The 103,111-nt window shown below is 42.2% G+C and overlaps 2 protein-coding genes across 4 annotated transcripts; one reads left to right on the top strand and one right to left on the bottom strand.

Moving 5' to 3' along the window:
* Window positions 1-527: 527 nt before the first annotated feature.
* On the bottom strand, window positions 528-46,207 carry INTS7 (integrator complex subunit 7). Of its 3 annotated transcripts, XM_048487445.1 has the most exons (20): window positions 45,955-46,200; window positions 43,065-43,194; window positions 42,258-42,404; window positions 41,904-42,041; window positions 41,615-41,661; window positions 40,130-40,329; window positions 39,382-39,504; window positions 32,832-32,949; window positions 30,186-30,320; window positions 28,941-29,038; window positions 27,735-27,974; window positions 23,736-23,873; window positions 22,504-22,710; window positions 14,747-14,941; window positions 13,435-13,538; window positions 11,648-11,716; window positions 9,333-9,465; window positions 7,251-7,349; window positions 3,151-3,336; window positions 528-2,042 (listed from the first exon to the last, which is right to left on the bottom strand). In XM_048487445.1, exons 1-20 carry the CDS (start codon window positions 46,043-46,045, stop codon window positions 1,740-1,742), a joined length of 2,901 nt encoding a protein of 966 aa, XP_048343402.1. In that variant the 5' UTR covers window positions 46,046-46,200; the 3' UTR covers window positions 528-1,739. The 3 variants fall into 3 exon arrangements, with proteins under 3 accessions (XP_048343402.1, XP_048343476.1, XP_048343549.1); XM_048487519.1 differs by lacking the exon at window positions 7,251-7,349 and having other exon boundaries at window positions 45,955-46,202; XM_048487592.1 differs by lacking the exons at window positions 528-2,042; window positions 7,251-7,349; window positions 9,333-9,465 and having other exon boundaries at window positions 3,157-3,336; window positions 45,955-46,207.
* Window positions 46,208-46,411: 204 nt separating this feature from the next.
* DTL (denticleless E3 ubiquitin protein ligase homolog) lies at window positions 46,412-81,566 on the top strand. The gene is made up of 15 exons (XM_048487711.1): window positions 46,412-46,559; window positions 48,612-48,737; window positions 49,619-49,717; window positions 51,991-52,052; window positions 52,422-52,542; window positions 53,736-53,801; window positions 54,217-54,332; window positions 56,048-56,121; window positions 58,474-58,577; window positions 59,641-59,745; window positions 62,420-62,532; window positions 72,582-72,671; window positions 73,751-73,883; window positions 78,587-79,431; window positions 80,971-81,566. The coding sequence occupies exons 1-15, from the start codon at window positions 46,514-46,516 to the stop codon at window positions 81,037-81,039; spliced, it is 2,169 nt and encodes a 722-aa protein (XP_048343668.1). The 5' UTR covers window positions 46,412-46,513; the 3' UTR covers window positions 81,040-81,566.
* The last annotated feature ends 21,545 nt before the right edge of the window (window positions 81,567-103,111 follow it).

Here is a 103,111-nt window from a genome sequence, read left to right on the forward strand (position 1 = left end):
TTTTAATCCCACTGTTTCTTCATGGAGCTGAGAGTGGCATACATGGTTTATTCCTCCATTTTATGCTTACAACAATCCTGAAAGGTAGGCTAAGCTGGGAGATCCTGAATATACATGAGACTTTCTTGTATTCAATCAGACCACTGGTCCATCTAAGTAAGCACTGACTACTCAGATTGGCCGAGGCAATCCAAGATGTCATAAAGAGACCTTTCATATCACCTCCTACCTGATCCCTTTAGTTGGAGATGTTGGGATTTAACCTGGGATCTTCTAAATGCAAAACAGACACCCTTCCACTTAACCACAGCCTGTCCTTAAGAGAAAGACCTGAAATCTTTCAGTGAGTTTGAGAGATGGATGGGGACCTGAACCCAGCCATCTAGTCTGACGTTCTTTCCACTATGCCATATACCTACCATAGGCATGCACCCTCTTCTCTAACAAAGACATTGAGCCAAGGGAAAAATATAGGTTCAATTTTTCAACTCTAATATCCCCAATTTTGCCAATTAGATAAACAAAAATTAGAAGAACAATCTTTATTAAACTATTTGGTATATAAAATCATTCCCCATACAAATATATTGAGTACATCTGTTTTTTCTTCTATAACTATTTAGAGCAATTTGCCACTTCTGAAAACCATGAAATGCTCTCAACAAATAAGCTGCGGACACTTGGAGCCTTTCTGGTGTGTATCCACATCTTCCCTCCCATATGCAATTATTCACTGCTGCTCTTCAGGGGAGGAAAATACCCCCTACACCTGAAAAAGCTTTTATGCAAGGTACTAGTCAATTTCTCAGCCGGCATCCCTTCAGCATTGTTATATACAGAAGTAACAAAAGAACAGAGCCCTGGGATCCAGAAGCCTGAAGAATGGAACCTTATAATAGGAATTATGCCTTAATCTTTTTCTGGTCATGTAAAGATCAAAATGACTACTTACAATCAACCTGCCTAGAATTTTGAAACATTTCTGCCAACCTTTTACATTTTCAAATGCATTGAACAATTCCCTTGGCTCAGAATTATTTTATACACACGCAAATCTCAATTGGTTTGAAAGCACAAGTGCAGCACTGAAATTTGCTCCCTGCTGGAACTGTCAACTAGAAGAGTAATTTGATCTGCGGTATAAACCATTGCTACAGACTTGCTCACTCACTGCCTTCCCAAAGGGAGCTTATTGCTGGTGAGGTTCAAACTGAGGATGGGAGAGGTAGTTTTAGGTTCTTTTATTCCTGGTGTCAACAGGACTTCACGATAAGCCAGTTCACACAATCCCTCTTTGGGATGAGGGAACACATTAGCAGGGAACACAGAAAGGGCTTTGTGGCCACATTGCAGTTAACCTGAGGCCAATGATGGTAACAAGCTGGCATGTGTGTCGCAAAGTCACCAGAAAGCTGTCACAGCGTGGATTCAGTTCTCTTCAAACCCATACCCCTGCACTTGTCAAGGTTCACATGATTCTAACCACAGCAGCTGAAACAAGCATAGCTTCCAGCTGGGCTCAACTAACTATGTTCCCCATCCCACTGAAACTGCTGTTTTCAAGGACATAATCATGCTACGATTTGCACATGCAAAAGGGGCTGATAATGACAAGCCAAATCCATTGTTGTTACTCCAAAAGAGAGAACAATGGCAAATTCTAGGCCCAGAGGTAGGTAATGGCAGCATCCACGGATTGCCTAGTTCAGGCCCCTGGGGGTAAAGAGCACTAAGGAGGGCTAAAACCGTGAATAAGCAGTCCGCTGCTGGGGCTGGGGCTGCTGGGGTGGCTGGGGTGGCTGCTGTCCTTGCTGCTGCTGCAGCCTAATTTGCTGGGAATAGGGATCTTCAAGAGACTTGACAAATAAGGTAGTTTTGGGTCCGGTCCTCCATATGATGCCATTGAGGTCTCTGACAGAAGACTCTACGGTGATGCTGTGGGTGCCAACAACAGCAAAGTTCAAGAGGAACTGTGTGCTGAAGTAATCGTTGTGAGGCTCAACCATCTGCTCCATCTCATTTGTCAGGCTGTCCATGGGTATCTGACAAAGAAAGGAAAGGAAAAGTTGGAATGCCAAGTTATGCTGCTGCTCAAAGGGAATGTAGATGTTTCCATTTTATGGGTGAGATCCAATCTTTCTTCCTATCTTGCAGAGTAGGGGCAAATTAGCCAATTTGTCCTTTAACTGCATCTAGATTAGAACATCTAAACAAAACACAGAAAGTTGTTCACCGCTCTTTCCCAGACAATTGCACAAAGCTCAGCTGTCTGTACCAGAGGCCCTGGGCTTAGGAACCTTTGGGAGCTGACTGGCCATGTCAAATCATAAGCATTCTTTCACATGAACAGATTGGTTTCCTACTGCCAAACAGATGTATGTTCTTGGAAGGGTATTTCAAGCGCTACCCCCAAGACAGCAAGTGAGTAAGAGGATTATCCATTCACAGCTGCCTTTTGCCTCTGAAGTGCAGATATAACTGAGTAACATGTTCAGGGTGGGAAATTTAGCACAGCTACAGCATGGAGATTTGCATCAAGTCATTCTACCACTCAGAAATGCTTCCAGAATACTGGGGTGTTTAAGGGGGAAAACTCCCTTATTTACTGAAGAGGCTCACCCCTGCAATTCTAATGTCTCATTTTTCATAAAAACGAAGCTGTTTATGCAGGTTTAAAACATACTGCTGAAATGACAGAATTCTTGTAACCTCAAAGGATTAAATAAGGTCCACCAATTCTTCATGGGTTTCACACAGGGCAACTATGGGCAACTTAGGGAGCAATCCTAAGCAGATCTACTCAGAAGTAAGTCCCATGTTATTCAGTGAGGATTAAATTTAGTAAAGTGTCTTTAGGATTGCAGTCTTGATATAAGAAGAGCCCTGCTGGGTCAGACCAATGGTCCATCAAGTCCAGCACACTGGTCAACATTTATGTGGAGGTCCAACAACAGGGCACAGAGGCCAAGTCATATGGTTAGTAGCCACTGATAGACCTATCTTTCATGTATCTGATCCCCTTTTAAGGCTGTCTATGCCTGTGTCTATCATAACATCCACTGGCAGAAAATTCTACATTTTAATACTTTGCTGTGTAAAGAAGTATTTTCTTTTGTCTGTCATGAACTTATGGCTTTGTATGTCCTGTACCTTGTACTCTTGTCCAGATTTGCTCTGTAGTATTGAAGATACGTTTAGACAGATGGACTGAATTTTGCGGAAAAGACCTGGTTTGGAGCCATGCTGGACGACTCCCTCAACCTTTAAGGCTAGTTGCTGGTTATTCTGAACTACGATGGGCTCTGCAGGGTTACGTGGTGATGGTGACAGAGCAAGCTGAAACACAAACGAAATTAAACTGCATTAATTTAAAAAGAAGATGACCCTGAATGTAAGACAACTCCCTTAACCCACAATCACTCCCTGCAAAAGTCAACAACAAAAACAAAAATTTTGTTGCATAGTAAACAATATAATAAACTGGTCTCCCCACCATATTTTCAATAAACTGGGAAGTCACACTTTCCCAAGAGACTACGTTATATCACCAATTATTCTTCCCAGTCTAAAATATAAAAAACTCATGTCACTCATTTGGAAATGTTCACTGCTGTAGCTAACGCTGTGCTAAATTGAAGAAAACCTGCAGGCTTTTGGGTTTCTCTCTCTGGGAAGGAACAAAGAGTTCAACCACTACAGGGAGGGTGGGAAGAGGAAGAATTGAACTGCTGGGCAACTCTTGCCTGAAGCCCAAGGAAAGAAGCAAAAGCCAGTATGAAGTGAAATTCAGAGCCACAGTGTGCACATGTGTGTGGGGGAGGGAAATACGCACCCCCCCCCCCAAATAGTTCCCCATTTAAAAAAACTTTCCTCTCCTTCTCATGGCATATAGAGACTTTTCAGATGACAGAACATCCAACCCATGTGGGTATGCACACATACAGTCTAAAGTGATACAATGCAGGAAAAGGTCACCACTTGGTTCTGCTAAATGTGTGAACTGACCCTCATACACTGAAGTTGTGTACATTTTGTACATCCCCCCCACAACCATGGAATGTGGCATTAAGAATAGAAGTTGGCATCCTGAAAATTCTGATATTTCATTTCTTAAAATATCAGATTTCTGCTCATTGGATTTTAGAGAACACTGGGCTCAATCCATGAAAACCCTGAGAAGTGCTTCTAATGGTGGACATATTGGATCACACTCATTTCCCTTCTCAGAATGACCACTTCCTGTCTCTTGAATTAAAACTGGAACCATCATCACCTTCCTATATTTACCACTTACTTTCTCATCAACAGTCTCTGGTCCTTGGCCAAGACATCTGAATTATTTAGAAAGTGTGAACTTTGCAAGTAGAATTATCCACTGTAAGTATATTCAAATGGATTTGCAGAATGCCTGTTTCCCCATGGCAGAATTTGGTGAGGATTCAGGGTGGGGGGTGGGGCTTTCTGCTTCTTCAGCATCCATAGGCTTCAGATGCCATTTCTTCCTTACAGCAGTTGTTCCAAAACTGCTTGTTCATCACTTCATCCAGTGGTCCAATTACCCAGCTCTTTCCGCCCAATCATACCTCAGCCAGGACAATAATCAGGTGGGAGGGACCCAAACAACACACTTCACCCACGGAAAAGCAACAATACTGTTGTATCTCCATACCTCTAATATGAGGGAAACTCTAGGGCTTGATTTTATCTCGCCACATTCTGCAATCTTTCAGGTAAGTTCTCTTGCTTGTTAAGAGCTCTCAACTCTGACAATCTTATGTACACATACTCCAAGCGACTCTAAGCAGACATTTACTCAATGACTATTGACACAGCCAACTGATTACACTAAGGAGCGCTGAAGCTGAAAATGCTTACGATCACACAGGAGCAACTCTAGCACCTGTACTTGCATTGTGTGGAATCCCCTTAACATAAGAATGAGCCTGCTGGATCAGACCAGAGTCCATCTAGTCCAGCACTCTGCTACTCGCAGTGACCCACTAGGTGCATTTGGGAGCTCACATGCAGGATGTGAAAGCAATGGCCTTCTGCTGCTGTTGCTCCTGAGCACCTGGTCTGCTAAGGCATTTGCAATCTCAAATCAAGATTGGTAGCCATAGATCAACTTCATAAATCTGTCCAAGCCCCTTTTAAAGCTATCCAGGTTAGTGGCCATCACCACCTCCTGCGGCAGCATATTCCAAACACCAGTCACGCGTTGCGTGAAGAAATGTTTCCTTTTATTAGTCCTAATTCTTCCCACCAGCATTTTCAATGTTTGCCCCCCTGGTTTTAGTATTGTGAGAAAGAGAAATTTTTCTCTCTGTCAACGTTTTCTACCCCATGCATAATTTTATAGACTTCAATCATATCCCGCTCAGACGTCTCCTCTCCAAACCAGAGTCCCAAATGCTGCAGCCTCTCCTCATAAGGAAGGTGCTTCAATCCCTCAATCATCCTCGTTGCCCTTCTCTGCACTTTTTCTATCTCTCCAATATCCTTTTTGAGATGTGGCGACCAGAACTGAACACAGTACTCCAAGTACGGTTGCACCACTGCTTTATATAAGGGCATGACAATCCTTGCAGTTTTATTATCAATTCCTTTCCTATTCATCCCCAGCATAGAGTCTGCCTTTTTCACAGCTGCCATGCATTGAGTTGACATTCCCATGGAACTATCAACTAAGATGCCCAAATCCCTTTCCTGGTCTGTGACTGATCGCACTGACCCCTGTAGTGTGTATGTGAAGTTTGGCTCACCAAGCAGCCTCTTTAGGCTTCAACCAAGAGCCCGTCCTTTACACTCACACAAGTTGTTCCGTTCCTGTACTGAACATCCACAAGCATGCACCACACTCCCCGTTCCCTTGGCATTTAGATACAACGAATAAAACTGAGTAATGGTAGCAACGTTCTCCCATCCTATTGCATGGGGCACAATTTGTGTGGATTCGGTGAATTTTAAAAGGATAGCAAAGAGTTTTCTTTTGGGGGAATCTTTTTTGGGAAAATGTCGCACCTGTCATTTTTCAGTTATTTTTGTTGTTTTAAATAATTATTATTTAAGATGCAAATACTGTTTTACAAGGGGTTTAAATCTAATAACTGAAATTACATGAAAAACCAGTTTAGCCCAGTTGAAACCTGCTATAGATATTTTTAAGCCCAGCTTGTCTCAGAGTTAACAACTTCCTCAGGTACCTTATCCCTACAGTTACTCTAGCCACTCTACAACTCTCGTCTTCCTTTTGTGAGGAATCACAACATTTAAAAGGCATGCTTAAGTAACTATATGGCTGAGCAGAAGGAACTAGTTGTATTGCTTTCTATCACTAAATTCTAGTGATAAACAACGAAAATCCTCAATTTATACCCTCTTGCCCCAAATTACTGTATGGTAGGAAAACTGCATTTTCCTAGCTAAAAATTATTAAGCTTCAGATATGATCTCCATGTGCCAAAAGAATCTTATAAATAAGATTTCACGCAGATTATGCCCCACACATACTCTTCCAAAGAATGATCATCCACACAGGAGCCTGTTTTCGCTGGCAATGCTGAATCTGGATAATTTCTGAAAGTGCTGAATTCACTGTGTTTTATTCATACAGTATTTGAACTTCTGTCCGGGAGCTTTGGAAACAACGCTTAATGATTTTCTAGTCAGGATCTGAGGTTAATGGTGCAGTAGCATCTGAGACCATATTACCCGAACACTAGTAAAACTAACCTTCACGATTAATAAAGAAAATGAACTAATATGATAAACCGCAAGATAGGAAGGACATGAACAGTAAGCACAGAAATTTGTCAAGCCATCCAACTGATTTCTCAAAAAGAAGGTTAAATAGGACTCATTCATCGTTCAGTAGGAAAGCATTCAGTAGTGAAACACTGGAATTCCCAGTGACATTCCCAGTAAAAGGGGTGGGGAGAAGGGAGAAGATGCATTTCCCTGAGATATATTGCACCTCTAACTGTGTGCAGGGGTGTGTGTAAGAAAGTAATGAACTAATTGTACAGCATCCTTCATCAAGTGCTTTGTAAGGGTGCATTACTGCTGCTACAGAAACTCAACCATCTTCCTCTCTTTCTGCACAACCCACCCTGGCCCAAATCTTTTTCTCCACTCACTTCTGCATTTAAGGCAACAATAACCAGGCAAGGTACAGGAACAATAAGAACTTGGGTTCCCATCAAATTCTTTTGCATCCGTTTCAGTTAAAATTTGGCGCAGCTTTTGCTTACCTTAATGCTAGTTGACTGTAGCTTCTGGAAGAAATACCTCTGAAATGACAGGGGAACTTTCAGCAAGGCAGTGACGGCGCTGCATAGACAAGCCGTGTGCTAGAACAAAGCAATGCCACGTCAGATCAGAACTAATTCTTTTTACAGAGAGACAGGAAAGGACATGTACTTTGAGTGTTAGGAAGTCACTTGCACTGAAGTGAAGTCAAGAAAATATGGAATAGGCCATAGATATGGAGAAAATTCAACAGATCCATATCACTTTTTCTACTGGAATAGGACAAACACTAGCTATAACCTTAAGCACAGCTCTGAAGCTAACAAGAGGTCCTTGTTACTGATGCTTTCTTTTCCCCCCTGCCCATAACAGATGACCAGGAATTCTTGTGAAAAGGAGGTGATGGTTCCAGTAACCTGTTTTGGGCTTTAAGGCAAGGGGGCTGCAGGCTAAGAGAGATGGGGCAGGACAGCCAGTCATGGTAGGTGAAGGAAAGACTGGCTGAGACTAGGAGAAACAGGGGGCAGAAGTAGGGGAACTCACAGTCATGACCAGAGAAGAAACATGTTTTAGAAAGAACATAGTTGTCCATGTTCTGGAGAAAGTATTTATTATACAACGATGATTTTGGTGTAGAACTATCTGTGGGATGTGACGCACTTAGATTTAGAAACCTTGCCTTGCTTCACTTCCATGCTATGTCAGGGCACAGCGGTGGCTAGTGAGAAATAACACCACCACTTCAGTATTCATTCAAGAGCCTGTTCTTTACCCTTACACAACATGTTCTGTTCACTTGCTGAACTCCCACAAGCATTCACCAGAACTCCAATTCCCTTGTCAAAAGGAAGACAGAATGAAATCCTAATTTCAAGTCAGCCAAAACTGTAAGCTCATTTAGACACAAGGAACGGAACTGAATAATGGTAGCAACATTTTCCCATCCTGCTGCTTGAAGTTGCTACAACGGGTGCTCATGTCTTTGGATGGCCTAATAAGAGAAGCACTGCGCCAGTGAAAAGTTATACTGAAGCATAAACGGCTTCAATGAATGGAGCAAAGCTGGAACAATGGCATATAGCATCCAAGACGTTTCACAAATCAACCTTCTGCCTAACAGCCACTACAGCCATCAGATGGGACTGTATGATACAACCAAGTTCCTAAATGACTTCTGTTGGGACATCCATTTACATGCCACTAAAGCATATTCGTATCACACAAAGCCAAAGGTTTACATTTTGAAGATACAGAACAAGCTTAATTTATATGCTATTCAATCTGGGTTTTCTTCAACCAAAAAGAGGTATAAAAGCTTATCTGCCATGAAAATGCTGGCTCAGTGACAGCTACTAAAATATTTGCTACAACAATTTTAGAATTATCGGAAAATATTTTCTTTTTGTTTTGAATGTCTTTTTAAAAGTTTGACAATGATCACCAATGCTTGACAGATCTAGATTTGAATCCAGAAGCGCCTTAGAGACCAAACAAAGTTTTGGAGGTATAAGCATTGCAAAGTCAAAGCTCTCTTTCTCAGAAACTTACACCTTTAAAATCTTCTTGGTCTCTTGAGGTACCACTGGCCTGAATCTAGCTGTTCTACTATAGACCAACATGGCTAACCTCTGAAACTATCTTTGACTATTTATATTCCTTCATAGCATATAGGAACATTCCTTCTTTAACTCTTAATGTCAGTTTATCACCATTCAGTCTTGCAAACTTCCATTTCTAACAATCCTGAATCTTGATTGGCCCCTTCTAATCCAACTATGTACGATATGTATCCTACCACTCCACTAAACCCTTTTGCCTAGCTGCTAGCAAGTCTTCTTCCAACTTAAGGTGCTCTACTGGAAGGATTACTCTACTAGAAGGGTTACTTTAGTGGCGGGAAGCCACACACTGCAGCTAGGGCCAAGTCATTAATATGACCCAAATCTCTCATTTTAGGTCAGGTCAAGTCAGGCCTGTCTCTCTCGTAACAAATGAAAACCCAGAACTTTTTTAAAAACTTCAAGCCACTCCTCAGAGAGCTGTAACAGTTCAAATGCTCATCCTATACAACAGCCATTACTTGCCATGTAAGATACAGGTGCATATTTTCTGTTAAGCGATTCCACTTCCTCCAATACGTGACTAAACACAGACATCATTCTCCTTTCGTATTCGCTTGTGGCATGTGCCCCACCTACAGAGTCATATTCCTGAAGACTAGAAAACAAAATTAAGTGTATCAATACTCAGTGAGCTTCACCTTCAACCACCTGCCTTAGAAACTAGTGGCTCGATTTTTTTTATTGCAGGCACTTTGAACCTCCAGGCTGGAAACAAATGTAAATTCTCCAAAAATAAACAAATATCTATTTCTTCTTATTCTGTCCTCTTCAACGGTGCGACTATGGATGCGCTATGAAATGTCATTTTAAAATTCACAAAGGTCCCTTCCGCAAGGAGGCGGAAGGGGTTGGGTCGGCGTAAACCACGGCGACCCCACCACGCTGGGACCGTCCGCATGGACCCGGCTTGTCCCTGGCTCTCTGGCACGTCGCCAAGGCCTGGAGACACGCCCCCCCTGGCCCTGCGCGCCTGCTTGAGCATTGCAGGGCAGGGGGGCGTGTCCCCAGGCCTCGGCGACGTGCCGGAGGGCCGGGGACCAGGTAACTGAAGGTTGGGAGTGGGAGGGCGCCTTGGAGCCGCTGCCATTCGCACGGCAGCGGCTCCAAGGCGGCATTTCCCAACAACCTCGCTCCCCAAGCAAAGTTGGGAAATGCCGGCTTCGCACCGGTCGGGTGATGCGAGGGCGGCGCGGCTGCGCAGCAGCTGCGCCCCCTGTGTGAATGGCTCCCTGGGGACGGCGTTTTTGCCGTCCCCAGGGCGCCATAAAACACCCGTGCGGAAAGGGCCAAGGTGATGTAATCCACTACCAAAAACCTGAGCTTAGATAGTTATATAAGTTATAAAAACACGGGCTTATATGTGATTTTACGAAAAGATAACCATGAGCCGTTCCTGAATATAATGGATTTTAATAGTTTGACGCCAAACAATGTATCATATATCCGACGTTTTGTATATAATATTTTATTACAACCTGGATATTAGACTATTTTTGTACTTATGTACAGAATTATTGTCTGTAGAGATTTTAACTTATGCCTAATAAAGGTTTTGTTGTTGTTGTAATCCACTACAACTTCTGAGTTATATTTCTAACTTCTAGTCTCAAAGGGTCTGATTCATGTTCTATTGTAACAACAGAAATCAGGGTGAGTTCAAACAGAGCCCTTTTACTAGAGCTTAGCAGACTCACAACATTTTGTTCCCAAGGGCAGCTTCATTGATGTGAGTGGAATTACACTACAGATTAATTATCTTGTTCATTTGAGGGCCCCTCAAGAGTTAATCAGGGAAACACAGACCACTAACAACCCAACAATGAGAAAATAAATAGAATGCTGTAATTTTAAATATAACTTTTATCTGGAAGTCATTTCCACGAAAATCATTAGGGCTTACATGCAAATAAGTTTTAAAGACCAAGTGTAAAAGCAACATCGGAAGTAGATATTTAGAGATGTTATTCCTTCATTTTTTTGGAAAGACCCTCTGTCTGCTGGGTACCTAGGTGCTTCAGAAACTTATCAGGAATTTATAATAAGAAGATAATTAATGGCAGAAATGTTGGCTTGAAACTCCACCTGCACATCAGTACTGACTTTCCCTATCAAAGCCCAGACGCAGGAGAGTTGTCTATTCTAGGCAGTGCTCAAGAGCTTCCATTGGGTGATATCTGGTCAGATGGTGATATCTGACAAGACTGGCCACTAGTGGGAGAAAAAACCTTCACTCTCGTGTTTGAGCTTGCTAAACACAGAAAACATGCTCAAGGTCACTATTCTTTTCTAGGAAAAGATGGGATTTGTAATTTATTATGCCCTTGAAAGTACAAACCCTGCACTCCTCAGCAGAAAACAATACCTTAATTACGGTCATAGACCAGCAATATGAAAACCATACATAAAAATGGTACAAAAAGGTCAAAGCCAATAATGAAAACAAAAGAATTATAAAAAAAACAGAAATAAAAGGAATACAAATAAGAATTACCCTCTTTTAAAGTGAGGAACTTGCACACCTATTTTATGCAAGACTACGTTTTTCACATATAGAAGGACAAAATTTTGCCACAGCAGATGAAATATTAGACTCTTTTTCCTTAAGAAGTAAGGATAATTCCTTAAGAATTAAGAAGTAGTCAGGAAGGCTTCTCCAGCCTCTAGTAGATCCTTCCTACACTCCCTTCTTCACCTCAACTATGTTCTCATCTTAGTGGCCATTACAGAAAAGTTTACATAAGAAGCTGAAGGAGAAAAGGGTTCTACTGCACACTTACCTTGTGGACTCGGGATCCAAAATCAGGGCTTCAATTGCATGTGATATTAATAGGCAACTCTGCTGTTGTCTGATGTAATAATAAAGGTGAACAACTGAAAGATGCAAAATTTTATATCCTACAATGCTCTGAAAATGATGCTCATATGAAGATCAATATGGTCTCTATTACTTGGAAGATCATTATTGTAAATTCTAAGGTCTACCTGACATATGGTGGCAAGCACCCAAATACATGAACGAGATTGGTAGCCAATCCTGATTCCCTGATGTGCATACCCAAAGTATACATATGCTTTATGATGTTCCATGGGAAGCAACTCTTTGACAGGATCTAGTAGCTTGCTCAGGCTTCCAAAGGGTAGTGAAGCAACCAAGCCTCTAAATAAATGAATGGATTCATTTGCCCTTACAGATTCAACACACCCCTCCCCCAGTAACAAAATGTGCAATTATGAAGATGCTGAGTTAGCATGGCTGTTTTGCATGTGTAAATAGTTCAACCTCAGCAGCTGAAAACGAGACTTTGGGTAGTAGGATTAAGAAAGGTTTCTGCTTGAGTTTGCAAAACCATTGCAAGTGAACAGGCAGTAGCAAATACATTGTACTGAGCTCCATGGGGTGCTGATCTGATTTGGAATACAGGCAGCTCTAACACTGCTTAAGGATAAAGTCTCAGGAGCAAATGGCAATGATGTTAGTGTTGTTTTTCAAAAAAACCTGATACATTAAAACTAAAATGTATTCTTCTTGCCACAGCTTTTGAACCTCCTAAATCGCACTGGTGCATTGTATTTACAAGGGGCATTGACTATATGATGCGGACCAGAGTTAGTAACATTTGCTGCACTAATTGCATACTAAGCTTAGCTTAACCAAAAGCTAAGTTTCAAGAAACTGGGCCCCAGTGAATTAATTTGACAAAAGTGACCTTTGGAGATATAAAGCTCCAAGTGCCTGCTTATACTCCATTAATACCACTGCAGGAATGCACAAAATTTCATGATTTGCATGCACAATTCTTTATAACATGCACCTTATGGTAGGGTAGTTCCCTATAACGTCAAAGCACTCCACGGAGGAAGCACATATTTGGCCATGTGTTGCTTGGAGAAGTGGATCTCTACCAGGATAGCTTGGAACTGTATGCCTGTATCTTCTTCATTGAGAAAGCTGATACAATCTGTACCAACCAGTCCATTCTTGTGACAGAATTACCTTTAATAAATGTCCTGATCATTGCAGACCAAGCAGCTACACTTTGCAGGCTTTTTGTCTCTTTCTATGTCTATTTCAACAATGGCTGATCCCAGGAGACTTGGGCTAGGAGCTGCTATGCTTGAAGTAGTCAATCTGTGTCCTTCTACATGCTTCCCTCCCCACTCCCCACCCCCTATACTTTTCACAACCTTCAGGGAAAATAACTATACCCTTTTCAACTAAAACAGGGGTAGGGAACCTGCGGCTCTCCAGATGTTCAGGAACTACAATTCCCATCAGCCTCTGTCAGCATGGCCAATTGGCCATGCTGCTAGGGGCTGATGGGAATTGTAGTTCCTGAACATCTGGAGAGCCGCAGGTTCCCTACCCCTGAACTAAAAGAACGAAGTGGAATGGTAACTTCATCTGCCCCGGGCTGCACCGTCTTTGTTTAAGAATGTTCCGCCTGGACCCAAGCAGAACATTCTTAAACAAAGACGGTGCAGCCCAGGGCAGATGAAGTTACCATTCCACTTCGTTCTTTTAGTTGAAAAGGGTATAGTCCCTGCACTTCCGATAGCAGGATACAGTTCCACATTCCTCAGAGTGGCTGAGTCTGCATCAAAAGATGACTGATAAAGATCTCCGTATCTTGCAGCGAGGTTCCTGAATTCTTCCATGGAGAGTTTCATCTTCAGCAAATGAAAAACAAAATAAGTACATGGCTTATGCAAAGAAGAAATTACCACAGATAACACAACACTGAATTATGGTTTTTTTTGTTCATACATATGCTCTCTGTTGCTATATTAGAGAATGGACAAACTAATGTATTACAAGGCCCCTCTATTGTGTCTTTGTATCCTTAAGGTCATTTGATGAGGCCCTGCTGTAAAATTTCCTTCAATACCTTCCTACCTAAGAACATACAATTCTCTGAGACAGGCAGAGCATCCCTGCTCAGTTTGGCTCCAACCTTCCAGTGAGGAGATGGGGCTGCTAATGGATTGGCCAGCTGCTCTAGCGGGAGCATTTGGTTTGTGCCTCAAACCTGTCTGCTTAATTTTTTTGCCTTGCTCTGATCCTCTCCCTCAATTCTTACACGGTCTTTTTACTTCTTCCCAGCTAGCTTGACCTCAGATTTCCCTTGATCTTGCTCTAACCCTGTCAGCAGCTCTGAATATGAATAGTCATCCACTGTATATCAGACCTCTAGTACTGGGAACTGCTCAAATCACTCCTCCTCCTTCAGAAGGCCTTTGACCTCTGGAACTTATACCCTGGAATTTTTTGTTGTTTTCTAAGGTGCTGCTGTCCTCAAATCTAACTGTTCTACTGTGCACCAACATGGCTGTCTTCGGGCACTATATGGATATTTTCTCACTTTCAGCAGGCATCTGAAAACCTTTGTATTCTGTCAGGCTTGTGAACCCCCCAGATAAAGATCTCTTTTTAAAAGCTGCATTTACCATACCGTTTAACACCATTAATTTGTTTTTGAATGCTTTGGGTGTTCAAATGTATTTTACAGTTGCTAGCCACTGAGGATTTCTGTGACACAGGTTAGGCTAATAGCGTGTGTAAAACTGGCCCAAGGCTGCCCAACATGCTTGCATGGCAGGGTGGGGATCTGGACCTGGGTCTCCAAAATCCTAGTGTGACACTCTAACCACTACATCACACTGGCTCTGTATATAATTGTATCATATATAAATAAAGCCTGTAGTAGTGCAACAGGAGAGTACTGTTGGTTGATACCCCATGCAAAATGATGTTCATCACACAATGGCAGGCTAGATAGAAGCCACCTGCTGCTTCTTCCATCAGAGAGCACACAGTTCTCCACTTAGCACAATGAAAACCACAAGAGGTGAAAACCACAAGAGATGAGCAAACGTGCCTGGTTGGAAATGCGCCCACAGCGCTGCAGGTCGCTGCCAGAGGTCATGGCAATTGTGGTTGCAATGGCAGGAGGGGGACTGGTCTTCAGGCTGTTGCAAGTGCAGATGAGCTGAGAAAATGCCTGCAGCAGGTCAATTCGGAGCTTGACAAACCCGCACTGAAAGCTCAAAGGATTAAGCGGTGTACTAGCGGCCTGAGGAAAACAAATAAACAAGCAGAACTTGGAGGTTAGTAACCTGGGTCAAAAGCAAATATATAAACAATTACATTTCGGAAATGGCTTCCTGGAGTGCAGAAAAGGAATGGAGTCACACAGTTTGGGTTATTTATTACAATCCAGAACACTACACAACTGAATTCATGGAGATAATTACAATATCTATATTCTGGTACTGCTGAAGTTTGGTAAAGGATCATGATTTTTGCCATTTATATTCCAAAAATAGCTCATTTGGATGTCTACTTTTTGGAACTCCCATAATGCTCTAAGCTTCCCACACTGAGCACATGCACAGCCCACACTACATTGTGGCATAATCACATCCTCTGAGCAGAGAATGCACACTGTGCATTTGTGTGGGCTGCTGCTCTGGGCTTGTCTCCTAACTGGAAGCAGGAACAGCCATAGCAGCCACCCAGGTAGAGTTCCATCCTGTCCTTGGGCAACAGGTTAGTCAACTCTAGTTCATCCTTGCATGGAGAAAGATGGGAACATGCAACTGTTTTTGATGTAGAATCACAGAGTCAGTCTCCCACGAAGCTGACTGGAACAGCTCAGGAGACCTTTTCGTTATTTAATTTTATTTCTTGCAATATGTGAGATGTTGTCTCAAGACACAATGTGCATCCTGGGAGTGGGGCAATGTGGCCTCTTTTTTTAGAACAATGACTAAGAATGCACTGGCATGTCCTTAGAATTGCAAGTTCCTTTTCATTAAGTTCTTGGCTTATGGGCTTGATTAGATACCATGCAGGTCAGACTTTGAAAGAAGGCACATGGGTTTCCCTGGGCTTTCATTCCAGGGCTTTTGAACAGGGACTTCTAATAAGGGAACGAAACTTGGGAGTTCAGCAATTCAGCTCATGGGGGAGCAGAAAAAAAGTCTGTAGTCTAACTTTACTGAGAAAGGACGTACAAGCTCCAAATCAGCAAGGAGGGCAGTATACTGCATTATTCTTCCTACTATAGAAATCGGTACAGATCCAGATAAGTGCCTTACTTCAACACAAACATCAAAAACAGTGATGAATATTATTCAGGTAAACACCTTATTTCAACCCTAGAATACCTTTAAACAACCAATAAAGTCAACAGGGGAGTGGGGGTTATCCACCTAAACTGTGGCAATTATGTAGAATACTTTGGAATCTGATGAACCCTAGACCAAGTCCCAAGCCAACAGGGATCCCAACCAGAACTAAGGTGATTTTGTATATCTTTATTGATAAAGATAGGTTTGCATTGGTCTCCCTGAATGAGGTGGATTGGATCCTCAATGCTGTAAAGTCAACCACTTTCAGTAAGGAACTTGGCCCCATTGATTGAGATTATGACATCTTTTTGAAGTAGTAATGGGTTTCCTAAATCTCAAAGGATACTTTGAGACACCCTTCATTGAAAAATTCCATCCCTTGACAAGGAAATTGTGACCAGTTATCAGTCTGTGTCAGATCTACCATTCTTGGATTACACAGACAGTGATGCCAGAACACCTCTAGAACAGAAGTGTCCAACTCTGGTGCTTCAGATGTTCATGGACTACAATTCCCATCAGCCCCTGAGCAATGGCTGATGGCAATTGTGGTCCATGAACATCTGAAGTGCCAGAGTTGGACACCCCTGCTCTAGAACCTCCCTTATGACTCATTTGGCCCATCTCCTTTCAAACTGATATTAGGCTTGGCCTGGGGCAGAAACTGCTTTGGTAGCTCAAGTGGACAATCTCTGCTTATCAGTGGATAGGAAACACATCTCTGCTGTTTTTACCTTCAATACAATCAACCAGTCTACATTGTTGAGTACTATGAGGCCAGAACTGGATCAAAATGTCCTATGATTAAATTTGATCTTTTTTGTCCCTGAGAGGACCCAGAAAGTCACTGTGGATTACTCTGACCCAAGGCATGCAATTTACTTTGGGGTGTTCCACAGAACAATTCTTTTGCTTGCCACATTTAATCTTCATGTTAGATCCTTGAGTTCATCCATAGCTTTAGAGTTGAATGTCGCTTGATACCCAACTCCATGGCTCTTTCCATTTGACTCTCTAGAACTGGTGTTCTCTGTGCTTGTCAGTGTCTGGTGGAGGTGCACAAGTGACTGAAAGCAAAAAGGCTTAAACTGAATTTAAACAAGATGGAAACAGTGCTGACAAGGCAGAGACTTTGGAGGGGATCATTCTGCCCAATGTACATAGTTCTGGGATGAAACCTAGCAGACACACTCTACAAAAAACTTAAGAGGAGTTCCAGCAAAGCTTGCACTGTTGTTTAAGGGTAAGATAAACACTGTTACTAGAAATTTGGAATTTCTCCCCTTTGCACCCCAGTTGCATGAGATGCGGAAATAGCTTCCCTTACTGAACTTTGCTGATGTGGATAGGCTGCTTCTGTGATAATATCTGTATTCTGCCTTCCCTATTGGCTCAAGGTAGCTTACAAGTAATAATTAAAACATTACAGATCAAAACCAAATACAATTTTTTTTAAACCCCAAGAAGCCAGCTGTGCACATCAAAAGCCCTGGTAAACGAACAAGCCTTGCAGTGGCTCCTGCAGATCTCTAACCAGAAGGGCTGGGTCACTTGAGGGAACCATGACAGAAAAGGCTCTGGTTGATGCCAGGCGAGCCATGCCAAATGAAGGGCACAGAGCATGTGGTAGACTGAGGATCACAGCTGGTGTACAGGACGAGAGGTGAGGAGATGGTCCTTCATATATATGGGCCCCAGATCATGAAGGGCTTTAAAATTCATAACCGGCACTTTGAACTGGCCTTGGAAACAAATGGCATCCAAGGCAGCAATTTCAAAATGGACAAAATACACTCGGCAGCATTCTGAACCAGCTGCATGTTGCATTCAAGGGCAGCCCAATGTAGAGCACGTTACAGTAATCCAACCATTATTGTGGCTAGATGGATTAGAGAAGAGCAGCTGGCAGAATGGGTTCTTGGCCACTATACCAATCTGTTTTTCAAATAGCAAGGCTGGGCCCATGAGCACCTCCAAGCTTTTAACCTACTCTGCAAATAACCTACTCCATCCATAATAATATAATTAGGCAAGTTCCTTCCTAGAATTCTTCTGAAACTTTGTTTGAAATAAAACAGCATTTAGAGGCAACATTCATAAACACACAAGGCAGATGCCCAACAGCAGCATATTTTCCCCAAAGTACACCTTTTTAGAGCTGTGCAAATGCCACTAACAGAGCTACGAAACAAAAGCTCTGTTATTTCCATACCCATTCAAAAGACAGAGCCAAAGACACAGGAAAGAAGCAAATTAATAAGTTTCCATTCAGATGAACCAATTACACAGCCACCTTCCTAAAGATTCATTTACCAGTACAACCAGCAGGGAGAATATCACCCCGGTGCTGCACAAGCTGCATTGGCTCCTGACTGAGTTCTGGGTTGTATTCAAGGTGTTGGTGTTGACCTTTTAGGCCCATCCAACCTGGGTCCTGCATACCTTCAGGACTGCATCTTCCCGTATTGCCCCAACTGGACTTTACGTTCTTCTGATTCTAACTTGCTGGTGGTCCCCGGCCCTTCTTCTCTTCGGCTAGCCTCAACCAGAGCCACGGCTTTTTTGGTCCTGGCTCCGGCCAGGTGGAACACTCTGTCTCCATCCACCAGGGCCCTGCGGGACTTGGGACAGTTCCGCAGGGCCTGTAAGGCAGAGCTGTTCTGCCGGGCCTTTGGTTGAGGCTGGCTGAGATTATAGAATGATCTATCAGCCGTCCCACTAGTTTGCCAGCTGCCCAGTCCCTCTCGAACGGGGGGAGATGGAGATGGCTTTTTAAATTCTAATTGCCATGTTGAAGAAGTTTGAACATTTAATTTTGTTTTAATTTTGCAAGCTGCTAATGTTTAAACTCTGTGCGCCACTAATATTTTAATTTTGTGAGCCGCTCTGAGCCTTCAGGGAGAGTGGCGTATAAATTTAAATATAAATAAAAAATAAATAAAATAAAAATTTAAAAAGTTAATGTGTAAGGCCTAGTAATAAAAGCCTTCTCATCAGGTGCATACATTGCAAAAAGCAAACTGAAGCATCCATTTCCTTGCACCAGGGTTTTCTATTCAAACTGGAACTATTTTAGTCACATTAAGCAATTAAATCCATTTTCTGCTCTATATAAACCAAGCCCTGTTTTATTTCTGCTTGCCTGAGCTGACAAATTGCCTTGTTCCAGCGTTAGGAATGCTCACTTCCACATGGTAAAAACAAAAGACAGTAGCAATTTAACCAGAAGCGGCGAGTTAAATATGTTTTGTTCCTGTCCTCACCTATCTAACACCCCAACTGACTTGCTCTGAACACACATTTTGATAGGCTGTGACTTTTGTAACAAGTACAGACAAATTATGTACCACAGCTACACAGATTCCCTTTGAAGCATTTTTCTGCAGCTTGACTCCTTTCCCTGAGGGGGAAAATGGATTTCCAGCTGTTGCAAATGCCAAGCTACATTTGAATAGAGGACGGTAATATTATATGCATTCTGCTTTCCTCCTAGAAGCTCAGGAAAGAATACATGGCAGCACCTTAATTTCATCCTGTGAAGGAGGTCAAAAAGAGACAGTAACTAATCCAAGGTCACCCAAGTAAGATTCAGAACTGAGTCCTGAACCTTAGTCTCCTGGGCCCCTCCAACATGCTGTCTACTCTGCCACACTGGCACAAAATTCACATATTCCGGAGGTTGCAACTGGTCCAAAACGCAGCGGCCCGTCTGCTCACGGGGGGCGCCTTCCGTGACCATATTCAACCAATATTGTGTCGTCTGCATTGGCTCCCGGTTGAGTTCCGAATCATCTTCAAGGTATGGGTGCTTACCTTTAAGGCCTTACGTGGCCTGGGACCCTCATACCTTCAGGACCGCGTTACCCCATATGTCCCCACTAGACCTCTGTGCTCAGCAGAGGCCAATTTACTGGTAGTCCCTGGTCCCTCAGTGATGCGGCTGGCCTCCACTCGGGCCAGGACCTTTACAGCCCTGGCCCCTGCCTGGTGGAACACTCTTCCTCCAGCTGTCCGGGCCCTGCGGGATCTTGGTGATTTCCGCCGGGCCTGTAAGACAAAGTTGTTCCGCCGGGCCTTTGGAGTGTCCAGCCACTGAAAGTGTCCCCCCCCCTCTTTCATCCCCATGGAAATTTGGGTTCATTATCATCTACAGAACCCACTCTTTCTTCTCTCCTCTTGGGAGGGTTTAAGAAGGATTTTAACGGGCATTGTTACATATTAATTGCTGCATCTTAATTTATATTATTGAGAGATTATTGTATTTGATTTTATGTTTATTTGTATTTGAATTTTATGTTGTTCATCGCCCAGAGCCCTTCGGGGATTGGGCAGTATATAAGATAGATTGATAGATAGATGGATGGGAGGGAGGGAGGGAGGGAGGGAGAGAGGGAGAGAGAGGGGGAGAGAGAGAGAGAGAGAGAGAGAGAGAGAGGGAGAGAGAGGGAGAGATAGTGGAAACCTTTGGAGGGGAGGGGAGGGGAGGGGAGGTTTGAAAAGTCCAAATTCACTGCTATCCATCAGTTTCACTACCCTGCTGCAAATGTCTTTGCATATTTCAGCTGCTCCTAAGTAGGCCAGGCTGCTACCTGGGAAACGCTTTAGTGAGCAAATTTTGTGTAATGTTTAAAGGCAATGGCAAACTACGGCAAACTACCCCACAAAAACGGCTTGCCTATGAAATCACTGGTTGCAATGGTACCCCAGGGTCGAACACGACTGAAGGGGAAACTTTACTTTCAGTGGTTTCCAGTTTGTTTCTAGGTACAGTTGTGAGTGCTAATGTACCTTAAGGGTCCACACTTGACCGCACAAACTTCCCTGCCAGGATATGTTATCACAATCCCTTCACCAGGATAGACAAGCTGCTGTGATCTGCTAAAGGAATGGCATTTTCTATGGCTGCTGCCCACAACCCCCCATTCCCTTACTAAAAGAGATTTGCCTGGTGCCACTTGAGGTCATCTTTCAGGCATCAACTGAAGTGTCATTTTTAAAGCTTTTGGTTAGTAAACTTGGGGGGGGGGGGCGTTATGTGCCCATCTGTCTGGGATGTGAGTTGTTTAATCTTTATACCATTGAACTACTGGGTTAGTTTATGTGGCTTTAATTAGTATTATATAAGTTTTGATTTTGGTTTCATCATTACAGTAAGCCACTTTGGGGGAGGGAAGGCAGTAGGGTAAAGCCCGATATCATCAGATCTCAGAAGCTAAGCAGAGCCAGTACTTGGAAGGGAGCCCTTCAAGGAAAACTGCCAAAGAAGGCAAGAGCAAACTCTCTCTGCTGCTCAATTGTCTCGAAAGCCCCTTGCAAGGGTCACCATAGCTAGGCTTGAAGGCACATTACATACACGCACACACCCCATACACACCAGTTTGGACAGCAACATGAAATGTATGTTTTTAATGTTAAAAAATGAATAAATCAAACAAGTTGGACACCTGGACTCCACTCCACTAACAGCAGGGTGCCCCTCCAAGCTCAAGGAGGTCTCTCCTGATGCTAGAGCAGGAGTCTGCAACCTACAGCTCACCAAATGTTCATGGACTACAAATCCCATCAGCCCTGCCACCATGGCCGACCATGCTGGCAGGGGCTGATGGGATTTGTAGTCCATGAACATCTGGAGAGCCACAGGTTGCAGACCCCTGTGCTAGAGGCTCTTTTGCTGCTGGAAGAAAAGCACAGCCGTAGCAGAACAGAGTCACAGGATCCCACTCCATGATTTCTGAACCCACTTCAAGAACAAGTGGCAGATTCTGCTTCTCTCACTTTTGCAATTAATTATTGCAGAAGAAGGTTAGACATAACAAGTGACAAACATCCAGAAGATGAAGCCTGCCACCCACACACTCCCACTAATTATATGCAAATTGTGTAACCAAAATGCAAATTAGCTGCAGCCCCTCAGCAGGGGTTACATTTCCAAAGCACTAGGACAAGTTGCTCTTCTTCATTTAAAGGTTTCAAGAAACAGGCGTTCAGTCCTACTCGCCTCAAAAGTGTAACATTTGATTCCATAAGGCCCAAAGCAAAACGCCCCTAGAAGGAAGATGCTCGTTTTTAACCTACGGAAACTTTGGCACTTGGTTGATTAAGCAAGGAATTCCAGACAGCTCAAGATTCAGCCAGGAACTTCTGCTATTGTTCCAACTTGCCTTCTCTGCATTCCATTTCAAGAGAAAGAACCAGGACAGGCATCGGAGCCCTTCATGCTGCATTATCGTCTCCTATGGTCAAAAGGAGGTGGTTTATCTCAATAGTACAGTAGTTCAGTTCTTCACTGTCCACACTGACAACTGGGTAGGAATTATTGCAACAGTGCAGGCCATCAGAGAAGTGAAATACTATATTGTTGAGTAAACCACGATTGTACAACAGAAAGTGTGTGTCAAAACATATGATTTGTTTTCCCAAAACTTTTGAAAAGAGTCTAGTTTAAAAAATGCAACTGAATAGGCAATGCTTTTTTACTGGAGACTGAAATGAAGAAACTGACCGTTAAAGATGCTATTCCTTTGTGATATGATTTGAGAGACTCAGCAATGCATGAAAGTGCTGAACTGCAGTCGTCCTCTTGCAGCCCTGTTAGGCACTGCTCCGCATGGGAGAACTCCTTCAAACTGTTCAGCCAGAAGTAGAAGTGCTCAGAAGCCACTTGAGTCAGCAAGCTTTGATAGAGCTCCCTGGCCATGCCGTGATTACCCTATAGAGGACAACAGGAGACAGACACAGACAAAGACAGAAAGAAAAAGCATGACAATTTCTGCATTTAAAAGCAATATGACAGTGAACCACAGAAGGTCTGAAAAAAAGCTTGCAGAAGTCTGGAATACATCAGAGAAAGGGACTCCAAATCTTTCCTGTCTGCCTTTTCCTTTCCCCCACTGGAGTCTGAAACTGAGCCTGTCTGCAGGATATCTGCTCCAGTTGGTTCCCAAAATGATACACAAATACTCCTTGTTTTACACACAACAGGTAGAAGAGTATTTTTATCTTCTTTACAGAAAAATAACCACTTCTTAGCAATCTGCACCCTGTCATGCCTTAAAAAGATACATGCAACACAAATTTAACAGGAGAGTTCTAGTCATAAAAGGTGAACACAGATACTAACCAAGGCTACAGAACAACCCTTTCCAACTTGATGTTTGGTACCCAGAACTGTTTTAAGTTTAGCACACTTTTTAAAAACTAAGTTTAAAATTCTGCTTTCCCCAGGATAAAGCAATGAACCCCCCGAATCAAACAAACCTTCAGCCACCATACATAGCAAAGATTACTTCCAGAAGAAACACTTAGGTTTTAGTCAGCTGTGCCATTCAAATAAAAAAATCCAAAACCCAAGTACCCACATAATACCAACCAACCAAATGATACATAAGAGCATGTGAATTTCCAAGTTCTCCAGGACGTTTCTTGAGACAAGATAATATTTAAAAAAAACAGAGAAAGGAAAATGCTTCTGGAAATGGTGCTAAGTTCAAATATTGCTTCTATCCAATTACATCAATTTTGAATACATCTCTTTAAGCAAGAGTTACAAGCCTTTGAAAATATAAATTCCAATTTTTGTAACATCCAACTTGAAGAATTCTATAGAACTCAAAAGCTTGCACACTGTTATGTGACACTTGGTTGGTCCCAACAAAAGTAATGATGCAAAGTATGTTCTGGGTTTTTCAACAGGTTTTTTAAAAAGTCTATATCTCATCTATTTATTGGACATACCATTCTGGAAGCTTGTCTGGCTATCCTGTAAGCTGTCCATCCGTTGGAGACATTTTCAAGTTGTTGTTTGATAACAGTTTTAACTTCAGAAGATAAAGTTTTTTGACTGGCAACAAATATCACAGTAGCAAGAGAGACCTAAAGAGGGAAACAAGGTACACAGTAAGACTGAAAGACAGCAAAAAGGTCTCAACTACTATCTTTTACAAGCATCAGCCCAAAGTTGTTAGCACTCGATCACCCCAATGGAGCAAGCAAATATATGTCCTGCTCAAGATATTCCCTTTTTAATACAACATGATGAAATATACTAAATAACTTGAAAGTTTGCATGTTTTGTATTATTTTGGTCAGTCCTAATAAAAAGGTACTTCATAGCTTTTGTTCTAGAGAAGTATGAACAGACTTGTGGTAGTAAGCATAGCACTGGAATGACCTTATTGCACTCCTAGTAGTTAAGCCCATTGCACTAAATAATACTATGGGCTCTGGGCAACTGTCGGTGGTGGGTGCAGAAGTGAGGCAGGATCTGTTCAAAGCAGCAGCGAACGTTGTAAGAACTCTTTGTATACAATGTTTTTGTAAAGATTTTCTTAGAATGGGGAAGTAAGTTGTCTTGTTCTGGTCCATGAACAATTTGTATTTTCACATCAGCAAAGGGTCGGACTCCTGACAATGCAACATAAAGTTGTCCATGGCTGAAAACTAGTTCTGGTAGGTGGATATCAAGTTTTTGCAGTGTTTGAACTTGAGATTTATTAATGGCTGCAGAGGAAAGTTCTCAGGAGGGTATATAATGCAGTGGTTCTCAACCTTCCTAATGCCACGACCCTTTAATACAGTTCCTCATGTTGTGGTGACCCCCAACCCTAACATTTATCCATTTTACAGATGGAGAACACTGATGCAGAGAGTCTTAGGCGACCCCTGTGAAAGGGTAGTTCGACCCACAGATTGAGAATCGCTGATACAATGACAGACAGTTCACTCTCGTAAGCAGCCATTATCTCCAGGGGAGTTGGTTTCTCGGGTCTGGAGATCAGTTGTAATATCAGATCAACAGGCATCTGTTAATGTAAAGGTGTTCTTTTTAGTAAGTGAAGAAACTGCTTCTTTGCCCAAGAACACCACTTGACAGAACTCCATCCATCTTTGATTAACAATTTGGCCAAGAGCAACCTAACCACATACAGAAAGAACTGCATCATTGGCTAACAATTTGCCCAGGAACAACGAAGGCACATGAAGAAAAGTTCTTACCAGAGGTTTGGTGAGGGACAAGTTGGTACCAAGGCTTGCTATTTCTAAGGACTCCGGTGGCAACAGTGAGTGTTGGGAGGTGTGGAGCACACTGGTAACGTTTTGAGGCATTGGACCATGCAGAGATACTTTGGGAGGCGTTGGCCCATGTGGGGAACGTGGGGAGGCAACAGTGAATGTTGGGAGGCACCAAGCCACGCAGGTAATATTTTGAGGCATTTGGTAGGTTTGGGAGGCATTGGGGAGCATTAGTAGGTGTTGGGTGGTGACAGTGTGTGCTGGGAGGCATCAGTCTGTGTGGGTAACATTTTGAAGTGACAAGCTGCACTGGCAATTATGGGAGGCATCGGACAGTGGCCAATCACCGTGCAAGACTCACAGGGATTGGCTGGAAATGAGTTCTGTGAGGTTATTTGTTGGCCGTTTGTTGTTGCATTCTAAAGGTTAGGAAATTATAGGTTGGATAATTCTGAGGCTTACAGTGGATATTAAAAAGCAGAAACATATTAAAGGGAACAGTCACAGTAAATCATGGGAATAACTTGACTGTATCAAAATATTGTCAACTCAAGCGATAAGATGTTTTAATGTTCAGAATCCATTTGACAATTAGTGAGCCTTTAGTGAGTTCATGCATTAACAGCAAATCCAGGGAAGGCCTACATGGAACGAGACTGGGAAAATCACACACAACATAAGCATACTGGAAAAAAGAGGTAAAAGGAAAATGGATTCCATAGAAGGAGAATAAGACAGAGGGAAACATGGGCAAAGTGATTTCTTAATCCAAAATCCATGAGGGCAAGAGACAGAAGAGAAAAATGATCCTGTAAAAATCTCACAGCTGTAAGGTAGCAAAATAAGTACAGTGTCCATGTCAAACAAGCACCACCTACAGGAACGAAAGGCGATTAAGAGCCACACCAGAACAGTCTTTGACACACTAGATTTGGAGTTCAGACTTGAAGTTTCTTTGTTAGCTGAAGAAGAAAAACAGGCTTGGTTGCGTCACTCTTCTCTGTAAATTTCAATGGTTTTCTTTAATCTTTCAAATTAAATTTAAATATTTCTCACATTTTAATCATTCACTCCTTTTCATATTTCACCACTTCCTTCAGTTATTCCCCTGCACTTTATATTCTTGTCTCCTTAAGATCATCTTACTTTGGTTGCCTCTCCTATTCCCTTTTTAGCCATATGACTGTTTTTCAAGCTTCTGAATGAAATTTATTCTGCTGCAAAGGATTTTTCAAATCTCCTCGTTTTTCTTTGGCTTTCCCAGATTGATTTTCCTGCACATGCACACACACATCGCCCCTCCCACGCCCCCAATTCTTTTGCTGAGCTTTTCAGATCTCTTTTCCTCCCATTTTCTTTTTTGGTTGCATGTGCCTGATCTTTTAGACAGGAAGCATTTAAGACCAGAATCATCTTGTGTGTTTTTTTAATTTAAGAAGTGCCTATTGTGTAGTAATAATAATACAGCTCTTCCTTTTATCATCACTCCATTAATTTTAAAAAGTATCTAAAAAAAAGCTGGCAATGCCAGGGAAAAGCAACAGTTCATTTACTTCCCATTTTGACACCTGATTGTGACAAGTCAGATAACAGGCAGAACATTCATAACCAAGGCTTCAATGGCAATATCAGTCTTCCATATTTAAGTCTGCAAAACTGGCTGTTGGGGAATACTTCCTGCTCCTGAAAAACAGGAGATGGTGCTCTTGATCCTCGATACTATTTCAACCTTGTGGCATCACAGAATGAATGTAACATTTAGCAGCAACGATAAGAACCAGGGATTATGACTTTAGTTATGAAGATGACTAGGTTTTTATATTCTGTTTTCTCTACCGTTAAGGAGTCTCAAAATGGCTTACAATCACCCTCCCTTCTCCCCACAAAAGATACCTTGTGAGGCAGGTGGGGCTAGAGAGGTCTGAGAGAATAGTGATTGGCCCAAGATCACCCAAAAAGCTTCATGTGTAGGAGTAGGGAAACAAATCTGGTTCACCAGATTAGAGCCTGCCACTTTTCACTATTACACCATGCTGGCTCTCATGCTGGTTATGCAAAGCAGCTATCCAAATACAGTATGTGCTTCTCTGGAAGAGCTTTGCTAAGAAGTACTTTCAAAATAAATGTTAACAATTAATCAAGCATGATAAAGATGTGAGGTAGTTTTCCTAGAGAGTGCACTATGAAGGGAAGAAATGGTAGAAAGATACCACACTGGAACAAAGATATTCGGACCATGGCTACATAACCTGAACACCTCACAAGAAATACGCCACACTGTAGTGGTTTCTGCACAGCACGCTAATAATGTGTATAACACATTATTAATGAACTTGGTTCCCCCGTTTGCCTTTACACTGGAGATTTCACCCTTCCATGGAGTGACTGCAAACAGTCTGGGTTGCTGTGACAGCTTTGGTTTCTCCAAAAAGATAACTAATTTAGCTATTTTTGAAAAAAAAACCACAGTTGAGGCTGAACCCATTTTGGGGAAGAGCCATATGTGAAGTTCTTTCCCAAAACAGGATAAATAGCTTCCACAGCACGTTACATTTGGGCTGTGTGTGGAAACCACCTGTTGTTTACCTACCCAACACACTGACTGTTCTATGCACACCCCAATTTTAACTCTGCACATCAGTAGTTCATGAAGCAATTATTCAATCCAAGTCCACACACAGAGTACATTAAGAACAATGTTTCCCAGGCAGCTCTTCTCACCAGCAGCTCTTGTTGTTTATCAGAGGCAGATCGCCCAATCACTTTGTAGAGGTCCATCAGGTCTCCAAGCATTCCATCCCCTAAGACAGGTAACTGCATGGCAATGGCTGCCAAGCAATGGCAAATAAGAATCCGGGCAGCATCTTGAGCACTGTGCAGTTGTGTCAACAATGATTCCACAATAGACTGGCTAAGATGGGGACGACACTTGGCCAGCTTCACCATGCAAGTGAGAACAATCTGCATGAAAACAAACAGGGCTATTTCAGCATCTACTACCTTTCAAAAGAGTTGCACTTTCCCCTTTCTTCACAAGGAGCTATAAATTGAAGGTTAACAGAATGTTGTACAAGCACATAATACGGTGACCCTCTGCCAAAGCATACATAAGGAAATTACTTTTACTGTAAGGTGTGATGGAGTCACAGAAAGTTCTCACAGAAACTGCTTGCCAGGCCTTTGGAGAAGATTTAGAAGCAAGTGATGTTTAACTAAGAGCCTCATCCAAAGGGGTGTGTGCGAATCCACTTACGGGAGCTGCGAGGTGGCCTTGCAGGCCAATTTGCTCTTTCCAGGGCCCTTACCTTGGCAGAGGAGTGAAACTGCCACCATGCAGCGACTGCCACCCTCCCAAGTGGTGGGATGCAGTGCAGGACACTGTTGCAGTGTCCCTGCACCTCCGGCTGCTACCAGCATAGCAGGGGTGGACTGGCGGAGGAGCCAACATTAGCCCTCAAACCTAAAGCTATCTGCAACATTGCTGTTCTGAATAAGTAAACAGGCTTAAGAAGAAGGCTCTCATGAAGGCAGGGCTTAAATATCCTCATACAAATCTGCTTGCTCTTTTTGTAGTTTGTTAATTTAGCAAGAACTAAGACACAACATGCAGGCTGAAATTCTTCCCTGACACTCCCAAAATGCCACATACATACTTGTCAGGGTTTTGTGTTCCAACATTTATTTATTTATTTATTTATTTATTTATTTATTTATTTATTTATTTATTTATTTATTTATTTATTTATTGATTTATTTATTTATTTATTTATTTATTTTGCGATTTTATAAACCGCTTCCAATCTCGAAGGTATAAGGTTGCTGATTTTTTTAACATTTAGCCAAAAAAAGATCAGACACTTCATCAGACCAGGAACAAAGCAGGGCCAGAGAAGGAACAATGGCAGAGAAGGAAAAGATAACAGTTACCTTTAAAGTTGCTTGGGCACCTGGACTGCCATCTTGACTACAAAGGACAAGGAGGGACTCAAGGCCAAAGACTGCATCTTGCTCCAATGGCAAAAGATCTAGAAAAAAGATCTACCTAATTTGATACTCATGACTGGGAAGAAAGACATAATTTATCAACATTTTGCTTCATTCTAGTCACACAGCTGAATTAAGAACCTCATAAAAAATAAAATCCCATCAGATTTAAAACATGCAGCGTGAGCAGAGTCAGTCAGCTATAGTTACCTACACGTCTAACTGTGCAAAGAGAGGACATAAAGATATCCGCATCTGTTCAGCTTGGATACCAATGGAATGGCAACATCATGTTTAGACTTTTTTTATCAAACTGGCTCGGGGAGGAGAAATCAGATGTGCTATCAATCTCAGACACAACAATTACTCTGGGGGGGATTTTAAACTATGATTAAAGCTAATTTACTGAGTGGCTGTGCTATTTCTCAGGATAGGACAGCCTCCTTTTCTCAAAATGATAATGATGGTTTGCTTTCTGAGCTTGTGTACTTTTCCTCTTCAAATATTTAAAAACTTACATGAAGTATTTTTACAAGTAACGTTTGATAACCTAAAGTTCAGAGGACAAAGCTAAAAAAATGGGCAAATAAATTAGTCTCTATGCAAAACAATAGGTGTACACAAACCTGATATCAAAATTTCAATACTCAGAAATTAATGAGTAACCATTTTAATCTACAAGAGAGTTGTTGAACTAAAATCTACTGTTCACCTACAAAAGTACTTTCAAGGGAGAATCCAATGCAAAATTGATGAATTTGAATTCATTAATAGATGCAAGATTATTTCTTCCCCAGGTATTAACACAGATTTTTGGTTTATTACTAACTTACTTCGGGTGCTAATCATATTTTGCCTATCTAATAGTAACTGGAAGTGATGCTCAGCATCTTTGATTGAACTGATCATTGTTTTGATTGAATCTTGGTCTTTGCTAATGTAAAAACATGAGCCCAATGGGAGCACACGTCATGCATCAGATAAAGCAAGGGCTGATTCATGAAAGCTTACACTGGCATAAAATTTTGCAGCTACAGATGAACATGGCTACCCATCTGCCACTAGCAACTGAAAGTAGCTAAAATAGCAAGTCAGAGCTCTCTACTTTGGCAAGAACAGAAGAATTTCACAAGGCATGTTAAACTAATCACAGACAGATGGCTGCATTGGGACTCCAGCCACGATTACCTGTTTCCTGGCAGGAAGAAGCTATATTTGTCAGGACTCGCACGGCATGAGCGGCAATACCCTGGTTATTATGGTAACAGGACTCCTGTGCCAGTTTAACTAGGTCCGATGACCTTGCTGTAGCAGCTGTACCTCCTAAAGAAGTAGAAAGAAACTTTCAAGCAACTCAGCACTGCCAGTCATACACAATATGACAGCTGAGGAGCAAGGGAAGACGAAAAGGTTAGGGAAGTATCTTTAAAGAGAGCAAGCCAGGATGACAAGTCTCTGCATGACTCCCAATGGCGAGAGGTCTTCCATCACTTTATTTACACCTAATCATTTATGGAGTGCCATTTTTTTACAAAATTAATTTTAATCCATGCTAACAATTTTAAAATGTTTTAATACACAATAGTCTCCCCTTGTGTACTGAACAGCGACAAGCACCATATAACTGACTTTCATCCCACCAATACTTATTCATTTTGCTTTTGATGGAGCTCAAAAAAAGTAAGCTGCTTCTCCAGATTTCTATCCATTCTACCTTCCATTAGTTTAATTTATCCTGCCTCTGAAAAACAATTCTATATAAGGAAAATCCTGTCACTTCCAATGCCCACTGGTGTAAGAAGAGTTTCATGAATTCCTACACCATTTCTCCAATAGTGAGTAAAAGAAGAGTTTTGATTTATATCCTGCCTTGCTCTCCTGCTCAAGGCTGCTTATATATCCCTCCCCTTCCTCTCCCCACAACAGAATCTTCTAGGCGGGGCTGAGAGAGTTCTGAGAATTGGGGCTAGCCCAAGGTCCCCCCACCAGGATTCCTGTGGAGGAATGAGGGAATAAACCCAGTTCACCAGATAAGCATTTGTTGCTCCTGCGGAGGAATGGGGAATCAAACATGGTTTTCCAGATTATAGTCCACTGCTCTTAACAACTATACCACACTGGCTCTTACCCTCAGAGGTGGCTAGAGCTCCTCCTTTACATTTTCCATAAATAGCACAGAACACAAGAGAGGGGTCTGCCTCCCTTTGTGTTAGCATTCCAAAAAAAAAGAGAGAGAGAGAGAACCCATGCAACTCCTGCAAAAGCCCCAAGTGAATGAAACAGTCCACCTCTTGGCCCATTCCCTGGAATCCCAAAGAATTTGGAAGGGAGTCTTGCTTCACTTTGTCACAAAACAGTTAAGAAGCAAAGCTTCATCATTAGATGGAGAAGAAAAAACTTGGCAAGACAGACAACAGTGAAGGGATAAGTGAGAGTCGCAAAACCACACATGCCGTTTCCTGTAAGTGATGGAATCACTGCTTAATTCTCTGCACTTCCTTTTACATGCATTTATTTTTGTTTAATTCAATGTGGTACAGTGGGAAGCTTAATAAGGAAAACTCAGGTTCAAATCCCCATTCAGTTCGGAAACACACTAAATGGCCTTGAGCATATCACTATTTCTCAGTCTAACAAGCCTCAGAAATTGCTAGGCAATTAAAATGCTGTTCTGAATTATTTGGAGGGAGAGTGCTAACACAAATCCATAATTCAAATTCAATAGGATCACAATGGTTAAGCAGGTTCAAATCCAATAAAATAAAACAGGACAACATGATCCGGATTGCACAAACATTCTGATCAAACTAAATTCTCCTCAGTTAGGTTCTGAATCGTGCTTGATGCAAATCTTTTAAGCAAATATACAGACAGGTTCAGCTGCCAACTTCCTGGAGAAAAAAAAAGATTTTTCATAGGTTGTTATTTACCAGGTAATGTTATTAGCTTCCATGTCATTAAAAATGTCAACTGCCCATTTCCACACATTAAGCCTCTATTAAAGGGACAGGGCATTTTCTCCAGGCCAGTCTGCAACCCTAGAAGCAGGATGGGGGATACTCATGGCTCACATACCCTGCTATCCATATGTGACTGTGCTACTGAAGTTCCTTTAACCCTGTAAACTGATGTGTTTGAAGCCAAAGGGCAAGGAGGAAATAAAAGGGTTACACTAGTCACTCAGAGATAAAGAATAAGGCCAAGGCTGATGGTGAAAAATAAAGTAAAAACATATTTTATTATTCAGTTTACATTCAAAAAAATTCGCCAACAGGATTCTGCAGCGGAATCTGTTAGTCTTACAGTAGTACTACAGTAACACTGAAGGACTAACAGATTCCCCAAAAGAAGCCTTTTGGAAAAATGCAGAGGGACTTGGGGGGATTTTAACTCAATAATAAAATATACACGTATTCTATTTTGCATGATTGGTCTTGGGTTTTTTTTTTAATCTCTGCAGCCAACAGGCGGAAATGGCTTAGCTACATGCACTGCTGAGCATGTGCTTGTTATCCAGAAGAAATGGAGTGGGAATACTGAAAGAGGAGATAGCAGTAGTACAGGGTGGGGAATTGATCTGCACCATTATACATACAGCCACCCTCCCCCCCGCCCCATTGGTGAACTCCTGGCAAAAATCACCGAGCTAGAGTCACAGCTCAACATTTCAGTCATTATCATGTTCCTGTGGAAAATTAAGCCCATTCCCAACAGTTTGCGAAGTGTTTCCACAACATTTCACTGTTCAACGTTAAGAATGTTCACAGGACTGAAGAATCACATGCCAATTTCTTTAAAAAGAAAAGAGGAGATGATCACCTCATCTAGTCATACCTGGAGCAATGCTGAAATACTGTTCAATGGCTATTGTCCCTGATAGTGTGGAAAGTACAGATAGCATGCCTAGCTTCAAGCTGTCATAAGGAATTTGAAGAGCACATTCACAAAGTGCCTAAGAAACCAAGAAAAGGAATCTTTTTAGTCAAAATAAAACATTCTGCTTGAAAAAATCTTCAACATGCGCTGACCATTCAGGGATGTATAGAACAATTCAGGGATGTATAGAACTACTTTGCATTGTCCCACTTGATGATTCCCAAAAGAGGCTATGAAAAAATGCCCTGAAATTCATGTTCAAATTAAAATATTTTGAGTACAGAAGAGGATCTCACCGAAGATGGAGGAAAGGACAGAACATGGTGAAGGAGAAATTTTTTTGTATTTTGGTTATTTTCCCCTACATTTAAGCAAAACATGTAGGGGCATAACTTAATTTTTCCCCAATGTACTATTAAAATATTTCTGTCCTGCTCCTACTTTATATAGCCTCTCCCTGTAGCTTACAGCAATATCCAAAATAAACCATCTATAATACAGGTGTTGAGCTTATTTCTTACAAGGGCCACATATGACATAAATGTGATTTGGTTGGGCTGGGCCGAGGGTGGTTTCTTCAGTTGGTGAGCCCACAGCAGGCTCCCCATCCTAGACTGGACCAGAGGTGGCTACCTTGACTGTCAAGCCCACACTGGGCTTGCTAACTGAGATCAGCACTGGAGGGGGGGGGGGGTGATGACACTGCTTTAGTTGATGAGGCCACTGAAAGTTTGCTAGCCCAGAAGAGCAGGTAAGCACTAGGGGAGAGGGTAGTCGCCTCAGCTGGCAAGCCGGCAGCATGACTGCCAGTCCAGACTGTCATCGGGGGTGGGGGGTGGGGCTCACCAGGACAGAGCAGGAGCACAGTGGGTGTGTGCCTGGACTGATGAGTCCACTGAGGGCTCAGCAGGACAGATTATGAGTGGGGTGGGTGCCTGGACTGGTGAGCCCGCGGCAGGGCAAAGGCTTGCTGGGACAGATCAGCAGAAGGAAGGTGCCTCTGTTGGCTTGCAGACATGATAAACCCTCTCAAAGGCCAGATCCGGCAAAAGGGCCACATGTCTAACACCCCTGATGTATAATAAAACCATTTAAACAACCACCTACAATTAAACAAACTTTTAGAAGTGAGTAACAAAACATCCATGCTTTTTCACCAAATGTAACCTGAAATAGATAGCATCCAAGAACTCCAAACCTACCCTCTCCAGGAGGGGGCCGGCAGTTTGCTGGTAGATGGTATGCGGGGGCTGTAATGGAGGAGGTGGCAATTAGTGGCCAGCCCCCCCAAAAGCCCGGTGGAACAGCTCAGTGTTACAGTTCCTGCGGAGCTCAGTTTTGCAGGTCATGCAAAACAGGGAGGAAGAGTGTTCCACCAGGCAGGGGTCAGGGCCATAAAAGCCCTGGCCCGGGTAGAGGCTAGCCACATCATTGAGGGGCCGGGAAAAACCAGCAAATTTGCCTCTGCAGAACACAGAGACCGAATTGGGACATTTGGGGCAAGACGGTCTCGAAGGTATGAGGGCCCCAGGCTGTGAAGGGCCTTAAAGGTCAATACCCTTCAGTCGTACCTGATCCTGGGGTACCACTGCAAGCAGTGATTTTATAGGCAAGCTGCTTTTGTGAGGTAGTTTGCCACTGCTTTCCCTGGCTATTCTTTACCCCCTAGCTATGAGCTAGGTACTCATTTACCGACCAAGAAATGGATGGAGGGCTGAGTTGACCATGAGCCAGCTGCCAGGATATCTGACCCACAGGGGGCTTGAACGCCTGACTGTGTGAGTGGCAGTGCAAGCACGAAACCACTATGCCACGCGGCTTGTTACCAGCACTTTGAAGACGATACAAACAATAACAATGCTCTAGTATGAATATTTTGGTAAAGACATAGAAAGGAAAAAGATGGGGAGAAAAATGTGAGGATTGTAGAAAAATGCCACTGTCAGAAAGGACTATGCCCAAAGGTATCACAAATCAATTTTGCAGCTTGATTTCTGCATTTTGGCAGACACTCCCTGTACATGTTCATGTTTTCATCCACAACCATGCAGAAAAATAGCACAATAATTAGAGGGACCAAAACCTTAATCTACTTCTTCCATTTGGTCTTCAAATGAACAAGAAAGCTCCTTTAAATACTCAATTTGTTGATGAATTTTATTTGTATAACCACAAATGTATCAGAAAACCAGCTTTTTAAAAACGATAGAACTGTGTAGATGATGTTAAGAGTTTTTTCCCGTTAATTAATGTATTTTCTTTTTACTGACTGCTGCACATAATTCTCCAGAGAAATAACATTTATTCTATTATAACATGCCAAAAAGAAAAGCAGTATTATGAAGGAGACTGGAACTTCCACATGCCAATAAACAGAGCTTCCTTCATGAAAAATCAGAATTTTTTACTGGGAAAAAGTGACTTTTTAACTGAGCCTTTGCAACATTTAAAAATAGGTACTACTCTTTTTTTTCTTTTTTGCAACAGGTAACAAAACACTGCCATTGATCACAGCAGTAAGAAAACATCTCATGGGAAAAATAAAGCTTTGGACTCATCTTTCACTTTTCTGCTACTTCCTCTGGTTTCACATCAGGAAACCGCATTATTGATATTTCACCAGTTATACAAATTCTTAATAAATCATCAGTACAAGAGCCAAATGACGTTTACAGGGAAATCTTTCAAGTCACAGAAACAAAACAAAGCTCTAAAAATAAAGGAACTAACAAATGGGATAAAAATATTTCTATAAAACAAGCACATATCAGGGCTTTTCTGCAGTTGTTTGAAGATATTTTTCAGTTTTGTTTCAATATTTGTTAGAAACTATCCTTTCTGCTGCTCCATTTATTAAGCAATTGCACAAATATTACTCTTTGTTGAGTATATTTCCACATTACTTCAAGGAGCCAAGGGTAATTCTGCTGTGGGCTCCAATAACACCTTTTTTCTAAGTAGAAAAGTCTTAACAAGATGGATTATAAAAGACCATGTATCAAAAAACAACCAACACAGATAAGTCTCGGCTATGGAAAAAGTCTTAAAGATAATTATGTTTCCTCAAATCTTCCTACACATAATGTTTCCTCAAATCTTCCTACACATAAATGATGGAATATGTGTTTCTAACAGAACAGGTCTAGCAATTTATTTCTAACAAAAAAGGGCTGGTGTTGTGGTCCGCTTCAACGTCCTGTCCCCATGTGTAATCAGTTTTGGGAAATCAGCACTCTGAAACTCAGTTCAAATGCTGCCCACTCAAATAAAGTTCAGCTCCTATGTTTTGACTTTTTCAGGTTCCCACTAGTTCAGCTCCTATGTTTTGACTTTTTCAGGTTCCTTTTCTCCTTGCCACCTCATTATAGCAATCTTAAAAATTCACCAACTTCTTTACTTGAACAGGGTACTGATTCACTTGACTGAGACCAAACAGAACTGGCTCTTTCTTAGGAGATCTGCAAATATGCAGAAGTTCTAACTGCGAGCTCAATCACAGTATGAAAAATATCATACAATGATTTATTGTCTTTGTAAGGAAAGTGGGATTAAATGTTATTTATACAATTTCTATGTCACTTGGTAACTTAAGGCAGTAAAACACAGGCTACTACTAAAAACATTAACAACACTATAATAGCAAACGTTTTTGGAAAAAGTACAACACAACAAAGAAAACCATGATATAGCAGCAGACAAAAATAACCAGATAAAATCTATCAAACTAACAAAGAAAACATGATGATGTGTTACTACTACACATTACTTTTTAATTGACTTTTAATAGGAAATTGTGTGTATTTTAAATATTTAATTTGTTGGTAAAAAGCCATGTAGGTTATTAGAGAGAAAGGAAAGACAGAAATAATTCAGCAAATGAATAGATCATTCTGGCAGTCCTCGAGCTGCTACAAAAAGGTGACACTGGAGAGGAAGGGCCTTAACTCTAAAGGCACTCAACTCAACCCACATGTTTTGAGACTGCCCTGGTTCTTTTTCTTAGCATCCCTTATTAATAAAAATATTATTTAACCATGAATTAGAAATTAATTCTACACTCAACAAAACAGCTGAAAACCAAGGGGCCAAGTCACATCACGTAGACTTCCGCAGCTGTTAAATAATTCTACATAAGTTCCTCGTGGTACTGAATACAACCAGAGAATATAGAGCAAACAAAAACACAGCAGTCAGAAAAAGATGCATCTCCAATTTTCTCTCTCTCCAGTCTCAGATCCTGGCCAGAATAACAGGGGAGATTAAAAATGTCACCATCTGCCCCAACCTCACAGCACCATTTGTTTTGGCTAGTTCTTTGCAATGCACGACTGGGCATGGCTGAAACAACAAAGAGAACTACAGTGAACAGCTCTTCAGTTGATATAGACCTCTGTTTCACTCCAGGAGAAACAGAGTACTGTGCCAAATGGAACAATTCTCAACTACGCAGGGCATCAGACTCAACAAGTACTCTAATTAGACTTACAAGATATGAGGCTTACAGACAGGGATTTGACTGGTTAGTTCAAAGCAGATACACATGCACACATATGGAGCTCTCCAACAATCTCTCTCCTCCTCTGCACGTTTAAGTTACAAATAGAAAGCACTGCTGTGCATGGTTTTCTCTGCTATTTCTCCATAATGCTTTTACTGCCTGCTTCTGAACTCCCTACCCGGAGGATCCCTTATTTCCTGAAAACTTTTGTAATTTTCCTATCTGTCCCATATTTATGCTTCTGTGTCCACCATTACTCTTTTAGTGTGAGAGTCAACGAGGTGTAGTAGTTAAGATCAGTGGACTCTAGCCTTGGGAACCGGCTTTGATTCCACACTCAGCCACATGAGTGGCAGACTCTTATCTGTTGAACTGGATTTATTTTCCTGCTCCTACACATGAAGCCTGCTAGGTGATCTAGTCAGTTCTGCAGAACTCTGTCAGTCCCACCTGCCTCGCAAGGTGTCTGTTTTGGGGAGAGGAAGGGAAAGGAGTTTGTAAGCTGCCTTGGGACTCCTGACAAGAGAGTCTTCTTCCTCATTTTCTCTGTAAGGGGTATCATATCAACCTTTCATAAGGAAAGCTAGATTATTTTTAGATTAAGATGGAGTAAAAACTGGCAGAAGGAATTTGAGATAGATGAAGATGGAGTAAATTTGAGATAGATGAAGATGGAGTAAAAACTGGCAGCAGGGATTTGAGTCTGTATAACAACACATTAGTGGCAGAAAACAGTGAAAACTTGAAACAACTACTGATGAAGTTCAAGATTTTCTATTCCTTGGTTCCGTCATCAACCAAAACAAAAGGGAGATTGCAACCAAAAAAATCAGAAGGAGACTCAGACTGGGAAGGGTACCCATTAAGCAGCTAGAAAAAATACTTAAGTATAAAAATGTGTCACTGGCGACCAAGATAATTCATACCATAATGTCCCTGTTATGTATAAATATGAAAGTTGCACACTGAAGAAAGCTGACAAGCAGGAAGTTGATTCTTCTGAAATGTGATGTTAGAGGAGAGTTCTATAGATAACATGGACTACCAAACAGTCCATTTGTAGATCAAATCTAGTGCAAACTCACCCTAGAAGCTAAAGTGAATAAGTTGAGGTTATCATACTTTGGTCACATTATGAGAAAAAAGAGTTTCTGAAAGAGACAATAATGCTAAGAAAAGTTGAAGGCATCAGGAAAAGAAGACCCAACATGAGGTGGATTGTCTCTATAATTGAAGCCATGGCTCTCAATTTGCAAGACCTGATCAAGGATGTTAACAATTCAGTGTTTTGGAGGTCATTAATTCACCGGGTCACAATAAGTCACAAGCTACTTAATAGAACTCAGAACACCCCCACTGAACACTTTTTTGCCACTGACTTTGGAGCCATAGAAATCGCAGCTATAGATCCTCTCTCCATGCAGTCCAGGCTATGTCCGCCAGAATATCTTTGCTGCTCCCTACTGGCTTTGTAAAGTTGTGCAGACATTGCTATCTTAAGAAACCTCTAGCAGATGTACTGAATTGAACTGAGTGCACTTGAGTTCACTCACAAGTTCAGGACAATTTACCCTGCAGGGCTGAATAAACATACAGGAGTTTTATCTAATTCCCCCACCCCTTTCCCAGTTTTTGTGATTTGTTTTCCACAGGCCTTCACTTATGCAGCTGTTTGACAGAAATACTGCATGCAATGAGGAATCAACGTTTGGGGCCCTTTTATTAGTGATGGTACAAGTGATGGCAGCAGTGAGAGGAAGCATTGCCCTCCACTTGATGATAGAAATGGCATGGTCTGCTAATAAAACAACACTCTGACACAAAAGCAAGAGGCAGACTCTCTGAAAGAAAATTTAGTTGTCCAGTTTCTCAATAAAAATGAAAGACATAATATCTTTTACTATTGGGGCCAAACATATTTGGGTTGCATAGCTTTTGTACTTGTCTTGTACTTGAACAAATGTGGCTATCTGCAATCGGACTCTGGCAAAAATGATGGTGTTTACATACCTGAATATTCTCTCTGTTCCAAGTATGTGGAGTTTTATTTGCAAGTAACTTTAGATCCTGGATAGCTAGCCTTTTCACAGCTTCTCTTGGATCGTTCTTCATATACTGAAGTAATAGCTGAATCTGCAACAAAGAGGTTTTTTGTAATTAAATGATTTTAATTCCTTCTTTGGTTTCTCAATAGGTATACAAATATAATTAAGCTGAATATATTTCAAGTGCAATCAAAATTTCAAACTTTCCACAACTCTGACAGCATCAGAAGCCTCATGCACAATGAAATCATCCTTCCTTATTTTATGTACGTATATAGTAGTACCCCACAGGTAGAACTACATGTGGTGCAGTAGTTAAGAGTAGTGGACCATGGGCCAATCACAGTTCTCTCAGAACTCTCTCAGCCTCACTTACCTCCAAGGTGTGTGTTGTGGGGAAAGGAAGGGAAAGGAGTTTGTAAGCTGCTTTGAAGCTCCTTACAGTTGAGAAAAGCCGGGTATAAATCCAAACTCATCTTTTTCTATACTAATTTGCACATGTGCAGAACAAAGTACAAGACAAGAAAAAGACTTCTGCTTCCTAAGAAATTCAACTTTTATATAAAAATAAATAGGTTTCTAGGCTTTAGGGGTACAAAGTCAGATTTGAAACATCTGAACCTAATAACATCCAAAAAATCACTAAAGGAATTTCACTTACTGTTAAAACCGTACAATTCTTACAACATACCTTCCACCAATTAATGTGTTACCTGTTTGGGAATGTCAACCAGGGAAGATGCAGCAAGCAAGGTAAAGGTGTGCAAAGTAACAATGACCATTTTGGTTGAAGGGTAGGAAGTCACCAACTGTTGGAGTAGCTGGCGGGCACTAGAGGCCAAGCGGGCATCATGGTGCATGTGCTGTAGAATGGGGATCAGTTTCAGCTTCAAGTCTACGGGAGTGGCTAAGCCTACAGGAAAGAAAAATAACTTCCCAAGTAAATCTTAAATGCACAGCTTGAAGGCCAAGATATTCCAACATCACTGTGTAGTGTGTCTGCTACTAACATTAAAAATTCATGGATTTCAGGAGCAGATTAATGGCCATTTCAGTCCAGGATCGGCAGGATCTGAGCAGTGAATTCCACTGTCAAATAGCCTTGACAGACAGTTCCTCCTAATGTGCATGTGGAATCTCTTTTCCAGCACCTTGAATCCATTACTCTGCATCCTAGAATCTGAAAGAGCAGAAAACAAGCTTGCTCCCTCTTCGACATGATATCCCTTCAAATATTCTAGTTTTAAATATTGCAATAACATTTTAATAGTTTTTATCTTTATGCACTGCCCAGAGCCCTTAGGGGGTGGGTGGTATATTAAATGCAACAAATAACTAAACATAGCTATCATGTCCCCGCTTAACCTTCACTTCTCCAGAGTAAACATCCCCAGCTCCATAAGTTGCTCTTCGTAGGGTATGGATTCCAGACCTTTTACCATTTGAATTGCCCTCCTCTGGACATGTCTCAATATTCTTCTTAAGATGGCAGGTCCCTATCTTTTAAAAAAAAACAACTTATGTTGCTTGCAATACACTGAGAGCACGAAATTAAATTTGAGTCCAAGTTGATGAACAAAATTTTCCAGATGTTGGCTTTCATGAGTCAAAACTGTTGTTGTTAGATACCTGAGCTTACAAAGAAAGTTTTGAGTCAGTCAACCCTATATCCTTAAGGTCCTACTGGACTTGAATTTTGTTCTACTACTACAGACTAATGCAGCTACCCATTTTGATACTATCAGTGCAAAATCAGAAACCAGACCCTGCCAGTTTTAATTGTAGCAACAAATGTGGCTTACATTTAACACCCAGGCAACTATGGCTCCAAGGATTTAACAATGCATATGACAGGGAAAGGAATACTACAGAGGACATATGACAGGGAAAGGAATACTACTGAGGACAGTTCCACTCAGCCTAGAATACAGAATCTCTCTTTGCTTCCCTATCCAACCATCTGCTTCATGCAACTACCATTTGGGAGGGTGGAAGATGAAAATTTTTAAAAGAGGGTTGCTATTATTTAGAACTGATTTTGGAAAAATGAACTCCTCTTAAAGTACATAACACAATGTAACAAAAAACTAGTCTTAGAGAGAGGACAGAAAACTTGTCATAGTAAAGTATGAACATAAAAACTAACAGCGAAAGAAGTTTCAGTGCTTTTTGTTAAGCATTGGATAAAGTGTACATACCTTGAATCATTTCACTGATTTTGTTACATATCCCTCCAGCAAAATCTCTGCCAAAAAGAAATAGGAAAAAAGATCAGTCAGATCCCCTGAAATAAAAAAGGATTGGAAAGTCTAATACTGTTTTTATGCCTTTACCTGTGAGGCTAACTAAGCAGTTACAGTTTGTCCATGTAATTACATCTAAGAAATATTAGTTGTATTAAGTACAGTATGGAAAATGATAAACAAAAGAGTCAAAGCAACAGAAAAGAGTAGCCTACAACAGAAGCAACACTGAAGTTCTGCTTACTTGGATTGAGCAGAAAAATTAGCTGCAGCAAAAACAGCAGCTTCAACCTCAACATTGTCATGGGAATCCAGACTCTGGCGAATACTGTGATGTGCATTCTTTCTTTCTGGGATTATGGATGCCATACTCCCCAACATCCTGGACAATCAAAAAAGAAACAAAAAATAAGCCTACCAAATTGCAGAACTGACTCCCCCAATCTTTTAAGATAATCCACAATTTTGGAGGCGATGTTCACAGAGATGTGAACTAACAGAACAACTGAGACACATGAATGGGCAAACCCAAATCTTGTTGTTGACAGTACTCTCAATAAATTTAGTGGGCCAATTCTTGCCCACTAAATCTACCTACCTGAGCGTGATTGCTCGAGCAACTGGATCATTGCTGTGAATAACTGAGAAAACTCGTTTCACAAACTCATCTACGTTGAGGATTTTTTCCAAGTGCTTTTCACTCTGCTGAGTTACTTTCAGAACACAGAGACGCAGGAAGTTGTTTCTGTATTAACAGATATTAAAATAGTGCTGTTATTCATTACCATATTAGATGACATCATGAAGAAATGTACCAGTTTTCCATCAAATCTACATCTCACTTTGCCTTGCTCTTTTTATCCACACGCATATAGTCCAATGAGAATTAACTCAATTAATGTCATTGTTTCATTAATAGAGTTATGTACAGGGTAATGAACAACCAATTCAGGATATTTATGACCATGAATTGCTAAAGTGAAGTATTTCTTTGCTTACATCTCAAAACCCTAATTAATTTTTTTCTTTATTTTGCTTAGTTTTAGAACCCTCTAGTCTCCTATCTTAGTTTTTTGACATTCCATATGGTTTTCTGCTTATAAGATGGATCAGTTCTCAGATTTTGAAAGATAATTTGAAGGCACAGATCTCATATAAAGATGAAGCTGCTATTTAGAACAGCGAAGACCCTCATTTATTGTAAGTTGCCTTGAATTAAGTGGAAATATGGGATATAAATGTTTTAATTAATTAATGCCACTTCTGCTTTGAAGTAAAAATCCAAATCAACTGGTTTTAATGTGTATCAATCAACAAACTGCTTTTAGAAAGTCTCTAGGCAGCAGAAACTAAGACAAACTATTGCTTCAATACTAGAAATCAGAAAAGTCCCAATTCTACTTACCCAACTCTGAAAACATCAGCTAGTTTTAGAAATGCAGAGTTAATTAGAATTGGAAATGGATATTTCTGAAAGAGTCTGGGGAAACGAACAACAGCTTCACACTGCTCCCCTAGTTTACCAGATCGCAGTCCTGAAGGAAGAAATAATATTAGCACAATTATTCTGGCATGCACAGAAGCAAGAAATATTATGTGGGACCTATACAATGATATACAGAATACAAGAATGCCCATATTATTTGGACAGACAAGAAATTTAGACAGCAACACATTGTTTTTTAAAAATATAGAGCACGATTCATTTATGACTGCAATTCTCCAAGTTCCACTGAGGACCTACCTACTTGTCTCTTCCTCTGAACTCAGCCATAACTTCATCACCTTCCCACAGACAGCATTTCCTTATACTCATTGCTGACTGTCTGGTACCTGTTTGGAATGCAGGATGGTCTTTGCTACTAAAAACCATGGCATTGTCCTCTATGAACACTTACAGTGATCAGTAGGTTAATTACAGAAGAAAGATCCAACCTGCTGCTCACAGGTAGTCATAATCTTAGACTACAAATAAACTGGGTTTTTAAAAAATGTTTGCTGCCTTATGGCAACCAAGTAGAATATTCAAGGAAAGAGATGAACAGAAGTAGTGTGTCATTGTCTGCCCCAGTATAGGAGTCCTGGACCTCCTGGATGTCTCCCATCCAAATACTAACCAGGGCTGACTCAGCTTACTGAGGTCTGAGGAGATCTGGCTAGTCTAGGCTATCTAAGTCAGAGGTTTTATTGTCTAGGGTGGGTTTTTCTAACCAGCGATTGGCAAAGATGTAGCTGTGACTGCAAGATTACTTAAAAATAGTTCAATAGAACACTTAAAGTCTGAGTGTATTAGAAAACACATGCCCAATGGGGAATGGGTGGGGTGGAGATGCGAGAAATAAATAAATAAATGCATGCACAAACAATCCAGGTACAGAAACCAGAGAGCTGAGAGTGGCTGCCACTTCACATGGAGCGAATGCTTAAGGAACAAACTTGAGTTTATTGTTCAGAATCTGAACAACAATCACAAAGTATACCAAGTATTACAAACATGTAATTCTGGCTGTTTTTGCGTGTAGAACACGTCCATAGGATAATGATGAACAAAGGAACACGTTTCTAAACATTTACATTAAGAACTGGCTTTCTCTGTCTCTCTTCCAAAAGTAACTGCTGAGTGAACAACAGAGCACTATATCACATTCCAACACATAAACAGAGTTGTCATTAAAAAAAATTGCTGTGCTGGGGATTAGGAAACCTGCGTATACAAAGCTCGTATGGCATACAAGCTGTAGGAAGATGGAGAATTACATAAGATTGAGTGAAGCATCCAACCCAATATGGGAAACTGTCTGTTTAATCCTGAAGGTACTAAAGCAGTGATGGCGAACCTTTTCGAGACCGAGTGCCCAAATTGCAACCCAAAACCCACTTATATATCGCAAAGTGCCAACATGGCAATTTAACCTGAATACTGAGGTTTTAGTTTAGAAAAAACGGTTTGCTCCAAGGCACATGTTACTCAGGAGTAAGCTTAGTGAAGCAACCATGCAATGCTTCGAATGGGTGAATCACAACCCTAGGAGGGTTTACTCAGAAGCAAGGCCAGTCTAGATGTGTGTGTGTGGGAGGGGGTGATTTTCCGCTCCCCCTATATGACGAACTGTGTGCGCGTGCCCACAGAGAGGGCTCTGGGTGCCACATCTGGCACGCATGCCATAGGTTCGCCACCACTGTACTAAAGTATGCCTAATTTTCTTTCCAAAGGAACAGATCAACAGATTCAAAATAGTACGCAAAAATCACTGAATCCCAAAGGGTAACTTTCATTCTGATGGGAAGCCAGACATCTGCTCTTATGCATTCCTCTTCCCTACTCCTCAATAAGCAATTGTTTAGTTAACTACAGAGCACCAAATTTTCTTTTGACATTTAGGGAGAGTTGCCAACTGTCAAGAAAATGTGATCTAATCTGCACAAGGGTGGGCAGGCAGAGGTATTTAACAGCATTCAGAATGTGTGACAGCCAGAAACCAGCCAGAAAAGAATGTGTGACAGCCAGAAACCAGAAAAGTGTATTTTCAAAGCAGAATAATCATTATCACCTGCTATTCCTGCAAATTAACACGCAGTACGAGTACGAGTCCCACTTATAGCTGTTACAAATTGAAAAATCAACAACTTTATATACACAGATTGCTAACTATTCTTCAAAAAATCTTTGTTTCCTCCAATTCACCATAATACAATTTATTAGGAACATTGTACTATCATCTTATACCTGCACTAATTGTAATCACCTTCATTTACGATCCAGCTCTTATCACAACGCGTTTTTGCATTTATTTATTTTTTAACTTTTTGCACACCGGGATGCTCCCTAAGTATGTACGGAAACCACACAGCACCCAAATATGTACGGAAAGTTGGAAGCACACTCCTATCAGTAAAAAATCGGCAATCTAACACAGAAGAGAGGAGATGGGGAAATCAGTCAACCCCCTGACCGCTCACTGAATCCTGCAGCAAACACGGATCACTCTTCCCTTCCTCGAGGGCCCCGTACCTTAAGACTGAAGTTACTTAGTAGGTCCGGATAATCTTCACACAAACTTAGATTGCTTTTCAAATTGTTGCATGCCTGCGTCATTCGGGAACCTACTCTCAACTGAGAAACCAAGAACAACCGAGATGAGCGCAGGAAACCCTGCGCGAGCTCCCAGCGATCCCAACTGAGCAGCTCCCAGAGCGCATCTGGCGCTTCAAAGCAAAGAGGCGGCGGTTTCCATCGGAACTGGGCGAAGACAGCCCACAGGCGCCTGCGTTCACTGCTCACGTTATAGCCGTACCTTTATCCAATTCCATGAGGGCAGAGTTGGCGTCCAGCTCTTGCTCCCCATAGCCAGCATCAGCCAGGAAAGATTTGGAAGCGGACGCCATGCCGCCCTTTGTTAACCAGAAGCTTCTGACAAGGGAAGGGAATGGTGATCACCGGTGTGCGCGTGCTCTCTCTGTCTCGTCCGTACCGTGGGGGACAGCGCATGTGCGGGCGCCATAGTACTGTCAGCACCTGCGTATTTGCACTTTTTACAATACGCCCCTTGGATGATGCGCCTGCGTATTGTAGGGATCGCTGTTACGGGAGGGAAAAAGGGAGACAAATTGTAGGTGTGGTCATGCTAATTTAATTACCCGGCGGAGGAGATGCGGGTGTGGCCCCCACCGCCTTTTCGGAAGGAAGGGACCAATGGGAAGACAGAAGAGGCGGGGCTTTGAGCGCGCCTGCCCAATGATTGGGCGAGTCCGCTTTGGCGGGAGTTCGCTTTAGGGCAGCTGCGGCTGATTCCTGGCGGGTGCCGCGTGAGCAGAGAGCGGCGCTTTGGTGTTTGCTTGAGCTGCGTGGTACAGATGTTGTGTCGCTCTCTTATTCACCGGTCCCGGGCCGGACCCCCTGGTGAGTGCTGCTGCTTTTCTCTCTCGGAGCCGTTTTCTCTTCGCTTAATTCCCCCCCCCCCCGCCCGTTTCACTGACGGGGGCCTTGAACAGAATCTGGCCCTTCTGAAGCACAGGGAGTCCTTGTTTCCTTTGTCTTCTTCCAACTGTTTAACCGATCTTTGGGGTGCCAGGCATCTCGAGCCAGGATCCAGCCTGAAATCCTATGCCTGCTTCCAACTTCAACACAAGCAGTGGTTCAGGTTTTACAAACCTGGCCCTTGGCTTAATCTCTCTGACCCTTTCCCCAGAGAGTTTACTGACTACAAGGGGAGGGTTATATGGAGATAAAATAAGAAATCTTTTCTTTCTTGTTACACATCTACATTATTGTACATTTTGGTACCTATCTGCTGTCTCATGCTGGTGTGAAAGCAGAAACGGAGTTAACTTTATAACTTCAGATGCACATGCTCACTAACATGTACGCAATGGCTGCCTCACTGAACAATAGCTAATAATAGATCAGGTAATAAATAGTGACTTCAGTTACTTGTTTACATACAGACCGTTAACCCTTTTATAACTGAGTTGTGACAGACACATATAAAATCCCAACAGTGTCTTTCTTCAGGCAAAGCAATGACAACCTGCTGATGGATTTTTGCTCTTGTGTATAAACTGGTTTATGGGTCCTTTTGAGACCATTTCAGAACTTTTACACATTGGGTAAATTGCTGGGAGGGAGAATGGGGCTCATGTGACTAAGCAGTTAACTCAAATCTAGCTGAAACAAATATTCAGAAACTCAGATACTTTGAGGAGGGAGTATTGGGTGAGATTAGAAGAGCCTGCAGTAAAGCTTGTTCAAAATGGGGGATGGAACCTGCCCGCCCACCCCTCTACCGCAGCTCCTTGGATTCCAACACATTTGCTGCCTGTCTGGTCATAGCATGAATGGTGAAACCTATACCATTTTTTAAGGGTAATTCTTCTAAATTACTATTCAGTGCTAGAATAACATGTTGTGTAGGAAGTATAGCTGTAAAATATTTTACCTGGGGTCTGTACAAAGATTAGACAACTAGTACTTAAGCAGACACACTTTTCATTTCTCTTCAATATGCAGATAAGTTGGAGGGTATAAAAATTGGGGAAGCAGGCATAATGATGATGATGATTAATGCTGTCTCTTCACCTGAGTTTGCAGAGTAAAAATCTTTTGTTCCAGCCGATATAATCTAACAAACTCAAACTTTTTTTTTTGCTATCAGGTGGCTGATTTATGGAAACCCCATTGGGTTTTCAAGGCAAAAGACATTCAGAGGTAGTTTGCTGCTGCTTGCTCTGCTTTCAAGCCTGAACCTCCTTGATTTGCTCCTATACAAACACTAACAACTGCCCCTGCTTAGCTTTTGAAAACACAACTCATTTAAAATTGGCAGTAAAACACAGCAGTAGCTTAAATTAACAAAAATATTCAACTACCATATAAATTGAAACCAACACCAAAGATCAAAAGGGGGAGAGTGAATCAAACACTAATTATTTTAAAGGAAGCTGAAGTGCTGTTCTCACATGTGTACTTAAGTTCCATGTGGTGGCATTTAATGTGGTGCAAATACATGTGCTCTGAAGGCACTTACTTTCAGTAGTACTGTTAAAACAATCAGTGATATTGAAAAGTGGATGTTGTTGGGGAATGAAATATGTGTGCTGTTTTTCTGTATCATTATAATGCATTTGGAGTTATTATGCCCATCTTGGCTATTTTGCCTAGTGGTTTGGCAGATTTGTTCCCCTTGATTTTTGCTGGGGTAACATCTTTACTATTTGTCGACTTTTAAAAAGTAGCCATTAATGTTAGAGTTTGTCTGTTGAATTATTTTTAATTCACAGCATTTTTCTGCACCTTTGCAACATATCTTTTGGCTGTATAGTGCCACTGGCTATGCAGTAAAACTTGAACAAAAGTGATTACTGTGGTGTTTTGCAAAGTTGCTTGCTACTTAATTGTTTGAAAAAGATAATGATTAAATATTAAATTCAGAATGAGGTCTCTTTCATTTTTTAGGTCCACCGGTACAGTTTCCTCTCTACCATCTCTTAAACAGTTATCAGTGTGTTAGATCAGATGATCATCCCTGCTATGGAGAAATGGAAATGCTTGTTCCTCCTTTTGGCTGCACCTTTTCAACTGGTAAGGGCAGAGGCTCAGCTGTCAGCTATCTTTTCTTTAGAGTAATGATGACATATACCCATATAGGTAATAATTAGCCTCTTTATCAATAACTTAGGATGAACAAAGAGTGAGAAGTAGTATATATTATGAACAGAGTACTGCCATCTAAATTGATGGATATCTATTTATTTATTTTATTTATTAAATTTATAGGCCGCCTCATCCCCGAAGGGCTCGAAGTGACTTTGACATGGTGGATATATCATTAAGGGCTGTAGAAATGTGATTCAGGACGTGCTTGAATTCTGTCAAATGCAATATGGGTTTTAGCTGATGTGTGGTCTCACACATGGAATGAATTGCTGAATCCCTGGAAGTGCTCACCATTTGTTTCTCAATTCTCTGTTAGCTTCTTTGTTTAACTGTGTTACTAGATCACTATGTGAAGCAAACTGAGTTATGATTAACAAATAACTAACCACAAAGAAGTGGCTAAGAGCAGTCATATAAACAGGAAGTTTGTGTTTGTAAAACTCAATACATTTTTAATACTTATAGACGAGACCAAATAGTATACTATCAAATGCATGTAAAGTATTGTTGTTGACATTCAGAGACTTGGTAATCTTACATGTTTACAAGGCTCAGTTTGAATGTTGTGACTTAGCATAGTGCAAATACATTGTCTATTTTGTTAAACGTTATGATTTGCAGTGCATTCTGAAACTGAGTTAAATTCTTTTGAGTCCATTAACTTCAGTGTACTTAGAAAATAAGACATTTGTACTTGGGCTGCACTATGTGCATTGAAACCTTTTATCAACACGTTGCTAATAAATAAATATTAAGCTTTAAAGTAAGTTTTAAATTACACGTACATTTTATTGAACTTTTTCCAGCTCCAGACTTGCAGCACATCCTTGCAGTTGCAAATGAAGAGGGATTTGTTAGGCTGTATAATACCCAAACACAAGAAAGGGACAAGCAGATTATTAGAGGTAAATGGAACCTTTGACCTTGATATGAAATGTAATATGAATTGTTGGAGAAAAGCAAATGCAATGAGACACTTATTGTGAGTTGGCCATTTATAATAACTGGCCATTTGTATGACTAAGAACTCAACACAGATATTGTTCAAAAAGCTGCAATGAAACCGATAATTATAATACATTTTAATCAACGTATGGCTTGTTCTTGCCCTGCAAACTAGGATTATGAGCCGTGGTTTTTACAAGTCATTCATGTTCTGCCAAATCATGGTTGGGTCTTATGCCAGGCAGCCCAATCCAGAGCCCTGGGACAGCCAGGGACGGCACCGTCCCATTGACCCAGAGAGCTTTTCGGAGGTGCAGAGAGGCAAAATACAAAAAAAGACTATTCCTGCCACCAAAAAGTCCTTAATTGGGCTTAATGAGCTTACACCACCCAAAAGGGTGAGTCCAGGCACCGGCATCCCATGAGGCAAAGCTGGGGTGAAAGCCAATTAAGGTCAGCTCCACCCCCTGCTACACCTCTGGAATTTCCCCGCTGATCCAACAGGGATGCAGGAGTGCTGGCACAGTGCTTTGCATCACATCTGACTGTCATGGAGGGCCATGTAGCTACAGGAGGTGGTGATGGCCACTAACCTGGATAGCTTTAAAAGGGGCTTGGACAGATTTATGGAGAAGTCGATCTATGGCTACCAATCTTGATCCTTGGGAGCAACACCACCAGCAGCCATTGCTTTCACATCTTGCATGTGAGCTCCCAAAGGCACCTGGTGGGCCACTGCGAGGAGCAGAGTGCTGAACTAGATGGACTCTGGTCTGATCCAGCAGGTTCTTTCTTATGTCAGCCACCTGCCAGCAGATTTGCCATTCTGCCCGGTAGTGCCCCAGGGAGGACAAATCTGCCAAAGCAGGACCTCGATGCCCCCACAACTTCCTCTCTCCACCCTGGATTTGGCCGTAAGCCATACAGAATTTATCATGTCCTTTGTGGTTGGACAGGCCTTGCCAGTGCTGGTTTCTGGACCACTGGGAGGAAGAAAATGAGCCTGCCAATTTGGGTCTCCAGCTGCTAGATCTGATCAAGCTCCTTTTCTTCCACTCCCTACTTTTCTCAAGGTATACCACCACCATATCAATTCCTGGAACTCCATCTAGGTTCCTGTCAAATTTAGCATCTTTAAATATATATCTCCCTCACTCTGCAAACTGCTGCAGTGGGCTCTCATCTCTTATAAGTCAATTGAAAGCACACACTGCTTTGGCAAACACAAGACACTGAGCAAGGGTGAAAGAAATTAGAGTAAATTCACATTCTCTTTCTCTGGCACTATAGGTACTTCTTAAGGTATGGAGTAAATGACGCTTATTCATTTTAATTTCTTTTGGGACACTCCCCCTCCCATAATCTACCAACCCTACTATTACCAAAGGTATCTGAAAAAGAGTGTTGTGGGTTTTATGGTCTATATGGGCGTGTTCCAGTAGCATTTTCTCTTGACATTTCGCCTGCATCTGTGGCTGGCATCTTCAGAGGATCTGCATGTCCAATTGTGGACATGCAGCAATATCCATTCTCAAAGCCTCTCATGCCTCATCAGCTGTTTTGCATGCCTTCCCAAGCTCCACACAGCAAGGAGAATTGCCATCAGGTCCTCTGAAGATTCCACCCATAGATGCAGGCGAAACATCAGGCGAAAATACTACTGGAACACGCCCATACAGCCTGGAAAACCCACAACATCCTAGTGATTCCAGCCATGAAACCCTTAGACAATATCTGAAAAAGCTTTGAGTCCAGTAGAACCTTTAAGTTTTGTAAAACTTTGTTGGTCTTAAAGAGCCACTAGACTGGAAACCTTTTTCTGCTGTTTCAGACCAACACAACTAATCACCTGATCCCTACTGAAAATATGCGTAAAAATGTTTTATTCAACTAGCTCCAGTGTTTCTGCCTCACCAGTTGAGTGTGATGCCTCCCTGTCTTTTTGTAGTGTTTCTATGATATTGAGTGGCTCTGCACCTTAACTTCTTTTACAGTTGTGAATTTTACAGCTTTACTTCTTCAGACAAGCAGAGCTTTGCACAGCCTCTGTGTGTACAGAGCAAGGTTATAAATTTAGATACCAAACTCCAGTGGTGGAAGACATTTTACCATGCCACAGCCTTACTACTTTGCTATCCAGGTGAAGGAAATAGCTGCCATTTTGGTCTGTGCATTTCATCAGGCCTGCAGCTACAGTAGCTAGAGCAAATGAGTTCTTTCATTTTCTTTCCAGAGTGGCAAGCTCACTCCAATGCTGTTTTTGATCTGACCTGGGTGCCCAGAGAACACAAAATTGTAAGTAGCTTTAGAACTATCTGTTAATCTATTGATTCTTTTCATTAAATATAGTAACAGAGGTTAGACTGGAGTTATCCCCTTTTGTACTTTGGCAAGACCACTAGTAGCTCTAATATGTTAACAACAGGAGAAGTTTAGATTTGAATCTTAAGACTGTCTTTGAGTACGTTATGAGAGCAATGATCTTACATCTTCGTAACTCACTTATACACCTGGCACTACCTCAGTTTCTTTCATGTGTTTCGACCATACTTTGGTCTACTGAAGCTCATAGTACAGTAAGCTAGTTACAAAAGTGCCAGTGGAACTTTTTTTACCACTTCTCCCACAAAAAACAAACTCTCTTTTGCATTTATTTCCCTGAAGGTTACTGTTTCAGGAGATCAAACAGCTAAAGTATGGGATGCAAGGACTGCTGAGCTCCTTGGAGTGTGTCGAGGACATCAGTGCAGCCTCAAGTCTGTTGCTTTTTCCAAATTTGAGAGTGGTAAGTATTAGTATTTATACTTCAGTTTGTTCTTCAGGGAACACCACTGTATACTATGTAAGTTGAAACAGTCTCTTGCCACAACCTTACTACTTTGCTATCCAGGTGAAGGAAATAGCTGTATCTTCTGTACATTTCTTTTTGCATCCCTGATCCCCAATGGATAGGTTCTGCTCTGGATTCAACATTCTTCCAGTTTCATACATGGCTGTCCAGTTTTTTTATCTATTTCCTATATGAGATTGATAGGTACACCAGAACACAGTACACCCGCTTTTCCTAATGCTCAGTAGCCAATTGTGGACATGCAGCAGTATCTATGCTCAGAGCCTCTCATTCCTCATCAGCTGTTTTGCAGGCCTTCCCAAGCTCCTCACAGCGAGGAGAATTGTCAATGCAACTCCCTCACCAGTACCTTTGAATAGATCAGTTTTAATTAAAACATTAGAGTGAATGTTGGCTAAACGGTTTTTGTGATGGAATGTGTTTATGAAAGAATTGAATGGGAATATAAACGTGGCTGTTTGAAACATTATAAAATGTGGAATGCAACATTACCTAAACCCCCTAAAATTTCTCCTCTTGTTTCATTCTTTCCTTTGTGTAACGATAACACTGAGCAGGTTGATTCAGATCACCTCATGCTTGCAAGTCACATGTGGATGCTTATTCTGATCCCTGTTGGTATAGATGGAAGTACAGAGATCAGCAGCGCCAACTCAGTTTATTTGAACTAACCCCTTGTTTGTGCAACAGCGTATATGAAGCAAGTGTCTAGTAAAAGAAATAAAAACCAAACAGCACTTCCACAAACAACTGGCAATGCTGCAAACTGAACTAAAATAACAGCAGCTTAAGCAGCCAACTAAAATACAAAAGTCTTCCTCTGGTATTAGAAGATATTCAGAGAGAGGGAGAATATTTCAAACCCCAGGGGCAGTTCTTTTAAAAAGCTATTTTTGTTTCAATACCCCACCACCTGACATTCAGAAGTGAAGTGAGTAGATGCAAAGAAGAGTGTGTAGCCTAGGCAGGATACTTGAGGGGAATGGCTTAGTGCTCTGTCATAAAACCAGTTATGGAGGAGGCATGTTGCATATTCAAATGATGGTCTTAAAGCAGCAAAAGGGATTCTGGAAAATATGATGCCACGGTGTGCTGTTGGTTTAATTCTTATTGGATGTATTTTACAGCTGTGTTCTGTACTGGAGGAAGAGATGGAAATATCATGGTTTGGGACACTCGATGCAATAAGAGAGGTATGAATCTTAACCACTGCTTGTCCCAATTTGATATTTATAATCTTATGAGGCATGAGTTTTGTGATTCTGTGTGAATCTGAACCTGGGGCATCCTTGTTTGATTTCAACTCTTGTCTTCAGAACACTGACATGATAATCCAACTTGCATATGGTGACTTATTTCACGCTGACGAATGAATCGTTTTCAGAATTTTGATCTAACAACAGTCACAAATTGATGAAAGCAGATTAGTGGAAAGGGCCTTTCCTGTAGAATGGCTGTACATGTTAGCTTGAAAGGGGGAGGGCCCACATGAGTGGCCAGGCAGACTAACTGAAGAACTTGCCTTACAGAACAGTTAAGTTCCTATCTGGAAAGGACAGCAGTGTAGGAGACAGTCATTCAATACTGCTTTCTGAAACTATCTTTCAGATGGGTTTTACAGACAAGTGAAGCAAATAAGTGGAGCTCATAACCTAACAGACAAACAGATGCCCTCCAAAATGAAGAAGAAAAAACAGAGTGGGAGAGGACTGGCTCCTTCAGTGGTAAGGATTTGAAGCTGAAGCCAATTTATGATTATCTTCTGCAAAAGGAAATTGATTTTTAAATTTTTCTCTCTCTGCTTCAGTGGCCGTCACAGTAGGGTGAACTCTGCCTTACTTGAATGGAAACTGTGAAAATAGTAAAATTCTGGAAGAAAATGGATGAGCAAATGTGATCCAGTAAGCCCTTGTGAGCCTACCTGAAAGCAAACCTCAGTGTTGGAGAACTCCATTGTGCTTGGCCTTCATTCATTCTAGCAGATTAATTTCTTACCCATCACTTTTTTAAAAAATTGTTTTTATCCATATAAAGACACATTAAAAAAATAAGAAACTGTAAGAAAAAAAGAATAACTTTTAGGAAAAACATCAAACCATATAAAACACACTAATTTATGTTCAAGATACATACAACTGTATGAACAAAAACAGTAGGATGGATCTTATGTTCAATAAAATATGAACGTGATGGAAATTTAAGAGAGAGAACCCTCCGTCTTTTTCACCTAATGCTCTAATATTCAATATTGCCCACTGGTAGATATCAGATTAACAATTATTTATAGCCTTAACTACTGACATATTAGTAACATATTAATGTACTCATTTAATTTCCCTAACTCTAATTTTTATCTCTAGTAGTTGTAGTAGTAGTAGTAGTAGTAGTAGTTTAAGTGATTGATTCTGCAACATACAAAAATACAGTTCCCACTTCTCATTCTGTTTTGACTGTCTATTTACAAGATTCACTAGTTTAGCCATTGTAGCATACTTTTGCCTTTCCAACTAGTTGCCATTTTTACTCTGGCTACTATTAACAAATACATAGTTCTTTAAGTCTGGAAAATTCTCAGGAAGAATACTTACTAACATTGTCACTTTCTCATAAGTATTTGCCCACACACATCCTTAAAAACACCCATACGTGACTTAATTCAAAGGCAACTTCCTTTTGTTTGCACATGCGTGTGTGCGCACAATGCTTTTCTCTATTAAAAACTTATTATTTATTTCTAGCCTCAAAAGTTAACCCTACCATACTTCCCTACACTAATTTGCTTTGGTCTTGTATTGAACCTGGTTCATCCTGGTACTCTGTCCTAGCCTCAAACGTAGTCCTTAACAGCAATTTTGGCTTCCCTTCAGTGGCTGATGTACTTCTTTGAAGAGCAAACTCTTTCCATGCAATCTCAACTGTCCTCATTGCAGGGGAAATACATGGATTAGGGCCTGTGGCTCAGCGGTAGAGCATCAGCTTGAAATGCAGAAGGTCCCTGGTTCAGTCCCTTGCCACTTCAGTTAAAAGGTTCAGGTCATCGAAAATGTGAAGAAATTTTGCCTGGAGAGCCACTGCCAGTCAAAGTACACAATATTGGCCCTGATAGGCCAGCTGTCTCTTTCAGCTTCATGGGTTTGATAATATTTTACATTTTGTACAATAGCTTTGGTGGATAGTTAGTGTGTGGGAGGGATAGTTTGCTTGCAAACACTTGCATTCTTCTCTGTGCCATATTGTATACTGGAATCAGTTACATAAAACAGTTGTGTTTCTTGGTATCTGAGATCATTAAACCACGGTTGATTGTAAATGCATGGTTAGTGAGGAGAGAGATCCCTTGAAGTTGAGAGGGTGCTCAAGTTGAACGTGCAGTTAAGGAAATCAGTCCTGAAACTCCTTCAAAATGGGTTCATTCTTGTTTATATCCTTTTCCTCTTAGGATTTCCAGCAAAGTGTGACAGTAGTGGTACTTCAAGATCAACATACTTTAATTTCTGCAGGAGCAGTTGATGGGTAAGAAGGTGACTTTGCCTTCTTGTTCAGGCTTGCTTGATGGAAGGCAATGATGAACACATCAGTTTCCAATTGTTTTCATATCTTGACTAAATTAATCAACTCAAAAGGACTATTAGAGTGCTCCAGCCTTGAAACATGACATGTGAACATTTCCAGAGTAGCCTATTGCAGTTGTCCCGGTGTTCCGCTTGCAAAGGGGAGGACTATATCTGTCTAGAAAAAATAACTTCATGAGATCACTGGATTTGATCCTCCTAGTACAGTGATGGCGAACCTTTTCGAGACCGAGTGCCCAAATTGCAACCCAAAATCCACTTATTTATCGCAAAGTGCCAACACAGCAATTTAATCTGAATACTGAGGTTTTAGTTTAGAAAAAAGGTTGGAGCCAAGGCATGTGTTACTCAGGAGTAAGCTTGGTGAAGCAACCATGCAAAGCTTTGAAGGAGTGAATCATGACCCTAGGAGGGTTTACTCAGAAGCAAGTCCTATTGCCAGCAACCAAGCCCTATTGCCAGCATCCCAGGTAAAGGATCATACTTTAGTTCTTCCCATGAATATCAATGGGGTTTAACAACGCTTAACAGGGTTACCTACACTGCTTCCCCAAAACTAGGTCTTAGGTTTAATGCTAATAATCTCCCTGAAATAATTACACTATTATCACACTGGAGGCCTGGCAGGGAAAGGGTCTGGGGGAAGAGGGGAGTAAAACTTTCGCTTTCTGAAACGGCTTGATCTGTGTAGGCGATTGGCAAAAAACTTGGTTCTGAGCGTTTCCCTGGTGTACAGGGGACGGATCCATTTGGATCCACCTTTTTCCCATGTTTTGTTTGTTCAACCCCTCAAGCAACAGCAGCCAGCCTGCTCCAGCCTCCAACAGGTCCTGTGTGCACCCGCTGCTTTGCCCTGTGCTGCTCCAGCACCTCCACCCCACCCCTCTGCCTCCGTCCCACCCGCTCGAGCAGGGGCCTGTCTGCTCTAACCTCCAGCAAGTCCCGTGTGCACCGCTCTGCGCCTCTCTAGCATCTCCACTGCCTCTGCTCCCCCTTGGGCAGCAGCCACCCGGAGCACAGGCACCAGAACCACCAGCCAAGTCCTCCCTGCTTGCTGCGGTGCGCGCACATCCAGCAGCCCAGGCCAGCCTAGGTGTGTGTGGGGGGGTGATTCCCCCCCAGATGACAAACTCTGTGCCCACAGAGAGGGCTCTGAGTGCCACTTTTGGCACCTGTGCCATAGGTTTGCCACCACTGTCCTAGTAGAACACACTTCTGTAACTGAAGCATGAGTAGACAACTGCACAAAAGTAACACATACCTTCATGAATAAGCCTGCAGAAGTATTTGAAGATTGATGAGGCATAATTTGAGAAAAGGACTCTCAGAGGCTACCTCTGTTCATGCAAGTAAACTACACTGTTCTAGTTCTCCATGTTTCAGGTGGGTCATCTGTTGCTGCTGGCATCATCTTTAGCAGTAGGAAATTTAACCAAGCCTAATTGCAAAATCACATCCATTATTCAGTCCCCATCCTACAACATGTGGTAGAGTGGATGGGGTGGGATAAGCACATTGTGCAGAGCTCCCGATAAACGGGGGCACAGTCTCCCTCTGTCTCAGGCACCCATGCAGAGTCAGGCAGTGGTGGTGGCTATGGTGTACTTGAACTTTCCTTGTCAGTTGATCACAGGCTGGTAAGTGAATCTAGGACACACAACTTGCCTGAAGCATTATAGGGAGGGAAGAAGCAATACAGCTGGCTGAGGCAGCGTTTGATTTGTTATGCACACGGCTGTTAGTTTCTGAAGCCTTGCTTGCTTTGCTGTTGAGGAACCCATTGCAAGTCTATAGTACTGTACCTTATTTTGCCCCTGTCGTCTCTGGCCTTTACCAATTAATTGAAGCTTCTGTCTTCCATCAAAGTTAGGTGTGCAGTCTTGCACAGATGTAGCAGCCCTATGGAGTACATTGTGCAATCTGTGTAGAAAAATGCTGAGAAGCTGCTTCATGTTCAAATTGTTGAATCAAGTAGAAAGCATCAATTTTTTTAATGGGCAGAATTAGCTTAGCTGTCACATCGGATCACATCGCGCTTGTCCTGAAAGGCCAGTGTTTTTACACTGAAGGCCTCACTGCAGTAGTTCTGAATGTGCTGGATAAGAGCCTGGAATAGCTGATATTTCTCGCCAGCCAATCATTCGCTGTTGTTGATTAGTGGTTTTTAGCATCTCTTTACTAAAGTCATGTTCTGTTGATTGTTTTGATATAGAATTATGTTCTCCTTTGTGTTTATTGCAAAGGGTAATGTAGTATGGTATTGGATCTGAAACAGTTTGTCTTTTGGATTAAGGGTAATCAAGGTATGGGACCTGCGCAAGAGCTACACCACATATCGGCAGGATCCTGTGCCTTCCAGGTCTTTCAGCTATCCTGGGACCAGCACTCGTAAACTTGGTATGTCTTTATAGCACCCACAAAGAGAGAGAGAGAGAGAAAGTGCCCTGAAGCAGGTCCTATCAGTTATAGCTGTTCCTAGAGAAAAGGGGCCACTATTGTACTTGCCTTTGTAATCTCTGAATGGGGCTGTCCATGGATATCAGTTGGCTCATAATGTGGTTTCCTATGTTTTTTTGGCAAGATTAAATCACAGGGAGTGAACACTTGCTCTGAAAGAGCAGTGGTAGCTCTATTTACTAGTTGAGTATAATTCAAAACTATCTCATGGGAATTCAAAACTATCTCATGGGAGTGGAGTTCAAAACTATCTCATGGGAGTGGAACAAACATCTAGGAACCAAAGCCGTGGTTAATGCTGAAGAGGTGAAGACCCTGACAAACTTTTTTTGTTTTTCTGTCCCCCACCCTGTCTGTCACCTCAGAACTTCACCACTACCCTCCAGTCTCCACATCCTCTGCCTGCTGATTTACTTTGACCAGTACTCTAAATTATATGTGTTCGTGATTTCGGTGTCACAAATGGCACAGCTTGCAGGGGTTGGTAGCACTTTTGGGCAGGAGCATCTGGATCCAGTGTACTCGTATTTACCTCAATCTAGTGTTGCCCTACTACCTGGCTTCCCAGGTCAGCAGAGGCAGAACCACCCTAAGAGGTGTATTTGTATAGAAACTACAGCACTAGTCCTGTGTCACTCTAAATCCGAAGATTCTAGATCAATCGCATACTGGCAAATATATCTAATTGCTTAAAAAATTGCAGGAAGCCTTGGAAGCAAGCTGTCTTTTCTGCCATGTAAAGTCCAGGGCAGTGTGCAGTGTATGCCATCATCTGTCATTCTTTTTCTTATTCTGAAACCATTAAAGACTGCCTGAGCAGAAACTGTGGCTCACTGGTAAAGCACCTATCTTGCATTCAGAAGGTTACTAGTTCTGATCTTGGAACTTCTGGTTAAAGAATGTCATGTAGCACAGGACTGGGGAGGTTGCAGATGTTTGGAAGGAGTTGCTGTTCTCAGAATCAGAAAAGGCAACTTCATATAAAACTTTATCTCTTTTCTAGGTTATTCTAGTCTTGTTTTGGACTCTACTGGTACCAGCCTCTTTGCTAATTGCACTGATGACATGATATACATGTTCAATATGTCAAGTCTGAAGGATACTCCAGGTAAGGATACTGATGGGAAAGAGTTTATCAGCAACCTATTTTTAATTTTGGGAGTCCTGGTATACACATTGGTGTATGTGTGTATCTTTGTAATTCCTGAAGTATGTAGGTCTACAATAGCAATATGTATTTGTAAAATTGCTTCTTCAGTGATAACGTTAGAAGCTTTCGACCTTCACTGATTGTTCTTCACATTCTATTTATCTGTGACTTTAAGAAATGGTTGCACTTTAAATATAAAGTCTTCATATATATATATTTTGGCCAAGTACACAAATTAAACAGAAACAAAAACTTCTTAGGACATCATCTAGTGCTGCACCATCAACAAAGTGATGGTGACTTCCTGAAAATGTTTAAGCAAACCCATAACAAGTCTACTGGTAAAATAGTACATAATGGTTACCTTGTCTGAATGTCTGGCTTTGTTCCAGGTTGTACTATAGGGACTGGGGGAGGGGTGCTTTTGTTCCTCTTCACACTTGTGTAGCCCTCATTTTGTTCATGTTCTGGGGGTAAATGTTGGTGACCCCCCTTTAGCCTCATAAGACTTGGGGGTGTCCAGCCATGCAGTCTCTTCTCAGGCCACCAGAGAGCAGCAAACGCTGGGAGGCTCACTGAGTTGTTTTGAGAAACTTGCAGGTGTCAATTATACTTCCCTGTATTTGAACTCAAGCTTCTCTCAGTTCTTGGTGGGAGGGGTGTGCTTTTAGAAATCTTTTTTTGTTTTGCCTTTTAATAGAAATTGTGCATTCCAGATATCCTTTCTGGTAGCAGTTTTGTGACCTCAGGTGGTTTCTCTCTCTCTCCCCTGGTACACTTTCTGCCTCTTAGCCTTCAAGTAGTACTGACTGTATGAGATGGTAGTGTGGATAGCAGGCAATGCTTGCTTCAGTTGTGTACACTTGTTAGTCCAAAAACTTATTAGCCCACCTGTATATTCCTCTATTTGTGGCTGAAAGTGGGAAACACTTTGTGTAGAGTTTCCCTGCCTGTTTGCTTGGAGGCAAGTCTTGCTTGCTGTATGTGGGCAAGTTAGTTTAAAAGAATGAAAATGAATTTATGTTCAACTTTAGGACTCTGGTTTAGCAACCAGCATTAACTGTCAGGGCCCATTCCTGAAATGAAAAAAGATCAGGAAACCTTTGGGCCCAACTTGAAAGGATGAATAACTTTTCCCAAAAGCAAGAAATTTCTGTTTACTTCATGTATCAGAGGACTCTATGATCACATATTTTTATTAGTTGCTGCTACATCTTGTGGCCTCTGTGCAAAGAATGTTCACAGCTAGCTTCCTTAACAGAGTTGACAGAAGGCCTTGGTAACACTTTGTGCTAAGTCTGGGAATGTACCTGTTCCACCTCCACAGTCATCTTGGCCTGTTCTGCATCTGTATGCAACTCTACCTGCTGATGACTGGCACTTCCCGTGCTCTACATGCCAAGTGTGGCAGCTATTTGGGGCCCTAGTTCCATGGCTTAATATATCAGGTGCTAAGAATGTATTATGGAGGCCTTAAAAATAGCCAAGTGACCTGTGTCCCTGAGCCTGTGCCCAACCTCCTTAGGAAACAAGATCCTCATGACAGGAAATGAAAGGAGCAGTAGCTTCCTTGTTGAGCATTCTATCTGCTGAATTCTCAAAGATTTTAAGGAGGTTACTGGAACAGGTGCATGTTAGAGACCAAGAAGCATAGTCAGACTGCTGCAAGAGGTGAAGAAATAGACTGGAATAAAATTGTTGTATCCTACTGGCCAAACTGGTTGCAACACTGGGAGTTCCAAATTCAAGCAAGGCCCCTGCTACTTTAAAGCCTCATTGCAGGGCAAAGTCTGGAATTGCTGGGAATTATCAATCCATGGGGGCAGCAGTAGGTTTTACTTCTGTCCATTGAACAAGCTTTCCATTCCACATAGTTTCTCTCCCTGCTCTCCAGAGACCCATATATGTATATATGTAATGGAGGATGTGCCTATGATGAAACAGGCCTCTTCTCTTTGCAGTTTTAATTTTGGATACAGATAAGTGGCTAGTGTTTTAGAGGGTTCCATCTTATTAGTAGTAGAAAGGATTATGCAGGTTTGAAAGGTGGTTTGGCAAAGTGATTTGAAATGTCTCTTATCTTTTTACTGTTCAGTAGAGTATTTCACTTTTCACAGTGGAAGGGAATATGAAACAATACACATTTTCCTTTATTGGAATACCAAGGACAAAAATATTACAACAGCTATTTCTTGTTCTCTTCCAGCTCAGTTCTTGCCTAACTATTCCAAATTGTGTTTAATTTTGAACACAGGATAACTTGGGTGGAATATTTGGGTGTGAGGGAAATGGCTTTAGTGTAACATATGACCAGCCCAGGCTGTGTTCGACAAGGAATATCTGTTCAATGTGACAGCTACTCTGGTACCTTATAGACCCCTTCTTGGAGTCCTGCTTTCTGTCCACTGTCCCTGCCCACATTTGGCCTTTCTCCTATTAAGTTTGCCTCACTAGCAAATGGGAGACGCTTGGGACCCTTGAGCAAAAAGGAACATGCGTAAACAACTTGCTTCTGTGAGTATGTGGCCAGGTGAGGAAAGCCTGTATTACTGGCCTTTGTTGTATAGCTGGCTGATCCCCACGCTGTGCTGTTAACTGTTTGGCATTGTGCTTTGTTTTTATTGAATCTCAGTGTCAGCTTTCGGTGGACATCAGAATTCCAGTTTCTATGTCAAATCAGGCATCAGCCCTGATGACCAGTTCTTGATTAGTGGCTCAAGTGACCGGAATGCCTATATCTGGAAGGTATGTTCATCCAAACAACTCAAAATCTCTGTGACTCGTCTGTCTTCTACAATGCTGTAGTTTTCCTGTTCACTCTGGGTATGTGTATGAGTGAGTGAGAAAGAATTTCATAGTATCATTGGGATGAGTTCCTGGCTCGCTGTGCCCAGAGTATACAGCTGTCAAACTTGAATACAAACCCTGAGATAAAGCAGAACTAACTTCCTGCCTCTACCGTTTCTCATCACTCCTGCGTATTACAAGTTGCTGGTCTTAATCTGATTTTAATGGGCCTTTAAAAATCCCCTTTCAATTCTGTTTATTCAACCAGCTATGACAAGCTGAAAGTTCTTGCTTCATACTTAACAGCAGCTGCCCATTAACCTGAGTCTAATGGCCAAATTGTTCCCCCCCTCCAAGGCACTTTCCCTAGTTCATAAGCTCTTGTTGCATGTGTGTGTTGTTCCCTCTTGTCCTCCCCACTGCTTAGTTTCAGGAGCTAAGGCTTCTGCATTATGCTGATGGTTCAGCCACAAAATTCCTGACTGCTGCCTGGCAGCTGAGAAGATTCATTGGCATCTTGAGTTGGTGCGTGGGAAATGTAAATGTATCTGGGGGGTTTTCACCAATGGATGTGGTCCAGACTTCAGTTCAGTTAATCTCATCCGATATAATAAAAACAGCATGAAGTATTTTTTGCAAAAATAAAATACTTTATTAATGACTAGAACTATCTGACAAAGGGAGCTTTGACTTTCGAAAGCTTATACCCCCCAAATGTGTCTCTTGGGTGCCACTGGATTGAATCTGGCTCTTCTACTGCAGACCAATATGATTACCTTCAGAAACTAGAACAATCCCAGATACTGAATCTAGTCTAAAACAAGAATGGCTGTGTTCTTGATAGCTTATAATGAAACAGCTTCTTCCTCACTTCTGCCCAATTCAGACAGCACCTATTCCACAACATCCTTGTGTGTTTACTTGGCACTCTAGGTCTGCAACTTCCAGGTCATTCCTTGGTATTTGCATATTATATTCTAAAATGCATATTCTAAAATGACAGCAAGGGTAATTGAACTCTCTTTCTGAGCCATAATAATAATAATGATGATGATGATGATGAATTATAATGAAGGCCAACAACCAGCTAAAGATCTGGCAGCTGTGAATTCTACAATAATAATAATAACAACAACAACAACATAAGAACAGCTAAGAACTGGTGGGAACGTTGTCCAGAGAAAGTAATGGAAAATGAGAAGGTGAAGATCCTGTGGGACTTTCGAATCCAAACGGACAAAGTGTTGAAACACAGTACACCAGACATCACCGTGATCGAGGACAAGAAAGTGACCATCATCGACATAGCAGTCCCCGGTGACAGCAGGGTCATTGAAAAAGAACACGAGAAGGTCACTAGATACCGCGATTTGAAAATTGCGCTTCAGCGTCTATGGCACAAACCAGCTGAGGTCGTCCCAGTGGTAATTGGCATGCTGGGCACCATCCCAAAAACATTAGGGCAGCACTTGAAACATCTTCGAATTGACAAAATTAACATTGGTCAAATTCAAAAGGCAGCCCTGCTGGGATCCGCACGAATACTACGCCGATACATTACAACTTCCTAGGCCTCTGGGTGAGGCTCGAATGGTAATGAAGGCCAACAACCAGCTAAAGATCTGGCAGCTATGAAATCTACAATAATAATAACAACAATAATACCACCCCATCCCCAAGGGCTCTGTGTGGTTAACAACAAAACTAATACAATTAAACCAACACATAATTTAGATAAATACATTAAAATCTAATACAGATAAAACCTCAATTATATGTGGCACCCCAGAGCTGTTTTGCCTCCTGCCGGGAGGCCGACATAGGTATCACAATCAACTGGATGGCATAAAAATATGTTACAGAGGGGGAAGCAGGGGAGTGGCTTCTACTAATACATCTACTACAGTTGGGGAGGGGCAGAGTATGGTGTAGCAGGATCTTTTTCATTTTCCTTCTCAGCATTCAGGCCAATTCACACAGCATAGTTGCATTTATTTTCTCATGCAGTTTCATACAGAAGCTGTGATCATGAGAACAGCCAGCTATTTTGTACAGCCATATACTGCAGTGTGATTGGCAACAATAAACACTGCTTCTTATTGGACCAGCATTGAACCTTACTGTTTGTCTCCCCTTTTTGCTGGTGCCATTGACTTAACTGCAGCATTTCATGCTCATAAACAATTCCTGCCAACTCTAATCAGTGTTACTTGATTGCACAGCCAACTCCCTCCTGTATCGTATCCGGTAATTTGCCATCTCGGAGCTTGTTTCAGTAAGTGTGAAATGTACTTAAATGTCTACCACTTTACACATACTGGGTTAAATCTTTGTTCCATTTCTAATCTTTGTGTCATGATAAAACTGTTGCTTGAGTCAGTCCCCACATGCGCATACTGCTTTCTCTTGGTGGAGGCTGTTGTATGTGTACTCTGAGGAGAGCTCTAAGAATGTGTTTTATTCCCGTATCAGTTCTTGGGATATCTCTAAGAGCTGCACCACAAAGCGCATCCTGGTCATGGCTGCTTCTGTCCTTCACTAGTATTCATTGTGAGAAATTACTGTGATCTTGTCTGATCCAGGAGAAAAGCTGTTTGTCTTGTAGGATGCTACATGTGCCAGCACCTAAAGACCCCTTTTTACATTGTTGTTTTAAACCAGTTATCTGTTGCCAGACTGATTCTTTGCAAAATGGCAGGGGGTGGAGGTTTCAGGCAGCATATTTAAATCTATTTGTGAGCTATATCAGAAGTGCTTTCCCCATTTCAGGCTGTTCTGCTTTTTCCCTACCTGTTTTGCAGTGTGTTCTGTTTGAGCTTTTGTTGTTGAAGGTTCTAATACTAGACCACTAGAACACTTTGATGCTTCTAGGTGTCATCTGAATGCTGGCAATATAACATCAAATGGAGCTATAGCTCAGAACTTAGAAGGTTTCCCCACCTCAAATGCAGAACACGTTGCAGAAAGAATGGCAGGGAACAGTACTTTCAGAAGCACTGCAAAAATTTCAAACATTACTACAGCAATTGAGAAGCAGAAAGCTCACCTGGAAATGGAAGAAAGGAGGGTGTTTAAAAAAAACAGCTCAGCCTTCTTTACAAATGGGCCATAAGTGGCTTTGTTTGAAAAGGTAGATAAAATCTGTTAGCAGGAGCCAAAACGGTTCCATCTGAAATAACACTTACAAATGTTAACAACCAGCAGCTAAAATGGATTACAGAGGCTATTTGAAAGGGGCCAAAATGTCCATCAGTGCTGAGAGCGGCAATTGTTTGTTAGAGGAGGAAAGAGAACACAACTGTTGGAAGTGACTGTTGATAACATTTGGATGGTACTCAAATACTGATAGGTGGAGGTGATCATTCCCTCCTGCTTTTTTCGGCACATGATTTGGCCCTGCCAGTGTTGCAAAGCTGTATCCATACAGCAGCATCTATTGACATTCCAGTCTTCATAGGCTGCATTTGGATTTTCATTTATTGCAGCACTGTGTTGGGGGGCAGGTATCCATTGTGTTTTGTCTGGCTGTTAGTGAGTGGAAGGTTTTGAAAAAGGGGCATCATCACAGGTGTCCACTGCCATTATTGGGAGCAATTGGCACATGCTGTGAGTTTCCTTGTGACTGCTGAATGTAGATCCTTTGCAAAATATGTCCCTTTTACCTGCTGTCATTAACACAGGGCTTTGCTATGAAAATGGAGGGGAAATCTGCTAAATATAAGCAAACGTATTTTCACAGCCCACACCGTGAGCTGTTGAGCTCTCATTTCCATGGCATTGCCTGCTTTGGCTAAGAGGCTGGATTTTTGAACAGGGTACCTGCTAGACATACAAGCAAGAAATCAGTCCTCTTTGAAAAAGTTCTTGACCCAATCCAATTTCAACCAGCTTTTCTATATTCTACTTAGAAACTTGTACAGCTTTCGTTCTTGTCAGACCAAAGAAACTGCTTCTAAAAACGAACTGGATCAGGAAAAGTAGAGCATCCTTTATTCGTGTCTTTTATACCTTCTTGTAAAGCCTCACTTAGACACATGGTGAAGAATCTATTAACTTCACTTAGTCATCATTGCAAATCCCTATCAAATATCACATTGCTAACAGTGACTCACAGCTTCAGGAAACAGCCTGCTGCAAAGTATCTCGCATTTGGCAGCTTCTTGATGTGAACTTAGGTTGCTCCTTTTTCAGTAAAGCACAATAGGTGGAGTGATATGTGCCAGAGGGGCATTATTGGAAACTACTTGGTTTGTACAGCTAGTTGGAATTGAAGATAACGTATTAATGCATACTGCTGAACCTAAACACGTCTGGCTGTGTGAGTGGGAGAATGCCTGAGAAGTATCTGTACACTACTGTGAGCTTTTTTGGATCAGAGCAGGGTGAATGTGCGTGGCTGAAAAATGAGTATTTCTCTCTTGTTCACTTCCCTGTCACCAGTACAGACTGCCTAAACACTCTGAGTAACTTAAAAATTGAAAGATTGCATGATTTATTTCAGTTAAAAACTATATTAGTGTCCAGATTTTTAGTGCAAAAGTAAGACGTGATTTTTTCCATGCTTCATTGTCCTTATACTTAGGATGTTAACAGGATTAAGAAGTTGAAATTTTGTTGGCGGGTAGCTAAGTGCCTGTGAAAATCTGGGCTAACACTTCTTATTTCTTTCTACGTGAGCCCAGGCTGTAGGTATGCTGTGATTCCTTTGAAAAGCAGGATTCAGTTGGATTTCGGTTTTAATGGGTATTAATTATACTAATATTAGCTTTTATTCAAGCATGCCTGATGAAATCTCAGACCCAATAGGCTGCCAACAACCAGGAGAAAAACTGTCTTGCCTCTTTAACAGAGACTTATTTATACCTCTGAGCCATGAAAAGCTTTGGCTGCCCATTTCCACTAATTATGCCTCTCTTAAAGCTGCCAAAATTTTTTCTCCAGTTGTTGACAACTCTGGAAGCCAGAGATCTATCTGAAGGTTATTTCTAGTGATTAGGGGGTATCAGTGTTCTGTATAGTGTTTTGACCTTTTCCATGTCAAAAAAAAGCAGAGTAAATTATGAAAACAAGGGCCATCAAGCACATTTGTCTCATTCAATATTTGGGATGTAGATCTTTGCTTAGCGAGACTTCGCCAGGAAGAGCAGAGTGACCTGCTGGTGTTCATTTTGGAGGGCTTTTCTCAAAGCCACAGCTTTTAAAACAGTGTATTTTAACAGGGGTTATCTCTTTTTCTCCTTGTAAGGCTGCTGAATCTGGAAGATGGGGCTTAACAGGGGTTAACAGAGTTCATCTCTTGTTCCTCTTTGTCCTGAGAGGTGGGGCTTTTGTCCTGAGAGGTGGGGCTTTAGCTCAGTCTCTGGAACCAGCAGAGAGGAGTAGCAGCAGTGGGAAGAAGACTTGGCCAGGAAGAGCAGAGTGACCTGCTGGTGTTCATTTTGGAGGGCTTTTCTCAAAGCCACACCTAGCGGCGCGCGCAATTTTAATTTAATTTTTTTGTTTTTTAAATTAATAAGGACATATTTGACAGATAGTACGTGCAGATAGCTCCAGGGGGGCACTGACTAAAAGCTTAATATTTAAATATCTAAACAAATCAGATATGAAGGCAGAAAGCCAGCAGGGGGATGGGGGCTTTCCAGTGTTTTGCACTGAGTGTCACATGTATGACTATCTGCCTTGGGGATGAAGGCCTTGGGGATGGAGGGTGCCAGTCTGAGGTGGGGGAAGATGCTCCCTTAGATGGGATCCCTTCCTTAACTGGTGATCAGCTATCCTCTCGCACTGAGGATACCCCTCGGGGAGGTGGGGGGCTCCTTGTAGTGGGTGATTCGATCATTAGAAATGTAGAGAGTTGGGTTTGTGAGAGGCGTGATGACCGCATGGTGACTTGCCTGCCTGGTGCGAAGGTTGCGGATGTCACGCTTCGTCTAGATAGGCTTTTAGACAGTGCTGGGGTGGAGTCAGCAGTTGTGGTCCACATTGGCACCAACGACATTGGGAAATGTAGCCGGGAGGTTCTGGAAGCTAAATTTAGGTTGCTAGGAAACAGGTTGAAGTCCAGGACCTCCAAGGTGGCATTCTCAGAAATGCTACCCGTTCCACGCGCAGGGGCTGGTGGAGCAAGCGGAGATACAGGGTCTCAATGCGTGGATGAGAAGGTGGTGTAAGGCAGAGGGTTTCAGATTTGTCAGGAACTGGGGAACCTTTTGGGACAAGGTAGGCCTGTACAAACGGGACGGGCTTCATCTTAACCAAAGAGGAACCAGGCTGCTGGCCAACATTAAAAAGGTGGCAGAACAGCTTTTAAACTGATCACTGGGGAAAGCCGACAGGAGCTGAGGTGACTTCCGGGTTCGAATACAGTATCTATGGGGATGCAGACAGAGAGGGAGGTTTTTCTAAATCAACCACATACAGCGAGGAACATAGCAATGTGCATGTTACAAGGGATAGTGTCTGCAAAGACTTGAGGGTAAAGCACATAAATCCCAGGTTAAGGACAGAGGCAGGGTATACAGGTGTCTCTATGCTAATAGTAGAAGCATTCGACCTAAAATGGGGGAGCTAGAGTACAGAGTTTTGAAGGAGGACTTTGATATAGTGGGCATTACAGAGACATGGTGGAATGAGGAGAACCAGTGGGATGCTGTTATACCAGGCTACAGGCTCTATAGGAAGGATAGGACAGGGCGCATTGGGGGTGGAGTTGCCCTTTACATCAAAGAGAGCATAGTATCACATAAAATAGACAATGCAAGGGGAGCTGGTTCCCCTACAGAATCACTGTGGATATCAAGTGAAGGACAGTTTAATATTAGGAATATATTATCGTGCCCCTGACCAAAGTGCACAAGAGGATTCTGAGATGGAAAAAGAAATTAGAGAGGCCAACAAAAACAAAAATGTAGTGGTAATGGGTGATTTTAACTATCCCCATATAAACTGGAAAAATGCATGTTCAGGTCATAGTAAGGAGAGAGCATTCCTGGATATGCTAAATGACTGTGGCTTAGAGCAGATGGTTGTGGAACCAACCAGGGGAGAGGTGATCCTAGATCTAATTCTATGTGGGACCCAGGACCTGGTGCAGGAAGTCAGTGTTGTTGAGCCGATAGGGAACAGCGACCACAATGCTGTCAGATTCAGTATCTCAGCATGTCTGAACAGTGGCAACTACTAATGTAGTTACATTCGCCTTCAGAAAGGGAAATTTCTCAAAGATGAGGGGGATAGTGCGCAGGAAGCTGAAAGGGAAAATCAAGAGAGTCAAAACTGTCCAGGATGCTTGGAGGTTATTTAAAACACAGTCATAAAGCTCAGCTGGAATGTGTTCCACAGGTTAGAAAAGGCAGCACCCAGTCCAAAAGAAAGCCACCATGGTTAACAAGAGAGGTTGAGGAAATTATCAGAAAAAAAGAAAATGTCTTTTCAAAAATGGAAGTCCAGTTTGGCTGATGAAGAATATGAGAGGGAACACAAATGGTGGCAAAAGAGAAGCAAGTTAGCTGTAAGGGAGGCAAAAAAGGATTATGAGGAACGCATGACCAGCAACAAACAGTTCTTCAAGTACATCAAAAGCAGGAAGCCAGCAAGGGAAGCGGTAGGCCCGTTAGATGACAAAGGAACAAAGGGTGTGCTAAAAGATGGGAGGGAGATTGCAGAGAAGCTGAATGAATTCTTTGCATCTGTCTTCACCCAAGAGGAGGTGAGGAACATTCCTGCACCTGAACCAAGCTTCTTAGGAGGCGAATCCGAGGAACTAGCGAAGATAGTGGTAGACAAGGAAGAAGTTCTGGCAGCCATTGATAAACTAAATCTTCCCAAACCACCTGGCCCAGATTGCATTCACCCAAGAGTTCTTAAAGAGCTCAAGCATGAAATTGCTGATCTTCTCACTTTAATATGCAACTTATCCCTGAAATCAGGCTCCATCCCTGAAGACTGGAAGATGGCCAATGTCACACCAATCTTAAGAAAGGATCTATGGGGACCGAAATTACAGGCCAGTCAGTTTGACATCTGTTCCTGGTAAATTAGTAGAATCTATCATTAAAGATAAAATTATAAAACATGTAGAAAAGCAAGACCTGCTGAGAAAGAGTCAGCATGGCTTTTGCAGAGGCAAATCCTGTCTTACAAACTTACTAGAGTTCTTTGAGGGTGTAAACAGGCATGTGGACAGGGGTGAACCGGTGGACATTGTCTACTTGGATTTCCAAAAGGCTTTTGACAAAGTTCCTCACCAGAGACTGTTGAAAAAACTCAGCAATGAAGGAATAAGAGGGGAAGTCCTCCTATGGATTAAAAACTGGTTGAGAAACAGGAAACAAAGAGTGGGTGTAAATGGGAAGTTCTCACAATGGAGAGATGTCGGGAGTGGTGTCCCCCAAGGATCCGTTTTGGGACCAGTGCTCTTTAACCTATTCATAATGACCCTGGAAGTAGGGTGGGTAGCGTGGTGGCCAAGTTTGCAGATGATACCAAATTATGTAGGGTGGTGAGAACCACAAAGGATTGCGAAGAGCTCCAAGCGGACCTTGATAAATTAGGTGAGTGGGCTCAGAAATGGCAAATGCAGTAGCAAAATGTAAAGTGATGCACATGGGGCAAAAAATCCAAACTTCACATACACGCTACAGGGGTCAGTGCTATCAGTCACAGACCAGGAAAGGGATTTAGGCGTCTTAGTTGATAGTTCCATGGGAATGTCAACTCAATGCATGGCAGCTGTGAAAAAGGCAAACTCTATGCTGGGGATCATTAGAAAAGGAATTGATAATAAAACTGCAAAGATTGTCATGCCCTTATATAAAGCAGTGGTGCGACCGCACTTGGAGTACTGTGTCCAGTTCTGGTCGCCGCATCTCAAAAAGGATATTGAGGAGATAGAAAAAGTGCAGAGAAGGGCAACAAGGATGATTGAGGGACTGGAGCACCTTCCCTATGAGGAGAGGCTGCAGCGTTTGGGACTCTTTAGTTTGGAGAGGAGGCGGGCTGAGGGGATATGATTGAAGTCTACAAAATTATGCATGGGGTAGAAAATGTTGACAGAGAGCAATTTTTCTCTCTTTCTCACAATACTAGAACCAGGGGCCATTCATTGAAAATGCTGGGGGGAAGAATTAGGACTAATAAAAGGAAACACTTCTTCACGCAACGTGTGATTGGTGTTTGGAATATGCTGCCACAGGAGGTGGTGATGGCCACTAACCTGGATAGCTTTAAAAGGGGCTTGGACAGATTTATGGAGGAGAAGTCGATTTATGGCTACCAATCTTGATCCTCTTTGATCTGAGATTGCAAATGCCTTAACAGACCAGGTGATCAGGAGCAACAACCGCAGAAGGCCATTGCTTTCACATCCTACATGTGAGCTCCCAAAGGCACCTGGTGGGCCACTGCGAGTAGCAGAGAGCTGGACTAGATGGACTTTGGTCTGATCCAGCTGGCTTGTTCTTATGTTCTTATGTTCTTAGCCTGGATATTTCCTTCCAATCTATTTTAATGCTCTGTTTGCAGGCATGCCTATCACTTATGAATAGCTGTCAGATATTATACGAATATAGAATCTCATTTGAAGATTTTCTTCATTTCCCTTAAGGCCATTCTTGCTTCACAAAGTAGCACTGTAGGGAGAAATAGTGAAAATGGCAGGTTTGTGGCACTCAAAGTAATGCGTATATTATGGCCTCAGCTTTTGTGAACTTTGTCAAAAGGATGAAGGCAAGGCCTCTCTTTAGAATACCTGCCCATTTCTGCCATTTATAACTTGGGTATAAATAGCTGTGCTATTGAATTTAAACCTTTGTGCATCTTGCTAAATGAGCTTTAGTTCATAAAACATTTGTTATTATCATTACACTTTAAAACAGTGGTCCTAAGTAGCAGCAGACTAGTTATAATGAGGTAGCCTTGCAAGAGTGAAAAAAATCCCTGTGAAAGTCTTTGAGAATGCTTGCTCTCTTCAGAGTATTTCAATAGAGATATTTTGCAATTTTTAAAAGGTGTCTGAGCCCCAGTTCCCTCCTGTAATTCTCCTTGGTCATCTGGAAGAAGTCACTTCGGTTGCCTGGTGTCCTTCTGACTTCTCTAAGGTTTGTTTTTGCATTTTGAATATTTTGTGCTTTTGGGAAACGTAAACTCATTCATGAGAGACAAAAATATAATTTTTCATCTCCTTTGCTTTCAAAAGCTAGGTAGCTGTTCCCATCCCCAATAGCCTTTAGTCTCTTGACTGCAGATGACTTTTTTCTTTGTTGAACCTCCCTCTAGATGTTCTTTGCCTATGCAGTCAGCTCCTGTACTTCACCTGTATACAAAGCTGGTACATTCACAGTTTGCTGGGGCTATGATAGAGTAGTGGGCTGTTAGAAGCTGGAAATTTCTTGGGCCAAATCTCATTTCTGCTATTGGCTCACTATCTGACCATAGGCAAAGGTCTGACCTTCAGCTCTCTATCCACGATTATCTCTATATGTAATTATAAATTAGATGGTTTGTATCCCTCTCAGAGAAAGGAGTTTCTACATACCTGTGGGACTCCCCAGATATGCTAAAAAAATTGACTTCCCAAATTAATCCAAAGAGGACTGAATATGTTCCAGGAGGCAAAGAATGTTGAGAGCAACTGGCAGTTGGAGAGGAGGTGATTGTTCTATTCAACACCTTTGAGGGCTTACAGTATCCGGAGAACTTTTCTTTTCCTCTCTCCTCATGATGCTCCCAGCTTGCATTAAGTTAATGCTTATTTATGTCACAGGATTCTAACAGAGAGCACAACACGAAACATGTGAAGGACTCTACTTACTGAAAAACACTATACAAATGCTATTTATTTACTTATTTTTATTTATTCAATCTATAACCTGTATCCTCTGCTCAGGGCCATTCAGACCATACGCAAACATAGCAGGCCAGGGGAGATTATGATTGTACTACTAGATAGAAAGAGCTTATTTCTTAATGTACTTTTCCCCCTTTTAATCTCACTCAGTTTCATTATTTGAAATTAATAGTGTAATGTTGCCTTGTATTTGTATTTACCTCAGGTTTCCTGATTAGAAATCTTATGGAAAAGGCATAAGGTTGGCCATGCTTCCAGTCTCTTCCATTTTTTCCCTTCTCCACTTTTGCAGGTTCATTTCTTCCCATCTGACTTAGTATTTGTTTGTAGATTGCCTCGTGTTCAGATGACAACACCATCAGGATTTGGCGCTTGAGGCAAGGCAAGGAAGACAAGATACTGGACAACCACACTTTGGTGGGCTGGGCCTGTCTGAAGAGAGCAGGAGAACAAAATGAAACTGGTAAGCTCATCAGAAAAGATCACACGCTTTCTGTCCTCCGCCTGGCAACTAGAACTTGGGGAATCCTCCTTGCCTAGTTCAAGCACTGATCTGTTCTGTGTCAAAACTGGTTTTGGCAACAGACCTATACAAAAATGACAGGTGCCTGACAGTTCATAGAATACAAATGTAGCCTGAAGGTGCCTATTCTGTATAAGCTCACTGGACCTAGGAATTATACCCTTCTGGTAGGTAGAAATGGCCAGTGTGATGCGCAGTGGTATGATGGAGCAGCCACTGAAGGAAATCTTTTTCTTGACAGGTTGAATGTTAAAATGTATTGCAGTTACATAGACAGACTGGGGGGCTCAGAATTCCACAGCTTCACACAGCTTTATCAGACTAGCTCTGATTTGTAATGGGTTAAAGCATTCAAACTGCTGGGCTTCTGCTTCTCCCGTCCCTCCAGTTGTGTGAGCTGATTTTGTGCTGTGCTATGCTCTATGCAAAATGGAGCCTCATGGAACAGAGTGATTAGTTACAGCACTGCAGTCAGAGCTTTGCTCATAACCCGATTTCAGTCCCAAAATCAGTTTCAGATAGTCAGCTCAAGACTCAACCTTCCTTCCATCTGGGGTCAGAAAAGTGAGTTCCCAGCTTGCTGGGGGTATAGTGAAGGTGACTGGGGAAGGAAATAACAAACCACCCCATAAACATTGTCTGCCCACTAAAACATCATGATGTGACATCACCCATGGGCCAGTAATGACCCGGTGCTTGCCCAGGGGGCTTCCTTTACATTTGTACTCTGTGAATCCAACCATCTAAACCCATTCACCGTGAGATACATGGCTTGACTGGCCATTTAGCATGCAGTCATGTTTCCACGGCTCTTCCATGTATCAGTGTGGCAAATCAAGAATATGTACTTGTTGACACTGAGTGCCCCCCTTGTTATAGCTTCCTCCCCTACACCCTAGAGATGCTACCAGGCTTTGTCTGCTTGTTTGTCTCAATTGTTGGGTTAGTTCATATAACCTAATATGGACCTGTAGGACAGCTGGCTCTGGAAAAATGGGATATTAATACATTTGAAGCCTGAAAATGGAAGCCAGTAGTTGAGGTTCTCTGCGTTGGGGGGCAAGATTGCTTTCAGGTACATGACTTCTGTGTTTCAGATGTTACCAAGGCCAATCTGCTGCCTACCTGTTTTTTGCTTGAAAGCTTCCTGGGAGCCTGCTACTCCTCCCAGAGGGTGCTGGACGGAATGGTCCTCTGGTCCCATCCAGCAGTGTTTTGTGTTTCCAGAGGAAGGGGAGCTCATTCCTCTCTGTATTCATGCAGCTCTTGCTACTACCTTGTATGTCCGTGGAGTGACAGTTCAGAAAGTGTGTGACAGTTCAGCAGCTCTTAAGACACTTAATTTCATTAGGCCAGCAGGGGATTTGCTATCCTGCAGGGCATTTTATTTTAACTTGGAAGTGTATGGTTCCTGTTTCATTAACTAAATGCCAGCACACCCTTTCCTGCTGAACAGGTGCCTCCTTCTGTACTCTTTGTTTAGAAAAGCTGCCATGAGGATGTGAGTCAGCTCCTCTTGTCTGTAGAAATGTTCAGTCCTTTCTGTGACTGGAAAAACTGCAACTGGAGTTTAAGCTGTGAAAAAGTAATATTTAAAGCTCTTCTGGCTTAGCTAAGTTCCATCTTTTTGTGGAGGGCAAAGTGTTCTAGAACATTACAGGAAATGTAAATTTAAAGTATAGCTCCTTGGTTTGGACTGACTCCTATAGTAATTAAAACACTGTCTTAATTCCAACATTTGCATGTCCAACCAAATAAATAAGATGAATAGAATTTCTAGTTATATTGTTGTTGCCATGAGGCAGAACTTGCTGCTTAAAATCTGGATGAAAATTAGATTTTCAGAAACTTGATGGGTGAGTTTTCACCTTACAGATGGCTTCTTTGTTGCTGTTCTTTCACTAGAAAGCAATCAACTGTTTTGTCAGCACAGAATTAACTTGCAGGAAACATGTAGAACAATAGAAGGGCAATGTGCCAGTTCTTTCTTAAAATCTGTTTGTGTGTCATGCATACATACAAATATGTACGTCAGTGTCCTCTTAAGGAGCATGCTGAAAAATAGTTTTGCTTCCTATTTCCATAAGTATTGAAGGGATTATTATTGTCCAGAACTGCAAGTGATGGGCATGCTAGATCTTCACAATCACTGTTGGCACTGATATTAGATAGTATGTAATTCTTGCTTCTTCTTCATTATGCCGTAAAACAGTTTGGGGAAAGAAGAAAAGTAAGCAGGCTTCCTGCTAACCTTGGGTTTTTGAACCTTAAACACATGTATATGTATATAGCAGTTATCTGCCCCCTGATTCATGATTGGCTTAATTGAGTTCCATTCCAGGGGGTCAGCAAATAACATGTATCTAGCTGGCCCACCCCCCTCCCCCTTGTTTCACTTCAGTGGGACAAACTATAATGTTATGGCTGCGTACTGATTGTGGGATTGGATGCTGAGCAAATTCTTCTCTTTCCAAAGTGATGTGTAAATGTGGGCTTTCTGAAGTGTCTTTCTGAGAATTTTCCATTTTGTAAGAGATCCCTGTGTGTTTTCAAAGCTAGCATCCTTGGGTAGGACCTCTAAACTTCAGGATAGTTGATCATCAGGATAGCCATATTGATCCAAGTGAAATCCAAAAATAAGAACTACAGCTATGTAATATTTTTTATTTGGACCAGCCAAATTGATACACAAAATTATGCAAGGGTTTGAGTTCACCAGAGGCCTCCATCAGGCAGAATTGCAGAAGGCAGATTTTCAAGTCTGATTCTGCGGGCATCCTTTGTGAGATGCCAGCTTCACTTTATTGCTGAAATTATGAGTTCCAGCGTGGTCTCTGGGAAGCTATATTTAGGCAGTCTCCAGTGTTTTTGTTCCCAGTATAGCATCTACCCCAGTCCAGTTCCATGATCAGCTTCATAGATCTTAATTTCTGTCACTGCAGTTTTCTCGCTTCCTTGGCCTTGACCACACAAGTGTTAAGGTGCATCGAATGCTGCAGCAAGCTAAAAACTGTGTTGGCATTTCTTCATAATTTCCTGCTTGCTAGGAAGTAAATCCTATTGAGCTCTGTGGATTTCAAGGAAGTAAATCCCATTGAGCTGCCTATACCAAGTTGTGTTATTTGTCCTTTATAGTCCACGCAATTATGACTATAGCAGTAGTTCTCAAACATTTGGAAATGAGACCCACTACCTTTTGGGACTAGTGTTTCAGAGTACAGCTCAGCTTGTTCCCAGACTCCGGTTGTGCAGGTCTCAGGCAGAAGGCATACAATATGCCTAGTGTATCTTGCATTGCTAGTGACAGGGAGGAAGCTGAGCCTCTGGGAATGAACAGGGCCTTATGGTAAAGGAGGGTAAGGAGGAATGAGTGGAGCAGCTTTCCACCCACTTCTTTTCCTGCTGCTGGGAGAAGGGAAGCTCAGATTTGCCACTTGTCCAGCCTCTTAACTTACTTTCAAGGGATTGAGTCAGCCAAAGCAACCCCGGTGATTAATGGAGTGACAGATGTCACAGCCAGATTGCCTTCACTTCCCGGACTGAGTCAGAACCCCCAGTTTGAGAACCAAACAGCAGGAACTCTCCAAGATCTTGGGCAGCTGTTGCCAGCCTTTTAATGGAGATCCTCTCCATCATTAAGAGCCCTGTGGCACAGAGTGGTAAGCTGCAGTACTGCAGTCAAAGCAATGCTCATGATGTGAGTTTGATCCCGATGGGAGCTGGGTTTAGGTCGCCGGGTCAAGGTTGACTCAACCTACCATCCTTCTGAGGTCAGTAAAATGAGTACCCAGCTTGCTGGGGGTAAAGTGTAGACAGCTGGGGAAACCAATGGCTAACCTTCCCAGAAACTACCCTTTCTAATAAATGTTGGGATATGATGTTACCCCATGGGCAGTAATGACGAAGTGCTTGCACGAGGGACTACCTTTATCTGAGAATTGAGCCTGAGACTTTCTGTGTGTGCTTCTCTGAAAAACATGTTAGATGTTCTTATAATGTTGTGCATGTTCAATATCATAAGAAAGCCCAGTAACCCCAACAAGGACACCCAAAAGTGGGGTGATAGAAGTAATAGACTTAATGGACCAACTGTGCCTCGTTGACTGCACAAGGAGGAGCCTGTGCCTAATAATTAGATCGCAGTAGCTTTAATTTCTGATTGTTTCAGTATTTCCTTTTTTCAAAACTAAATGCATCTTAAGACAGCTGTGGCAAAAAAGAATGAAAACCTATGTAATAATCTTTTAAGGGAGGAATGTATCCAATCAGCAACCAAAATTTAAAACAAAGTATTTGTTTAATGCTTTTGATGAGTCTGCTTACAGGGAATAGCAGGCTAGAACTGATTTAAATCAGATTCACGTGCCCATTTGCTGAATCACCAATGCACTTTCCATGTTGTCCCAGCATTAATACTCTTAAGGTATTTGTTGAACAAGATGGCTTCAATTCCATAGCAGTAGGATCGCTGCATACCCTTTGATAAACTTCAGAGGTAGTCAGTACAAAAGCTTTAAACCCCCTTGATATCACTAGTTATTCAGGCAGTGAATCTGCCAAATTCCATGTTTTCAGGTGCCACGTATCTTTGTTGTAACCATGCTTTATTCATTTGAATTGTGTGTAATTTGTTTCCTCTTCAGAAACTCTCAGCAGCCAACAGAATACTCCTGCTAAAGTTGCTACCAGGGGCAGTCCCCATATTTCTTCGCCACAGCCTGCAGCTTGTGCTCCAGCTTATACGGGAGATCTTCCTCTTCCCACCAACACACCAACATCATCTGCTATCAAACCCCCAGCCACCAAGGCCTACTCACCAGCAAGGCAGAGGGAAGCCACTTCTGGCACTTCACCCAAATCAGCACGTTCTTCAATTATGTCCATCATGCAGTGGGTTACCAAGATTCCGAATTCATCTCCTCCCTTGAGTGAGAAAAAGACACTTTCTGCACGAAAAGCCCTGGCAGAGATTTCTCAGATTGTCCCTGGGGTCCCATTCACATCCAAATCCATACATTTGCATGTTGAGACACGAGCCAAGAGGAGACTGGAATCCAGCAAGGACAGTAATGCAAAACGGAAGTACCTCAAAAATTGCAACTGTGAGACTGATCTTGACCAAGTGCCTAAAAAATCCAGGCTAGAACAGTATACTATGACTGAGAATTCAGAGCCTTATGCTGAAGATTGTCTGACTCTTAATGGACTAGTAAAGGCTACTCAAAGTGAGAAGGAACCTTCCTCTTCTAAACTTCCATATTCTCCATCAGGCTTACCAAATCCCCCAGTTCCTTTCAAGATCTCTTGTGGTAGAGTGGCTGAAAAGGAAAATAGTTCTGCTGTTAAAAACTGGCTGTCTGCTCTGGGGGGCAAGCTGCGAACTAACGAATCTGGGAACCAGAGTACATCGAGCAGTATTGTTCACTCATCAGGGAATTGTAGCACAAGACGACAAGAACCGGGGGCAGGAACTGTTTCACCAACATCAGTAAGTAAATCAGGCATGGCTGCGGCATCCTTGGCAGGGGATGAGTTCTTGGGTCAAGTTGCTACATTATCCTTTGTTCGACAAAGAAACGGGGACGAGGGTGGGGCATTGTACAGTACAGATCATACTATAGAATCAGAGTTGGAAGAGACCAGAAGGGCCACCAAGTCCAACCCCCTGCCATGTAAGAATGTACAAAGTACCCTTGACAGATGGCCATCCAGCCTCTGTTTAAAAACCTCCAAAGGAGACTCCACCACTGTCCAAGGCTGTGTATTCTACTGTCAGGAAGTTCTTCCTAATGTTTAGGTGGAATCTCTTTTCCTACACCTTGAACTCATTACTCCTTGTCCTAGTCTCTGGAGCACCAAGCTTGCTCCCTCTTCAACATGAAATCCTTTCAAATATTTAAACATGGCTATCATGTCACACCTTAACTTTCTCTTCTCCAGTATGTATTCAACCTGCTTCCAAATAGAGCTTTCAGGCACTATTGAAACCTCATTGAAATGTATAGTGTTGAGTCTTAAGGGGTCATGGTGAGAGTGAGTTTTCCTTTCCAAGTGCAGCCTTTTGTGACCTCTGAAAATACACTTCTGGGGACTCAGGAACAACCTGAGTTGTGCCCTGGAGGGCTGCTGCTACAAGAGGGAACTAGAATAAATGGCTTGGAAGAATTTGAGGAAGATGGTGGAGGTGCAATTTCTACCAATGCCTCTTTCTGACTGCTATATTCTGTTCCCAAGCTTTGGTCTTTCCCTTCTGTCCCCTGTGGCTGAGAAGCAGCATAGTATCTCTTTACACCTGTTGTTACCTGACCTTCCTTTCCTGCTATCACACAGCAGGCCAAGTTGCATTGAGAATATAAAGCGCTATGAGCCTAGTTTAATGTGAATGAGAACATAGATGGGGTTGGTCATTTCAATGGTAGAAGGATAGTGTTGAGGAAAACTTGTTCTGGAGGACAAAAGTAACTAAAACATAAGCAAAACTAAGACTCCCATTTTCAACATAGTCCAGTTTGGAGTATCAGCTATTCATTGTACAGGTCTTTGAAAGTGTGTGAAACTGGGGGTGGGTGGGTTGTCTGTCTCAACAAAAGAGGTGAGTTCTGCTCCTAGAAGTGTTGTGATAACATTTCTGAGTCAGCATATGAGTACCTCAGAGCTGCCCATGCCTTTATTCGAACAGCAGTAATTTGATATGACTGTGAAGCTAAATTCTACCATCACCTGTTTTGTTTAAGCTTGTTGGCTGCACACACGTTAAGTGGTACAACTACGCTAACATATGCCGGATGGGAATTTCACTTGACATTTCCTGTCTGTTTTCACTAGTCAAGGGGTGCTTAAAATAGACAGATGTGAACAGTGAGAGGGTATGATGTTTTGGGATCATATTCAGAGGTGGTTGTAATACTAAATCCCAGTGTCATTTGGGGAGGAAGGAATGAAGACAATAGAGCATTTTCTGATCTAGACATTGAGATAAAATGAACTCCTAACTATACCTGACTTTATACTTGTTTTTTCCCACCAGCTTTCAACCACTTTTGTGTCCATGCGAAAGATAAGCACATACTTCCAGCGAAAGTCACAAGAAGTTTGAACCGTGTTCTGCATTTGCTTTGATATACTTCATGCTACTGAAAGTGAATTGAGTCAACCATAGAGAAACCAGTGTTCTCAGACTTGAAAGTTTTATCCCCCTTGTTATTTTCAGTTTTTTAAAAATATGTTATCCATTGATTGCATTAAATTAGGTTAAACATTGGCTAATGGATTTGATTGCTCAATTTAATGTAAAATAACTGGTGAATTTTAAAGTGAAGTTCTACTAGTATTTTCTTCTCGTATTGTTTGTTCTTTAGAAACCACCATTAAGATCTGATGCTATAATACTTGCCTGTGTACGTTGTCATGACTTTTTGAAATCTTTTTGGTTTCAGAGTGGTATGGCACAGTTCTCATTCTGCTTTTGGTGAAATTGAATGGGTGAAGTGATTCCCAGATTATTCTGAGTTTGTCTTCAGTGAAAGAAGTGTCTCCATATGGTACAACACTGAGTTTACAAATGCTGCAAGTGATAGTATAAATGACACCCTGTTTGCTGGAAAATAAAGCTTCTTAAAATTACTGTGACTTTTTCCCTTTATTTCTAATAGAACCAAGTGGAGAATCATATATAAAATAGGGAAATAACAGGAAAAGGTTTGATATTTGTGCCCTAAAACCTCTGTTTACCTCTGTGTGCCCTCACGAGGCTGCAAGGTTCTGTTTGTGAGCATCCTTTGAAGGTGTGACCAAAATCAAGTATGTGCTACATACAACTCAGAGTGGTGGGGAAACAATATCATTACATGTGATGTGCTCATAAGGAGAACACTTTGACCTTGGCTAAGTCTTAACTGAGAACTCACAGCTCTTTTCCACTTTCTCTGCTCCCTGATTTCAGCATTCCATGAGCAAATTGCAAGGTACTTTGCATAATAGTGCCAATGGATTATTTAAACAAGCTATGTGGTATCATTTCTGCTCCTTAAAAACCTCTTGGCATAGTAACTGCTTGACATGCATGAAAATATCTTCCTAGTTGGAACTGTTACTTAGCTTTGACTCTGACAACAAACACAACCATCCATCAGGTTTCTCAAAAGAAAATCTAGCAGAAGCAGGTTATTCTTAATGTATACGTAAAAAAAACCGGAAAACTTTCATGGGGCATTATATCCAGTTTTAGGCATTAAGATTTAAGAAGAATTAATTCAGAATGATGCACAGAGAAGAAATTGCAAGTCTGTTTAGTGTACAAAGAGCTTTGTCCTATTTAGGGCCAAAGAAAATAAAATTGCACTCTGTTAAAATATTTGGTAGCTAAGGCTTGTATCCTGTGACATCTAGCCTCTTGAGCTTCTCACCAGCTGTCATGGAGGATTTCTTCTGCTGCGGTGCTTGCTTCTTCTGCCACTAGTACTTTCACATGCATACGACCAGTGTTTTTCATGCCCTCCCCCCACTTCAAGCAGAAGTGCCCAGTGGCTGAGGAAGCAAGTGCTGCAGCAGCCAGAGGGGAAGGAATGCAAGGAAAATATGTTAGGATCCAAATTAAGCATATTTTCCCATGGAACATTCTCTCTATAATTACACTTCTACTATTCAGTTTTATTTTTCTAATGCTGGGGTAGTTTAAGTAATCCATGTAACCTAACTTCATTTGTCATCTTTTAAACTGTTGGTACAGTTCTTAATATACAAAATGCAGTTACTGTGTTTCTCCGAAAATAAGACAGTGTCTTATATTAATTTTTGCTCCCAAAGATGCGCTATGTCTTATTTTCAGGGGATGTCTTATTTTTCCGTTCCACAGCTGCATGCTCTGGTGTTCTGTTCGACGGGCATGCTTCCAAACAAAAACTTTGCTACGTCTTATTCTCAGGGGATGTCTTATTTTCGGAGAAACAGGGTACTGTTTCACTGCTGGGCATTGTGATATGATTGTTGCTCTTACTGATAGATCCATAGAGAGCTACTAGGTCAGTTGGGGTGGATAAATATACCGTGTGTGTCTCTAACAGAGAATGTTACAATCCAATTCTTTGCAGAATTGCTCCAGGATTAAATCAATAGGCTAAGAAGACTAAAGGAAACCTTCATGTCCAGAGATGTTAAATGTCTGAAAAATAGCATCAGTAGTAACATGAGAGGGATGTCTCAGCCTTTCAGCCCTGTTTGTTGGCTCTTCAGGCCACCACCAATGCCAAGGTGGGTAGAGGAGGAATGGGAGCTTATACTGGCGCACACACACCAGTGCCAGAGGCAGGAGGAGGAAGGACTGAATGAGAGGTGATGAGTAGGACAGAGCACCGCTGTGTGTGGTAGTGATCAAACAAGACCAGCAGGGTGCTTCTACTTATGCTAAGTTATTACTAAGTTCCTACATTACTCAGTTATTACATTGCTAAGTCACAATGAAAAATAATGCAACAAGCTTTTTTTTTTCCCGAGGGGATACGCACCACCTCCTAAGATTTTTGGGATCTATATTCATTTCAATATATTTTCCTGTCAGTGTCCATGTATTGTACAGGTAGCGACTGTATAAGTTTTAGGGTCACTGTTCATGAGGTAAGTTTTGTGGTGCCCAAGGGAATTACTGAAATCACTGAGGCAGGATTAATATATAAACAACTAAGAAGATTTATTTAAATGCAAGTTGGGTTAAAACAACACAGACCTCCAGGTAGACAAAGTAGAGACACATGAATGTGAACTTGATATTACTTCAGAGAATAGACTTTTTTATAAGACAGGCACAGACTTTTATTGACTAGCCATTGGGTTACATCCTTTCTCACGAGATTCCATCCGCTTCAGCTTGTCCTTTCCCCAGACTAAATGGTACAAGATCTGCTCATCACCAGAGATGGGTTTAACAACTGCACTTTTCTCTCCCAGTGATTGAGCTGAACCACTCTGCCACTCTACCAGGCAGAGCTGCCATTCAATCTGCCTGCTTTTTCCTGAACCAGACCTGTGCTGTCACTGCTCTTTCTCTGAGGCAGAACTTATGATCTCATCTCCCTTCTTGAAAGTGCCTGGATGCTAGAGCAGCTCTCCTATGGGCTTGACTGAGGGGCTGACACTTCCTTCAGGGGCAGGACAGCCTCCTATCTGTCACAAATTGGGTTCAGTTTGATTTCCTGGGCATTGGAATAAACTATGTTGCAGTTAACTGTTGGACTAGGACTGGGAAGACCTGATCTTGAATCCGTATTCAGACAGAAAATTTACAGTATCCGTATTCAGACAGAAAATTTAACCCCAACCTACTCAATAAATCTCAGCAAGGACGTAGGTAAGGGGGGGGGGGTCCTCGGGTTCAACCCCCCCCATTCATGTCCAAAGCTCCGCCCCTCCGTTTGTGGGTTTAAAAAACATTTTAGTGTTTTTTTCTGTTTTTGGCCTGTTTTTTCTGTTTTGGGGGGCGCATTGTTTAGGCTAGCAGCACCAAACTTTCAGGGATTGTTTGGGGGACTCTCCTGATGATACTACCCCGGTTTGGTGAGGTTTGGTTCAGGGGGTCCAAAGTTATGGACTCCCAAAGGGGGTGCCCCCATCCTCCATTGTTTCCAATGGGAGCTAATAGAAGATGGGGGCTACACCTGAACCAGACTTCACCAAACCTGGATGGTATCATTAGGAGAGTCTCCTAAAGATACCCTGAAATTTTGGTGCACCTCTGACAGCAGGCACCCCCCAAATTTCCCCAGATTCTCCTTTTAAATCCATCTCCTTCGGCATGGATTTAAAGAGAGAATCTGAGGTCCTCAGTTTAGAAGAAGAAGAAGATTTTGGATTTATATCCCCCCTTTCTCTCCTGTAGGAGACTCAAAGGAGCTTACAATCTCCTTGCCCTTCCCCCCTCACAAACACCCTGTGAGATGGGTGGGGCTGAGAGAACTCCAAAAAGCTGTGACTAGCCCAAGGTCACCCAGCTGGCGTGTGTGGGAGTGCACAGGCTAATCTGAATTCCCCAGATAAGCCTCCACAGCTCAAGTGGCAGAGCAGGGAATCAAACCCGATTCCTCCAGATTAGAACGCACCTGCTCTTAACCACTACGCCACATTGAAGTGATGCTGTTTCAGGGTGGGGGATAATCCACCCCAAAACAGCATAACTTTCAATGTTGTTTAACTAGGGACCCCAGATTCTCCCTTTACGGTGGATTTAAACGGAGAATTTGGGCTCTCTAGTTTCAACACCATTGAAAGTGATGCTGTTTGGGGGTGGATTCCAGCATCACAATGGCTGCGGGGGCGGGGGGGGGCGCTCAGATTTTGCACCGGGCTCCATTTTTTCTCTGTCTCTGCCCAGAGGGGAGGGCAGAAGGAACTGCCGGCTGGGAGCCCAGCTGGTGGGGGGCAGGGGGGGCAGGGGAGGGCAGGGCAGGGGAGTCTGCGGTCCCCAGCCTCGGAGAGCTGCTTTTATAAGCGCTAGGCCAGGGGCGGGGCTTGGAGAGGCGTGGCCATGTCCTATGGGCGGATGGGGTATGGCCCACCCAACCCCCCCCCCCCCTAAAAAATCTATACCTACATCCCTGAATCTCAGCCTTAAGCTATTTCAGCTTGGTGTCAGGATAAAGTATGAAAAGCAGTATGCATGTTGTGCTGAGAAAGGGCAGGATTGATGGTTCAAACTTGCCTCAGTATGGCAAATTGTTGGGACAGCTTTGATGCCCATTTCTATGAGTAAATCTGCTCTCTTGTATTGAATATCAAGAGGGCCTATGGCATCCAGTCTTTGAAGGTATGTAAATCTGAGCAACAAAAGATCAGGGTCAGGTATAACTCAGTCCTTTACTATAAGGATTTTCCTTAACTGTTTTTGTGCATGCTATTTTAATTTTGACCTGCTGGGACTAGCACCAGGCCTTCTTTTAAAGTATGGTGCAGCAGGTTTATACTGTATATCTTCTCCACATATATGACTTCAAGCAGCTATGTTTTGTTGAAAGGGAATAAGGAAATATTGCCACACTTCTAAGAAACTCCCATCCTAAATTATCTAAACATAATACTTATTCCTTGTTTCAGATTTCTGCAATCCTAATCTTATTACATTGCTTATTAGATGTCTCTTTATCTATTGATTAAATTGATTTACATCATGTAGTTGACCTTGAGTCTCAGTGAGAAAGGAAGAACTGTAAATAAAATCAATCTGAAATAGGCATATGTTGCTATAATTCATTATGTTATTATCTGGAAAATCCTGGTCTGAGTCCTCATTGTGTCATGGAAGTTTGCTGGGTGCCCTTGGGCCGGTCACATTATCAGGGTTGTTTTGAGGATAAAATGGAGGAGGAAAGAGCAAAGTAACAGAAAAAAGACAGGATATAAATAAAGTAAATAATTAACAAAACAGCTGCTCTAGGGGCCTACTGTCTATCTGATGTGGGCAAGGGGATTTTCTGCCCATAGACCAGCTTTCAAACAGCCCCCACTTTTAAACAAAATAAAAGATCTCTGAAGATCTAAATAAAAGAAATGATCAAGCATAAGTTCTTTAAAGCTAGGAGAAGGTTGTTAATCAGGGCAAATAAAGGAGCAGCAATGGCGTAGGAGGTTAAGAGCTTGTGTATCTAATCTGGAGGAACCGGGTTTGATTCCCAGCTCTGCCGCCTGAGCTGTGGAGGCTTATCTGGGGAATTCAGATTAGCCTGTACACTCCCACACACGCCAGCTGGGTGACCTTGGGCTAGTCACAGCTTCTTGGAGCTCTCCCAGCCCCACCCACCTCACAGGGTGTTTGTTGTGAGGGGGGAAGGACAAGGAGATTGTAAGCCCCTTTGAGTCTCCTACAGGAGAGAAAGGGGGGATATAAATCCAAACTCTTCTTCTTTCCCAATGTAAGTTAAAACAATTTATGCTAGAGCAAAAATAAGTAAAAGAATCCAAAATCCAGCAGTGCATAATGTCCCTCCAAGTACAGCAGTATGTGTGTGGTATTTCTGAATTGAGGCAATCTTACATGAACCCATGAAGCTGCCTTATACTGAATCAGACAATTGGTCCCCCAAGGTGAGTACTTAAACTGGTTGTGGTCTCAGGTGGAGGTCTTTCATAACACCCACAACTTAAAATCCTTTCACTAGAGACGCAATAGACAGAACCTTGGACCTTCTGCATACAAGGCAGGTGCTCTACCATTGAGCCACAACCCCTCCCAACATCTCCTTTGAGGAATGTAGTCCCACCAGCCTGGGGAGAACACCTTGTGAACAAATCCATATAGCTCCCCCCCCCCCACCTCTTGCACTATTTACATGTTCCATAATTTCTGCAAAACCTGTAGGACCAGGTTCATTCACTGCTGGCAGTGAAGTTTTACACTCTGTTTAACAATCATTTGACTACGACTGCAAATTCAATATTGCTGATCACACATAAGTTCTTTAAAGCTAGGAGAAGGTTGTTAATCAGGGCAAATAAAGAATAATAGGGTTATTGTGACCTGAAGCACAAAAAGACAGGGCTCCAGAGGCAGTTGTATTTGGATGGCAGGTGGAATGTGAGTGTGTTGAGTCAGTGTGGTGCAGTATAAAGCATATGGGACTCAAGTAATACTCCCCTCGGACACACGATCCGCTCAGTGGTCATGTTCTTCCTTGTCCTGACTGGTGTGTTTTAAATTTTTTCATGGCAGCCACATGGTGACATCACTATGTCACAATGTGGTGCCGCCGGGCATTTTCATTGGCTATTGGGTCAGAGCGGGAACATTACTCTGCTACTGATTAATAATTCATAATTCTTATTTTTGCTTTAACATTCCAACGTGGGTACCTATGAACAATATTTGCTGAACGTCTGGACATGTGCACGTTTACACATCCGCTTGTGCCCACGTGTCCACATGTCCTAGTTTCCACGTGGCTACGGCCAGCACGGCAAAAAAAAAAAGGCTGCGCGCGCATCGCACACAGCTCACTGCGGGCTGATTGGCTGGAAAGCTGGCGCATCACTCCCAACGGCGCGAAAACAAACACACATTCGACTCCTGTCCCTCCCCTTGGATATGAGTTCGGTGTGTGTTTTTTCAAGTCCAGGAAAAACCCGTGATGAGGGGTGGAATTAGCAACAGAACCAGGATGAAGACGGGTTCGGCATGTAAGTGGTGGGGAGCCCTTGCTCCAACTGTGTATTTTGGTGTGAATAGCACACTTTTATTGACGGTGGGGATTCGGCTGGACAGGACCAAATGGAGGAGGAGAAAATACTGACTTTGGATCAGTCATACATGTTCAACCTTATCTCACAGCATTGTTGTGAGGATACAATGGAGAAAAGGAAAATATTGTAAGTCCCCTTGGGTTCCCATTGGTGGGGTATAAATAAATACATAAATACATACTTGGAGGGTTGGTAGGACAAAAATGGATTATTTTTCTTTACCTACCTCTACAGAAGGAATTGTAGATGCAGAAATTCCCTCTTTTTCTATATAAAAGGGACAGTAGGGATTCAAACCTGGATCTTCCCAGTCCAATGCCCCCAAGCCCGCTTTACTACACTCACGGGCTTTTGCTTTTCTACTTCAACCCTCCTCTCCAGAACTATTTGTGTCCAGAAAAAGCAGCTATTTCAATAGATGTGTTTGTGCAAGTCTAACATGTAGTTTGGCATTGCTCTTCAGCGTTAAAACAGTTCCTTTGACATTTGACCTAGAACTTTTGGAATTATGCTGTTTATTCAATTTATCATGTGTGTTAAAACATTCCCAGTACTAAATATAGGCTGGCATAATAAAAGCTACACTATTGAAAAGAGGATGCATTTGTGCCTTGGACTACGTTAATTTGTTTCCTCAGCTTTCATATTTGGTTGAGAATTATACCAATTTTTTACTTTTGAGCAACACCCAAGCAGACATATGTAAGCATTACTTAGTCCATTTATTATCCTAGCCTCCCTCTAAGAAGCTTAGAATAGCTCCATCAATCTCCCCTCCTCCATTTTGCCCCCAAAGCAAACCTGTGAAAAAGGTTAGACTGAGAATATGTGACCAGCTCAAGGTCTCACAGCAAATTTCATGGTAAAGCAAGTGATGCTGGAATCCACTCCAAAACAGCATCATTTTCAATGGTGTTTAAACTAGGGAGCCCAGATTCTCCTTTTAAATCCACCTTAAAGGGAGAATCTGGGATCCCCAGTTTAAACAACATTGAAAGTGATGCTATTTTGGGGTTGATTCTCCCCCACCCTGAAACAGCATCACTTTCAATGTTTAAACTGGGGACCTCAGATTCTCCCTTTAAATCCATGCCGAAGGGGGTGGATTTAATAATAATAATAACCTTTATTAGGCATTGAGAGAATAAAAGAAAGAAAACAAGTACTTTACAGCAGGGAAGGGGGGGGATTTAAAAGGGAGAGATCTATACAAAATTTAGAGGGGTGCCTGCTAACGTCAGAAAGTGCAATTATTAAGATAGCAGCACCAAAATTTCAGAGTATCTTTAGGAGATACTCCTGATGATTTCATCCAAGTTTGGTGATGTTTGGTTCGGAGGGTCCAAAGTTATGGACCCTCAAAGGTGTAGCTCCCATCTCCTATTAGCTCCCATTGGAAACAATGGGGGATGGCGGCACTCCCTTTGGGAGTCCATAACTTTGGACTCCCTGAACCAAACCTCACCAAACCTTGGGTGGTATCATCAGTAGAGTCTCCCAACAAATCCCTGAAATTTTGGTGCTGCTAGCCTGCAGGCCAAAAATGGAAAAAACACTAAAAATACCAAAACAACACAAACAAACCTGCATTTTTGGTGCCAGCCATAAGGGAGGCACCTGGGGGCAAATGGCCTCCTTTGTCCATAGGCAGATACGTCACTGATTTTATGTAACCACCAACTTACTCAAGTACAGCCCCTAAAATATCTGTCAACTCCCAGAGTCTCTTGTAATGAATAACTCTGAGATCAATGGCAAGTAGCACAGAATTCTGGATAATGGAGGTGTCATTACCTAACACCATCATTTCCTGTAAATTGTAGAAAATATGGAAGAATTGGGGAAACTTCTAACAATGCTACCAAACCCTTGAAATCTGGTCCCACTGCCAACTTTTGTCAAGACTCAGGAGCCGTGACATTTTGAGTTTTTGCTACACAGTTCCAGTGCTCTGTGATGAGGCATTTGTAAAGCACTTTGAGCAACAGTCAGAAATATTAATGTGAGCATAGAGGAACATATTTTACAGCCAAAACAAGTTCCTCTCCCCCACACAAAAAGACATTTTCTTTTATCTGAGGCCTCTCTCAGTTTCCAGCACACTTTCTGCTTGTTGCCAGGCGACGGCATTAGTACTGTTGTGAACAAATGTTATGCAACCACAACGGTTCTGCTTTTCCTATTAAGGGACTGCACACCTTGGCCAAAAATGAAACGTCTCCTTTCCCTGAGCACCCCTAGAAGAAGATATCCAGTCCAAGTATATTTTTAAAATGGAAATTACTGAAAAAATTGCCTTGTGACAGGTTTCTTCTCATGTCAGGGTATGGAATCAGCCAAGCCTTTTCTACTGATCTGAGATTTCTGCAAGGTCCTTACTATAGCACTGTAATGGCCTCCACTCCTCTACTATCTCAAAAGAAGAAGATTAGAGTTTGGATTTATACCTTGCTTTTCTTAACTGTAAGAAGTCTCAAAGCAGCTTACAAACTCTTTCCCTTTCTCTCCCTACAAATGACGCCGGTAGGTGGAGCTTAGAGAGTTCTGAGAAAACTGTGACTAGCCCAGCATCACACAGCAGCCTTCATGTGTAGGAGTAGGGGAACAAATCTGGTTCACCAGATTCGTGTCCACCACTCATGTGGAAGAATGGGGAATAAAACAAATCTGGTTCACCAGATTAGTGTCCACCACTCGTGTGGAAGAATGGGGAATAAAACCCGGTCCTCCAGATTAGAGTCCATTGCTCTTAACTCCTACAACTCCTAGAACTTCTTATATAGCCATACTACAAGAAATGTAGGACTGTACCTTTTTGTATGTTTTTTTTGTGGGGTCTTTTTGATCAACTCATTTTCATTGCTGGTATGTTCAGTTGCTTTATTTCTTTTATGCCAGTTCAATGCCATTGATAAAGAATGGATACCAAAATAACATTTTAAAACATATTACTTTTGACAGGAAAAAATTGGCACAAGGAAAGGGTTTTTTTTTAAAAAAAATTTATGAGCCTGTAACCTCAGCTTGTGGGTTCTGTGGGGCAGTACTTGGAAGGAGTTGCAAAGAACCAAATTTAAACAAAACAGTTTACTTCTCTTTACAAATAACATTAAACATCAACATTTAACATTTACAATTCAAGGTCCTGTTCAGGTTTGCATTTCAAGTCCTTATATTTACAGTCTACTGATATTGCCAAGTCCAATTCTTCTTTGCTGGTGGTTGGTTGGTTTTGAAGACTTCAAAGACTTGGTGAACGGGATTCAAGATGATGAAGGTTCCCAGAAAACTCTCACCATTTACATACACAAAAACCCTGAAACAATAAATTCTAACATTTAAAATATAGCAAAAAATAAACAAACTCCCTTCCCACTAGTTCCCCACAACATTGCAGTTACCTTAAACAAGGTGTTAAGGGCTTAATAAAATCAATCAAGGTCCCAGCCTGGTAGCCTTGCTTCCTCCAACCTCATGAGTTCTGCAGCATTCTGCTTCTTTTCAGACTCCACCCCTTTCTGGGTCATCCCATTCTGACACAGGGGTTACAAGCCCACTTTCTGCCAAATAACTAGAACCCAAGAAGGGCAACAGTAAAATTGGTACAAGGCTGTTAATGATAGGATGTTTTGGAGGAAATTAATTCACAGGGTCACCACAAGTCAGATGTGATTTGATGGTGTATAGCACACAGTTTTCTGCATGCCTTGTGAGTCCTCCTGGCCAAGTACGTAGAGACCTTGTGTATGGGTGACCAAGTTTGGCTGTTTTCATCATGTAATCCAGGGGTGGGGTGGGGGCAGGAAGGATTCAGATATAGACCTGAAAATTCTCATAAATTGCAACACTGAGCTTCTTGGCTCCCCTTTATCCTCTAGCGGGGAGGAGAGGGCCACAGAAGCAGAACAGTGAAATTGTAGTTAATGTTTTCTCTGTATTAAGAAAATGGTAACCTAAGATTTTAAGTATGTGCCAATGAACACAGATGGAACTGATGTATTTTGAATCATTAATTTTTTAAAGTTTAATTTATTAGTGCATAATTCCTTCGTTGTAAATTATCTAAAATTCAGCAAATGCAGGGTGGTTTTCCCAACTATGCTATGACTATACCATGAGGTTAACATTCTCTCAGAAATTCTTTTACACCTATATGGTTTTGTTATGAAGGATTAGAAGTCCTGGGAATTCTTGGGATCCAAAAGGTTGCCACTGCCCCATGAAGGCTGAGCAGCTTTTTTGCTAATAGTAAAGTTCTGGAGAAAAGGGAGCAATGGAGGATGCTTGTGAAAGAGCTGAGGGGAAGAGGTTAGTTTACCATTCTCCCCAAGGTGGCTCACAAGGGGTTTGGGGTTGAGAATGTGAAGACTATGGGCCTAATTATGTTCCCGTTTATGTAACTGGTCATGCAACAAGACCAGAATGGTCTGGAGTTTAAAAGAAGCTACTTTAGGCATAATCAAAAGTGATCATTCATTTCCTTTATTTTTCCTCTGTTGATTTTCCGAGCACTTTTACTGTGATGTTTTTTCTATCTGTTTCCAAGCCAGTTTTCCTTGAGGGTATGATCAAGCTGAAATCAGTGGCGAAGCTGCAATGGAATGGGGGGAGTTGCTGCATTCTGGGCGTGCATCATTGGTGTCACATGGGGGCGGAAAATAGCCCCCAGACCCCCTCCCAGGGGTATGTGGGTGCTGTGTGGGCAGATCAGGGCTGATCCTACAGTGTCTTGCGGCCAGGAGTGGGTACCTCAGGTCACAGTTCCCTCTTCCTCTGTCCCTGGCTGAAATGGATTATTTCTCCACCCTACTGAACACCTGACCCTTCTCCATGCTGCTGTGTTGTCACCCAGTCTCCACTACAGCCATTTTCTCCTTTCCTCATCATCCATTTTGAAAGGAATTTTTAATATTTTTCTTTTTGTCTTTTCAAATTTGTGACTAAAGTACAGTCAAGAAAAAAGGGAAATTGGATCAGCTTTGTCAATTTCACATAGCTTGCGATGTTAACATTCAAGTACGGATCAGCTTTGTCAGTGTCATATTGAACTAGCAATGTAACATTAAGGCGAAGATGCACTGCGTCTGCAGTTGGGAGCAAGTAAAATTGATAAGGGATTGCAGCAATAAATATTGTGTATTACTGCAGCTCTAATTTAACCTGCAAAAGTGGGTTGGGCGGTGGGCGGGCTGTGTGTTTGTTCCTTCAGGTAACAATGCCTCCTCCAATAGGGTTTTTTGCATTTCATTTTGTGTAGGTAATTCTAAATGGTAGAAATGGAGGCTGAGACATTTTTAATTGCTGCTTCAATGTAACTGTGCAATAATGCTAGAGCACCTGAGCAAAAGAAAAAAAGGGGGGAAGGTTGTTTTTCTGCATCCTAGATGATATCCCACCACCATTGGGAATAATACTTTTTTAGCAGAAGCATATGGAATAAACACAATTGAAGAGACAAGGGGGAAAACAATAGGGGGAATGGAGGTGTGCATTTCCCCCCCACAGAAAATATTTCTAAAACACAACGTCTGACCACTGGGAAAATCTGTGGTAAGCTGTGCATGCAGAAAAGGCGAGAGCATGTGCCTCTTTCAAATATGCATGTTAGCATACTGTTGCATAAGCCAAATTGACTGTTTTAATGTGGAAGGGAAGAACTGGGTAATGATACTGGTATGTCTTGACTAGCATCCATAAATAAATGGGGAAACAGTTCACCTGCTGTCAGTGAGTTTTTGTAGCTACTTCTCAGATGAGACTGAAACAACTTCTGTATTAGTATTTTAAATTAAAGACATTTCCAGTGCTATCCTAAGCAGAACTCATCAGTGCATTTGGGAGAAAGTAACTGTGCTTAGAATTGCATTGTTAAAGAAGGGAAATCTACAGATAGTATTCAGTCCAAATTGCTCAGGAAGAAGTAATACATTTACAATGTTTAGAGGTTTTGGCAAAGATGATTGACAGGCACTTGGCTACTTGGTACTTTATGTTTTTATTAAATTAACTTTTACTTTACTAAAAGTAATGCACTAAATCAAATACCTTTGAACACTGTATTAAGGTGTTTGCCATTTTTACATTAACTTCTATGACATCCCTCCAGTGTATAGTTACCCAACTAAAAACTCCAGGCTATGGATCTAGGATTGCTAAGAGGCCTGAAGAAATACGTCCTGTACCTTTAATAGAGGTTTAATTTGTGGAAATGGGTAGCTGAAGCTTTTCATGGCACAGTGGTAAATAACATCACCTGGTAAACATCTCACTAAACTTCTATGAAAGACTTTTCCCCCTCCAGTCTAGTTGACAACCATATAAAATGGATCTGAGCTCAAGAGAGACTCAAAGACAATTCAAATCTTGGAAATACACTGCAAAGCAGGAAATCTTTCAGTCATCACTCTTTCTAAATAATGTAAGTTGCTAAAATAAACAGAGGCATTTATGTAATTTAGTAAGTAATGTAGATAAAGGGCCTAAGAAAACACAATAAAAAATAGGATAAACTATTGTTCTTGTTGACACTGTTGGGCACTTTTGTCTTCAGCTGTTTTTAACCACCTAGCTTTGTACCATACAAAATCTGCCCCTGATCTGATTGATATTTAGGCAGGATCCCACACACTTCCCGGTTGTTTGGCAAGATGTAAGGGGAGGAATCATCCCAATTGATTTGTTGTGTGACGAGGAATTATCATATTAAGACTTCAGACAGCTTGAATTTTTGGCAGCTTGCTAACTGCTCCATTTGGCTATGTTGAGGTAGAATGTGTGTCTCTCCATGTGTGCGTTTAACACACCAATAAGCAGTGGAAAGCTGTAAAATTAAATTATCACTTACATTTTACTGTAATAGTGTTTTGTTTCATGTTGAAGAGTTGATCAAAATGTGAAAAATGCCAGAGATAGTCTTTGTAATAGTAGCTTAATTTACAGATAGAGTATATGAGATAATGTTTAATGTGTGCATTACCCCCATTTTTCTTGAGTTCTTTCCCAAAATGCTTATTTTCCTCAATGTCCTCAAGATGTTGTGCTGTGTAGAAAGGACCACTGGTACCAGTATAGTTGTTGTTGGGATGCCAGCCTCAGAAATGTGCAGCAGATTTGTGTGCTCCTCCCCATCCCCAATGTTTACCGATTCACTCCTGGAGTTGGAAATCACAGCAAACTATGATTACTTCTTTGTTCCCTCTTGTGCCTGATGGCTACCATGTGTGAAATCCCCCAACATTCGTTTCACAAGTAGTTTATTCTATTTTTGTTTAATTGCTTTAGCAAATATTTTCCGCTTTACAGCAACCTTAAAGGACAGTTTAAGGAAGGAAGTGATGAACAGGTTTGTTATCAAATGCCTCATGCCAACAGTTCCTAAGCTGACACAGAAGGTTTTCCATTGGAGTATGAAACAAAGCTTAAGCCATATGATGAGGGCTGGCATAATGACATAGCATTAACAGACCCCTTATTGTTCTGTACTTCCCCTTCCATGAACAGTGGAAACTTCAAAACAACCGAACCGTTTCCTCTGAATGATACAGCACAAGGCACTTCTGATATTTTGAACCATTCATTTACAAATGTGCAGACTGACCAGAAACAAGCATAGGCTGTCAGAACCTGTGCTCAAGCAGAAGCTGCCCTGTCCCCACAAAAATAAACAAACAAGTAAACAAAACATGTTTTTTCTCTCTAGAAATTTCTTCACAACTCTTCCAGCCAAACAAAACACTCCTTTACATTCTCCGTGCTTCCAATACCTACAACCACACTGAGCAAACATGCCCTGCAGGTAGATATGGTAGGGTACTTTTCAAGGTGGGCTGTACCAGCTTTTAGAATACCCATTGTACTCTACCAAGGATCAGTCCTAGGAGAATAGCACGACTTTGTTCCATGGAGAGTTTAGAACTGGTCTTTTTGATTGAGGTGGAATGGCTGTGTAACCTCCTTCTTAATGGTTCAATGGGGCAAGAACCTGGAATGAAGTTACAGACAGAATTTAAACAAAAAAGAATGGTTTCTTTTTCTTTACAATTAACACTTTTAAAACATCAACATTTAACGTTACAATTCAAGGTCCTGTTCAGGTTGCATTTCAAGTCCTTCTATTTACCAGTGTACTGATATTGCCAAGTCCAAATCTGCGTTGCAAGTTGGCTGGCTCCTAGAAAGACTCAAGGGCTTGATGAACAGGGATTACAACATGATGAAGGTCTCCAGAGAACCTACCATTACAACCACAAAAAAAAACCTGAAACAATAAACTCCAGCATTTTACAACACAGCAAAACAACAACTACCTTTAGTAGTTCCCAACAATATTACAAATTACTTAACAAGTGTTAAGGGCTTATAGAAATCAAGGTCGAGGTCTGGTACCCCTTGTCTTCTCCAAAGAGCTCTGAGTTCTGCAGCATTCTGCTTCCCTTCAGACTCCACCCCGCTTCTGGAGTCCAGCCCTTTCTGGGCCAACCCATTCTGGGCATGGGGTTCCATTCTCCCCCACTCAAATTCTGTCGTCCCGACGATAACTACACTGCAACTCTTGTAATCATTGCACAATTATTTCCCCAGAAATTCCTGTACTTGGAGGAACCACATTTGGTGCATCTGAATGCAGAACATTGTCTTTCATACCAGGATTTCCAACTGTTCCCAAGCAGCTACACTGGATGTTTGCAAAACTTTCCAGCAAATGTTCAACCAATTGGTTTACGCAGAAGGGATGGGGGGGTTGCAGCGCTGGAATCCTTCCTTCATGCAACTGCCAAGAGAGCAGAATCATGTGCTTCAAGTTCACGCAACATCTCTTGAACTTACATCACATAACAAAACAGTTATATGGGGATCAAGCCCCAACTTGCTGCACATTTCATTGCAAGCAATTTATATTTGCAATCTCACTTCCAAGCCCCGCCCACGTTGAAAGCCATTGCTCTAACTTCACCTCCTTCTGGTAAAAGGTTCTGTAAGGGGCCAAGAACCTGGAATGAGTTACCAAAAAAAGAACCAAATTTAAACAAACAAAATGGTTTACTTTTCTTTACCACCAGAAATTAACACTTTTAAAACTATCAACATTTAGCGTTACAATTCCGAAAAGGTCCTGTTCAGGTTGCATTTCAAGTCCTTCTATTTACAGAAGTCTACTGATATTGCCAAGTCAAATCTTCTTTGCAAGTTGGCTGGCTCCTGAAGACTCAGGGCATTAGACAGGTTACAACATGATGAAGATGCTCAGAGAACTCTCACCCATTACAACCACAAAAGAAACCCTGGAAACAATAAGCTCAACATTTACAACACAGCAAAACAACAACTACCTTCCCAGTAGTTCCCAACAATATTGCAAATTACCTTAACAAGGTGTTAAGGGCTTATAGAAATCAAGGTCCGAGTCTGGTACTTGTAATATTTCTCAAAAGAGCTCTGAGTTCTGCAGCGTTCATATTCCCTTCGAATCACCCTTTCTGGGTCAACCCATTCTGGGCATGGGGGTTACAGCTGCTTGGTATTGTGAAGGCTATCACCTATCCTTTGGACTGCTGTCTACCTTGGATGATCAAATCATGCCAAAAGAAGGTAAGAGAGTACCTCTAGCCAAGATTATTAATACATCTTTGGTGAAAACAGTGTTTGCACAGCTTCTGAAAATTATAATAATAATACCATTTTCCAGTTATAATTGTTAGATCTTTATAGCCCTATTTCCAACCTGGTTATGCATGGTGGGAGATTAACTTGAGGAGTAGCTAAATGAGACATCTTCTCTTGGCCCACTTAAATTCCGCTTCAGTCTTAGATATGGAACTGAAACAGCGTTAGTAGCTCTACTGGGCAATCTTTGTTTACAAACAGATAGAGACTATCGCTGATTTTTGTTGATTGTTTCCAATTTTTTTGTAGATTTTGACATAGTACGTCATGATATTTTGATGAAGTGTTTGAAAGATATCGAGTCAACTGGGGAGATGGATCTTAAATGTTTTCATTCTTCTTTGTTCAAAGGGGATAGAGAGAGTTTTGCCAACAATGTAGTTATCAAGCTTATGGGATTTAGCTTGTGGAATTCGTCCAGGGTCCATCCTTTTGCCTTTTAATATCTTTGTCAAGTTGCTGGCAGAATATCCATAGATATGGGGTTGACTGTCATCTCTGTGCCTAAGCTTAAAAAGCCGGCTTCTGATCCTGTGAATCAGTGTTAAGAAGCTGTGGAGACTGAAGGAGAATAAGTGAAAGATGAAGGGTGGTGCTGGATCTGCCAGTATTAGATGGCATAAACCTATCTTTGAAAGATCAGGTAAAGAGCTTGGTGGCACTCTCAGCCCAGTCCTATTATTGGAAAAGCAGACTGGTTGCTAAAAGGGCTATTTTGTTATATCTTCTATACACTGATCCATGCTTACATAACTTCTTGACTAGCACACTATAATACTAAGAGAAGCTGCCTTAAAATGATTCAGCTTTGGGTTCAATTTAATGTGGTAGTATTTACATTTAAATCCCTCCACAGTTTGGGATACACATACCTAAAGGGAGGGGCGTACCGCCCAGGGGGACATATGAGGGCAATTGTACCCAGGAAGTGCGTATTTAGACACATGGGGTTTTTTCCGGCGGAGAGATGCCTCTGCCCGGCTTTTGTCTTACCGGCTCTCAAGGCGCGATCTGGCAGGGAAGGAGGCAGAGATGGCACCACTCCCCTCCCTGGCCAGGTGAGTCCTCTGTGGAGCCAGGAAAGAGCAGCTGGGCACTCCCAGGTCAGGGTCAGTTGTCTGGACCTGGAGCAGCGGGGCTCCCTCTTGGCGCCACAGCTCAAGGTCAGGGCAAGGATCCCCCCTCCACCACTGGCCGTAATTGCTCCCTCTGGGTTCTCCTGGCCAGCCATGACCTTCCTGGCTTCAGCAACTACTGTGTCAGGGCATGCCTGGTGGACGGAGGAAGAAGAGACTTCGGTGCGCCTGCAACTGGTGTCACATTGCCCGGCCTGGCCTGGCTTGGTCACATCTTTCCAGCTTACTCACAAGAAAATTGCCCCCACCCCTCCACATCTTTCTAGCTTACAAGAAAATCACCCCCTGCCCCCCTCCTGCGATGGTGACTTTGAGAGGACCTGGTGCAAAATAAGTTGTTTGGTTATAATGAGGGGGAGGGTGGCCACCCATATGGGGAAGGGTGGAAAACTCAGATTTTGCACTGGGCTACATTTTTCCTAGATACACCTCTGCCTAAAGGATTGCATTTGCCTACATGTAACTGTTCATCAGTTACAATGACCTCCCATGAATCTGGATGCTCTTCTTTTCAGCCATTTGACCAATTATGTGGAATAGTCTACCTGAGGCAGTCAACAAGGCACCATAATTACCTGTCTTTACAAAGGATTGCATGGGCGGGTGAGGTTTTCAAGACTTGTTTAGATGGTATTGGTTGGGCTGTAACATTTGATTGTGATTATTTATATAAGGAGATGTTTAATTATGTACGTGTGATTTTATGTCTGTATTGCTCCCTGTTGGCATATTATTTGGTCTTTGAAGAAAGGTAGTATGTAAATATTTTAAGTAACACATAAAGGACCCCCTTATTAGGGATACTCATACTGCCAATGTATGTGAGTCATGTCATTTGCTGTGTCCCTTGTTCTGAAAACAGTGGTTGTCAGGGCCAGATTTAAATATTGGCTCATGACAAAGCTGAGACTGACCAGTCCTACTCAGATGATAAGGGGACCGAGGCAGCTGATCCTGTGGAGGTCAAATCCCAGAAACCCTGCTGCCCCTGGGTCCTCAGATACCCAGGCCACCTGCCAAGATTATTGGGCCAATAAACCAAAGGGATGATGAACAGGATCTGGATGTGAGGGCCACAGAACAGCCTGTCAGTGAAAACCCATCCATTGCCAGGGATCTCACAGGCAACTCCAGATCCCCTGGCTCAGAGGAGATAGACAACCTAGGTAGAGGATCAGCTCTGGCAGTGGAATGCCTGGTTGGCTGCTCAGGGCCTCTCTTGTGCCCCTGGGGCTTGTGGTGACCAAGATTTGTTGTGAGGTTTTGAAGGATACTGATTAAGTCCAGCTATAAGTAGTTGCAGGATTCTGGCTTTACTCACTCAAATCTTTATGTGCCTTAGCACATGCTGGTCTCATTGTTTTCACTCTGGGCAGCTATCTCTGTAGTTGGGGAATGTGCAAGGATGTCACTGGGATGGGAAGCTATGGATAAGCCAAGATTGTTCTTGTTTGTACAGCATGCAAAGTCATAGTCAAGAGTCAGACTAACTAACCAAATTCAAACCAATCATATTCATACTAAGCATGGTTTTGTGTTATCCCAGCTAAGTCAATGTTGTGTAATGTTGACAGTCCAGGGCTTTTTTCTACTGAAAGACAATTACTTACTTTATTTATGACAATTGTGCTCCTCTGTATTTGTGTACACATTTCTATCAATTGAAGTTTAAGTCACCATGTAACCTACTATGATACGCTGCCCAAGTAAACACAAAATACATCCTGTTTCCCTATAATATTAATGTGTCTTCTATCAAGTTAGATAAGTGTTTCCCCTAGCACAATATGTTTTATGGCCCAATCCGGGGGGGGGGGGGACAAAGGGAGTTGTGGGTGGGATGGGACCCTACACCAGTAGATTTGCCCTCCCATGAGTACTTTCCCTCATAGAAGGGTACTAGCGGGGTCCAGCCACGCGTTGCTGTGGCTTAATGTGGTGAAATGGGAAAGGAACAGTAGCAGCAAATCAATTGCAGAGGCCAGCAGTACGGGCTTATGCAAACACGCAGCCTGATACTGTGCGATGTCATTGATGTGTGTGCCCGCATTCTTTGGGGGGGGGAATGGAAAGGCACCTCTCCCACACATCTAGGCTGGCTGGTCATGATCCTTTACCTGGGAGTAAGTTTGGTTGGTGAAAATGGGTGTCGCTTCTGAGGAAACCCTCTGAGGGTCGCGACGCAGCCATACAAAGTATGTCACAGTTGTTTTACCAAGCTTACTCCTGAGTAATGTGTACCTGGTTTTCTTAACTGTAACCACAGTATTCAGGGAATCTAGGGTGCCTGGCCCCTCCCTCCCATCCCTTGCATGTCGCCCCACACTCTCTTCCCTCCCTCACTTCTCTTCCCTTGCATGCCACCCCTCCCCTCCCTCCCTTCCCTTTCCCTCTTCTAGGGTGGGTGGGTCATATGAAGATGCCGGGCCCCCTGTCTCCCCTCCCTTGCATGCCACCCTTCACTCTCTCTCCTTTCTCACTTCTCTTCCCTTGCATACCTCCCCCTCCATCCCTTTCCTCTCCCTCCCTCTCTTCCCTTGCATGCCACCCCTCCCTCTCCCTCCCTTCCCACTCCCTCGTGTAATGTGTGGTGCAGCCGTGACACTTGGTCATTTGGCTGCCTGTCACTAATGGTTCCACTGCTCATATCTGGCCATCTGAGCGAACATTCTAAGCAGCATGAACATTCTAAGGGTGACAGTTACACACAGGCAGCTGCATGTCCTTCACTATGGAGCTCCAGGAAAAAGGCATTTTATCTGGGCTAGGTGTGAAATTTCAGGTGTGTGAACATCTAAAAACACTCTTGCCTGGCAGACTATAGTGGCTGGGAATTTTCAGAGGAATTGGCCCAGCAGTTACTGAGTTATACTATCATCAACAAAAACACTGTTAGCTTTTTATATATATAGATACTAGCGGGCCCAGCCACGCGTTGCTGTGGCAATTGTCCTTCTCATCACAGTCCGCAACCCACACAGATGTCCATGCAGGTCCAATGATCCCCAGCATAGCCTTTTGGGGTGATCAAATGAAATCCCTCTTTCCCTTTTCAATGCACATCTTTATATGGTGCTGTCTTGTTTTTTTAGTATAAGGTAACCCTTCCCATTCCACAATGGAACTGTGCAGAGTGTGAATCCCGCTGTCCATGAGGCTGGTTGACACGCACAGTCCTGGCTTGGGTAAAGCAGAACTGGGGAAGGAGGCTGTCCCAGTCAGGCAGCAGAGGCAGGGTGTTGAGGTGCTCAGATGGAGGCCAGCTCCCTGGGTTTGTAAAGGGCCATGTGCAAAAAAAACCTAAGCCGGTGGTGTTGGTTCCCCCCCACCCCGCGGATTTTCTTAGAAGAAAAAGGCAAACTCCAGCTCGCTTTTAGTAAAAGAGAGCTGTGGTGAATATGGGTGAGGAAGTGGGTAAGTGGTGGTTGGATGTGAGGGAGGGCAGAGTGAGGTGTGTGAGGATGAGCTGGATGGGTGTTGTGTGGTAGCAGTGGGTGAGGCACAGAGAGTGAAAGTTACCTGCATGTGAGGGGGGGGACCCCACCTGACATCTCACAAGGCATAGTGTGTATGTGTTTCACTTCCACTTGTATTACCTAACAGTATTACCTATTTACTGTTTTCACTGCTCATCTCTGCCCATCTGCGGGAACATTCTAAGCCCTCAGGCCACAGACAGACAGGCTGCACGAACATTCTAAGGGTGACAGTTAAACACAGCCAGTTTCATGGCCTGGTGCACCAGGAAAAAGACGTTTTACCTGGCTCAGGTATGGACTTTCAGCTGTTTGAAGGTCCAAGTACCTACCAGCAACAGGGAGGGACGTCCTGTGAAAATTTGGGGGCGATCCGTCCAGCAGTTTCTGAGGGAGGCCATCAGGGACAAACACAGGGACAAACTCCATGATGCCCAGACGACTGGCATTGCAGGGGTGTTCCAGAGGCATGGCTGGGGTGGAGCTGATGTTAGTTGGCTGCCACCCTGGCTTTGCCCCCCCAGGATGCCTGTGTTCATTGCTTGGACTTATACCACACTTTTGGGTGGCTTAAGCCCATTGAACCCAATGGAGGGCTTTTCGGCTGTGGTTCCCCCCCCCCCCCCCGTATGTTAAAGAAAGCTTGAGAATACTGTCCTCATAGTGCAATATG

This window comes from Sphaerodactylus townsendi, linkage group LG01 (assembly GCF_021028975.2).
Source record: "Sphaerodactylus townsendi isolate TG3544 linkage group LG01, MPM_Stown_v2.3, whole genome shotgun sequence".
Taxonomy (NCBI): Eukaryota; Metazoa; Chordata; class Lepidosauria; order Squamata; family Sphaerodactylidae; genus Sphaerodactylus; species Sphaerodactylus townsendi.

Bases quoted from the DNA above. Each gene is read 5' to 3' on its own strand.
- DTL (XM_048487711.1), top strand. From the start codon at position 46,514: ATGTTGTGTCGCTCTCTTATTCACCGGTCCCGGGCCGGACCCCCTG. The intron at 49,718-51,990 runs GTAAATGGAACC...TTTTCTTTCCAG, and splicing joins GGACAAGCAGATTATTAGAG to AGTGGCAAGCTCACTCCAAT. The intron at 58,578-59,640 runs GTATGTCTTTAT...TCTCTTTTCTAG, and splicing joins GACCAGCACTCGTAAACTTG to GTTATTCTAGTCTTGTTTTG.
- INTS7 (XM_048487445.1), bottom strand. From the start codon at position 46,045: ATGGCGTCCGCTTCCAAATCTTTCCTGGCTGATGCTGGCTATGGGGAG. The intron at 13,539-14,746 runs GCACGTTTGCTC...CATTTGCTGAAG, and splicing joins GTGGGCGCATTTCCAACCAG to ATGAAACTCTCCATGGAAGA. The intron at 3,337-7,250 runs GTAAGCAAAAGC...TTTGTGTTTCAG, and splicing joins TACAGTCAACTAGCATTAAG to CTTGCTCTGTCACCATCACC.